A 121,313-nucleotide genomic window follows, 5' to 3' on the forward strand; every position below is an offset into this window, starting at 1 on the left:
TTCACTGTGCCTGGTCTGGTAGCCTCTTGCACTATAACAGATCTGTTCTGGTTTTGGAATTGATATTTTCAGTCTTTCTTTGGGGGTGCACCTCATCATACCACATCTGACCCTTACCTGGTGAAATCCCACCTCTTCTTTTATCCCAAACTCTGCAAGCCAGCTGCTGATATTGCTGGTTGAAAAGTTCAAAAGGTACCATGAGAAAGCTTGAATTATTGATGCCACTTTCCTTCCATACACGTGTAATTATCTGCTCTTGGGGCACAGCCCAGCCAGAATCCCTGTTAGACTGCACAGCTGGGCAGGCTTGCAAGAACTCTGGAACAGACCCTGGGCTGCATGGAAACAAGGATTGGGAGAGGGAATATGTTACCTTTGCATGGATGTGACCTGTGATCCAGGTACCAGGCAGCTCGCTGGAATCACTGCAGGTACGTTACAAAAGTGACTGTGCAGAGTGAGAAAAGAAGGAGTTTGAGCAATTTGTGCAGTGAATGAAAATAGAAACTTAAGGATTCAATTCCAGGCAGGTTTCTTTAATATTAATGATTGTGCTTTCCTCTGTATGAGTTGGGAGAATCCGCTGTGCTCAGGGAAGACAGACAATTCCCTACTGGTCTTAAAATAGCAGCGTGAGCTTTCTGCTCTTCTTTTTATCTGTAGGTTCATGCTGTGATTCTTGACAGCATTGAGGATCTCCTTTCTCTGATGTGAATTGTTCTCATTTCTTCTAAAAAAGGGAGAATGCCATCAAATTGTTCTTTTTCCTGTAGTGATTTAGGTGAAGTTGGTGTGGTGAGGGAAGCTGCAAAACTGATGAGCAGCATCTTTCACCTGCTGCAGTGTGTCCAGCCCACAGATGGTCCAGGGCAGTTAATCAGAGCAGGTCTGATGTCAAAGGAGTTGTTTATATAAGCAGTGATTCATCTTCCCATTCTCTGTAATAACAGTGGTGTTACAAACCAATCTGCTCTAAGACCCTGTCTCTGAAGAATTGTGAACTCCAGTTTTTTGCTTTCTAACTCAGATTCAGTCTGGGGTCCTGTCTTTGCACTGAGTCAAACCAAACTCCTGTGTCTAAGCTCCCTACAAATTTGGGCAGTGTTCCTGACCTTCCTCCTCATCCAAGAATTTCAGCATTTTTGTTTTGTGGAAGGCTTTAGCTCTGCAGACACATGACTATCTATCAACAGCACATAAAAGCAGACTTTTATTTATTATTTTCTCCTGCATTTGGCACTGTAGAGAAGCTGAATCAACTTTAAGCCCCCAGGAGGACAGAATATTAACAAATATTCTGTACTGAGGATTTAGGGTCTAATTCAGCTGCCATTAATCTCAGTAACAAAAGTCTTGTTGCAGGATTTAGAGATCTAGGCCAGGAGTATTGGGGTATTAAGTGCAGAAGGGGGGCTGAAATGAGGTGACCAGACACCTACACATGATAGAGTCCTGTTCAAAGAGTGGGAGGCAAGAGGATTCGGTGTCAAGAGATGAACTCTGCACTGTGCAGAGTGTCCAAGAGGGTCTGAATAGAGTCAACCCCAGACCAGAAAAAAAAAAGGCAAGTTTAGAGGGAACGCTGGGACACTGATTGTTGAGGAACCCTTAATTGTGTGTAACTGCTGTCAGGGCAGCAGCTTTTTGCTTAAGTATCAGAGTTGCAGCTGGGGGAATGGGAGATGCTGTTTTTCCCCTTTGCAGATTGTTCTGTGGTGCAGAACAGCACAAAATAGGTGGTACAGGAAAGGAGCCAACATTTGCAGTAAGACCCTGTGCCTTACACACACCAAATGTGCTTTCCTTAGGGCATCAGCCTTCCTGGGCTGTGGAAATCTCAAATGTGGTTTTGCTGCCCTCCTTGGAGTGACTGAGGTGAAAAAAACTTTTTGATTCACTGAGTTGTTTCTTACAGAGTTGCTCCCAGAGTACTGGAATGTACTTTTTAATGGCCTTTTTTCAAAATTTATTTTAATAACTTGTAAAGAGGCTTGGACAAGTTTCAGTCTGCAATCAGGTCATAAGATACTATGGAGAGTGGCTGGATTTCCATCTTTCCTGAGGTACTAAATTCTAAAAATTCTCATTCCTTGTCAGACTTTATAGCAGCTGTAAAGGTTTAAAGGTTTTAAAGCTTGCTGAATTGCAGTCTTGACTGCGTGCTTTTCCCCCACCCCCTTCCTTGGGGCAGGAAGATGCCTGTGGATAGAAGTTCCAAAAAGCTTGGCCAGAACCCTTTTGGGCTTGTAGCTTGTGTACAGACACTGCACCCCTGGCCACTGGGGCACAGGGTCAGAGTGTCAGACAGGTAAATATCTTGCCAGCATCCCATAATAGTCTAAGATCTGACTGGAGCCTTCTAGATGCTGGATTTCAGCCTTTAAATAAGTCAATGCTTGGTGGAGTTAGTACGAATCAGTAACAAAATCTGGACTGCTCCATCCTCTGTTACCCACTGACAGAATTTGTAAATCTGTGATGGGTGGAAATTTCTCTTCTGCCTGTGGAGAATCCACAGAATTGGCTGAAAAAACAAAGAGAAAGAAAAATGATAAAATGGAGGGAAGGCTTTAATGGAGAAAGAGATGAGAGGACAAAATATGTTATGGAATTTCCCTGTCCTGGGTGCTGGTTTGTTCCCTGCCCATCACTGGGTAATGTTATCTCCAAGACAGTTCCAAATACTCCCAACTAAAGCCTTCTAATATTTTTTTTCTTTGGGAAGATGTTGCAGATTGATGGGTTTTCTTGCTGTAGGATTTTTCACTTAGTCCCATTCTCCTCATCGACTCACTTCCAAGTTTTCCTTTCTCTGATCCATCATTTCCTTCCAGTTGTGCTCTGACTGTTCTGTGGTTTGGAGCCTTTCCTTGCAGTGCTTGGTGTTGGGAACCTGAACCCAGGCTCTGCCATCAGCACTTCATTCACTCACAGGGGCAGAAGTGCAGCCTGGAGCCCCAGTGGGATATCTGAAGCAGCAAGAGGTTGACTCATAAAAGGTCTGTATAATTGGAAAGGATAGAAGTGATGTTTTGTATCAGTCTGAAAGATCAGGACCAGTCCTTTGGGCACTTTTACATCCTTTATTCCATGCATATGATTAGAGGAAAGATACAGAGAGAAACAGGTTGACACTTGGGATACTGAACACTGCCCACACTGCCAGGCAAGGCCAGTGCACTCAGGGCAGTTGTGTGGAGGTTATGACACACTGCAGTAGTGTTTGTTTCTGACATTTATTTCACAGAGATCATTAGATGTGTTCCTCTCTTCTTCAGCACAGAGAAGGTTATTGGAGAAGCAAAAACTGAAATAAAACAATCATTCTATCTTGAACTACAGTGTGTCCAAACCTTTGTCAGCTGTAGAAGATCTTGGACACATGGCTTAATGATGGGATTCTTGGGGTGTCCTGTGCAGGGCAAGGAGTTGGACTTGGATGATCCTGATGGGTCCCTTCCAGCTTATCATATTCTATGATGGTATGGTTCTAATAAAAGAAGAAAAACAGGGTGGTTTGTGACAAAATAAGCCAGAGATTAACGTGGAGCAGGGCAGTCAGTTTGGCACTGCACAGGCAAGGCTCTGCAGACGTTTATTTGGCTCCACAGAAATGAGGCAAATTAGTACCCAGGAGCATCTGGCCTCCCTTTGTAGCTTATTTCACAGCAAAATGCACAACGTTTCCTTTCACAGGTGAGTCGAGATAAGCCCTCACCTACTCCTAAACACTGAGGAAATGCCTCCTTCTCGAGCCAAGACTCAGCAGAAAAAGGCTGGAAAAGAGAAGGTGTTCAATTGTGAGAGAAACTCCTCAGGAGACTCAAAGATCCGCTGTGGGAAGCGGAGGGAAGGTAAGAGCAGAGGCCAAGTGAAGGGCAAAGAGTCACTGCCTGGACAAGGTGACAGCCTTGGAGAAGAGCCCTTAAAAATCCAGAGGCTGGGGAGGCCTCAGGAAAGCAGAGAAAATGACCACAAGAAGTTATTCCGGAGAAAAAGAGCCTGCAGGAGAAATTACAAAAGTGAATCTGCTTTGGGGAGAAAACATGGAGTGTCCAGATTGGAGGGGAAAAAAGGGAAGGCCTGCCAGCAACAGGAAATGGCATCAGGGCAGGAGAGTGAGGACAGCAGTGACAAGGAGGGAAAAGCCATCACAAACAGAAAGAAGCAGAGTTTTAAAAAGAGGTGTGGAAAGAGACCTGGTGTTGGTGAAACAGGCACTGAGCTGGGGGCTGCAAAGGCCATCACAGAGCAAGGTGCTGAAGGTTCTTTTCAGAAAGAGAACTTGGCAGAGAAGGCACAGAACCCCAGGGGAAGGCACAGAGGGAATCAGGACTCCAAGGAGACTTCTGAGCAGAAATCAGGTTCTCAATCCCAAGGCAGTACAGCACAGGAAAAAGGTGAGAGGAGTGGGAAAAAGCAAGTTGAAAAACTTGCCAGGATTGTCATTGCTGAAAGTGAGGATGAAAATATTCTGGAAACCTCAGGTAACTCCTTCTCTGACTCCAGCAGTGAAGGCCATGGGACCCACAAAACAGATACAGAGGAGGCTGTGGTGGGCAGCACTTCCAGCAGTGAAGAGAAGAGCAGCTCTGCAGAAGAGAAGAGCAGCTCTTCAGAGGAAGATGGCCACAGTGAGAAAGAAGTTGTGCTCAAAGATCCTCCTGTGAGTGAAGGAAAAGGCTACAAGGAACTGGCTCATGAAAGCAAGGAAGCATCCATTAAACCTGAAAGGGAGCAGGTGACTACAGATGGAAAAATCGAATCTGAGGCTGAAGGCATTGAATTTGCAGGATTGGAAGCAGAGGAGAAGATGAGGAGGCCAGACAATGTGCTGAGACAACCAAAATGTGCTCCAGCTGAGAGCAGTGAGGCAGATGATCAGTTAATCATTTCAGGACTCCAAGTTAAGAGTGTTAAGAACAGAGGAAATACTGAAGTAGATAAGGAAAATATACTAGAAAATGACAGCGTTGAAGATATGTCGAAAGATGGACACGTGAATTCTGGCAGCAGTGAGGAGAGCAGCACTGCAGAGAACATTGATGAAGTAAAAGAAAATGAACCAGAACCACTCCCAAATGCTGTGAAAGCAAAACTCCACGTTCACCTTAGCAAATATGAACAGGAAGAGAAGGTGAATGATGAAGGCAGAGAGCTGCAAAATGGCTCTTTCCTCTCTAAGCAGCAGAGGACATTGAAGGAGAAATCTGGAAAGTGTGAGATCCCAGAACAAGGTGAAGAGGCTGGACATAGACAGAGGGACAGCTCAGACTGCAGCAGGCAGGACCTACCAGCACTGGTGCTTACAAAGAAATGCTCTTCTCAATCCCAAATCCCCCTCAGTCTGAAAAACCAGCATAAAAACGCTGAGACCAAACTATCACCAAGCCAGAAACCAAGTCCTGCCCAGATGGCTTTGGGAACCAGCTCAGACCTGAACAGTGTTGAAAGCATCTGTTCAAAACCCATGACTCTAGAAACTCTCAGTAAACAAAAGGAACCCAACATAGCTCAGAGTTTTGAAGAGAAGAGATTAAATACTTCAAGCTGCTCCACCATTACAAAAAAACCATCTGATAAGCACCTCCTTGGAAAGAAGAAGAAAGTTGGAAAAGTTGTTGGAAAATTTAAACAGAGTTCAGGCCAGTCTACAAAGGCAAAAAAAGAGAAAGCAGAAGAAGTGGTTGCAGAGGCACCTTCTGAAACAGAACCCGTGCACGGTGGGGAAGGATCCAAGCACTTGCACACCCGTTCTGCTTTTAGAGAAGTCACCAGCTGGCTTGGCCAAAAACCTGCCAAGAAAGCAAGGCTGAAAGCTCGACTGCTGAGTGTGGCACGTGCAATTGGTATCTCCAGATGGCTCTTGAAGAAATTTGGGAAAAAGAAGAGCAGCAAGCCTTTTGGATTCAGAAGCAGAATGGCAATCCAGATTCTGAGCACTGTGGGGTGGGTTGGTCAGTCTGGAAAAACCTTCCCTGGTGCAGCTGGACAGCTGGGGAGGGCTCACCTGAAGGACAAAGGATCTTCTGCTTCCTTAGGGGAGGGGAAAGGTGGTCCTAAAATGGTAGAGGAAGTGGGACATGTTGATTTGCCTCCTGGTGATTCCCCTCTTCATGGAAAAAGTTCCTTTCCATGCTTGGATGAGAAGAACGGTGCTACTGATGCCAAGTGTGCTGTAGTGTTCCCCAGAGTCCACAGCTTGGTTAAGGCTAAGAACTCCTTGTCCAGGGGCTCTGGCAATGGTTATTCCCTACAGAAACTGACATCTCCATCAGAGAGAAAATCTGTCTCTCCTGTGCAACAGGGTTGCAGATCCAAATGTGACCTTTCCAGCCAGAGAAACGGTGAGCAGGGCTTCCTCCCACGTCGAGAAGAGGAGCCAATTCATACCTCAGATTATTGCAGTGAGGTAGATGTCAAGGAGGGCTCAGTCCTGCAGACTGCAGGATCTGTGGTCACTCCTTGTGTGCACTGGTCCCAGCAGCAGGGGCAAGGATGTGACCCTGCAGTGTGGCTGAACTCCGAGCTGCTGCTGCCACGGCCAACCATCGAGAACCTGAGCAAATGGGCCATGTCCAAGGACCCCCAGCTGGCCAGCAGCCGTATGAGGGTCTGCAAGGACCAGTGGGAGGCAGAAGATCTCACTGACAACATGCTGGAGATGGAGTTCACGCAGAAACAGGTACAGGTATTGTCCCCAGTACTGGAATGGAACTGAGCTTCCCCTGATTTTCTGTCATGTATCTGTGCATTTCAGGTGTACGTGTGTGAAGAGCCCTGTGCAGAAGCTGAGGAGATTGAGGATCTAACCAGACTGGAGTAGGTGTCCTCAGTGTCTGCAGCTCATTTGGGTCACTGGGGCTTGCTTGTTATCCTGCAAAGGTGGCTCAACAACAGCAAACACATAATAGATCCTTACCTAGATATATTTTTTCTCCGTGGGAGAAAATAGAATTAATCGTATGCATTCATAGCTGTGTAACTGATGCTCTGCTGAAAAACTAAGTAAAAGACTGAATTTTAGTATTTAAGTTATGGAACTACACTGAACTGCTGGGGAGGAGCAGAGGTGCAGAGGGAACTCCTGGCTGTTATGTGGAGCATGTCCCCAAGCTCTGCTGCACAGAGAGTGCACATTGAACCTCTGCAGTCACACCCCAGGGACAGCAGCTCAGCCTGGTGAACAGACTTCTGGTACAGTGCATCCCTAGAACTCTGTCTCTCCTGTTAAGTGGTTCCCAGTCCTGAAATGGGATCTAAAAAAACCCCCCAAAATACTTAATGGGTAGGGGAAATGAGGTTTAGAGGCTGATGTGACTTCTGTGGTGTAGCAGAAGGACAGAATTGGGAATTTAACATGCCATTCTTATTGTATGAAGTGAGTGGTAAGAAAGGACAGCCTGCAGGATGAGAGGCACTTTTCTATGTTCTTTGCCTACTGATATTGGCATCTGTGACTTTAGTGGCTTCTGTTGCCTTCAGCTGTGAAAAATTCAGGTCCTACATCTTTAAGAGCTGTTAAACCATTGGTTCACTGCTTTTGTTGAAAGAGGAGCCCCTGACACTGTTTCTCACACATCTTCCCCTCCTGTCATCCTGTTGAGATAAACACCTGTAAAGGCTGTGCAAGGAGCTGTGATCACACAGAGGAAGTTCTGAGCTTTAAATGCTCCATTCTTCGATGTGTTTAATCCTGGAGATGTTGGAACCACATGAAGGCAGTGAAGAGTTTCAGTCCTAGCTCCCCACAAAACCCTCCATCCCCATACAGGCCATTCACTTAAGAGTTGGACTCTGATTCTTGTAGGTCCCTTCCAGCTCAGAATATTCTGTGATCCTTGAGAGGGAAGAAAGGTTACTATTGAATATTAACACATGCAAGTGAAGCTTGTGGCTGATGAGTTCCTTTCCTCTACTTGTAGGGAAGTCTGTGAGAGCTCAGTCCTGCTGTGCCTGAAGAAGAGGTTCCATCGCAATCTCATTTACGTATGGATAGTGATGTTTGGTTTGGTTTTCTTCAGTGCTTATTCATTCTGAACAATGAGCTTTAGGAGAAAATAATTTATATTATGCTATCAAGCTTTAAGAATTCACCAAGTATCTCACTCATTGCTGGGAACAATGATAAAAAGGATACTTGCACAGCTTTTGCTCAGAAATCAGGTAGCATGAAATATTTGGGGTAAAATCTGAGTGTTCCAGAGTTTCTCTGTAATTTTGGTATTTGTTGCCAATCTGCAAGCTACTTGGGTTCCTTTTTAGCTTCAGCTGCTCCTAGTGGGACTCACTTATTTTAGCAAAGAAGTTCTGAGTAAAAAATTGTGGATCTCGAGAAGAAACCCTAGAGTTTCTGCAACCATTTCACAGTGTTGCAGTCCAGATCTGGTTCTGGATGCTTAATTGTTCTTTTTTCCATTTACTGGCTCAGATGTTCAAACCTGTGCCTGTAATTTCCTGTAGAGCTTGGAGAATAGACAGTGGCCAGAGAAGATGACCACAGACCAGTGAGTGCTCACTTATTCCAAATTATTAATAACAGAGATTTGAAAATGACCACTGAAAAGCTGTGCCCTGGATAAGTTGGCAGTATAGTCAGAATAAACAATATTCCTTTAAAGGGAATTTCTATATTTGTATTAATATATGCATTCAGCTGCATTCCTCATTCAGAAAATTCTAAGAAGCCACCAGGTTTTTTCCCCTTTCTTATTTTTGTCCTAGACTTACATTGGGCAAATTTTGGTTTCTGTGAATCCTTTCAAAGACCTCAGTATCTACTCCGAAGATGTGGCTACCGAGTACCAGCAAGGGACTCTCTCAAAAAACGCCCCGTATGTTTCTCTTTCTCAAATAACTCTCTAAACCCTGTTCTGTTTGTGCTCCAGAAAGTATTTTGCTTTCTTCCAGTTCTCTGGTAGAATGGATTCATTCTCTGGATGAATGTCACACGAAGTGAACAGCCCATTTGGCAAAGCTGTAGTTGCTCGGGCCTGTAATTCTACAGAGCTAAAGTTCATCCCTGGAAGTGTCCAAGGCCAGGCTGGACAGGGCTTGGAAAAATCAGGTCTCATGGAAGTCATCCCTGTCCATGGCAGAGGAATGAGGTGGTCTTTAAGATCCCTCCAGCCCAAACCATTCTGTGACTTTTAGGTCAAGTTTCTTTGATCAAGACACTGGCCCATCTCTAATGTAGATCCCCGACGAGGAACCTCTCGGTGCTGCACTTGTGAGGTGGAAATGTGGGGTCACTTAACGGGGGTTTCTTTCTGTCCATCCAGACACATCTTTGCCATAGCAGAGAGGGCCTACACGCTGTCCCAATCATCAGGGCAGGAGCAGTGTGTCCTCATCAGGTAGGAAGTGAAGGGCTTTGTTGAAGGTCCTTTAATTTCTTTGTGTAAAGCTTCCACTTTTGTATTTCACTGTTTGTAAGTTGATCCTTCTGGCTCTTCTGTGAGGGCTGCCAGTGGAGAACCTGAACAAGGTGGATTTTTGTTTCACTCTGCACAGATGCAGTTTGAATTTAGTTTCACTTCAGAGCAGTGGGAGAGAAGGAGTCTGGCATTCCCCAGGGGAATCCTATTTGGGCCCATTTTGTCAGGTTGTCTCGGTGTTTCAAGCAATGGGTGGTAGATCTCCAGCTGTAAATCAGCCCAAGCCCTCTGATTTGCTGTAGCAGGGCCTCTGATGTGCCTAGATGGGGTACTTCTGTTTTGATACCAACTTCTTCACCTCTTGCTCCTGCAGTGGGCACAGTGGATCTGGTAAAACAGAAGCTGCCAAAGCCATTGTGCAATACCTGACCATGCTGTACCAGGGATCTGACAGCCACAGGATCAGACAGGTAAGAGGCAACTGAGCTTGGCTGGAGGCTGTGAGGGTTGGGCAGGGAAAGGAAGCCAAAGACAGGGGAGAGAGGCCATGCTGCTGATGTTATTTCTTTGGCTGGGCTTGGGATGGTTTGTGGTCCAAGGTGAAGCTCCCATAAAGAGACAAGGACAGCTGGTATATCTGTAGTTCTGTATTTTAATACCTGGGGGATCTGATGCTGTGAAAAGCTCAGTATCTGTTTGAACTGAGAGCCTTTAGCAGAGTCTGGGAGGTGAATCTGAACAAACACAGAGCAAAAGTAAAGTGAAAGATTACAGCAGTGAGGGTAAAGAGCTCCCAGAGCATCTCACCACTGGCTAGAGTTAATGACACCAGGATATATTTAAAAAGACATGTTTTACCCATGCAAGAATTATATCAATGAAGTCCCATTTCTTAATATATTTTCAAACCAACAGGTACATAAGCCCCTTTTGAGTTTAAAGCCCTGTGATTGCTACTGAAGTGTTCCCTCCCTCTTTTCTTTACAGCCTTCCAATGTCCTACCCATCCTGGAGAGTTTTGGAAATGCAAGAACCATCCTCAATGACAACTCCAGCCGTTTTGGAAAGCTGCTGAATGTCCACCTGCGACAGTGAGTTGAAGAATCCCCTTGGGGTCCCTCCAGCTGCCAAGGGGTGCTTGGGTGAGACCAGGTGGGGCAGTGCTGAGAGCTCACATAATAACCCTCCCTCCCCTTCACTCTTGTTATCCTCAGCTTAGGAAGAGGGTGAGTTCACACCCCTATTTTGCTTTTTTTGTGTTTCCTCCACAAAAGAGCAGATCTTACTTCTCAAGATGAGTGTTAGATTAAGAACATAAAAATGGCTGGACTGGTTTCTACCAAGGACCCATCTGATACCCTGCTGTGTCCCCAGCACTGGCCTCGAGCACTGCCTGAGGCAAGAGCAGCCCAAATACACACAATGCTTTTCCCTAACATCTCATGAGCTCTTCAACATTTGCCACAGCTCAGCAGTTTTCCTGAATCTCCAGAATTTTTCCAGTTTCCTCTTGGACTCATACAAACATCACTTCATGCCTCTGCAGCAGCCCTCAGCAAATGTTCCACAGGTCTAACCAGTTCTGTGAAAAGCACCTTTCTGTTTTGAGCCTGCCTCCTTTCGAACTTCTGGGTTTGGTTGGTTTGTTTGGGTTTCTTTTCTGACTGCTGTCAAGCACTGAGCTGATTCTTTCATGGAACTGTCTATCAAAACCCTCAGGTCTCAGTCCTAAGGAGCAATGGTTAAATTGGAGCCTGTCTGTTTGTATGTGAAGCTGGGTCTGTACCCATCACTTCACATTTATCTACAGTGGGTTTCATGTGCCATTTCCTTGCTCACTCACTCTGCACTGTAAGGTCTGTCTGCATTTATTCACAGTTGGCCTTCATCCTCATTGCCTTGAATAATTTCATACAAGCAGGAAGCTTTGTCCCACTGCTGTTCAGCTCCTATATCACTCATCAAACCCTCAGTTGCACTCACAGGTCAGGCACAGACACTCTGTGGAACTCTAATGGTTGTTTCAGACTGTTAAGAGGATTCACCTTTATTCCTACCCATGCTAGGACTTTCCTTCTTATTCCATGGTTGCTTGGTTTCCCTGAAAGTCCCACCATTTTGGCAAAATATTTTGGAAATTCATGTAGATTATGTCCCTTAGATCATTCTTGCCTGCAGAAAACCTGTCCCAAGCTTCTGACAGGATCTGTTGTTGTCTTGTGCTCAGTGGCATCGTGGTGGGAACATCCATCTCCCAGTACCTGCTGGAGAAGTCTCGTGTGGTGTTTCAGGTGAGGACCAGTGGCCCCCTCTCTCCCTTAACATTTAATCTTAAATTTACTGTTGAACAACAGGGCTGGGAATTAGCATGAGAATTGCTTTCCATTTCTTCTACTAGCAAGAACTGTGTCCCCTCTGTGTAGCACAGCGTGATCACTTCTTTTATTTGAATAAAACAGGAGGTTTCTCTGCCTTAGGTTGAATTAAGCCACTTATTAGGGATTACTGAAATTTAAATCTTCCCTCAATTAGTTTTTCTTAATGTCTGGAGTGTGGAAATGGTCAAATATTAGAGCTGTGTGACAAGGACTGCTCTCAGATGGAATGTTCTTAAGGTGTCAGTGGGAAACCCTGGAAACTTCAAATTTTGTGGTTCTGGCCTCATCCTGCTGACCCCAGCATCTGTGTCCTGCTCTGTGAGTGTGTTCTGCAGGGGTTTGGAGCTGGATATGGATCAACTCCATGAATGTGTCTCATCAGGCCCATGGTGAGAGGAACTACCACGTGTTTTACGAGCTGCTGGCAGGGCTGCCCGTGGAGCAGAAAGAGGAGATGTACTTGCAGGAGGCAGAATCCTACTTTTACCTGAACCAGGTGAGTGAGCTGAGGGTGCTCTGGAGCAGATGGCAGAGAGAAATGGTCAAGGCATCCTTCTTTTTGGGTTACAGAGGCACCAAATCACTTTGCTCCCCTGCAAAGGACTCTCAGGACTATGCTAAAGTCAGCTCTGTTCCTTCTCATACCTGGTCTAAGAATCAACGTCTTTGTCCCTTTTGTGATCATTTTCTCACCTTTCAGGCCCCTTCTACTCTGAAAGGACGGACTTTAACAAGTTGTGTAGGCTCACGGCTCCATCGTGTGGTGGAAGACCCCTTTTCTCACTGCCTTTCCTTTCGTCTGCAATTTGCTGTGGGATTGCCGGGAGGATTTCTTTCTACCTTCTGCAAAACACCTGCTTTATTGACTGAGTCAATGGGTGCAGATTTTAAACTGCTGAAATATACTGGTGATAGCAATTATTTAAATTGGAAATTTGTTTGTCAGAGTTACATCAAGTCACAATCTTGGAACTTTTTTTTTTTTTGGCGTGTGGGTTTTGTTTGGGTTTTCTTAAGATTGTTTTCCATAATCAAGGAGATCACAACAACAGCAAGAGATTTTTCCTATTTCAGCGCGAGCCAGCTTTCCCAGGTGGCAAATTCAAATTCTTCACAGCAGCTGCGGTCAGGAGGAATCCTCGGCAGTGATTGCTATCACCTCGCCTTCAGGCGAGGCATGGACAAGTACCATTAATGACTCAAGGATGGAGGGCAATTAAGAGCCCAGCCCTTAATGTGTGATTAGTGGTTCCTGGCTGGCAAAGCACTGTAAAGCAAAGTCTTCAGGGTGGTAATTAACAGTAATATCCCAGCCTGCTGCAGAGAAGGACAGGAAAAAAGATCAGATTGTGTACAAGAGGTAGCAAAGACTGACAAAATCTCTCTTGGATCTTGGCAAGAAGAAGCCCAAGGGCTGCCTGGACCTCATCCTTGTCTCACCAGAATCTGCTGGGAGAGCTGGGAACTGTGGTCAAAGAAAGCCCTTGAACACAAACAGGTTGTGCAGAACCCCTGACCCAGGATTTCTGTGACTTTTAGGGTCACAGGCAGTTGCTGGGAGTGTCCTCCTGTAGAGAAAAAAAGAAGCAGAGGAGTGATAAGCCCATGTTGTAGTGAAGCTCTGTGGCCGAGATGAGACACGCTGTAACCCCGGGTGGCTCTCTGGGTGCATGGAACCCCATCTGCCTTGACACATTGGGTGCTGGTCCCATTTGGGGGAGCAACTCTGCCATGATTTACTTCAGAGTGGACTCTGGCACCACTTCTCCTCTCAAGCTGCACCCCAGCAGTGGGCAGGGGGATCCTGGGGAGCTTGTACTGGAATTACAGCAGAAGCTTGGCATGTGTGGGTAAGAGAGACCCTAATCTCAAAACTCCGGAGAGAAAAGAGACTGGCCGCTCACAAGTGTTGAGTTTCCACTAGTGGTGTCTTTGGTCTCTTTACTTCAGATTCCTCCAGTCCTTAAAACATTGAACTACTTCTCAGAAGATTCCTGCTGGTGGCTTAACCCCTGCCTGGGGCTGATCACGATTATCTGTCCCTTTTCTCTCAGGGCAGAGCATGTGAAGTGATGGGGAAGGAGGACAGTCAGGATTTTCTGGTCTTGGTGCAAGCTCTGGAGGGAATCAGCCTCTCGGATGATCAGCTGAGCTCCACCTGGGCTGTCTTGGCTGCCATTCTGCAGCTGGGGAACATCTGCTTTACCTCCTATGAGGTACAGTAACCCAGAGAGCTTGGGAACGGGATATTTGTGCTGAATATTGCTGTTCTCCCATGTGGTGGGACCGAGGACATGATTCCTGACTGAACATGGCATCCTTTGAAGACCTTTCTGTCCTTTTAGTGTTGGGCTCTGGACTGGTCTAGGCAGGGACAGAAGATGGAGGCAACCAAAGGCCATTGGAGCTTGGTTGGCTTTTTAAGGAGCCAAAATGAACCTGGGGTTCTGCCCAGGCTGTGACCAGCTCTGTGCAGCTGAGGTGGTGTTGACAATATTAATACAAGAGGGACCTTGTATCCCTTCCACTGTTCCTATATAGTAATATAGTATATAATAGAGTATATAGTATATAATATAGTATATAGTAATATATATAGTAATATGCATAGATAGATAGTAATATATAACAAAGAACACTTTATTATTTAGAAAGAATCCTTTGAGCATGCAGCCATCGCCAGTGACACCGAGATTCAGATTGTGGCCAACTTGTTGTGTGTCTCAGCAGAATTCCTGCAGAGAGCTGTCACCCACCGTGTCACTGTGAGTGCCCTTCTGGTGATTTCTCATTCCTCCTGAAGCATGGGATGTCCTGCCCCGACGTCCTAACCTTAGAAGGCTCAAAATCTGGGAGGTAACAGCAGGAATAAAATGGTTGGGATGGGCTGAACCCCTCAAGGCAGCTCTGTAAAGATGGCAGGACTCATATCTAGGAGGGTTCTTTTCTGACATGAGTGGCTTCAGGTTTATCACTTTGGCCAGTTGACTCCCACTTCTGGCAGCAAAATTCTGGGTTTAGTTTTTCTTGTGATACCTGGGTAAATTCTCAGCCAAATAGGAACAAATATCCATTTATTAGCTGGGTTGACTTCCTTGTTGATAAAAAAAAAGAAAAAAGGTGTTTTTGTGAGATGATAACAGTAAATTTTGTCTCTTTATGTATCCAGGTTACATCTTATGATCGGATCTTCACCCCTCTGTCTGTAGAAGGAGCCATTGATGCCAGGTGACTTCTGCTGATGTCTGGGTGGGTGAGATACACCCAAGGGTGCTGTCTTTGCAGTAACTGGTTCTTCTCCCCTCTCCCACTCAGGGACTCCATTGCCAAAGCTCTGTACTACCTGCTCTTTGAGTGGCTGCTGCTGAGGATCAATGAGTGGTTGGCTCCCTGGGAATCAGACTGTGCTGTGGGCATTGTGGACATCCATGGGTTTGAGGTCATTTTTCATGTTCTTTTGCTGTGGCCTGGGCAGTGAGGGCATGTGCTCATCATGGCCTTGGAGTTTTTTACTTGGGACTCCTGTTAAAACCCGTGTGTCCCAATGAATGCTGACACCAATGCAATACCACATGGGGCTGTGCATCCAAGAGTAGATCTTTTCTTCTTTATGCTCCTTCATAGCTTGTCTCATCTCTTGCTGTTCAGCCTAGTCAGTAAGCCAGGCTGAGAGCTTGCAAATTAGCCAGAAGATGATTTGAACTGTTGGGATTCATCCACATTGACCAGAACCAGCAGCTCAGCTCAGCCTGTGCAGCATTTACAGGGAGCCACAGCTCCCTGGGCCTCAGAAGGGATGATTCCTTTTTGTCTTCTCAGGATCTGGGGGTGAACAGCTTGGAGCAGCTCTGCATCAACTTTGCCAATGAGCACCTGCAGTGGTTCTTCAGCCAGACTGTCATTGCCCAGGAAGAGGTGAGTGGAACTCAGTGGAATTCACACCACCTGAAGGCAGCACACGTGGAATGAGCTGAGGCATCCTCAGAGTATCCTTCAGCAGGGAACAGGAAGCTGGATGGTCCTCTTAAGCAATATCCATGGAATCCTAGTCCAAAGAGCTGCCTGTTTAGTATCTTTTACTAATTCTGCAGTAAATGAAGGGAAGGAGATTTTGTCAGTACCTTGCTCCCTTTTCCAGATAAGTGAGTTGGTCATAGTCAAAGAGCCCAGACCTCAGTGGGTACTTTTAAAGCCTGTTTGGCTTCTTTGTAGCATTTTCTGTACCACTCATGTCCTGGAGATGAAAGTGTATTTATCAGACTTGCAGCCTTTTACAGTTCACTTTATCACTCAGCTTAGCAGCCTTCCTCTCTCAAATCAGGAAAATCATTAGTGGCTTTAGAAGAAGTTTCATGAGACAAAACCAGACAATTCTAGGCAAGTTCCTAACAGCAGTGAAACACTAACTTCCTAATAAACAACTCAAACCCTCTATTAACTCCCTCCATTTTTCCTTGTTTGCATTGCTGGATTTGGCCTTTAACATGCAGGAGGAATACAGCCAGGAGCAGCTAGTTTGGATTCCTATTTCCAAGATGTACAGCGAGTCGTGCCTGGATTTCCTTACTGCAAAGCCCCACGGCATCCTGTGCATCCTGGATGACCAGACATCCCTGACTCAGGTGAGGAGCTCTCAGCCTCTCCTGGGATCCCTTTCATAGGATGGTTAAGGTGAGGCTGTTCTCCAGAATGATTGCACAAGTATTCCATGTTTTTACCTTTGGTTTAACAGCGGCCTTTCAGCCTACTGAGTGTGTTGCAGCATCAGGAAATGTGTTTGTCATCTCCTTTACAGGCCACAGACCACACTTTCCTCCAGAAGTGTCATTACCACCATGGAAACAGCCCTTGGTACACCAAGCCCAAGCTGCCTTTGCCAGAGTTCACTGTGCAGCACTATGCTGGCCCTGTCACCTACCAGGTGAGCTGGCAGGGGCTTGGAGCAGCTGGGGACAAGCTTTGGGTGTCCTGATGGACCAGCTCTGTGATCAAAGCTCTCCCCTTGTGACTGCACATCCCTCTAGAGCATCAGTTTATCAGAAGAGAGGAGTTTGTTATTAAGAGAGGCAACTAAGCTGCCTCTGGGCAGAAGCAAAATAGGAATTGCCCTCAGTGACACAACAACCTCAGAGCCCTGGAAATCCAGGAGAGCTCTTGCTGCCAGAAAAGAAAGTGAGAGGTCAAAGCCTGCTGGGCAATGTGGAGGGGAAAAGGAGCAATCCCTTCTAAAAGCAGAAGTCATTGTCCCCTCCACCCTGGTGGCAGCAGGAAGAACCAGCTTCATTCTCCAGGGCTTTTCTCTTGTTCCACCTCTCCAGCTGCCTGCCCCCAGTCCGAGTGTGTGTAACAGGGGTGTTTGCCTGTCTGAGTGGTCTGAATGGTGCCTCAAATCAGACTTTGCCTCTGCAGGTCCACAAGTTTCTCAATAAAAACCGTGACCAGCTGCGGCCAGAGGTGCTGGATATCTTCTCCCAGAGCCGCCTCAAGGTACTGCAGGGGGTCAGGAGGAACATCTCTATTGCAGACACCCAATGATCCACTCGTTATCTTTATGTGAGAAGCAGAAAGATCCTGATCAGGTGTCAGGAGAACCTGGAGAAGTCATGAGATTTATTTTACTGAGTTTACTTGGGAATTGAGCAAATTATCTCTGCCCACAATTGATGCATTTTATATATAAACCACACAGACTGCCCAAGGATGCAGCTGCATTCCTGACACTGCCAGGGGCAAGGGAAAATGGCCCTCTTAAGTTTCAAGTAGAAGAGATTCTTCTTTCCATGTAGTTCAGAGAGTTTTGGTAATTTCTTTGTTTTTGCAGGTGGTGTCTCATATTTTCCAGAGGGCTAAAGCTGCCTCTGGTCAGCAAAGGGAGCTGGGGGCCAGGGGCAAAGGGCTCAGGCCTCAGGCCTCCACACTGGTGTCCAAATTCCAGCAGTCTTTGCAGGACCTCACAGCCAAGCTGAGAGGGTGAGAGATGCTGTTGGCACCCAGAAGTGTGAAGTCTTCCAGGGTCAGCACAGAGAGGAGGGTGATCCAGGGTTCTTGCCTCTGTTTTCCAGGAGCCATGCCTTCTTCATCCGGTGCATCACCCCTAATCCCAGGAAGGTAGGGCAGCACCCTGAGGTCCTCATGGAGTCTCTCAGTTCCTTCATTCTTCTCCAACAGCTCTCCTTTCACAGCTGAGATTTTAACTTTCCTGTTTCATTGGACAGCTTGAGACTTTTCTTCCCCGTTCTGTGTCCACCCTTCCCTGTGGCTGTGTGAGTCAATCCTGTGCTGCAGGAGCAGAAGCCAGGGTCAGTTTGGCACCAAAGTATCCTTAGGCTTTGTGTTCCATGGCCCACAGCCCATGGCAAGATCCAATCCAAGGACAGGACAAGAGAAGGAGACCCTTTCTAAACTCCCTGCCTTCTGTCTCCTTTCTTTAATTTTTCTTTGTATCTCGTTTTTCATTTTTTCCTCTGCTGTATCTGTGCAGCTGTCGAATATCTTTGATGTGGAATATGTCAACTGCCAGCTGCGACATGCCGGGATACTGGAGGCCATCCACATTCAGAAGGAGGGATACCCGGTCCGCCTGCCATTCCAGAGCTTCCTGGCCAGGTACAGGGGTGTCCTGGCTTGGGATCCCCCAGCCTGGATGATTTGTTCTCTGAGGGCTCCACGTACAGCCCTGGTTTTTGTCACACCCCATCCTCCTGTCCCAGGTACGGGCTCCTGGCTGGGAGCAGGCCCAGCAGCTTGGAGCAGAGGGAAGGCTGTGCAGCAGTGCTGGCTCACGTGGTGGGGAACCCCTCGGATCTCTATCAGATTGGAGTGACAAAGGTGATGCCTACAGAGAATCCCATCTGGACTGCACAGCCCCACCCACACCCCCCAGGCTGGCAAAGCACGGAGAGGAGCTCAGTCTCTGCCCAAAGAGGGAGGGCCTTGCACACCTTCCCCTCTCATCTTTGCCTCTTGTCTCCAGTACAAAAGAGGCATTTTTAGCACTTCAGATTAACAGGAGACTCCAGCTCCAGGCTTTTGTAGCATGGCCAAGTCCTCCATATACCCAGCATTCCTGGGCTTCTGCTTTTGCTGCCTGCTAACCTTCATCACTCCCTAATTCCCTGTCCTCCCCAAATACCTCTGTCTCTGTCACCTGCACCTGTGCCTCCCGCCCTCCCCAGTTTCCTTAGCAAGAACCCTTAAGGGCTACGAAGGGATGAAGCAGCAGTTTTTATTATTGATCAGCTCTGGGAGAAGCTGCTGCTTCCCTCGTGGGTCAGCAGCTGCTGCCTTTGCCCAGGTGTTTCTGAAGGAGAAGGCCAGCCAGCTGCTGGAGAGGCGATGGACCCAGAGGCAGAGCTGGGCTGTTGTCACTCTGCAGAGGAAATTCCGACGTCTCCTTCACCGCCGGCGCCTCCGTGTCCTCCAGGAGAAGGTCACGGTCATCCAGGCTCACTTCCGAGGTTACCAGGCAAGGTCAGGAGCCAAAGGCCAGCCAAGGGATAGCCCTTTGGCCTTGCCAAGGGACAGCCAGGTGGGGATGTCCAGGCCCCTCCTCATGTTGGCTCCTGGCCTGCTCCATGTGTGTTTGTGGCTAATGCTTCCCTCGCTAGCCAATTCTTTTCTCATCCTCTAGGAAGCGTTACAGGAGGCTGAAGAAGACTTTGGTGCAATTTAAAACCATGATTTTAATCTCCAGACCTTTGATTCAAAGGAGGAAGCGCTGCCAGGTAATAAAAGCCCTCTCAGAACAAGGTGTACAGGAGGGACTATTTCTGCCCTAAGCACAGTGAGCTGGGGACTGGCTGAGGTCAGGGCAGGGATGGCTCTGGAAGGTTTGTTGGGAATGATCCAGAGAGGTGTCCTTCACCCTCTGACATAAATGTAGTCAAATGAAGGCAGCACAGAGGCTGGAGCCTTCTCTCTCTAAATTACATTCAGAATTGGCACAGGTATTGCAAACACAGCTGATTCATGGGTCTGGCTCTGTGAGCTTCTCCAGGCTGCCCTACATGAGACAAGAGCTGGTTCCATCTGTGATCTTCAGAGCTGCTGTTCTGCTCAAGCTGTAAGGAGTTGTTCCTTTTGCTCTTTTTGTTGCCCAGTTCAGTTTCTGATGGTGACTGGAATGCAAGATTTTTCAGTCCACAATGATCCTCCCCTGATCCCTTACAGCTGCCTCAGGCTGCTCAAGCCTTTGGCCTCTTGGAAATCAGCTGAGGTGAGAAGAGGATGGCAGGTTTTTGAGAAGATGGAAAATGGTGTACAGGATGGTTCTGCCAAGTGGGTATAATGTATTCTGCACAAAATATTAAAATAGAATTGGAAAGAGGAAATCAGACCACTCATCCCTAGAGTAGCAACAAACACCTCATAGCTGTCAGCTTCATGAGGGAAGGACCCAGCCCAGCTCATAGCAAGGCTGAGGGCATGGGGGGGCAGAGGGTTAAGGACAGTGGTGTTGATACAAACCTGCAGAGGTGCCTCCTCTCCTGCCACGCCCAGCACAGTGTGAGTTTCTGTTGTTTCTTGCCCCTCCCATTTGGACAGGATCCAGCTTTTCTTTCTCCCAGGTAACCACAACAGTGCAGCTCTTTTGAATCTATTTCTGTTCCTTCAGTGTATGTTTGCTGAGGTCTCTGTACATGCAGTAGCAGCAGCAAAGGTCTCAAAGTTCACCTGCTGCAAAGTTCCTCCTTTCCCCCCACCCCACGGCCCTGCCCTTTGGACTTTAGCTTGTCATTGTCTTTCCCAGCCCAGCCCTCATAACCTCCCATGTAACCACACTGCTCTGCATCACTGACAGGCAGGAGAGAGAGGCAGAGACAGAGACCCTCCTTCCCCATCCTGGAGCAGGAGTAAGGTGAGTGATGAGGCTGGGGAACCATAGAATGGATGGGAAAGGGCAGAGCTGTGAGGGAGTTTAGCTTTTGGTATCCCTCCCACCCTTCTAAAGGGTTTCCTCTCCATGGACAAGCTCATCTGTCTGTGTTCAGGCTGTTATCTTGTGTTTTGATGCTGGAGAGGTGAGGGAACGTTTCTGGCAGCTGCTGGGTGCTTCTTTTGTCCTGAGCCACATCAAATGCTCAGCAGGGGAAGGTGTGGCACGATGCTGGGCAGGTGCTGGAGGCTCTTGCTGTTGAATTGTGTTGTGCAGGGCAGGAGGTGTTTCAGCAAAGCTCATGTCTTTGCCTGGGCAGCCCCTTCTCAATACACTGTGTTGGGGTCCCAAGAAGGCTCTGTAGCTGTTCTGTCATTTTATCTTCTGGAGCAGGACACCAGCTCCTGGCCACCCACAGCATCTGTCCTCCTAATAGCTGGACATGACTTCATACACATCTTTTCCCACCCTCCATCCTCTTTTCATCTCCTAACAGCAGGAGTTAAGGGAAAGGAAACAAAGAAGGAGCTCTCTGGCCTGTGGTGACACAGAGAACAGTCCCAGACAAGGAATGGTGAGTTGTCAAACAGTCTGGGAGGGTCTGAGATCAAAAAAATCAGGTTCTCCAGGTGTTCTCCCTCCCTTGTGCCTCCTCAGCACAGGTTTGCTGGGGAACAGCAGAACACCTGGAGGGGGTGCACACATGTGTGGAACCTAGTACAGAATGCAGGTTAGCTTGGTATAAAGGATCTTCTAATACAGAAATATCTCATTAGTTCAGTGTTTGCCAAGCTCTGGGCACAGCCAGGTATCATAAATCAGTCCTGAGGCAGAGCACTGTGTTTGTTCACAGCACCAGACCTGGTCTTCAAAGGTGGAGGGGAGAATATTTTTGATGATCATGTTCCATTGTGAAGGGTGGGAATGAGACAGTTCTGCATAAATATATTAACAGAAGCTGATGTAGAGGAAGGGATGTATTAAAGGCTTCATAGCACATTTAACCTGTATCAACATTTCTAACTAATGCCATTATTTATGGACACACATTTGCTGCAGTGTCTGTACCAAGGGAATCTGAATCGATATTATCCACAATTCTGTATAGATGTGTCAGTAACAACAAGAATAATTAGCCCTGGATGCTCCTGTATCACCTGCTTCCTCAGGTGTGGTCCAGAACTGTGGGATTTCACAGTCCACTTCCTGAATACACCGTTGAAAAGCCAGGCTCAAAGTCAAGTATATTCTCGTAAGCAAAATCAAAAATGCTGTGAATCTGTCTTTAAGTTTTTTGTGGAGAGAGATGTCAGAAGAATGTGCTGTGACAAGAGGATTTACTATGCAGATCTTAAAAAAAGAAAACAAAGAAACAAAAAAAAAGCTCAGGCTTTGTGACTTTGGCTTGGTTTTATAGTGCCTTAATCTGAGTAGTTCTGTCTGAAACGCCCTGAGCTGACACTACATGCAGTGGTGCTGACACACTGTTGCATTGGCCCATTTGCTCCCTACCCTGCAGCAGTGCAAGGTGCAAACCAGTGAAAATCAAGTCTCATTAGCCAGATTCTCATCTGGATTACCCAGGTAGAGATCTGAGCTTTCTTAGGAACCTCCAACACACATCAAAGATCAGAATCAGGTCTCTTTGTATCCTGTAGCACTTTTGGATACTGAAAATCAAAAGAAAAATGTCAGGAAAGTGCAGGAGGAAACAGCCCTTACCCTTCAGGTGCAATCTCTACAGTGCAATATGCCAGACTTGTTAGGAATGAGAGATGAGTCAAAGCCAACTTTCCTGTCATTCCCCTTGTGGCAGTTGATTCTTTATTTAGGAATTGCTCCCCTTTCCCTCCTTTGCTGACCCATGTCACACAGCTGTGTTCATGTGATACCTCCCTGTTCGCAGCAGTTCTGAATGTTGTGGAGGCAGAAGTTACCAGTTTGGCTCAGATGCTCCATCCCTGTCCTGGCAGCTTTTCCAAGGCAGTTTCACTCAGTGTCAGCTCAGGGTTTTTATGTGGTTCCTCTGCTGGCAGCCAGTGACTTGCTTACTTGTTTCTCTCTCCAGGATGTGGGGCTGCTGGAGATCCCTGCAGAGCTCGCAGCCCTCCTGCACTCTGTTGAAGGTGAGAAATCCTCCTCCTTCCCTCCCTTTCCTGCACTGTTTCATTGTGTATCTCCTTGTTTATATCAATGTATGTGTTTGTTCTCCCTGCTGCCTGACACTGGGTTGGATTTATTTCATTATCATTGCAGTGTAAATATGATAAAGGCAAACGGTACCGTGAGTGTTGTTTCCTCCCCTGACAGGGCAGGGAGCAAACCACCAGCTTGAAAATCAGTATCTTTGTTAATTCTTCAGCTCTTCTTTTGAACTGGGCTGGTAGAACTGATGGCAGGGATGGTGCAAAACTCTTTGGTCAAAGTTATGTTGTAGCAAACTGCTTAATGAACCCAGGTCTCTGGCAGAGAGGAGTATCTGGGGTGGAAGAACTTAAACCCATCTTTTACCTACTCTAAAATCTTTAAGGAAATTGAAGGGGAAGAAAATGACAGTTTGGCCAATTTCAAAGAAATATTTTTAGGTTTTGTTAAAAATTACTTCCTCAAAAAGAATTTTAAAATAGAAGGAAGGAGAAACAGGGTAACAACTTGACTGTGGAACAATGTAATAACTTGAGATATAACAGTTTATCAGTCCAAGGATATAACAACATAATAACTTAAGGATGTAACAATATAACAAGTTGAATACGTGTTAATTTATCAATTTAGGGATGCACCAATTAGTTTTCAAATCACCAAAATACCACTAACTGCAATAATTTCATGAGCTGTTGATCTGACCTTGAGCATTAAGTTATTTGCAGTTGTGTTTCCTCTGTAGCTCCCTGTACAATGTGAATATTTAAGCTGCAAATAGGTTGAAGCAGGATTTGCCTCTCTCTGTCTGCATGGTGTCAAACACAAAGCCAGCTGTGCCTGTGGCCTTCTGTGGGGGACAGTAAGGGACACAATCAGGCAGAAGAGTCTTGTGAATTGGAGCAGACTGTGCTGGATTCCCAAATACCTCACATTTCATGGCAGAGCCCTCCAGGGACTATCAGCCGGTCTAGTGAGCAATGTAAGCCAGAGGAGCTCAGGGAACAGTGAAACTGCTGGCAGTGAAAGCTGATGGGATGTAAACAGGGAGGATGGGAGAGCATCAGGGGACACGTTTCGAGATAGAGGAATGCACAGGAGCTGTGCTGCATTGAGAAATCCCTTCTCAGTGATGTTTGCTCCTCTCTCACCCATAATAAATCCCTCATTACAAAGCCCTCTCGTTTCCTTGTTGACTGAGCAGTTGTCAGCAGTATCTCTGCATGGGCTCAGCATTTCCTGCCATGTAAATGCTGCAGAGCAGACTTGAATCTCCAGGTGTTCCCTGGGGAGAAGAGTCTGAAAGATCAGAGCTGTAAAATCTCTCTGGAGAAAGTCCTTGTGGTCTCAGGGAGGTGAAGCTGTGCCTGCTGGAGGGCCTGAGGCAGCAGGGCTGGGCTGGGTGCAGGGTGAGGTGCAGGTCAGCCAGGAGTTGCTGTGTGAATTGTTTGTGTCCTGCCACCACCAGACCTCCTTCCCTTGCAGGTCGATACCGAGCACAGGCCAACCAGATAACTGAGACACAACCCCCAGAAGTCAAGGTCAAGGATGACCTTTCTCTCCCACCCACCATCAACAACTATCCCTTCTCCTCCTTCGTCAAATCACACTTCCAGGTGGGAACACTTCTTATTCCTCTTCATGGCTTCCCCTGTGGGCAGACACACAAGTCCTAGTAATACCAGGAGCCAATCTCTCTGTCCTTTCATTTCTTTGCAGAACCCAGATTTCCCTGCCCCTGGTCAGCCTCTGCAGCACCCCTTAACCCACCTGGATGCTGAACACCAGGAGAGTGCACTTGAGATCAACAAACTGGTAAGAGATGTCATTCTTGACCTTGCTGAAGGACAGGTGGGCACAGACAATGTTTTGATGCCTTTATACAACAAGTTGCTGCTGGTGGATACCGTTCTTACATTACATGGAGGGCTGGAAAAGCAGAATAAATTGCTCTTTTTAGGCCCTGGAGCAGCCTGGCAGAGATCACACACAGCCCCTTAGAGTTGCTGTGTTCTTGGGGAGGCACAGAACAGCCACAGACTCCTGGGATCAAAGTGAATTACCTGGTGGTGGAGCCTCAGAATTTGGCAGGATGTATAGGAATAGGACTGCTAAACTTTAATATCCCAATATTCCAGACTCAGAAGCAATGATAAGGGAAGTCTGTCTTCTCAAACACTCATCAGTCACTCAAAAGTTTCATTTAACCCAGATCTTTTCCGTGATGTGGTTTATAGCAAACATCTCGATTGCACCTCGGGCTCACAGATGTGTCATTACCCAACAGGGGACAGTGAGCTGTTGTGTAAAGGCTGGGAAAGGGCAGGGACTTTGTCATCAGGAAAACTGCACCTGGAACCACACCCTCACTCTGTAGTGTTTGCCTGAAGGGGATGGTGCTGCTTCGTCTCTGTGGATGTGAAGCAGACATTTCTTTATATTTCTTCTTTTAAATGGTAACACAGAAATGTTTGAAAATAGAATGAAATTCCAGATACTTTCTAAGTAAACGTGGTAATCTTTTTTGGGAATTACATAGAATTAAAATAAGCCCATTAAGAAAGTTAATACCTAAAAACAGTCTCTTGTTTTGTCCTTGTGATCCCAATTATAGAATAGCATAAGCTTCAATAAAATCTTGTGAATAGGATAGTGTTTAAGCAGAATACTATTATTTTTCTAAAGATCAAAGGCAGTTTTTCTCTGTTGCTAACGAAGTAGGGATTTACTACAAAAAATTCCATGAGAACTAAACAATCACCGTCCCCTGTTTTTCTCAGTGAATCTCTGACATGCTTGGTACCATTAACTGTTTTTAGAAGTGTTGTTATTCTTAAATGTTCTTTCCAAAGCTGTCCATTTTAGAAAAATTTTAATTCGTGACGTACTGAAGTGTAGAGGATGAAAGGAATCATTCTGTACCTAAGGGTGAGAAATACAAACTAAAAAAGCATTGAAGATGTCCATATGCAAAGCAAAGAAACGGAACCATTTCTTCAGTGAGTGTGTTGAGACACCACATCCCATAGTCCTTGGTATAATATTAACTCTTAAACACTCAGTGGACTCAGCAGCAAGTATCCCGTGGTAATTTACTCGTGTGTCTGAGCCCTGCCCAAGGGGAAATATTTTACTCTAGACCAAATTCTGAGTCATACCTCAGAAGACACTGAAATCACCCTGACTTTCAGTCAGGATCCAATCGCTACAAACGTTACCTCCCAAATTCCCCAGCACTTTGGTGGTGCACAAAAACTTGAGGACAGACCCCAGTCTGAGTGTTGGCTACTCAGGCTCACAAACATCCTGGTGTCTACAACTTCTTACACCACAGTTTGGGACAGAGGGGTTACAGCTCCAGTTCTCTCTTTTTTTCCCCCTGGATGCTCCCAGATTTTGCGGTTCATTGGTGACAAGAGTCTCCGTGGCTGGCAGGAGGTGCTGCTGGGCAACTACATTGCTGGGAGAGGTCTGAGTGACGCTGCCCTGCGCAATGAAATCTTCAGCCAGGTGGTTGCCCAGACCTGGAGGAACCCAGACATGGAGCAGAGCCAGCGAGGCTGGGTCCTGATGGCGACTTTGCTGAGCTGCTTTGGCCCCTCACCAGCACTGGAGAAGCCACTGCTGAAGTAAGAGGAGAAAAGAGCAAGGCAGGTTTACACAGGGATAAGAAGGATGAGTGGTGCTAAATGCAGCTGCCTTTTCCTAGGTTTGTGTCAGACTATGGCACGGAGGGCTACAACGCCGTTTGCCAGCGCAAGATCCTGACAGCAGCTCAGTGCACAGAGCCAGAGCCTGCACCCTCTCGGGCTTACCCTCCCACCCAGCTGGAGTGGACAGCAAACCAGAGGAGAGGGAAGATGGTGCTGGATGTTCATACCTTTAATGGTAACTCAATCTTCTGCCTTCCTGCTGTCTTTTAGTCTCTAAGGACTTTTTCAGGACAGAAATCAGCATTTGGGTAATAATTCCCTCAACTAAGTGAAGAGGATCAGAATGCTGTTTGCTGGTACAACCATGGGGGAAACAAGCATCTGAATCTAGACCCAAAACTTGCAAAGTCTGGGCCTGGTGGGACCTGCTTCTCAGGCTGAGGGATGAGATTGTCCTGGGTTTGGGCCCTTCTCAACAGAGGGTTGATCTGCTTGTGCATCTCTGCAGGGCTGGTTTTCCTGCTCTCCATTACAGCTCAACCCATGCAGCAGTAATTTGTTACAGGGACTTTCTGCCCTTCTCCTTTCTCAAATACTACCCAAATCTACCTCTTGAGCATCCACAGCTCTGTGAATTGAGCACAGAACATCCCTGCTCTGGCTCCTCGTGAGTGGCATGGTCTCCAAGCAAACCAGGACACTGCAAAGGTTTTCACCTGTCAGGCTGGAAATGCCAACCTGTGCCAACAAACAGATATTTGGGATGTGAATGTGTCCATGTGGAGCCTTCCATGAGCTTTCAGCCCTCCTGTGGCCCTGCTCAGGAGTGTGTGAGACTTTCCAGCTGGGCTCTGTCTCTGTCCCATGGAATGTGGGTCCTTTGGGTCCTGCTGGGGAGGCTGTGGGTACTGACTTTGCTCTCTGTGCTAGAGGAGAAGTTCTCAGCTGAGGTGGAGTCCTGGATGACTGGGGAGCAGTATGCAGCCTCGATCCTGAGTGCAAGGTACTGCCAGAGGATGGGAGAAGGTCTTGGGGTGTGAGAGAGGCTGTCACAGCTCTGAGGTTCAGACTGGTTGGGCCTGCAGGCTGCAATTTATAGGGTCACATGTAGAATACTCACTTCTTGCCCACTGCAGCCTGTGCTCCCTTCTTCACCCTTAACATAACCCTCAACCATAAACAGTGCCCTCTTTAGGGACAGAGGAACCACTGGTGTGATCTGTGAGAGCAGCTTCAGAGGAAAAAAAATTTAAAATGACAAATCTTGAGTGATTCTGGTTTTTTTTCCTAACCCTGGGCACATAATAGTTGATTCACACCCTAAATCTAAAGAACTTAAGCCAGGATAGACAATGTGAGAAGAAGCTGAGTGTGATGTTTTCCTTCCTCTCCTTTTCCCTGCTTACCTGGACACCTTTCTTCTCTCAGGGGCTGTGACAAGAAGACTCGAGGGTGGTCTATCTCCATGTTCACTGGCAACACATGGCAGGACCTGCTGGGCTGTGACTTTGTGCTGGACCTCATTGGAGAGATGGAGGAGACCAGCAACTTCAGCAGCTCCTCCCAGGCCCCCATTGAGTACCCCATCACTTCAGAAAGGGACAGGAGCATCCTCCACTCCTCTAACCTGGACACGTGAGCCACCTGTTCCTCCTGCCCCACCACTTTGTGGCCCTTCATCTTTCAGCACTCTGGCCCTCATCTCATTTTCCTCTTCATCAGGATCCCTCCTGCTCCAGGTATCCAGGCCCCTGCCTTCCCCCCACCCAGCCTGCCTCCAGAACTCATTGGTCTCCATCCAGGTGAGCTTTAGCCCAGGACTGTGGGAGACACTGGGAAGGGCCAGATGGGCCCCAGCCAGGGAATCAGGGCAGAGAGGGAGTCAGGTGGTGATTCTTGTTGTAGAGTTCCACTCTGAAACAGGACTAACAGGGACTGGAGGCAGGGGAATGTTTCTTACCTGCCTTGTCACCAGACTTGTCTCTGCTCCCAGATCCAAGGTTTAGAGATGACCTGAGGACCCCTGTAGGCTTGGATCACTACGTGGATGATCTCTTCAGCCCTGTGCTGCATCAGGGCTCCAGAGTACCTGTAAGTCCCCTCATGTTCCCTCCTGCCTTCTCTCTGCAGCTCTCCTGTCTCTGTGAGTCCTTCAGCTTTTTTCCTACCTGTTCTCTGCCCCTGCTCAGCTCAGATGTGCCTTTGAATGTCGTCCCCTCTGGGAATTCTGTCCCTCTGAGCTCAGATAACTGTTTTGGATTTATTTTGATGCAGGATATGGAGAACAGGGAGAGTCTCACCAGCCGCATGAAAGGAGGTGGGAAGATTGGACCCACACAGAGAGGAATCCTTCCTTCTACAGGTCTGTGAGGGCATGGGGACAGCTGGGAACATCTGGGACCACATGAGCTTCAATGAGCACAAGTCAGGGAGCCCTTTAAATGCTAATTATTGTGTGGGCTCAGCTGGTTCATGAACAGCACTGGGCTTTAGCAGCAGGGGCAGGCTGCACTCTTCACTCCCTGGTGAGACAGATGCTTTGGGGAAGGTGTTAGATAAGGGAATGACTTTGTTGGGCTTTTAATTTCTCTTGAGCTGGTCTTGGGGTCAAGGCAGAAGGTAGCTTGTTTCTGACCCAGGCCACCTCTTTCCTAGACAAACACTTGCAAGTCATGTATTCACCTTCTCTTCACCCCAGGCTTTCACAGAGCAGTTGGTGCCTTTATCAGGAGTGGTTTTAATCTCTCTTATTACTTCCTTACAGAACTTCCCATCATCTGTAGCTATTCCTTGGGTTAGTAAGTCTGAACCCTGAAGAGGTTCTGATTTGTGTGTTTGGTTTCTTTACTTTTCCTCACTTCTGTGGAGCTAAGACTCTGGCATTTGCAGCAGGGTGGAGTCAAACACCAACTTATTAATGGCACTGACAAATCTGCATGGATAGGAACACACCCAGCGGTCTCAGACAGGTGGGGAATGTCCAGTTCAGTCATTCCTGAGACTGGAACTACTTCTGGCTGTTGGAGAGGCTCTGGAACATGACAAGCCCTATCACAGATCACTGTCTGATGTCAGTTTGTCACTTATGTGGCTTCTTAGATGAGTGAGGGATATGATGATCTTCCTATGGCATCCCAGGGCCATTCTCACTGGTGGTGACATCATGGTTCAGTAGATTTGTGCTGTGTGCTGACTCCTTCCAGCTGAGTCTGACCCCCACACCCCTTGCTCTGCTGACTTTGCACTCAGTGGGGTTTGTTTGTGACCCCATGTGAGACTTGACTGCTGAGAACAGAGGAATTCCTTTCTCCCCACAGCTCCTCCACATGACACACAATGCTATCCAGGCCAGGGCTCGTTGTTCATCCAGCCTTGCCACCCACTGCAAAGAGACCAATACAGATGTGACAGTCCCAGCCCCAGAGATCTTTGCCCAGCCCTGAAGAGAAGCCCTCCTGTGTAATCAGACACAGGCAGGAATTATTTATAATCTTAGTCATGAAGAATGGTGGTGTCCTAAGCCATGTTGCAGAAACAGAGTCTGGATACTGCTATTTAAATTCTGGCAGGCCACACGTTTTTCTTTGGCTTCCTTTTTCCACTTGAGTTTTGCTGTGTCCTGCTGTGGTTGATGCATGTGGAGAGCACCAGAAGTGAGAATATCTCAGGTTATTCTCATTTGGAATTCTCCAAAAGCACTGTGCACTTGGTCTTTTGCCTCTAGGCTTCCCTGGAATGACTCAAGCACCAGTTTACCAGCCCATGCCCTCCATGGTGGGGATGCCAGCAGCCATGCCCGTGATGCCAGGGGCTGGTGGGGTTGCACCCATGCCAGGTAAGAGCAGTGTTTCTGTAACTCTAGAGGGAAGGAGATGGGAGGGGGGTGTCAGTGGAGCCTGTGCATTTCAGTGTCAGGTGAGGAGCTCAGTGAACACTCCAGGCTGATGCTGAGGCTCTGTGGGGAATGTTCACCTGCAGGATTTTGAAGATGATTGTGTTGTCTTCCACAGCCATGGTGATACCCCAGCCCGTGGTTCCAGCTGTAGATCCCAGCCAGTTGGCAGCACAGCAGCAAGCCTTTATCAACCAGCAAGCCATGCTCATGGTGAGTGGAAGGGCCCCAGGAACTGGGGAAGAACCATGCACTGGTGTTTGTGCCTTGGAGGGGAGCCCAGCTCTCCTCCTCTTTGGGCCTGCTCCGTGTCACTCTCTGCTCACATGCTGGGGTGAACTCTATAAAGTGGGGATTATTCCCTGCAAAACTGGGACCCCTTTTTTTGCCCCTTTGTGTCCCTGGGGACATTGAGGCACCATTGGTGAGTGAGGAGCCGGGACAGGAGCAGGCTCTGAGAAGATTCAGCTGCAGTTCTCCTGGGGTTTTAAGCTGGGATTTGCTACAGATGCATTCTGCTTTTTGTGCAAAGCCCTGTGAGTGCATGGCAGTCCCAGGCTGGCAGCTGAGCCTTTTGGGGGTGTTAGGAGCTCTGCATCCTTGGCCAGCTGGGAGAAGAGTCCCTGGGCATGCCTTGTCCACATACTGGGAAATTTGCAGTGCACCATGTGGGTGTTTTGTGATTAACAGTGAAAAAGCAGGACAGCCCGTGACTGGTGGCTGGGTTTGTGTAGCCTAGAGCTCATGGACCTTGCAATTCCTTCCCCAGGCCCAGCAGATGACCCTTCAAGCCATGAGCATTTCCCAGCAGCAGCAGCAGGAGCTGCAGAAACGGCAAAAGTCTCTTGAAAACTCAAGGCCAAGACTCTCAAGCCCAGCACAAGCCTCATCCCCAGCCACTCTCCCAAAACCCAAGCAGCCTTCCAGCAGCCAGGCTGCTGCAACACCACCGAGGTCTCCAGAGCCACCAGCTAAGGCAAAAGAGCCGGTATGAGCAACAAACAGCTGTGCTGGATTTGGCCTGAATTTCATGTTTGGTGTTAGCCCTGCATCCATCCCCGTGTGGTGGTGGTTTGGCAGAGAGGAGACCAGAGATTTGTGCTTACTGATGATACTGAGACCTTTTAAACTCTGCTTGCTGAGTCTTTAAGGATCAAAACTTGGTGGCATTTGCTCTGTGGGGGTTTGGCTGCAGGGGTGGCCAATTCATTTCCAGTTAAACTGAATTTTTCCACAGGGAAATGAATTACTCTGAGTTCTTTATCTTCCAGCAAGCTGTGTTGGGCCTCTAATATAATCCTTCTTTGTGCTTGGCTGAGGATTCCTTGTGTTAGAAACTGATCTGTTGGGACACTCCTGGATGGGGAGAGGTTCTCGATCAAAACTTTTAGAGACAAAATCACCCCTGAGCTGAAGGGCACTGCAGGGGTACTGCTGGCTGGTGCCAATTGAACAAGTTGTGCACTGTCTGCAGGATTATGACTACATGGAAGAGGAGTTCTCCAGCAGTGAGGATGATGACTATCCTCGGGAAACCTTCCAGCAGAAGAGAGAGTACTTCCAGAAGATGGGTGAGCGTCTGCCACTTAGGGAATTTCACTCATCATAACACCTTGCTCTGCAGTCTTCCTGGCATCCCAGGTGTTCTTGTCTCCCTGTCTGGAACCCAGCTAATCCCTGCAGGAGCTGCTGGTGTGCAGGAGTTTTGGGTTCTTGTTCAGCTAGCTACAATTCAGACTGTGAGCTGCTGAGGGGCCAATTTTCTAGAAATCTCTGGGCTTATGACTGCCACATTCTCCCTCACTCTAGGAAACAGGTTTTTGCTGACTGAGGCAAGAGTGGGAACTGTGCCATCAGTGCCAGATTTTCTGTGTGGGTTTGACTAGTTCAAATCCCTCTTTCTGTGCAGGAGAACAGCACATCCGAGTGAAGAAAGTCAGACCTAGCAAAACCTGGACTCCTCCAGCAAAACCCCAGCCAAAGGAGGAGGAGGAGGAGCAGGAGGAGAGGAAAAGAGAGGAGCAGGAGAAGAGGAAAAAAGAGGAGCAGGAGAAGAGGAAAGAAGTGAAGCCTGTCCCTAAACCAGAGCCAGGTAAGATGTGCAGTGCAGACCCAGGCTGGTTGACAAGGAAGAACTTTCCAGGAACATCAGGCCAGGGTTCAGGCAGAGGAGGAAAGGATCTGGCTCCTCTGGGAGTCTGCATCTTGACAGGAGAGGAAAAAGAAGAATGTCTGAGCTTTGGGAAATGGGATCCCAAATTGCTTTTTTGTGGAAGGCTTTGGCCAGCCAGCATCAGAGGGAAAGAAAGGGAATGTCAAATGAGATAAAGGGATTTCTCCTGTGCCTTTGCTGGTCTGTTGATTACAGTTGTCACCCCGACAGCTCCTGCTTCCCCTTTGCCACCTCCTGAGCCAAAGCCAAAAAAGGAGACGCCAAAAGTGAAGAGAGAACCGCCTGTAGTGAAGCCTTCAGACCCCAAGGCACGTCCTGCACCCAGCCATGAGATTGGGAACATCATCAAAATGTACCAGAGCAGACCAGCCCCCGAGCCCCAGCCCATCGAGCCCATCAGGTGAGAGTGTGGAGTCCACCCTGTGGGCAGGAGGGAGATGGGGGTTCTCCATCTCAGCTCTGCCACGTGGCTCCATCCTGCCCAAACCCCAGAATGCTGTTCCCTGTTCCCTTGCAGGAGAGTACCCAAGCCATTTATAAAGAAGAACGACCCCAAAAATGAGGCTCTGGCCAAGCTGGGAATGATGAACGTCTCCCCTCTCCCTTCGGTGAGTTCCTTGCTCTCTGGTCACTTTAAGAGCTCAGCAGAGAGAGCCTGTCCATCCCATTTCCAGCAGGCTGGGATCTCCCTGGTGCTGCAGTAGCAGCCAGGTGATTTCTGGTTGGGTTATGAGGTAGCTGGGAGCTCACACCATGCTGCTGCCCACCCTAGACTGGGTTCCAATCTGTAAAGTCATCTGAGGTCCTGAAGAAAAGGCTCTGGAGCAGCAAGTCCTATTGTGAGATGCTTAAGGCTGATCTGGAAGCAAGCAACTCATGTTCTCCACATTTGGCACCAAGGCTTTGGCTTGTTAACATCCTTTTTTCCCTTCTGAACTGGAATCTTTGATCTCAAATACTTGGTCCTCTGGGTTTGGTTGATCATGTCTTTGTAGATTTTGTGGTGATCTAAAGGCAGTGGCAGGCTGTTGCCACAGATCTTGCTCCGTGGGTGGGCTGCTGCCCTAGGATGACTTAGGGCAGAGCCCAGGAATGCAGAGAAAAGCTGGCTCAAATGGTTTTGCTGTCTTCCAGCCATCTCCTCTGCCACAAGAGAAGAAAACGCCTCCACCTGTCAAGCCCAAGCCAGGCTCAGCTTCCAGCTCTATCAAGGAAAAGCAGTTGCCTCTCCTGTCTATCTTTAGACCAGAGGGTACCCCACCAGCTTCCCCAGCCCCTCATGCTCCCCCTCTTCCCCCCCCAATGTCTGAGGACCAAGGGAGGCAGGAATCCACAGGGAAGGGTGAGTATTGATCTCACCCATGTGGGATTTGGTAGCAGGGTGGGGAGGGGATGGGGCTCAAATCAGCCCAGGAAAGTCATGGCACAGATCCTGTCATCAGTGGGCCAGAGGCTGAGTGAGCTGTGTGAGACCAGGGGAATTGTGCAATCAGATCTGTGGGTAGGCAGAGAGATGTCACAGTTCCAGTCTGGCCCAGCAACCAGCCTGGCACTTCCCAGCTCTAACTTCTCCCTTCTGATAAATGCTAAAAATAGAAAGGTCCTTTGGGCTACAGCTTTGTCAAGGTCCAGCTCACAGTACTGTTATTGTTTACCTGGGGCATAATTATCAAAGTGGCAATCAGTGGGTGGACTTTAGACCAGGGAGGAATGGGAAGCCAGGTCTTTCACCTTACAAACCTCTGGAGGGATCTTAGAGACAGGCAGAGGAATGAGGGAATGTTTCTCAGAGGGAGGGTGGGCCTGGGAGAGCTTGGACACACAAGGAGTGTTTGGATGCTTCCCACTTTAAAAAAGTAGAGCTAATGCTTATGAGCAGTAGCTTGGAAGTGTTATTCAGTCTTAGTTTTGCCTGAATTTCAGTGGGAGCCTGAATTCAGTTTATACATTGGATACCTGTACCAATGTATTTCAAGCTCTTCAAAATTCTCACCAGCATCACATTTCACAACCTGCAAGGAACAGTCAGCCAAACACATTACTGAAGGATTCCTTCCTGCAGCAGCTTCCCTGGTATAAAAGAAATTCCCTGTTAGTTCCTCCTTTCTTAAGAAATGGTTCTTTAGGAAGTCCTGTGAAAGTCAAAGTAACTGGATTAGCCTGAAAAACTCCTTCATGCTTTGGAACAGGGATATAGAAAGAGCTGAAGTATGGGAATTACTACTTTACTTGTCTATGAACTCTGAAGTTTTGAAAGTTTGAAGTGCTTAAATGAAGACATTCCTACCTCATAAAGTAACAACTTTGAACAGTTGTTCAAAGATTGAGCCTGTCTTTAACACACCTGCACAGTGACAATCCAGTGCTAGTTTTGGGTGCCCTGTACCACAACCTCACAGCCTCCAAACTCAGGGGAGAACTTTTATGTCCCTTTGAAACCTTTAGCAGCTGGTTTATAATGACACAAAGTGAAACCTGTGTCTTCAGCCTCAAGCACCAGAGGAGTATTTTCACGGGAGGCTGAGTGCTCCCCGTGCCTGGAGTGTTTCTGTTCTTAGTACTGAACTTTGTGGCTAATACAGGAAGTGTAAATGCTACCAGAAATGTTGGGAATGAGTGGTTTATGCTCCCATGAGCTGGTCACTGGCCTTCAGGAGAGTCCCCAACAGGAATATTCAATCAGGAACTGTCCCCTTTCTCCTGGTAGGTCTTCGATGGGTGGAAAGGACCTTGTAGCCCTCACAGCCCATCTTCACTGCTCTTTCTCCCCACACAGGCTCTGCTGTGACAGTGGCAGGTGATGATGGCATCAAGACCCAGCTGTACAAGCTCACCAGCAGTGTCAGCTTTTCCTATATCGACCCTGCCTGGAAAATTTTTCTGCACAAAGAGGTTCGGTTCCTTGGCTGAGGATTGGCTATGGTGGGGGGAGACTCATCCCATCTTTGGTTAAAATGGGGTTTTTTGGTCATAGGCACTTGTAGGAGCTTGGGTGGGTTGGACAGTCGGGACGGACGGAGACGAGAGATCTCTGAAGTCAGATCTTGGAACATGTGGTTTATTGCAAAGGGCCTGGGTACAGGGGCACTGCTTGGAGCTGCCAGCCACGGCTCAGAGCAGGCCCAAGGTGAGAGCAGAGTAAGGGAGAGAGAGAGAGAAAGAGAGAGAGAGAGAGAGAGAGTGTAAAAAGAGGGCAAGAGAGAGAATAAGAAAAAGAGACCAAAGTCCTCATTACAATACAATAATTCATCTTCTGTACTGAATATTCTAATTCTCACTAGCCAATCTAATACAAGGTACAAATCCTATAGCATTTACATACAGCCCATAGGAGTTATTACATTACCATAGAGTGTTAAATTTTAACTCCTAAAAACTACTCTTTGGACCCCTTCTGCTGAGCTAGTAGGGTCTGCTCTGACCCTTGGACCTGTCTGCAAGCAGAGGGTATTGTTCAATCAAGAGGGGATTACCTTCAGTCGGCCACACCATTGTTTTCCAGTTGTTCAGTAACTAAGGCTTGGTATCTCAAAGGTGGCCTTCATTTCGATGTCGCTTATAGTTTTCATATTCCCAAAATCTTTTGTCAGGCAATCATATTTATAAGGCTTTCCTGTTTCATCTTCCCCAACAGACACTCAGTGTAAGACAAGGGCACAAAGATAGTTCTGGGATCACAGACATAGGAGCTGGAGGCAGGGGATCATGTCATGGGGAATCTGGGTCCTGCTCTCCCTTACTGACACTTGTGTCTCAGTTTCTCTACCTGTCCTTTCCTTCCTCTCTAGACTACTGAGAAATCTGAAACCTGAATTAGTTGTTGCCTGGTGCTTTCCTGATAAAATAGTACAAATGTGTTTAAAATCAAGAATTGGAGAATGTGCTAAACTCACCAGGGTTCATCCTTTGCTCTCACCACTCAGGTTTTGGTCTTTCACTCCTGGCCCTTCTGTTTACACACACAGTGCCTCCTCCCTGCCTGTCCCTGGAGATGAACTCGCTCCTCCCTGGCAGCAGGGCATATGGATTGCAGAACATCCCTGGGGAGCTACTTCTGCAGTATCTGTAACACCACTATTACCCTCCTCTTGCAGGTGTTTTACCCCAAAGAAAATTTCAGCCACCCTTATTGTCTGAACTTGCTGTGTGAACAGGTAAGCACAGGAGTGTGGCTCAAGGCCAGTTGTCTCTCTGGGGACAAAGCACTCCATAATTACATTGCATAAGTTACCTTCCCTTCTCCATCCCAAGCAGTGCAAGTCTCCTCTCCAGATCCACCCAGTCCAGCCCCTGTTCACTCCTCTCTGAGACTCAGTTTTACAGCCTCAGGAGCTCCAACACAGCCAGGTGTGGCCTTTGCACTGGAAGCCTCTCTGTTCCCTTCCTCTGCAGATCATCCGTGACACCTTCTCTGATTCCAGCTTTCGGATCTCCAGGGAGGAGAAGCGCAAGATGAAAGATCTGCTGGGTAATTAACAGCCCCATCACCCCTTCTCCTCTATGGCCATCCCAGCTTCTGGTCTGAAATGAGGAACTGGCCTCCAAGCCTTTCAGACAGGACTTAGGGCAGAGGAGAAATGTTTGTCACTGCAGAAGGAAAGCACATTTGTAGAGTGCAGTGTAGGAATGTTTGTTTATTCCAAATGGCCCTGAAATTCCTGTGAGCCAGAAAAACTTATTTCTGAAATGTTTATTGTGGGGAGAGGAAACTGAAGCCCAAGGATAGGATTTTGGTTCGTTTCAAATTCCAACTGTCACCTTTGACATGATCTGCATGGAGAAAGGGATGGAAACCAGTAGCAGACTGGTGTGTGCAAGTGTCCTTTCCCCTTTGATGTGGTTTGCTGTGCTGTGAACACTGAGGGACCGCTGGGAATGAAGCCCTGGGAAGAGGGAGACTTGGCCACCTTTGTCTTTCTGAGCAAGTAACTGTTTTGTAACCCTGCTAGCGGAGTTCCGAGTTGGCAACAATGCCCAGTCCATTCAGGAGGACGGCATAAAGAAGAGGATTGTAGTGGCTGCTCGGGACAACTGGGCCAACTATTTCTCCCGCCTTTTCCCAGTTCAGGTGTGTCTTAATTCTCTCACCAGACCCTGGGCTTGCTTTAGCTGTGGCTCAGTTCACTCTTTCTGTCCCCCTGCCTGGCCACACTGCAGTGATTCTGTACCTTCCATACTTTGCAGGGTTTCACACCTCTTGTGTGGCATCTCCTTTCCCACCCGTGCAGGTGGGATGGAGCCTTTGATTCTCTGTGCTGCACTTCCCTTACAGGGTGAAAAGGGAAGTGATGTGCAGATCCTGGGTGTTTCTCACCGGGGCATGAGGCTACTGAAGGTGGAGAAAGCAGCTGGATACCGTCCTGAGCACCTCAAGATCCTACGCAGCTACTGGTGAGCAAAAGGCCCAGGTTGCTGCAGGGGGACAGTTTGTCACACAGGGTGTCACACAGGGTGTCACACAGGGTGTCACACAGGGTGTCACACAGGGTGCTGGAGGCAAACTGAATGGAGTTGTGCTGTGCTCTCTTGACTCAGTGCAAGTGCTGTGCTCACCTTTCAGTGACTCACAGGCCAGCTGTGAGTCACTGACCCTCCTGCTAACGATTCTGGCTTTTCCTTTTCCTTCCTCCTTTGAGCTTTGCTTACAAGTGAGCGCTGGGGGTGAGTCAGCTCCGTGTGTGTCATCACAGGGGGCTCCTCAGGGTGAAAGCCGTGAGCAGCTGGTGAAAGGCCAACATGGAGTGTGTTGAGGCACGTCTCCATTCCCAGTCCTTGGAATGGGCTCCCATCCCCATGTTCTGCATCCCAAGCTCTGGCAGCAGGAGCCTGAGCATGCTGCCTTGTGTTCCCAGCTTTGCAGATGTGCTGTCAGTGGAGCTGAAGGGTAGTAATTCCCTGGAGTTCTCCCTGAAGACAGAGCAGCTCATCCTGCACTCTCCGAAGGCTCTGTGCATCAAGGCCATGGTGGAACTCTTCATCCAGGAGCTGAGGCAGGTGAGGCAGCAGCTGGAATGCAGTAGGGAATGAAGGCGGTTTCCCAGATGAACCTGAGACTGTCAGTGGGATGACATCACCCGAGCCCTTTGCATCCCTGGGATGAGAACTGACCTGGCCATGGCCCTTTCCCCAGGACACCAACTACGTTGTGGCTCTGCGCAGCTACGTTGTGGATGACAAGAGCCTGCTCAGCTTCAGGAAGGGCGACCTCATCGAGCTGCTGCCCATGCAGGGCGTGGAGCCAGGTGAGGGGGTTTGTTGGCATTGGCAGGACCAGGAACAAGGCTGGATCCATGGTGCCCAGAACCAGAGGAATAGAGGGTGGGCTGGCATCATCAGCCTCCAGCTCTGCTGGACAAGCCACCTTTGTCCCAGTTGCCTTAGCTATATATATATAGTTATATATATGTTACCTCAGGATGCAGGAAAACCTGGTGAGTCTGATGCTCTCCTTTGCCAGCAGAGAGCTTCAGTGCTTGTTTCTCTTGGCAGCTGCCCTGGTTCCTGACTGTTTCTCCGTTGCTTTTCCAGGGTGGCAGTTCGGCTCCACCGGTGGCCGCTGTGGTCTCTTCCCCACCAGCCTGGTGCAGCTGGCTCCAGCCCCTGACTACCTCAGCACCAGCATGGACAGACGGGCGGAGCAGCGGAAGAGCACGAAAGCTTCCCCAGAGAGCAGGAACACCAGCAGGGAGGTGAGCAGTGCTGGGGAGGAACATCCAGGGCCATGGCCGGGCTCTGTGGGAGCTGCCAGGGTGGGTGCATGGCTCTGGTAGTGTCTGACCTCTGAGGGCAGAGGGAAGATGGTGAGTGCTTAGTCTTTGCAGATGAGCCACTCAAATCCATCCTAGTGTTGGAGGGGAGGCACCACATGCAGATGAGGTCTGGCAGCTGAGAATACACACTGCAGCTCCTCAGCTGATGTTTTCGGGCGGCTTTGGTGGTGTTCCTGCAGAGTTCTGTCCTCAGCCTGACACCAGAAGCCAACAGCACCATGTTAGTCCCTGCTGGTGACCATTACACCATGACTGACTTCGCCACCACCTACTTCCGAGAGGCTCAGTCCATGTGAGTAGGCTGTGCTCCTTCCCAAACAGCACCAGGGTAGCCTGACCCATGCCAGGCCGTTTCTGGGGGTATTTCTTGGACTGCATGTTCCCTCTCCTCTGTCTAGGCAGGGCCTGAAGGGGATGTCTGCTGAGAAGAAGAGTGTAGCTGACCTGGTGAGGCACACCAAGGTGAGCCCCGTCTCTCCCCCTGGCCACAGCCAGAACCCCAGCTCCAGCCCTGCCTCTGGCTTTGTCCCCACATGGCCAAAGAACAGACCCTTGGCTGCAGTCTCTGGACAAGTGTAGGTGTCCCCTACTCTTCGGTGCTGCCTGTGAGATTCTGGAGCTCGGTCTGTGGTGAAGCCTGCAGAGCACAGCTCTGTGTGCTCCACATCCCTGCTTTATCCCTGTGTCACCCCTCTAGGTCCCAATCCAGGCGTCTTTGCTCCAGTACTCTGACAGTGAGCTGAACGAGCTGGCTACCAAGAACTTCCAGAGTAAGGACCTCCCTGGGACACAGCACTGCAGAGGGGGGAGTGGGGTGCTCGGGGTGGGCTCACACAGACACTGTGGGGCCCAGTGGGAATGGAAACGGGGCGAGGAGGCCTCCTCCTAAGGCATTTCTGCAGTTCATAACCACCTGTGTCCATGCTGAAAGCTTCCAGCAAAAGGGACGTTGCCTTGAGTGCAAACTGGCCCAGAACACTCTGCCTGGGCTTTGGGCTGACTCCAGGTGTCCAGTGCAAGCCTTGTAATAGCAGAGGAGTTTTCAGGATGCTTCCTTGCCCACTGCCAGCCCCAAGGCAGAACCACCCCTGCTCAGACTAAAGGCCAGGCTTTGCCTTGCAGCGCTGATGCGGTTCATGGGAGATCAGCCAAAACACAAGCACCAGGCTGAGGTCCAGTGCATCTATGAAATCCTTCAGGTTTGTGAGCTTCCCTGGGCAAAGTGGGGCAGCACCAATGGGAATGGAGGGCCAAAGAACCTTGCTGGGAAGGAAAAGAGCAGGGAGAGCCATAATGCCACCTCCTACATGAGGAAGGGAGCTGAAACAGACTGTGGGGAGGGGTTGCATGTAAATGGTTTCCCTGGTTATCACTGTCTGGATGAGAGCACATCTGCCTCTCCTCTCTCCTTCTTTGAGCCAAAATAGCACTGGAGACCAGAGGCTGCAAAGCCCAAGCTTTAAGCCAAACTGGCAGAGCTCTGAAGCTGGGAGAGGAAGGGCACAGAGATGACCTGGGGATGTCTCTGATGCTCTTATCCTCTCTCTGATGCTGTTTTCTCCTCTCTGGATGCAGCTGTGCAAGGAGAAGGAGAATTTGCACGATGAGATCTACTGCCAGGTCATCAAACAGGTCACCCACAACCCTCACCAGTGAGTACCAGCACTGCCAGCTCCTGTGTGTGCACAGCTGGAGAGGAACCATCTGCTGCAGGGACACCAGGGCCAGGGGAGAGGGTGTCTCCTCATGATGTCTTGTCCCCAGCTGCTCCAGTGCTGAAGCATCTGCTGAGCAGTCAGGAAATTTTGCCCATCACTGGGTCTGGCATTTTCACTTCAGTGGATATTTCTCCTTGTATTTCTGGCTGCTGATTTATCTGGGCACCAGTAAATGTTCCTGGTGGCTCCTGGTCGTGGTGCTGCTCAGAGCTCTGATTTCTCCTCTCAGCCTTGGGGAATTGATAAACATCAGTCAAGGACTGGCTTGGCCCCACACTGCCCTGTGAGGTGGCAGCAGTGGCATCCGAGTGGCCTTGATTGTTCCTTTTCTTTGCTTGCTCTTGGAATAACTGTATCAACCCCTTGCTCAGCATAAGAAACCTCTGCCCAAAGGCTGACACCTCCTTTTCTGCCAACTGCCAGAGGTATTCTGGGCTCACTTTGAGCTGCTCAGAGCAGGAATTGTCTTGTCCCAAGGTGCCCACAGTCCTTTCTGTTCCACAGAGAGAGCAAGCTGCGGGGCTGGTTGCTCTTAAACCTGCTCACTGGGTACTTCCTGCCTTCCAAAATCCTGATGCCTTATGCCACCAAGTTCCTGCAGCTGGCCAGCAGTGATCCATCCAGCATCCACCACGGTGAGGCTGTTTGTGTCCTGTAAAGCAAATATTCTAGATCTAATCCCCCCATCCTGTCATTCCCCTGTCCTGGAGGAAACTGTCTGTGGCTGGCTCCTCATGGTTTGGATGTGTCCTGGGAGGGTGGGAGGTGAGGTCAAGTCTCTCTGCTCCCCTAGAAGTGACCAGGGGTTAAATTTGACCCACCCAGATGACCCAACACCATAGGACATGAGGTTTAGTTCTCTGTTTGGCTCAGCACATGGAGCTTATTCCTCTTCCTGCAGATATAGCCAAGATCTGCCAGAGCAACCTGCGGAAAAACTTCCTGTATGGGGGCCGTCGGCACCTCCCTTTCCCTGTGGAGATGGAGGCACTGCTGGTATGGAGGGGCAGGGAAGTGGGGATGGTGGGAAGAGGGAGAGGCCAGAGGGTTGCTTGGAGGTGCCACGTGCAGCATGACAGAGGCAGGTGGTGTTCCAGGAGAGGAAATGGAGCATGTGGATGGAAGGAGCTTGGGAAGTGCAATGCCATGGAGTGGGCAGGGAAGAGGCAGTGGAAGGCAGGGATGAGGAAGAAGAGGGAGAAACACGTGGGGCTGATGGGACCCTGTGTGTCTTGCTGCCTGAACGCTGTCCTTTGCAGAAGGGACACGGTGCCCGCCGGCTGGTGGTGCTGATGCCTGGAGGCATGGAATACCTCACCAAGATCAGGACATTCACTGTGAGTTTCCAGCTGTGAATTCCTTCACTGGTCTGGACTCTGAGCCACACCAGGGAAATCCCTTATCTGACAAGGAATAATGTGTCTACCTGCCCTTGGGCTTGCCTGGTCACTGTATTCATTTCCTTCTTTCCTTGCTTCAGGTGGCCAAGGAGCTCTTGCAGGAGATCTGTGAGCAGATGGGAATAGGTGAACAGCAAGAGATACAGGACTTTGTTCTCTTTGCTATCAGGAGTGAAGACAAAAATCTTGGCAAGTAAAGACCAGCATGGAGCTTCTCTCTTCCTACAGCAGCCTCTGTAACAAGGAGCATCACAGCTCCTGCTTGGAATAGTTCCTCCACCCTTGCTGGCTCCTGGGAGGGTCCTCCTAAGCAGTTTCCCTGTGTATTAGGGTTAAGGATTGATGCTGCTCGGGCTGTGTTGCTTGTTGCTGAAAGAGGTGTGTGGCTCCGTGTCCCTTTGGAACAGCTGATGGTTGGAGTCTAAGGGCAGGGTGGAGCTGAGGTGGGCAGGAAGGCTCCTGTCCCAGCCCTTCCACCAAGAGGGATGGATGACCCTGTCTCTGTGTCATGTAGGTAAAATGGTGAGGCCAATTAAACTGGAGGAATATCTCCATGATTACCTGCTGGAGGACAAGCTGGTCGCTGTGACCTTACGCAGGCTCATCTGGAGGACACGTCTGCACTTTGACAACCAAATTTACACAGATGTCCATTATGGACAGGTAAGCAAGAGCAGGACCCTCCCTAGCAGGGACAGATGTAGTGTCCAGGCCAACAGGAAAGTGCCAAGGGGGCTGAAAAAGCAGGAGGGCTTTGGCTGATAGGCTTTGTGTGCTGCTTCTGGGAGTGACTGAACACTGAAGCTATGGATGCCAGGAAGGCTCTGTGCCTGTGGCCCTAGCCTGGAGCAGTGCTGTTCCACACATTGTGCAGCTCCTCAGGCTCTTCCTGAGCCCAGAGAGCCTTTGTTTTGCATTATCAGCAAGGCAGGGTGTGGGTCTGTGCAGCCTGGCACTGCCCAGACCTGCCTGTAGCATCTGGCAGGTTTAACAAAGGCCTCTTTGCTGTGCTGCCCCTCAGGTGCTGTGGGATTACCTGAATGGGAGGATCCTGCTGGGCCAGAGTAAAGAAACAGAGATGCAGGTGGGCCTTTTGGCAGTGTTCCAGCACTGGGCCAAAGTGGAGCAGCAGAACTCTACTCCCTCCAGGTACGTCTGTGGCAGAGGGCATCTCTCTCTGTGCTGGCCATAGGCACCACAGGGGCTAGGAGCAGGTACCTGGAAATCCTCTCTGGTTAATGAAGAAATGTCCAGTGCTGGAGAACAGAGAGTGTCATGAGGGTGCCATGGTCATTTAATTTGATTGCCATGGGTTTGTAACACCAAGAAGGAAAGGGATGAGCTCATGGCTTGGGTGAATCCTCCTTTGTTCTCTCTCACAAGTGTCAGAGGTTTCCACCCTGGACACCTGAAACCTGTAGTGAGATGCCCAGTGGGAATGAAATTGTCCCTGGATACTGGAAACCTTCAGTGCTGCAGCTGCAAGCTGTACTTTCCCACCCCTTCCTTCCCTCATGCACTTTGACTCAGAGCTGAGGTAATGCCTCCATCAGATCCCCTTAAAGCACCAGCAGCAGGGAGATGGCATAACCCTGCTGGTCACTGAAAAGCTCTTGCTGTGTCCAGAAAAGAGGGATTTCTCTCCATGCACTGGTCAGTGGTGACAGCTGAAGGGTGGTCTCACTGTCTCAGATGTTTCCTTCCACCTGACCCAGTACAGGCACTGTTGTGCTCTTCCTCTCCACCCTTGTCCCCCGATACACAATGGAAAATTGTTGTCCCATCCCCTCCTTCCTCTTAATCCCCTGGCTGATGTTTGATGTGAATTAGAATCTGGTTTTTGGCACAGGGAAGAGCTGAAGGAATACACTCCAAAGACCCTCCAGCCCACCATCAGCTCCAAGGCTCTGCAGAACCACGTGGCCACACTGCTGAGAACAAGGAAGCCCCTCCAGCCACTGGATGCAAAAATCCAGTTCATAGGTGAGGAGACATCCAAATCTGCTTCAGTTTCTGGAAGCTGCTCCAAATGCACTTTTGGGACAATTCATGAGGTTGTTGATGATTCTTGGAGCCTGGAACGGGCCGTGGCAATAGAATTCCCTGACAGCCCCTCACTGTGGATTAGAACTTGTCCCCAAGCATGATGGTCACAGTAGAAGTTCCATCTCTTGTAGGAGTCTGCAGTGGATTTTCAGAGCTCTGTACAAGCTATGTTTTAATTTATATTCCAGCTGCACATCTGTTTTCTGGTCAGAAAAGGACAGGACATCCACTGAGCCTGCTGAAAACTGAATCTCAGAAGCCAGAGAGGGAGGGAGGGAGAAGTTACCAATCTTACTTTTTAATGTAGAAAATCTTGGGAACACTGGCAGCTTTGACCCCCTCAATCTGGTGCAGTAAATTGCTGGCTGGAAGCTGCTGCCCTCAGGCCACTTTTTGCTCTGTTCTAGAGCACGTGATGAAATTGCCTTTCTTCGGCTACACCACCTTCGTCGTGGAGAGAATCAGCGATGACACGGTCCCTGTGCCCTGTTTCTTTGGTGTGAACAAGGAGGAGATCATTGTGGTGGATGGCTCCACCCAGGTATGCCAGACATTTTCCCCTGATGTCTGTCAGATACCAACTTTGACTTTGAGAAGAACTTGTGTGGGAAGAGGCTGGAATTCCCTGCATCACAGCCACTCTGACAACAGCACTGGCCCAAAGCAAGAGAGTGTAGAACAGTCATTACAGCCATGGGCTCTTTTGAAAGTCCAGTGTTCATGCTCACAAGCACAATCCACAGTAGAACTAAATGTAGAACACATTCCTGCTTGTCCCGATCCTGTGGGAGTTCCAGGGCTGTGCTGGGCAGCTGGAGCCTGCCCTGCATCCTGCACACACTACCCTGTGCCCCAGATCTTCCCTCAGCTTTCAACAGGCTCTTGAGGTGACTTGTGGTGAGAATCAGATGGTTTCACTGGTAGGGATTGCTCCTGAGAGTGGTTGGTGGCTTTTCCCCTTCGCAGGTGGTGTCCCAGGTCATTCCCCTGAAGGAGCTGCAGAAGCTGCGCACCCTGAGGCCCCTCTCCGGCGGGGGCCTTCCTGGCCTGGAGCTCAGCTATGGCTCCCCTGGCAGCCCCAGGGCCATGTGGGTGGAACTGTCACAGGTGAGATCAGCCTGCACCTGCAGCTTTCCCCTGGCACCTCACGAATCACCCTCCCCTGCCCAGCTGAGCCTCTGCTGCTGCTCCTCTCTCCTGCCCCAAAGGAGGAGGGGGGACACTGCATTTCCCAGGCTCCAATGTGCAGCTTAGTCCCAGCACATGGCTGATATTTAATGATGGGAAGTGATTTATGGGAATATTTAATTAGGGGAAGCAGCTCTTTCTGGCCAAAGAGTGATTGATGCTGGTTTGTGTTTTGACAGGCCAAAGAACTGTACCACACGGTTGTTGTCATCCTGGATAAAACAGAGCTGCACTCCTAGAGCCTGAAAGGAGGAGAATGGCCAAGGAAAACAGCACTGTTTCCCTTTCTCTGAACTTCATCAGTGCTCCTTGACCTGTCTTTGGGAAAGAACTCTTCCAGAAGACACCCATGACCTCAGCCAGCTGCTTTCTAAGAATGCCACCGCAGTGTTTGTTGATGGAGTGACCATAACCCTCGTGACCTGCCATTCAGTCCCCAAGCACTTCCTTGAAACAATCCAGGCCGTGGCTAAACAAACCCCAAGGGCCTCTCCACACCACAGCCCGTTCCAACAAAGAGCAGCTGACCCAAAGCAAGCACTTGCCTTCAAGCTTTGCACTGTGCAACTCCTCCTTTCTGTTTTGAATTAATTATCATGAGCGAAGCCTGGTGCTTGCCAGAGATTTGTGTATCCCAGTGCCCAGCTGAGGCCGTGTAATGCCTGCACTGGCTGCTGGTGTTTTCCAGGAGCCAGATTAGTCTCTGAATTGATATGCAGAGGTCCTGTAGCAGGACTTGTGAAGCAGGAGTTTATAGAAAGCATCTTAATTGAAAAGCAGATGAGTGTTAATAATACAATTAACACATATGCTGGGGCACAGATTGAGCTGCAATGGTAAGGAAGTTTATTGTTAATTAATTTCTCACTGACTTAATAATATGCACATGCTTCCCTCTACTATAAAGAAGTCAGTCAGGGCCATGCAGCTGTCAGACTTCAATGATGGCTCCATGCCCATGGAGGAAGCATCTTCAAACAGAACTTGTATTATACTGAAGTGTTTCAGGTTGTACAAAAATGTTTAATTTATTTTTATTGCCACAGCTCTCCTACTGACCTGAGAAGTAACTGTCCTTTAGGAAATCACAATAAAATAAGCACAGAGATGTTTTGAAGGCATGATATGATAGATCTCACATCTAACCTGGGAAAACTCAACTGCAGGTAATGGGCAAAGCTTGAGGAAAATGTTGTCACTGCTGGCAGGGAAGGGGTGCTCAGTGCATTGCTCTGAGGGTGCTCAATGCAAGCCCTGATGCAGTTAGACTCTTCCTGGTGAGCTGATACCAGTGGGAACTACAGCATCTTCCCTGCCAGGTGCTTCTCTTTGAGTGCTGCTTAATGTACCTCAGACCAGTCTGTCTGACTGAGTGGTAAGAAAAAGCTTCCAGGAACGAGCCACAGCAGTTATAACATTGCTTTATTGTCAGTTCTGCATATACCCTTCAGAACATCTAAAAAAATACATCTGTGGAGTGATCCAAACCCCTGGGCAGCCTCTGAGATTGAAGATTCCCTCTGGCAGCACTAGAGCCTGAGCCCACCAGCCCCTGTAGGTAGGGAATAGAGGCAGAACCCAACAAAACTCCAACAGGAAGGAATAGTGCCAGGGACTCAGGTTCAGGTTCCATATAAACATAGCAGCAGAGGTACCACAGTGTCAGTTTGAGGGCCACAGCAGAACCTTCCCCAGCTAGAACAGCAGCATTGTCCCCTGTATTGCAGACTTTTGGTGAGGCACAGGAAGCAAATATGGCTTTAGGGATTACGAGCAAATGCTGAAATTGTTGCAGAGGTTAATACTGAAAGAGTATCACCACTTAAATTATAGGGCAGACAGAACTAGACAAAGTTGAAGAAGTTCACATTAAAAGAAAAAAAATCCAAGTTTCTCCTCCTTTAGAAAGCAAGCACTGCCTTCATGGTAATAACAAAATACTCTCCTGCCCTTCAAAGGAAAATATTCCATCCAGGAACTCAAACACTGAGGTTGTCAGGCAGCCCTGAGCAAAGCATGAGAACTTGCAGCATCAGGCTTCTATTGGTGACACTGAAATAAGAGACAGGGACCGAGGGGAGAAGCCATTTAGGAAGGAAGGTGCCATCCCAAAGCAGTGTCCCAACTGGAAAGTCTGAGCCCTGCCCAGACTGCTACAGGGAATAGAGGTTGGAGACAGTGCAGAACATCCAAGGCAGCAGCCCCTAACAAACACAGCAGGTACAACTTCACACCTTTTGGTCCTTGAGGGTTTCAGCACCCCAGTTATTGGGAAAACTCGCCATGAGTTCACAGAAACTGGTTCCCTGGGAGTGTGTGTCACTAAGGACAGAAGTGAGCAAAAATGCAGTGGGGAAAAGAAAAATAAATCTCATTTCTGCAGTCTCATAAAACCCTCCATGGCTGAGTTCTTCCAGATCCCCTGGTGGTGCTGCTGGAGGAAGGAAGAGCCAACAAGGAGCAGGGATCAGCTCTCCAAGCTCTGCAGCTCCTCCCAGTCTGCCTCACTCTCACACCTGAGCCTTGTTTTGAAAAACTCCTTGATGAGTCTCTGTGCTTCCTCCTTCACTGCAAGAGAGGAAACACCATCTTTTGAGTTGATACTTAACACATCTGCCCCCTCTAAAGCCAGGAATCCATCTGGCACTGAAATAACCCCAGACGCACCTGTCTTGCGGGCAGGGCTCTGCTCCTGGGTCAGTAAGTGAGACAGGTGCCTGGCAAAGCCCTTGAACAGGTCCTGCACAAATGGGGAAGACAAAGAGCAGAAAGCAGACACTGGTTACCTCACCAGTCTTTTTCCATGTTTGTCTTGCCCTCAGCACAGACTGGCTGGAGCACAAACCACTCCTAGACTGAACACACAGCTGCAGCCACAGCTGGCCCTGCAGCACACATCCTGCCTTGCAGGGCACAGCAGGGAAACTACACCAGCACTGAACCCGAGCTGCTGCTACCCCACAGGTGGGAGTTAAAAACGTGCCAGGGTTTAATGTGAAAGTATGAACAATCACAAGTAAGTGTGGAACCAACCCTTCTGTGGGAGAGGGGAGTCGCTGCACCTGGAGTCACTAAAACAGCACATACCAAAACATAACTTGGAAATGAAAGGTGGGATCCAGATTATCTCCCCTTTCTTAGAGCCCCAGATCCCTAGACAGATTAACTCTCCTTCTGTTAAAGAGGGCCATGAGCTATGCCCTACCTTGGAAGCAAATTTGCCCCCCTTGTAGAACGGGGTCAAATACTTGACCACGATGTCTGCAGTCTCTTTGAGGGACATGCCTTTGGTCACTGGCTGTATGGTCTTGCTGCTTCCTTCTTTATCACACTGTGCTAAATTTGAGTCAAAAGTCACCTTCTTCTTTGTTGGACCAACACTTTTGCCCTCTGGCTGGGTCAGAATTGAAGATTTTGCTGCTGTCCGTAGCCGCTTTTTTGCGGGACTTTCCATATCCTGGAGAGGGGACAGAAGAAAGCCAAACCCACCAATTCCTGTGGCAGCATCACGCTTCCAAGCAGCCACCACCACCTTCCAGGAACACAAATTTTGCAGCATCCTGCAGCCTCTCCCTCCAGTGAATACCAAATAAGAATCTCTGTAACCCTTTTTGCTGTGCAGACACTATTTCCCACACAAAGGGACTTTGAGAAAAGCCCTTTAAAGAATACCACATTTAGAACTACCCTGTGCTCCTATTGGGGCAGCTAATTGCTAGCCCCTGTCCTACAGAGGAAAAACTGACTGGGAAAGACTTCTCAGGATGTCTGCTGAGAATACACCCCTCAGGAAGAATCCGCCACCTCAGGAGAGCCACATTCCTGCTCAGTTTGGAAGAGAAAGGAGACTGCAGTGTTGCAGAGACAGCTGCCAGGCTGCCTCAGCTGCCAAATGCAGAAGCAGAGGCTGAATGGCAAGGCAGGCTGCAAGCAGGGGTCATTTCCCAATTGTCCTGCGTGTCTCTGGCCTGTGGTTGTGCTCTTGCCTTGAGAAAGCAACTCCCTAATTATAGTCAGTGACAGATCTCAGGGGGTGGAGACACTCATTCCAGGCAAGTCACCAGCAAGGGCACAGTCACATGAGTTGCACAGAGGAGGAAACAAAGCAGTGGACAAGGAGCTCTCCACCGCAGCCCAAGGTGCTGGCAGGGCCCAGAGGGCAGCAGGGAAACACCAGGAATGCAGCACAACTGGGATTCTTCTCTCTGCTACAACTGCAGCTGGGCTCTCCCCAGATAAATAAGACTCTCAGAGCAAGAGTGTCACTCCCAGAGAGAAATTTAGAACAAGATGAACACAAGAAATAGAAGAAATCAGCATTCATTGAAGTCTTACCTCATCTGATCCTGGCCGCTTCCCACTGTCACCTTCCCCAACAACAGGTAGCTCAGTTTCTGCAACATGTTCAGCAACACTAGTGGGAAGAGTGGAGAGAAGGCCAACTGTAATCATTCCACAGTGAAAATATTTCTGCATTCACTGTCAGTGGCCATGAGACTGCATGGTAAAGCAAGAGTCTCCCTCACCCACCCAGAGACCTCATACAGTTTCCAGGACAAGGCTGGTGGGGCTCTGGGCAACATAGGGAGCAGAGAAGTAGAGATTTTACCTGGACTTCACATCCATTTCTTCCTCAAGCAATTCAGATTCAGCAGCCTGCTGAAAATTCTCCCTTCTCTCAGTCAGAGTTACTTCTGCTTCTCTCAGTTCTTTATTCTCTGCCTGGAACTGCCCAGTCAGATCTCCAGAGTCAGCTTTGTTTTCCTGAGGGGTTGGTTTCTCTTGACACACGCTTTGAGAAGAAACCTGAGGTAGTGTGCTTGCAGAGCAGCCACCTCCCTTTGATGAGCTGCAACTTTGGGCTTTAGAGCCACTTTTGGGGAGGGAGAAGAATTTGGAAATATCTTGTGATTCCTTTTTAGCTGCTTCTGCGAGCATTTGCTGCTTCTTGCTACGTTTGGACTTCTTAGCAGGGCTCTCCCCAAGGGCAGTTTTTGTGTCTGGACTGGGTTGCTGCCCCTTCTTTTCTGGATGTAGTTCTACCCCTGCACTCTCACCCACTGCTTTGGTTGCTGTTTCTTTCCTCTGGAGAACAGGCTTTCTGGTGTCCAGGTCCAGCCTGCAGCTGCTGCTGTCTTGCCCATTTGGACAGTCTGTTTCGACAGGCTTTGCATCACTCTCCTCTTGGATCTTCAGCAGTTCTGAAGCTGTCTGGAACAAGCTGGATTTCTTTGGAAATCCTGCTCCCACACGTTTGGGTTTGAACTGGGAAGACAGGAAGAAGAAGAAATTTTGGATGTGAGATGCCTGTGTGCAGCACCCTGAAAGGAGCTGAGTTTCTGCATACTATACACCAGTGTGGGCAGCTGTAAGCTGGGAGAGGCTCTAAAACTGACTTATCATCACACCCATCAACTGAGACATGAGGGAAATGGATTAGGTAGAAATCCTAGGCCAGCAATAAGAAAACAAGGCAGCATCCTTGGATAGAGCAAGGTGAGAAAGAACTTATTTAAGCTGTGGCCTGCACATGGATTAGATTCACTAACAACAACGTGACAGACAGGAAAAAGCAATTACAGCAGAAATATGCAGTTGTGGCCACAGAAAGGACACAAAACAAGTTTATAAAAAGGCAGACAGACAAAAGACACCATTCCCTCCTGTCTATCCCACCAGTACTCACCGAGGGAACCTGGGATGCAGGGAAGAAGTCCCCTTCTGCTGGAGACACAGATTTTGTTTCCAAATTGCTGTTACCATCAGTTCCAGACCCAAAGACTGAGAACAACTCCCCTTGTTTGGAGGCTTTATTGATTTCTGCCACCTGAAAAGAGAACAGAAATATCCTCTAAAGGCCAGAAATCTTTATGTATCCCTGCCTTTGTACATACTAAAAGCCATAGTAACAAGTATCTGCCCTGGAGAGGCACCTGCCTCAAGAACAGAAACATCTTCAGAGAGACTGATGGCAACCAGAAAACCTAAGCCAAGGCTTCTCTAGTGTCAGCAGCAGCCTGAGGAATTCCCAAATCCTTGTATTGCTAGAACATATCTGGATAAGCTTGCACTGCTAGGTAGGTTTTCAGAGCCTGTAAAGCCAACAAAGATGTGAACCCAAGGTGATTCTGGGCCCTCCTGGAAACAAAATCAAGAAGAAAGATTTGTAAGACACCCGAGGCAAAATAGAGCTTGTCCTTCACCTTTCCCACACAAACTCTGCCCCATTTGCCCTGGAGCTCCCACGTTCCAGAGAGCAGCAGGTGGAGATGTTTGGCCCTACCTTCTTTAGCACAGCTGCCTTGTAGGAGTTTGCCATTTTGCTGGTCCGGAAAGCTTCATATTCCATTTCCACTGCACAGGCAGCAGGGTCTGACCTGAAACACAGGCTGGGGTGATTCCTGGCAAGACACACTTCTGCATCTGCAAAGGGAACACTAATGCTTAAGTATCTCCCAGAAAGTACAAAATCCACTCCCTCCGGTTCAAGAATAAGTGATAACTTCAAGTTCAGTCCTAAGGGATGTAGTGGTGAGTTGATGGAGAACGGAAAGGGTGATGAAAACGGTTTCAAATCAAGATTTTTGCCCACTGCTCCATTTGAGAAGTACGCTATCCCCATCTTGTGGGACAGGGAAGAACTGCCGCTCCTGGGACCAAGCTGATAACAGCGATCAGCCACAGCAACCCTCAGATCTGATCCCCAACATCACTGCCAGAAAGATGCTATTAAGTGAAACTACATCCTTGGACAAAATAACTTTAAAAAGCATTCCCTGAGAATGGTAATTCTGGTCAGGGAAGAGCAGGCCCTGTGTTAAGGGACTCAGTATGCACCCCTTTTTTCCTCATCTCATACCCTTTTCCTTCTGCTGCTGGAGTCTTTTGGTTGTTGCTCAAAGCTTCTTCCAGCATCTTCAAGCAGTGTTCCCGGCCCTAGGAAACATGGGATACTCAGGCATGCTCTACAGAAGTCTCAGCACCCCTTGGACTTCCAGCCCTGAAGGAGTAAGGACAGGGCAGGCAGAAGCTTTGCTGTTCTTTACAACATCCCTTACCTTCACTGTGAGCTTGGAGATCCTCCTGCTGGCAGCATCCTTCAGGGGACAGTCTGCACCTGCCACAGGAGAGGAATTTGAGAAAGGAGCCATGGCAGGGCTGAGCTGATGGAGAATGTCTCAGCTGTCATGGGGAGGTGCCAGTCCAGTACTGCCTGGCTTTCTCCTCCCTGCATTGTCACCCCAAGGAACACTGTGGTCACCCTTTTTACCTGGAGTAGCTACACACTCCGAAAGAGTAGGCAGAAACCAAAGTGAGAATGTTTTCTGTGATTGGAAACATCTACTTCAGAGTTTAGGACTGGCAGCTTTCTAAAATCTCCCCACATCAGAAAACCTTTCTTCAAGGCTCTTAGGAAACTCAATTTTTTTCTGCTCCCCCACAATATCAACCAAAAAAACCAGGCTGGATAGAGTAACGTGACCTATCAAGTGTTCTTTCACAACAGTGCCAGACAGGGCCCCAAGCAGCACAGTTACAAACAGCAAAGGTTTTCAGCAGTTTCCTTATAGCCCAAGTATTAGTATTAGTATTATTAGTATTATTAGTATTATTAGTATTAGTACTGCTGCATAACCACTGCAGAAATAGCCTACACTACAAAGTCAGGTTAGACAGAGTTTTCCTTCTCTCTTATTTGGAAATGTTGTTCAGAAAGATGCATTCCATATCTTCACCCCAACCAAAGCTAAGCTGTGATCCATCTCCTCCAGCCAAGTTTTCACAGCCAAAAGCTTGACCTCTGTGCCTAGGGACTGATACCTCCAGTGGTGATGCTGTACAAATTGCATGCAGCTGCAAAATACAAGACTTTCTTCTCCCAAAGAAAACCCATTATAAATCAAAGAAGGTATTTACTTGGAGGAACAAAATCTTCCTTTTCTGGTTCTTTGCCCTGGAAGAAAACAAAGATCAGTCAAACACTTCCATTCCTACTACACACATGCAGATCTAGAAGCACAAAAGACATCTTTTATATCCCTGCTCCAGGGAAAATTAAAGCTGAAGTTATAAAGGCATTGAACAAGCACCAAAACAGGGCCAAGAAGACAAAGAATGAGAACCAAAGCCAAAAGTTCACCTCTGTTATAGGAATATTTAAGAGAAGCTGAATGGGGAAATCTGGTTTTACTACTAGCAGGGGTATTAAAACCAACAGGCTCCTCTTGCTCAGCACTGCAGAGAAACCAGCACATGAATAAGCTGCATTTCTTCCTATTATGGGACTGGCCCAGAATACGAGAACACAGCAAAAGCAGAGGTACAAGAAATAAAAGACAACAAGCAACAGCAAGATGAAATAATTTACTGTCATCAGTGCCAGGAAGCCTTTATGGCTGTCAGGCAAGCTCACAGCAAACCCTCTGTGCACCCCTTAAAAACTGACCCCAACTCACTTTGCGCAGACTCATCTGTTTCTTGTAGAAGTTGTCCCACTCCCGTTTCCGACGCTCCTCATTATCTTCATCCCAGTTCCCACTGCCTTCCTCATCATACCTGGATAAGGCAGGAAAGCAAGAGGAACGAGCATTTCTGTAGCTGCAGCATTAACTGGGGGACAAGTTTGGAAAGCCACCCCAGTGATGCATCCCACATCCTTTTTGAACAAGTCTTCCCTTTGAGTTTCTCTGCCATTCCCCAACCTGGACAGCAGTGAGTGTCCTCCAAACCCCATAAACTAGTAGGCAGTGGCATGAATTAATAGCATATAACTAGTGCCCTGAAAATGGAGGGCCCCATTTCAGAAGCTCTACCAGATCCTCCCAGGGGGTTCAGGAGTCACCGCCTCATGTCATGTATCCCTTCTGTCAGTCCCTCCTGCCCTGGGAGCAGAGATGGCAGAAAAGGCACAGCATCCATTCCTCAGTCTCACTTGTTCACAGGCTGCTGAAATAAATGAAATCCCCATCTCCAAACCACTGAAATACAGCAGCTGATCCTCACCAGACGTAGCCCAGGAATTCACTGCCTCCCACAGATGCCACAGCCAAAACTTACAGGTATCACAAATCTGAGCTTTAGGGCTGCTGACTATCACAACTTCCAAGGCAAAACTACAATCAGACCATGGAAAAGTTCAATGAACCAAGTGGCAAACACTGTTCTGTACAACAGCATTGGCTGCGGCTTCTCAGGTCCTGAGACCAAACACAGGCTTAGGTCACAAGTCCTGGTTTCCTCTGACTCAGCTGGACTTGGCCAAAGAACAAAGGGACCAATCTCAAGCTTTTTAAGGTAAAGCAGAGGGCCAGGCCAGCCTACAGCACTGTGTATCCTGGCACAGCTTCATGGGTAGTGCCAGCAGAGGAACTTCATCCTGACACAGCTGCACAATCACTGCAGCTCTGCCAGGGAACAAGGGGAAAGAGGAGTTATCACCTCCACACTGCCAAGCATTTTACAGAATTCATCATGGTTCCCACTGCACATCTTCCTTTTGCTGTCAGCCTGACAGGAAAATGTAGCAGTCTGCAGAAGAATCTGACACTGGCACTTCATTACATCCTCTGTGGTGACTAAGTCCTGTCAGTGGCCCCTGGTCTGCTGGCCCACAGACAGTTGTGCTAAATCAGGAATGAACTCTGGACCACGTCATCTTGGTCTCAATTTTAAACATTTTTGATCCTTGTGACTATGAACAGGCTGAGCCCACTTGCTGCTTTCAAAAATTTTAGGCTAGTTTCTTGAGCCAATTACATTGTGCAGGGCAATTCTTAGCTCTGTCAAAACAGCTTCTGGCTCTCTGGGACACGAACGTGAATGAGGCTGCCAAAGTGTGTGGAAAACGAAATTCCAGCTGCTGCTGCCAGAAAGTTACAGGAAAATACCATCCACACAGAAACATGTGCTGAAAATAGGAGTGGCTGGGCCTGCAGCTGGGAGATGCTCTTTTCTCTGGTGGCTCCTATGAGCTGAGTGTAATCTCTTTGGTACAGACCTGCTGAAGCCTTTGCAGCCTCTCCTCCCGCCCTCGTACAGCTCTGGGTCGTAGCTATCCCGGGAGGATCCCGTGGGCCCGATGCAGGTTTTGCTCCAGCTGCTGCTGCAGAGTTCCAGTGCCTCCAGTTGCCTTTTCACTGCCCCTGGGTTCTTGCAGAAGTCACAGCACTTGTTACAAGGTGGGGTGACATCGCCAAAGTACTTCGCTATGGCAGCGTGGCGACAGCTTGGAAACATAAGGCAAAATCATCTGGTCATCACTTCTAGCCACAAAAACTCCACCCTCCAAATGCAGCGTGACTTTATCTAAAGATTTGAGTCTTGTTTGTTTCATAGGCAATGTCTATTCCAGCAGGAATCACAGGGTTTAATCCCTGGAGCAGAATTCAGGCTCTGTTCCTGGCACCTTGCATAAAGCCTCTCTGCCTCCACTTCCCCATACGTAACAAAAATCTGTGTTAATCTCTTCTGCTAAACCCTTTCAGATCTTTGAGATCTGCAAAAGGAGCAGTTGATGAAATATACAGTTATTAATTCTGTATCATTGGCTAAATATAGTCCATGTCCTATCAGGATGGCTGGAGGTAAAGAGGCCCTGTTGATCACTATACCACAGAGTGTATCTATATATCTCTCAATGAAGAGTTTCTAGGTTTATTATTTGTGATTTGAAGGTGAAGAAATATATATTTGAAGACACAGGATTGTAAATTAAGTCCCAGAAATAGAGTCCAGACTGAGGTCACAAGGGAGCACCATTCAGCTAACACAGCCTGGATCTTGATGGGCTCACACATGCTCCAGATCAGCAGCCAAAGTTTGGGTAGAGTCCCACATGCATGAAAACCAGTCCATTTGCTCACACAGGATTGCACAACCAGTTTACCAGGCTTAGCAAACCAGCCATGTGAAGATGATTAGATTCTTCCAGAAATTTTCAAAAGGTTTTTGGCAGACATCAGTGTTTTGGGGTACATGAAAAAGAATTTGGTGAAAATATGCTCATCAGCAATACAGGCAGGAAGTAATTTCTCTTCTAGAACACTCCCTAGCTTAAACCAGGGAATACACTGATTTTGCCAAAGAATAATCAGGCAGTTACTTTCCCCCTTTTTTTTTAAAGAAAGCAGAATTTAGAGGAGCTTTTTAAAACTAAAGTTTCACAGCAGAGATGGCTGGTTGTGTGTTAGTCGAAATGCTGATAATAAATATACAGAAACATTTACTTCATTGGGCATTTAGAGATCAAATCCTGCAGCCAAGTGGGAACAAAAGTTATTTCAGAAGAAAATTATTTTACTACAAGGAAGAACAAGGTGGAAATTTTTCTTCCCTACCAAGGTGTGCCCTAGTGGGGTTACCAACTTCATCTGCAAAATGTGGATCACAGAGGGGAAAAGTAAGAGAGTGAGCACCTGATTTACTCTTATTCTAAACTCTTTAGGGCCCACTAACCTCTAATTAACCAGAGATCTAACAAACACAGTTTTCTTCTTCACTTTTGTCTGTGTGTGTCAGGGGGAAACACAACCGCACGTTACCAAAGCATCACAAACAAACCCTGCAAGGGGCTGCAGTGGCTGCTGGCTCACTCCTTCCCACGGCCTGGGAGGTTGATCTGGAAGGCAGCACAGCAGCAGGTCACAGGTTCCTGTCCCCCAGCAGTGACCTGAGTGTGCTGAAGTGCCAGGGAGCAGGCAGTGCTCAGGTAAGGGCCTGCAGCAGGGTGTCTGCACTGTGCAGGGCACCAAAGCTTGGAGAGGGCTCCGACAAAGCTGCCTTTATATCCCCCTTAAAGCCACACTGACTCACTCTGCTCCTGCACTCAAAGAGCTCCTTTCACATGCAGGGGAAGGGTGGGGGGGACCGGGATGGGGGCAACACATTCGATCCCCTTGTCCTGCCTTTCCAAAAGAACTACTGGTGCTGCCTGGCCTGCCAATGCAACGTGACTATAGAAATGTCAGCGAGCTGCAAGTCAGCTTTTTGTTTCCCCAAAAGAAAAGAGGCAGGCATTCTCATTAGTCCATGTCTCTTCCCCTCGCACGCACTGATCTGTATTAGAGTTAACTGAGGCATTCAGTGAGGGACAAGCATCTCCCCACTCCCACAGCTCACCAGGCTTATGCTGGGGAGGGACATCCACACACATCTCTGTCCTTTAGATGCCACAGGGGAGGGCTTCGGTGGAAGCAGAGATCAGCTGTGAGCTCACTGGAATTTAGAGCTCCAGTTTCTAACCCATCAGGCTTGTAAAGCCAAGCCCTTTCCACCCAGCCCCCTGTAACTGCCTTTTTCATCCTGAAGAATTACCCAGATGGGGCCACAGCCCCGCTTTAGCCAACGGTGTTCAGGAGTTGAGCCATAACGGAAATCAGTTGCAAAACTAAAATTGCAATCCTATAATTAAGGTCAAACGGCAAAAAACCAAAAAAGTTACCAACAGGGATGCTGGGGTTAATCATTGGATTAATGCTTAACACAAGAGTTCCTGAAACGTAGTTGGCTATGCATTACCATGTGAGGGGAGAGCTTCCACAGTCACACCAACACTTGACTAACGACCACGAGATGGAGATGATTTACACAAATTAATGGTAGTTTCTATTATTATACATGTCCTAAAATTATTTCATCTTTTAAATATGCAACTGTGTTATTTGTCTCCCCTCACCCTGCAAAAAGAGTATGTATGAGGTGACCATTGGTCTTTAAAATGTCTAAACAAAATCATTATGTCATTTCAGGTATCCTCCCCTGATTTGACATTATGGAATGGGATGAAGAGCAAATAACAACCAGGGTTATTAACACATTTTTGTCCATGGCAATACATTCCAGGAAAGTGCTAAACTGACCACACAGATGCCTGCACCTGTGTCGTTCTGGTAGTCCTTGTTTTTATTCACCATGTAAACCAGGAGCCCTATTCCTACAATTAGGAGAAGCAGATGGACAGCCAGAGAAGAAGCAGTCACATATCCCAAAAGAAGCTCTGCCTCTCCCAAAAAAACACCAGAAAAAAGCATTCCCTTGTAGAAGTCAAAGGATATATAGTCTCATCAGAAATGCTCCCTGAAATAAACAACTCAGCAAGTCTTGGAATAATGTGAAGTGAAAGGGTTAAAAAAGATAAAAATCATATGAGGGCAAATTAGTTATGCAGTCATCAAGCAAAAGGCACTTAATGAACTTTGTCAAATAGAAGAGCAAGTCATGAGGTTGATGAGAACTTCTAATTTTGCACCTCTCTGAAGGACTGTTCCTTTCAGCATCACCTGAAAGCTTCACCCTCTGAGACAAGACAGTGACAGTCAGCTGTCCCCAGACCACAAGAATCGAAAAGCTCAGCATCAAGAGAGTAAATGACTTGGCCAAGGGCATGGAGCAAATTCACCACCCCAGCATCAAATTCACCGTCCCAGCATTGTCCCTGCTGCCCTGTCAGTGGCAGGTCTCTCTTACAGTGCTGCACTGTCCTTGGGAGTTCTTGCTCTGCCCCTTCAATGAACACAAGAGAAAAGCTCCTTCCCCCGGGAGTCGGAAGGAAACTGTGCAGCATAAAGGAAAGTTCCTTGCCCCAAACTATCGCAGGGAGGGAATCGATTCAAGTCTCACTCCAGAAAAAGCCGTCATTAAAAGGTAAAGAAGAAACTCGTCTCTCGGAGGAGATGCACAGAGGAAGCCAGCAACAAGTGCCGGCCCTTGGGCGCCCCGGGGAGCTGGCACCGGCTCTGGCTCAGCTTGCTGCGGCTCCTCTCCCTCCCTCTTTGGCACACATGTAACACGAAACTTCGCATCTCCAGGACAACCAGCAACAAAAAAAAAAAAAAAAAAAAAAAAAGGCAGAGACAACAGCTGGCTGTCAGCAGCGGAGCAGAGAGGAGCCGAGCGAGCAGCGAGCCGCAAGCCAGGATGAGGGGAGAGATGACGTGAAAGTTTAAGAAGACGGAAAGAAAAACAAGAGGAGAAGAAGGACTCGCGGTCGGGGTAAGGCTGAGCGGTCGCTGCTGTTCGGTCAAGCGCGGCACCCTCCGCTGCTTAGCGAGGGGCTGGAGCCTGGGGAGCTCCACTGCTCGGTCAGCCATGGAGCAGAGCTTGGGAGGCGGAATTTGCTTGCCAGGGACACCGAGGAGCGAAGGTGGCAGGAGAAAAGCTTTTAATGGGATTGCGGAGAGCTGCGCTGCAGCCGCCCTGTAACAAAAGGAGCAGCCTGCGGTGCGCCGAGCCCGAGCGGGACTCAGCAACTCCTCTGCCGGCGACAAAGGCCGGCTGCTCGGGTTTCTGTGCTCTTACAGAATGTATGTCCTGATAAGCTGGTGACCTGATACAGAAATAGTCGGTGCGGACAAGGCAGCTGGGTCCGAGGTTGTGCGTGCCTCTAGAGAGGAACTGGCAGCGCAGGCAGGCGCGTGTGAAACCCGACGGGTGCCAGCCACAGCTTTTCCCCGGAGCTCCTCCCAGCTGCAGCCAAGTTTTATCCCCCAAATCCTGAAGCAGAGAACTTAGAAAACAATCCCTGGTTGGGGAACTAGCACACTGTGCAAGTTAAGCATCTGTGTCCAATAGAAATAAACGCAAAGATTTTACACAGTTTCTAATGAGAACATTTTAAAAAGAATTCAGCCAGTGTATCAGGCACAGATGCTGGTTTAGTGTTCAAAGCAGCATGAGAACCCACTGCTCTGAGAGGCACGTTCATGCACATACACAGCTTATGGTTTACAGTAACCAGACCTTCAAGTTTGAATGCAGTGAGAAGAGAAGGAAAGGATCCCCTAAATACATGAAGTTATACAACATAGAATCATTTAGGTTGAAAAAGACATTTCAGGTCATTGAGTCCAAGCTTTGGTTTTACAGAGGTGTCCCACAGCCCATGCTCCCATCTCTGTTCTGCTGTTGGGTATGGGAAGAGGTGCTGGTAATGGAGACTGGCCATATAAATCCCCATTTTCTGCCAACTGAAGCTGATTTCTCTGTTTGGAAGCTGTTGCAGCTCCCAGCACTGAGCTGGGACCCCTCAGCCTCTTCCAGGAGGCACATAGGCAAAGCCATTTACAAACAGGACCAGAGAGCCAATTCCCACAGAAAGAGGTCTTCCCAATCCTACACATGCCTGTAGGGAGGAATGTTAAGGATCAGGTATTTCCACTTCTCTCCATTTCCATTAACGAGGAATGGAGGGCAGGTCTTTCTGACCTAAGTGTTGTACAAACATGGAATTGGAGCTGCCTGAGTGAGGAGATGTAGTAGTTTAGACCCACATGCCTCCAGCCTGACCGACCCTAAGGCTCAAGGGGATGGACGGATGCTTCCACCCTGCTAATGGAGAGTCTCTGTAGGTTGGCTGTTGCAGTTAAGATAGTTTCTTAAATAAAGCATGTGAGAAAACAAAGTTTAGGGAAACAACAAAAAAAAAAAGTAAGGAGGGAGGAGTGAGGGGAGAAGGGCAGGGGAGGGAAGGAGGTAGAGAAACATGCCAAGTTTTCCTGGCCAAAAGAAAATCTTAATGGGTTTGGCTGGGGGCTTGTCCAGCCACAGCCGTGCTGTTTGTGTGTGGGGGGAGAGGCACAGCAATGTGAAACACGTGTCTGGATAAAAGCAGCAGGACATGGCTTGTGTTACAGCTGTCACAGTGCAGCCTGACTGCAACCAACAGTGGTTGTGGGAGTGGAGGTACGAAATAATCCAAGTTTGATAGAGTGGCTCCTCTCTGTAAGACAACCCCTGATCACAGAGCCTGCAGTGGGCCAGAGTCACCCACTGGACAACAGGGACTGGGAGAGAGCTGGGTGGGGGGAGCAGGACCCACCCCACACCTCCATGCAGGCTCTCCCCACTACCCCACGCAGCCACTGATGAGGTTCCAAACAATTCCTCCTGAGGCAGCAGCTGCTGCTGCAGCTTTTGGTTTTGAGTTCCTACACTCCAGTGGCACCTTTACTAGGATTAGTCCAAGATATTTCAAGAAACTCAAAAATGCATGTAATTTATGAGACCTGTAGATGTGAGATCAAGGACAAGGCACAGAGGTGTTAAAAGGTGGAGGAGTTTCCAGCACTCTCAGAGCCTCCAGATGCTGGACCTCAAACACCAACTACTGACAGATCCCACTACGTTTGTGAAGTCACTACAAGGCTTTCACAGGCACACAGCTGCCTCTCAGTCAGCTTCCTGGGAAATGGACATTTTGCTAATATTAGAATAGACTTTCAGGCTAGATTCAAGCATCACCAATCCTAAAAAAAGTTATCTTGTAGAAAAGCTATAGGTTTATTTTTAAAATTGACCTTTTCATTTCATTGGATGGCTCAGTGTTTTGGTTTCCCCACTTGAAAAATTCCTAGTAGCGAGGAATTATCTCGTGGGGTTTTGTGAACGTGTTTGTGGGATGGACTGGAGACAACCAGGGTGATCAGTAGAGGTGTAAAGACTCCCACCTCAGTGCCCCAGTGGGTACCTCTGCTACTGAAACTGGGAATTCAGTGCCTTTTTATATTAATCTAATATTTGGTTGTAGGGAAGAGAAGGCACATTGACAGTGCTGCCTCAAAACCCATCTCCAAATAGAGTGTGGTGGAGATGACAGGGTATTCCAGCCAAAGGGTGACCCAGGCAGGGCAGCTTTATAATCTTAGGAATGTGTGGCCTTCTGTTCCAAACCAACTGACAAAGTCCAAGCTTTTCTCCCATGGCATTGAGCTACAATTTACCCCAGTGTGGGTGTGTGCTGTTAAAGGGCTGAATTCTCTTGATACTGGAAACTATTTTCATCTGCTTGGGAATGAATTATAGGTCTGTCTGGCTCTGTGCACTCCTGTTTTAGGAAAAATGAGCTTGTCTGAACTATAGTTAAGATTCACATGGCTGGTCAACTACAGTCATGGCAGCAAACACTGCATTAACAATGATGAGGGAAAAAACCATGCACTGATAATACAACTGCATTTCTATGGCCCTTTTCATCTCAGCAGTACACTAAAAGCTTGGAACAATAAACAATCATGCAGGAATTATGACACGTTATGCCAAAATGCATCCAAACTGTAGGCACACCTAGCAACCCAGCATTGTTTGAGAACAGGAAGCACTGCAAACCTTATCCATATAAAATCAGAAGGACATTTCAGGGATCAAGAACAAAGCTGGTATGTTTTGAAAGTGGCCAAGCCTTCATGTTCTTTAGAAAGTGGCCAAGTACAGTCAGAGCTTATTTTAGAGTTTTAGACCAGAATAAAAAGCATCCCCTCCCCTTTGGCTGCTCAGCACCCTCCTTTCATGAGGCTGGGCTTGCCTTCTAAGATTTCCTACCAGATAAGCCCCCACAATCCATACAGGTACCCATCCCTGTACAGGTCTGATTTCAACCAACTTACTGGACTTGCCTGAGTAAGAACAGCACAACATTTGCTTTGCAGAGCCACAGTCTTAGGAAAAAGCCAAGGTTGCAATGAGAAAGTTGCCCTGGCATTCTACTTGATGGGAACATCAGGAAGGTTCTACTTGATAAGGTCTCTGGACCACTCTTGCTGTGGGCAGTGGGCAGTGGAGGAGAGCCAACTCATCATCACTGGGACTTGCTGCATTAGGACTAGAGGCATTGGCAGCTTCTCGTTATCCCCAAAACTCCCCCCTCCAAAGCTTTATCTCCACTTTTAGGTTACTAGAGCAACAAACCCATGCAAGCACAGTAAAACCAATGGATCAGGATCATGACAAGAACAACATGAGGAGCATGGTTGGGTCAGGAGCAAACAAGAGCGGAAACCACACTTCCATCTACATCCATCCTAAAGGGGCTCAGTGAACAAAGTGTAAGAAGTACTGAGCAAAGCAATGGCCAGTTCAGTTTGTAACTGCAGCAAAACCAGGGACTTGTAGCCTTTCTATCTAAAGATTGCCAGGCATGCTGGAAACTTGGACACACAACAATTAACAAACAAAGCTCTGATGTGGGTCCGTGTTCCGCTGTCTTGCAGAGATGAAGTCACCCAGCAGTGGGATGTGATGACTTATCCAAAGTCACACAACCAGGGAGCATCACCAGCAGGCCAGAGAGACTGCCTGTATTTACTAACTTCCAGTCCTGGGGCTAAACCACAAACTTAAATTCATCCTTTTGCACTAAAAAAGGCTGCTCAAATACCCCTACGGTTATGAGTAAACAAGTGTCTCATTCTCAGCAGTAAATTTCAGCTCACCCACTCCCTACAGTTCACCTTTGGATGCAGCTGTGTCCACACACAGATCAGGACAGACCAAAAAACCCTGAGCAACGTAGAGCAATTCCAAAAGACTCACAGCAGCCTCACCAGCTTAAGGCAGACAGAGGGATATCAGACCCCACTGTACACAGCTCTTTTTCTTGGAAAAAGAAGCCTCCACATGCAGCCAGTTCACAGCAAAAAGGAACCTTGATGGAGGCTTTTCTCTTGAATGTCTAGATTGAAGCTTTTTAATGGCTTTATTCTCCAAAGGGCTGAGCAGCCAACTTCTTTGAGTGCTTCAGTATGGCAAGAGTCCATCAAAACAACTCAGGAAGATAATTTCAGTGCTATTATGGCAATTTTCACAGCTTTCTTCAGTGGGCACAGCAAGATGAATCTGCATTAGTGCTTTCTGGGAATCTAAATCTATGTAAGTCCTAAACACAGGACATGCACTTTGGTTTTACAGGGTCATGTAATCCTTGCAGCTGAGCAGCACACCAGCAGCAGTTTGCCATTCCCCTGCATCATTTCTGTGCTCTGTCCTTTCAACCAAGGCTAACAACTCATGGCACATGGCAGAATTCATCAAAACCAGATAAACCCAAATTAAATTACTTGTTTTATTACTTTCCCTGCCGGGCCTTGCAACATAAAGGAGGGCAGAAAGGTTTGATGATCTAGTTCCACTGGCATCACTGATTAGATGAGTTATTTCTTAAATCAAAACCATGAATTTCAGGCTGCCACCCTATCCCAGCAGGATGTCACAAATTGCCTGTCACAAGATATTGTGTTACTTTCTTTTCTATGTGAGATTCTTATCTTGCCTCTCCTCATCTGATTTTCACTCCATGTGAGCTCTAACTACAGCTGTGGAGCAGAATTTCCTGACATCAGTGTGACAATGTGTTACGAAGACCACATTGCACTGTGGTCATTCCGGATTTTCCATAACACGGATGAGTTCCATCAGCTTTGCTGCCCTACAGCCAAGTCTCCTCTGCTCTGGAGGGCTCCCATCCTCAGTGGGTGAAGTTTTGAGGAAGGACAATGATGAGCAAGGAGAAATTCCCAATTGAGGAAAATGCTGACAGACAATTACGTTTGCTCCAAACCATTGAGAATCTCTGAGGTACTAACTTGAGTGGCTCTAAAACAGCACTCCAGCCCTAGAAAGTAAATTGTCAGTTAAGTCCCACAACCTTAAGTTTCAAAACTCTTAAGACTTGCCTGTGTTAATAATAATCATCACAGCTACTGCTTCAGCTGAATATCCTGCACCACCTGGCCTTTCCTACTGTTGGTGACTGGAAGCTTATTTGAACACAACATAATAAACCAAAAGGAATTAATTCTCACAGCTCCACTCTGTTATGTAATTAATGTCATCACCTTTGTGTTGTACATGAGGCAGATGCACAAGACAACTGGTTTAAATCACACAGCACTATCCTTACCCTTGTGCTAATCTCAAGTGTAAAATCTTGGTTCCTGAAATCAATTGGGAAAAGGTCACATCAAAACTAGTCCTGAACAAAGATTTTACATCACAAGTAGAATGGAACATACAGAAGTCCATGAAAGTAACTGGCTTTCTTGGGGGAAATCTTTTTTTCTTTAAGAATTATTTTATTCTTCACCCTTTTGCCTCGCTGCAGAAGCAGAAATCCCAAAGCAGAGAGCTCTTGGAAGCACCAGAAACTGCAGTCAAGCAGAAAAACATTTGCTTCCTCACGGGTAGGTTGGAGACTGCACCACCACCATCAAACTTTGTCCCTGATGTAGTTCAGACCAAGGTAAACAAGCAACATTCCTTGCAAGTTTTAGAATAAAAACTCCTTCACTTAGCTCCAGATCAGGTACCATGGGCAGAGAGGAATGTCCAATACAGAGACAGGCTTTACCATTTTAGACTAAGCACTTTGCTAATCCACATGGAGTTCTACAATCTTGATCAGTAATTTTACACTGTATAAACAAAACTTCACAAGCCTGGCTCTTATACCTGTTGCTTCTGGTGCAGCCCAGAGCGTGGCATGGAAGTTTACAGCAAATTCCTTATGAGGAGAACTTCTGGACAGGCAGAAACACCTCCAAAGGGAACAAACATTTTTACAATGTTAGAGCCAGAAATTTTATTTTTTTAATTTTTTTCTTCTAGAGCCAAGAACAGAAAACACAAATCACTTCACCTCTGCCTCCTCCACTGTCTCTTGGAATGGAAACAAAATTGAAAACCTGCTGACACAGAATCCCACAGCACTAAGGATAAAGCAGCCGTTTCTCGAGCAGCTCACTCAGGGTATGCAATCATCTGGAAAGAAGTATTTAACCCTAGTCTCAAAAGTGACCTTTTCAGGTCAAAAGACCACAGCTCTGCCTCCTTCCTGAGTTGCACAGCGATCTTTCTGTAGATGCAGATTTTCCATCCACCCCCATTTCTAAGAAACCAGCTGGTTCCGATTTTTATTCCTTAGCTTGGATTTAAAAGAACAAAGAAAACCCTTTTTGAATTGCATAAACATACAAAACTAATTTAACTTGGCACTGCAGTATTTAAGCCCAGCATGCAAAGAAACAGCCAAGGTTTCTCTGTCCTCAGTGTGTTTAGAAAAACTGAACTCCAAGCATCCATTTGTTTGAGTAACCAAGCCAGATGTGCAATAAGGAACAAGCTGGTTTGTTCTGGAAGTGCTGTCCTGGTCACTTGGCTTTGTGTTATCACCAAGATCAGGATATTAAATTGCAGTGTTCGAGTCCCAAAACCCAGTGCTGACTGTTACAACACACACAAACCAGTTCATTTTGATACAATAATGAACTAAGAGTTATAACCCATTCAAGTGTTGACCTGTCCAAACACTTGTTTTAGGTGGAACTATGGCTATTTCTCAAAAATATCGAATTCCAGTTCCTGATTGAAGCCAAATTTGAACATCCATAGGTCTCATGCCAGCTAGTTTGTTGCAATACCTCCCAAAATCTTGCTCATGGGGTAGAAGAACAGCAAATATTGGTGACAAAACTGAGGCACTTAACTTTAGCAAGACTAATAATATTTTCAGTAACAACAGATGATCATTCTGAGAATAAAGGCGGCCTAAGATTATTGAGCAGGGCAGGAGGGATTAACTCCACAAGGGAGATATCTCCCTGGCAGATCCAGGGGCTTTTGCTTTGCTCATCATCAGCAGTGATGGCTGGAATCCACTGTTCAATTCATATATTGCTCTGTGGCTTAAAAGAAAAATATTCTACATTTAGCTTTCTTTATAAATTTGCATTCATCTGTAAGGACTTGAAAAGCATCCAGCTGTCCCTAATGAATGCAGACTTTAACTTTTAGTATCACATACTGATGCCATGATGATTTTTGTCTTTTCTTTTATACCCGTTATACCTTTTTACAACTTCTGTGTTCTTAGTGCTTTTTGCCTACATTCTTGGACTTGTTTGTTCAGCTTGGAGACTCAACATTTTAGAAGCTTCATAGGTAGGGGTTAGTGTGCCCCAGACACCAAGGTCCTCTCCAGAACACATTCTGTAAACTAAGATAGAACCATCCAGGGGAAGGCTCCCTGGGGAGGGGGGCTCATTCCAGCCTCTCATTGGGGAATCTTTGATAGATCTGCTAATTAGTAAAACCTATAATGTTATACCAGAACTTTTGGGAGAGTGGGCATTGCAGTGTGCATTGAGGTGCATTTGACCTGGATGTGGTGCACCTAAGGACCCTTAAAATAAATACCAAGGTAAAATCCCTTTTTCCCTTCTAACCGTGTTTGACTCTTGATTTTAAGACCAGGAAAAGGCATCAATACAGTAAAACTGGTTAATAAAACATTATTAATGGTATTGTACTGATGTGTTGAAGTAAATGCCTTTGCTTTTGAAGGGGAGTTCTGTAGCTCAAAGTGCAAGAAGCCTTCAAGGGAGTCTACCTTGTGTTACTCAGTAAGAACTGAAAACTATGTACAGTGGAGTTCAGCATTCGGAATTCAGGTTGAGTTAGAACTGCATTTGTTTCTGGAAGGACAAGTTAGCACAACTGGAAAAAAAAGTACTTTGATTGGGTGAAAGCCAAGGGCAGGCACTGTCCAGCCCAACTCTGTGCCTGCTGAAGAAAGTGTCCTTGTAGGAGAAACACCGTTTGGACTTTGCTTAACAGTGCAGTTGACAAAAACACCCTCGAAGCTGGATTTTGAAATTAAAACAGTGCCAGAACACGTAGACAATTAATAGTCCTCCACCTTAGCTACTGGGAACAAGGACTGAGACCAGATAAACTTGTTTTCCTTGTGATCACCAGCTGTATAAGAAGGCTGGCAGCTCCCTAGTATTAGTCAGTGAAAAGGTTTATTCTCTATTTGGTTCTCCTGCAGCATAAAGCCTGGAGAGGTTGTGACAGAATGTCTTCTGAAAGCTTTCTGAAGGAAATACAAGCCATTGGTGAGAAGTTTCTCCTTAAGCTCCAGAAACTGCCCAAGGCTGATCCAGTGGAGATTGCCAGCTTTTCTGTGGTTCTTCTGTTTATTGGTGAGTTTGTGGGGGGAGGCCAAAGGGTGTCAGAATTTCTCTCCTCTCCTACGGGGGCATCTTGCTCCACAGTCTTTGTAGGTGGGTTGGTGGTGTTGGCTGTTGTTTTCTAGGCTGTGCTCTGAGGGCCAGGTTAATTCCTAGGTAATTTTTTAACACTCAACATTTACCTCTACATGGATGTAGGGCATGACAGGCAACAGTACAGCTTTCCCCAAAGCTCCCATTTTAAACCTTAGTTAAATCAGCAATATTTTAACCAACCCAGAGCTGCTGTAATGTTTTGATGCATAGGACATAGTTTATGACAAATGGTATTAGAGCATCTCCCTACCACAGAAGAAACTTAAGAGAGACTCTGAGTGTCATTCCTGTATTGGTTCAGTGGAAGCCAATATGCTTCAGATGAGCCTGTTTATTCTCCTCTGGTAATGGCAAGATCCCTCCTGCTGCTCTGTGTGGGGATGGCATGGAAGGAATAACAGAGAACTGCTGGATCAAGGGGGATGAAGTTTGTTTATACAATGGCAAAACAAGCAGGAAGGAAGACAGGCACTGCTCCTCAAAGACAGTGTTTGCTCCTGGCCAAAAGGAAGGGTGTGTATCCAGCTGGACACTCCTCCCCGGGCTGGAATTCACAAAGTCACACCTGCTGCTTTAATTGGTTCATCCCTACAGCTGATTCCCCACAGGTCTGGTTACCTGGCAGCCCAGGTCCAGGCTTTAAAGGAACACATGCACATAGAGAGCCATGCTCACACTCTGACATGTTTTGCAGGATTAAACATGTCATCCTTTTCAACTCCAGATAAACTAACACATCCCTGTCAACACCAACCATCCTGGCTAGGGTAGAGAACAGTAAGTTAGCCCACTACTCTGTGAAACAAACCCCTGCATTTGAAGTACCTTATTTTTTCAAGCTAAATACAGAAGAGTAAAGCCAACCCAGTAATGAGTCTCTATGCTTAAAGAGTCTGCTGCACTCACTCTTCAGAAATACAACTGCCAGTTTGAGTAATCAAAATCCCTCAAGTTGCTTTGGGGAGAGCTGGATTTTCATCCATTTCAGGCACATAGCTGTGCTTAGGTACTGCATGTCAGCTCCCAAACAAGAGCCCATTAAGTGGGTAAAGAAACCCTCACACAGTTTGGTATGTAGCTTTTAAGGTCTTGAAATGCCTGGCAATGATTGTCCAGATTAAATGGAAAACCAATACAAAGGAGCAGGAACTTAGGAGGAGGAAGGTGGGGATATAGGCCAAAAAAAATTCTCAAGAAACCAGGTTTTGCTCATTTTCCTGCTCACCAAACAACTTGGAGACATAGGGTTACTCTGCAGGGATTGCTCCTATGCTGTGAAGCAATGTCCTTTGTTTTTCTTCCCAGTTACTGTGCTGGTGCTCACAGTCATTGCCTGCAGTTGCTGCTGCTACAGCTGCTGTGGCTGTGATGGACGCCCTGACCCCAGACACAAGAAGAGCCAAGTCCGCCCAGCTGCCCGTTCATGAAGTGACACAGCCTGCTGTCAAGGACATGCATGGACATCATGATTCAAGGACATGCATGGACATCATGATTCAGTGCTATGGGAATGACTTTCCACGCTAGCCCACTGAAAATGGCAATAACTATATCAATTAACATGACTCAGAGGACCAGAAATCACAGCGTGGAATTCCTTCTCTCTGTGACAGCCACTATTGTGACCAGAAAGGTAAAGCTCCTTTGCCATCACTGTTTCCCTCTTCTGGGCAGGTGTGGGGTGGGAGGGCATGGACACAGATTGCTGAGAAAAGACACAGCTTTCCCAAAGACAGCTGAGGATCTCCTCTGGGACACAGAGCCATGGAGCAAAGCAGAGGACACACACACAGCCACACACGAGGCACTGCCTGCTCTCCTCACCAGTGGCTAATCCAGAAGGATGGTGCTGGGCATTAGCAAAACCCACTGACACCACTGGGACATCCAATTGCTCAGGTCATCGTGGATCAAGGCCAAACCTGCTGCAGGAGACACGTTTAGCTGAGTTATCTGCTGAAAACAACAAATGGTGGACCTTCTGATCCAGGTGTGCCAGCTGAGACTCTGAGTACAGCTGGTAACAATTGCCCCATGGTCATTTCATTGGTGATACAATGATGGGAAATTGCCAAAGAAAAAACCAGATCATGTGGAATACTCTTTGTTAACAGAAAGATGAAGGCAAAAGGGAAAAGCTCACCAATCCTATGGCTCATTTTGACCATTCTCTGCTCAACATGCTCCCTCTCCACCCCCTGTGGTTCTACTCTTCTTCTTATTGCAGATGCATGGTTCTTGCAGAGCATGGGAGCTCCAGGAGATTAACAAATCCCTATCCTTACTTGAGTGCCTGACTCCCTGCACTGTGTGCAGTTTATTTTAGTGGACATGAACATGATGCCAGGGGTGTGTTTATGAGCATGCACAGAGGCATTTCAGAGGAGTGACACGTGATGGCAACCATCACTTCAGGGTACGTGTGCAGCAGCTGACAGTGGGCACAGTGACAGAGCAGAGCCAAGAATGGGCTGTTAGGCTGGAGTTAACAAGTGCAAATAAATCCCTTTTCCATGCTGCAGCCACTGTGTATGTTTGGTTTACACTCTGGTGAACTTCCGAAAGGGATTTATGGGTGTACAAGGCTGTGGCACAGGCTGAGACTTCCACAACTGGCACAGCACAAGAAGGCCACGATTCTGCACTAATCTCTGAACCACTCTACACTTGGGGTGTTTCAGCCCCAAATGGGAGACCAACCCCCTTTGTGAGAAGGTGTAAAAAATTACATGCATATAGAGAAGTCATCTTCTGCCTCTGTACCCCAACTAAGTGTGTGTACCAAAGCCAACACCTAGCTAGGGAGAACAGAATCATCAAGTTTTTAACAGTGGGCTTTAAAATACTCTTTACACTTCAGAAGGTACAGAAAATAAAGAAAACTCTGCAAAGAAATGTATTTTCTCTGTTGCCTGCACCCATATTAGTAAAAGGCACATTACATCAACTTCTTATATATTTAATGCACTTTATTTTTTGCCAACAAACTGGATCTAGGTATTTGGCATTTTTGTACTGCTGCACATTGGAATATATCTGCAGCCAGAGACATAGTGAATAGTCTAAGAATTGTAAGAAAAATAAAATTCCTGAAACTACCAGTGTTGCTTTTAAATTAATAAAAAGAAAAACTTTCCAGTAGAAAATGAGGATGTTCCTTACAAAATAAATGTTTGAGACCCAACTTGACAACTGCCAAGAGCAGACTGCACTAGCACGAGCTACTGCATGCACAGTTACACTGAGACTAACAAAGTGCTGGTTTTTATTAGGCTGTCCCAAAGCTTTCACTGCCAACCAGCATGTTAGGGGGAAACAGTCTCAAGCACAGCATCAATTTAAACATTCAGAGGTGCATCACACCAACCTCCTGTCAGATAAGTCTTTGCTCATTTCATTCACAAACAAGTGGCAATCAAAGTGACTTCAGAAGCCTCAGAACCTCTTTTGCAGGAGACAGACTCAACACATGTTTTTGTATCTAGATTAAGTCACGAGACCTGGGGAAGAACAGAGCTCACTTTCCAGGCTTGTGCTAGACAGTGCCAGCTCCAGACATTAACAGCATCCCATTGAGAGCTGTTCCAGCAGCACGGAGCCAGCCTGTGCTAAGACAGGGGGAAGCTTTGCAGGCTGGACACACACCAAGGGCTGACAGGTTGCTATCACTGGGAGCAAGCTGCCAGGCCTTATCTCAACAGGAAAAGCCACAAATGCATGTTTCCCAGTGGTGGTACAAGTTAAACCACTGACAGATACCAGGCAGAGGGACGAGAGAAGTGGCTCCTGTCTTATCTCGGCCACTGCGAGTTCCTGAATTAGGAACAGAATAAACACAGCACTGTTAAAGAAAGGGAAGGAGAGAAAAATAGGCAATCCTAAAAGGATTCAGGTGGCTTTCTGGAGCAGAGGAGCAGCCACCATGTAGAGGGGGCCAATTTCTACACACTTGTCTGGACCTCACAGGCCTAATGTTCTGCTTTGGACTATTTTGTACCATTGCACTTAGCTGGACTATTCCTCCAGCTGGGATTCAGACATGCCAGTTGTTTGCCTGATCTGCTGCTTCCTTGCATGCATTCAGGGTAGCCTGACAGAGGCTAGCAAGTGTCCAGCTTCCTGCAGCTCTTCTCCTTCTGCTGACTATAAACCTGCTGGTCCCTGGGTCCCTGCTCAGCACTCACACAAGCTCTTGTGTTTTGGCTTCAATCAGCACTCAAATATAGGCACCTACAGGGAGCACTAGTGAGGATGGAACCTCTTGTTTCAACCTGCAGAGGGAGATTCAGAAAAGCACAGAGTAAAGCAAGGCTGCTTCTAACACAGCAACTGCCCTTCATATTGGGGAAAGCCTAGGAGGAACTGCACGGGAATACTGTTACTTCAGTTGTGATGATGAAAGTGTTGAAATAGTTTCTTTCCCTGAGGAACCTCAAAGAGCCAGCAAGGCCAGCCCCTCCAGCAGAAGTGGCTGAAGTTCTACTGATGACTTAATGGAATAGCTTCTGTTCTGTAACATTATCCCTCTGGTTTCAAAGTGATTTGCTTGGCTTGTGAAAAATAAGTTTCCTTTTACACACACACAAGGTCTCACATACCCCACTCCTCCTTCTCCCCTCCCTGCTCTCTCCAGCACCATCCCTCTGGTCTTCTCCAGTCAGGTGATAGAGAGTTTTACTGCAGCTCACAGCAGTGCAATGCTCTGGAATGGGTTTATTCACCTGAACTGTCATGATGAATTTTGGACTGCAGGGCAGTCCTGTTTACAGTCTCACTGTAAGTATGGCACTCTCCTACTGGAGCTTGCAACACAGATCAGTCAGGATCCAGGAAACATAGCCCTCTTCCCTCCACCACATCCTGCAGCCTGCCCCAGACAGAGAACACAGTACACCTTTACAAGCACTGCAACAGCTGTAGGAGTGGATAAAGCCATGGAGAGGAAGAAATGTCTGAGGAACAGCTGAATTAGGACTTTTTAGTTGGGTTCAAGGCCTTTAATTTGATTAGATTAGCCACACCTTTGCAGGAAAATCAGCTGTTAATCATTTACTGCAGCCCAAAGAGGCAACTTCCAGGCTACCTCTACAAGTCTCCAGGTACAGCAAGGGGTCCCTTACCACAGGCCAAAATCTCTTGGAGGGGGTGAAGAGAAGGCAACAGAGGAAACATCTACTACAAATCACAACAGCTACAGGTATTTATAAAATGTCATACAGCTGTCCTATTCTGGGAGGTGAACTGCAGTCAGCAAAAGAGACAGGAACTTCCTGGGGTGTGCAGTCCCACAGGATTTCTGCCTTTGGGTCTGTGGAACTCGTATCTAGGCTGCCTCCTTTTTGAAGGCAAAGGAATCCAGAACAGCTTTGATGTCCCGTGTGCCTGTTGGTTAAAGACTGAGCACAGTGATCTGCCATCTACCCAGAAAACAAACCATGACCTCAATATATCTGGCTGCTGAGAAAGAAACAAAAACTTCAGCAAGTGTGAGCTTGTGCTTTGAGTTAAATCCAACCTGCTGAGGATGAAACACTTTACAGGACTAATCCTTTTTCTTAGAGTACTCAGAATACATACATAAGAGGCAGCAAGTCAAACAAATTTTCAAAAATAACCAATATCTCTTCCTGTATTACCTATGCATAGTCATATTTGCAAGAAAGTGTGAGAAATATTCCATCCTTTCCCTTGAGAAGAAAGGAAGCTTTAGTAAACCACAAGATGCTCACGAAGAGATGCTGAATGTTCTTTAGAAAGCTGACAGCCAAGTCATTATTGAAAGTATCAGTGAAAGAGCACGTGAGATCCCAGTTTAAATTATTACTGGACCTCCTTGTGGGAGCAAAATATATGCTTCTATTGCAGAGTAACAGAAACCATTACTAAAGCAAACTCCATTAGCAGGATACCCTTTTTAACATAATTGGACTATTCTAAGCCCTATGGAAGAAACAAGTTGTATGTGATCTTTGCTTATTGCTGGTGGGTTTTTTTGCTTGTTTGTTTTTTAAATAAGTGTTCATTTAATCTCTGTTGTGTTCTCAGAGTTTAAGTCCCCAACTCTCCCTTTTAGAGATCTTTCCAATGGTACCAAGGAATTTCTCCCACTGAATACTTGTCTTTCATGTATAGGCTGTACAGCTGACAAAGAGTTCATATTGAACATGCTGGAGAGACACTGTATTATGAAAAATATTGATAAGCTATGATTAAAATAAATCTCAACTGCCAAAAATCCTGTAGAGACAGAAGCTTTTCCTCTTTACATCTCTATAGATCTGATTGTTAAACTGGCCTCAGCTGTATTTCCTCTGGGTTATGCTCCCATTTCTGTGAAGGGTGACTCTCCTTTTGGAGGGGGATACCCACAGGCACAGGCACCATGCGTACCTGCACTGGTTTTGGGGCATGGAGAGGATACACCAACACCTGACCCTGATGTTGTCTGCCCCCAGCAGGGTGGAAGCCAGCATGTCACAAGAGCAAGAGGCATCCTCAGTTCTGGAAGACCTAAAGAGGCTGATTACAAGAAGTGACTGGGCTCTCGGAGGGCTGGTGGTGATTGGCATCTTCTGTCTTGTTTTTATTGCTCTCATTTTATTTGCTGCTGTCTTTGGGTGCTGCACATCTCCAAGGCACAGACAGGGTGGCTCATAGACAGCAAAGTGGGGACACAAAACTTGGTACAGCTGAGGAAGAACCAGCCTGGGTACAACCCAATTGTGTTGTTCACAGAAAACTCTCATCTCATTCCCTGGGTGGTTATTTCTCCCCATGCAACTTCCATGAATCAAGAGCAACATCCCAATGCCAGCAAGCTGCTCTGCAGGTCACAGCAAACTCAATACATGAGGCTGTCTGGATTCAGGAACTGTGACATTCATCAAACACCAAAGCAAACTCATCTCTGATTTTTATCTTTCAAGCAAAACCACCAACCAGAGGTGGCAAATGGTCAGCCACCACCAAAAACTGATAAAGATGTCTTCTGCTGCTGCAGCTACATGGGTTGGTGGTTTTTTTTTCACCTTGCAAAAGAACAATAGGAAACTCTGACCACTGAAAGCTTGGTCTGAACCCACTCTCTAAAAGCAGCTTATACCATTGTTCTCCTGTCATACTCAGGCCTAAATACACTATGTAAAAACTTGCTTGCCAGTACACAGTCTGTCTTTATTTGTTCTTATTTATAACCTTGCAAGGTCAGAGTTTCAGGTTTGCTTTCACTGTTTGGATAGTGAGCAGACCTGTATGAATTCAATATGTAAAAAAGAAATGCAACGTGGCTTTTCTTTCCATAGCACCTCAGTCTCCTGTAGAGTTATGAGCAGGGAAGCCAGGCAGTGGTGCTGCAAGATGTGACTCTGGGATGCACATCCCATGATACACAGGAGGAAGAACGTATCAAGCTGAGGAAGGGAAGAAAAAGTCTGGGAGGGGTGATTGCTGATTAGGTCAGTGATAGTCCCTTACTCAGATTATTACTTTGAGGGTGGTGAGATACTGGCACAGATTGCCCAGAGAAGTTATGGATGTCCTATCCCTGGAAGGCCAGGTTGGATGGGGCTTGGAGCAACCTGGCCTGGGGGAAAGTGTCCCTGTCCATGGCAGGAGGTTGAACTAGGTTGTCTTTAAGGTCCCTTCCAACCCAAACCATTCTATGATTGTACAAACCCCAGCCACAACAGCCATCTATGAGCTGGGAACACACCTCAGAAGGAGCAGAGCTGCTTAGACAAGTGGATCAAATTCTTAGAGCAAGAAGCCTCCCAGCAGCTACTTCACAGCATCACCTTGACTTTGGGCAAAGAAGTGCCCCTTCAAGTGCCCCAAGGCTCAGTGTTGTGCTACAGTTCAGTACTAGCAAGATTATCCCATAAACCCAGGATCTGTTTGCCAAACATGACAACGAGGAGAGAACACGCTCACCACGGCACCAGAAAAGCAGCACGTGGTACATTCATGCTGAAAAAGCTGTCCTAGAGCCACGTGTGAAAAATGAAACAAAATGAAGAACTAGTAAGCAAGCCAAACAAAGACCATTTTCAGTTAGTGAACACACACTTGTCTCTTCCTGGCAAAATCATAGCTTTGATGTCTTATCCAGCACAGAACAGCAATTAGTACAATTACAGCATACAGGGCATGAACTAAACCTGAACAAGGCATGTTGTGGTTGCTAGTCTGCATTTAGATTGGGCACATCCATAATTTGAGCCTGCTTCTGAAACATTCTAAACACAATCAGGTCCTTCTAAGGTCAATGAGAATCACAGACACTTTGTAGAGTGGAGACACTGAGATTTAATGTTTCTGTAAATCTAAATCCTTTCATCCCATGGCTTTCTGTTTGTCCCCTTAAGAGAAGAGTGATGTACTGAAGGAGAGAGTCAAAACAAAAGCAAATACAACTAAGTCAGCCCATCATCAAAGACAGAATATCGTAAAATACGTTACCAGAGAAGTTAAACATCCCCCTGACTTGGTCAGACTCCAAGACCAACAGCTCAGTTAACTCAGAAGTGGGAGGCATGAGAGATTTCTCAGGGACACATGCAGGATCCCAGCCATAACAGTTTCTTGGAAGAACAGGGCATGTTTTCCCCAACAGTGTTTGAAAGAAGTGCACTCACCCCAGCTCCTCACAGAAGTTCACAATGGCATCAAAAGCTGTCATCATAGCTTTGTCAGACTCTTTTAAGGTGCCTTTTTTTTCCTGAAAGTAGATGAGACAAGGAACTATAGTCTTCAATTTAAATAGACACAGATAGAGTAACTCTAGCAATGACCAAATCCAACCCCTCTGAGCAATATGGCAAACAGGTACAGACATCTCCCTGTCTCTGCTCCAACTTCTGCTCACCCATTCCTCTCTAATAGAGCTGGCTCTGGCAGCCTTTTCCTTCCCTGCTTCCCTTCCTTCTGCTATCCCTTGCAACAGGGCTCCAGACAGTTCTAGACTCAGAGAATTTCATTTCATCTTTTCATATTCAGAGGTTACTGCAGGCAAATCAGACCAGAGCCAAGGCAGTGTATCCAGGCAGGTGGGCAGTGTTCTGCAGCTCTCACCTGGATGTTAGAGAGCTCCTTCTTGATCAGGAAGCTGACTTGATCCCGGTCATTCCTTGAGTAATAGAGGCGGCAGCAGGATGGTTTTCCATCTCTCCCAGCTCTGCCAGACTCCTGGTAATATCCAGCCATTGACTTGGCAATATTCCAGTGAGCAACAAATCTGCATGTGGTAAAACAGGGAACATGAGGCTGCAGGTTTCTCAGAGCACTGCACGCAGCCGTGTGGTGTCTGTGGGCATCAATAACAGCAAAAAACATGGCAGCAAAACATAAGAGAGGATGGAGCACAGCAAGAGATTTTGCACACTGAAGTTTAAGTCCTCTTAACACACAAGACATGGAAAGCAGCAGAGCTGTAAGAAAACAAATGCACCTGGACAGCACATGAGCAGGATGTCACTCCAACTGGATGGAAAGGAATGAGCACATGAATATCCCAAACATGCATAAAACTGTGCAGCTCTGAAGACTGGGAGTAAGGACACTAAATGAAGGAGTTTGGGAGATTTCACCATAAAACGCAGCATTGATAAAAAAGTTGTATTTATTTTGTGGGGTGCAACTGCACCGTTATAAAATACATTTTTAGATACATGATTTTAAAAAGACACTTAGCCAAAATCTCCATGGGAAACTCCACCTCACTGTGCTTCTCAGATGAAGGCAACCTTTCTAAACAGCAAATACGACTATAGAATCATTACTAAATTTTATGTAATCTCTGCAGGAAGGTTTTCAACACAGCACTGCAAGACTACTTTAAACCTGCTTGTACCTGACTATTCAGCAATTCAGCTTATACCTGTTTTGAGAGGATTTGACAGCACAGTAATGCTGCCAATGTTTTCAAGCCTGCCTCAAACCCAGCATGACCCAAGGGCACGTATGATGCATATGGGTGTAGCTAAAGATTAAATGACAAAAGCAAGCAGACGTGTTTCTTCAAACACAAACAGCCCAGGAACAGGCCAAGCAGGAAGCATCAGAGCCCTACACATTTAAACACCATCAGGAAGTTTGCTGAAGAAATTGATAAATAATTTTAAGCAGAACTGAATTTACAGTGAAGAGAAAGGAGCAGATTCCATCAGGAAAAAAAAGAGATACCACCTCTGTTTTCCCTTTTGTCCACAAGAGTCACCTCTAGAAGTTGTCAGACCTGATCTTATGTGATAACATGCATGAATACTCAGAAATCTGCCAACACAGAGCAAAGGCTAAGCAGCAGTGCCTTGTTAACTAGGCTTGGGTATAATGTCCTTTAAGTTATTTTTTAAAAACCCCGTAAAGAGTAATTTTAACTCCATTCCTTGCAAACTAACCAGGTTACAAGCATGTATCAGCTATATTTCACCTTCAGTCAGCCCTATGCATTTCAGTTACTCTTTGACTTTTTTAATGACCACTGGACAGGGCAGAGTGGCTTCAGCAGGTCATTAATTCGTGTCCTAGGAGACTCCTCATTTCTCTGTTTGGAAAGATGCATCAAGAAGTAAAATTGTCACTGCTGTGGGGTCCTGTTTCCTGGCAGCACAGTGGCACAGGCAGAGGGATGGCCCAGTTGTGAACTGATGGGATTGGCTCAGTGATATCCTGCCCTTCTCTCACAGTGTTCAGAGCAACTTCTGTATGTGGATTTTAGAGATCAGGTCTGTTGTGGGTGTTGTCTGAGCTGCACCTGAATTATCCCTCTAGTAAGTGATCACAATAATAACTCAGCACAGCCATATTGCAGGGCAGGAATTCTAACACAGAGCCCTTATGGGGACAGCAATCTCAGAGGAACAGCAGTGGAAACCATGTGCAAAGTTTCTGTCCTTGAACTGGAGCATTATTTTTATACAGCTACTGCCATTTGTGAAGGGCTATTTTTTCCCCATAGCATTGCAAGAGATCTCCAAAAAAAGCTGGCTCTGACTATTTCAGTAGAGGGTGGATGAATTATTTTAGCTGCAGATTTTCTTTCCACTGCTTTTTAACAGCAGCTATTGCACTAAGAGAAGTCAAAGAGACAGCTGTGACTGCACTGAGATGGCTCTTTCTGAAACCCTGGAGGGTGTGGCAGAAAAGCATTCCTCCAATTTTCTTGATTTTGAGGATGACTGGCAAAGAGAAGCTCTGCTGCCTTGTATTTAATATTTTTACAAAGCCCTCACAGGTTTGGTTTTGTTGCTCCTAAGATAAAAACTTCCAGCACTGGTTTTGTTGGTTTAAGCAAGTGCTCATCGGGCAGTTGAGTCAGATGTATTAGGTAACAGAGAGACTGAGACTTTTCCTTCCCCCTGCTCAGGTTTCAGTCTCTGATAGTGCACAACACTCAGCCTCACACACCTGACATTTGCTTTGTCTACTCCCATTCCAAAGCTGATGGTTGCAACAATGACAGGGATCTTCTCCTCCATCCATTCATTCTGGACTGAAGTCCTGTCAGCTGCCTTGAGTCCTGGGAAGGAAAAGAGAAGAAAGTAAACACCACCACAAAAAAAAAATAAAACAGAAACAACCAACCTCCCCCCTCCCCCAAAAATCCCACAAACAAAACAAAACAAAACAAAACCAAAAAAAAGCAAGAAGGAAAGAAATGAGGATTTTCTTTCTCCTCCATTCCCCCACTGCAGGCCAACTCCCTCACTAAACTGACTCATGTACACACTCCTCTCAGTGTTTAAACTGGCCTGGGATGAAGCAGAAGCCGGCAGCAGCTGTTTTTATTCAAAAGACAAAAATCTAGCTCCCCACCCAGGATAAAAGCAGTTGTTATATTCAGGCCATGCGAGATCCCACAAAACCAACAGTTCTGGAGACAAGGGAATGTCATTGTGGTGAAGGCCCTGCACTTACCTCACAGACCTGATGTGTGAGCTTCACACAGAGTGCAGAGCATGCCTAGAAAGCTCTTTTCTATGTAGCCCCAACCCAGGTGGCACAGTTCAGTTCTCCCAGCTAGTGAGAGATGCAGACTCCAGTACCTGCATGGTAGGCCTTGGCTTTCAGCCCTCGGTAGCTCAGCTCAATGGCCAGCTGGTCACACACATCCCTCATCCTGCAGTACACGATGCCACAGCCAGAGTACACCTGGGAGCCAAGAGACAAAGGCCAGGACACTGCCTGAAGTCAAACAACAAAGCTGCAAATACAGCCCCCTCATCCTCTCCCAGCAGACACAAGGCAAGAAGCATCTCAGAAACACACTCAGGTGCAGAGGTTATAGCTGAGCTGCTGAGAGTTGTTTTGGGAATTGGTGTTAGAGCAGGAAATTCAACCCTTCAAATGCTTCTGTTCACCCTTGCCACACTATAAGAGCAGAAGACAAACACACAGTGATCACCCAGGATGTGACAAACCAAGGTGGAAATGCTTGTCCCATATTCCTAATCAATTTTCTTTTAGACTAACCCCCTTCTGAGGACACCTCTGAAAGGAACCCAGCCTTCACATTCTGTTTTAGAGGAACTGAAAAACATACATGTGCACTTTTAGAGGATTTAGAAAACACACATGAGCACTTTCCTTGCTGAGACCTCCTCCCTTCCTCTCACAGATGTGGCAGGGCCCCACCAACCCCTAGAAGGTCAAGGACCATTAAGGTAGATTTTGTCCAGTTTAGTTTTCTTCCCTAAAGGTAAAACGTACCCCAGTGGTGCCCTCCACTTCAAGCGCCTTCAGACAGAAATCCTTCAAGTTGGCGTACGGATCAGTCAGGAGCTCTTTGAACTGCACATCATAGAACAAGTTAGATCTGAAACAAGGAGTCTTAAAGGTAGAAAGTGGCTGCTTGAGCTTGAGTGCTGCCACCACGTCCTCCTGGACCTGCCTGGTGGCAGTGGCAGTCAGGGCAACGCAGGGGGTGTGGGGGATGCGGGCGCGCAGAGCGCCCAGGCGCAAGTAGTCGGGGCGGAAGTCGTGTCCCCACTGGGACACACAGTGAGCTTCATCAATGACCAGGTAGGACAGGAGGTTCCTGGACACCAGGGAGGTCAGTGTTGGCTGGAAGGAAGAGGCAGCTGCCATCTCTGGGGTGAGGTACAGCAGCTTCACTTGGGGCTTCTCACTTGCCAAGTCAGCCAGGATGGTTTTCTTCTCCTGGGCAGACAGCTTGGAGTTCAGAGAGCAGGCTTTGATCTTCAGAGCCAGCAGGTGATCTACTTGATCCTAGAGCGAATACAAAATTGAAATGAAAATCAAATGGGAATAAAGAAAGTCACCAGCACCAAGAAAGATTAGTAGGGAGATCCAGGTGAGGCCCCAGTTCCACCTCCAGGATCAAATCCCGGGACAACACACACCTACAGTCCTGTTATTTACATCAATTCCAGATGCCTTTTTCTTCACCTGTGAGTTCCATCCAGCTCTTACACTCAACTGCATTTTTGTGCATCCATTCACTTTAAGACAGTCTTTTTGCTGCTAGGGAACATCAGCAGGGATCTGTGCAAAACAACTCATCACAGGCACCGTGAGCTGAACAAGGCACCAACACGTCTCAGTATTTACACCATGGAGTTGTCACAGATGGAAAATGAACACTCCCACCCTGCAAGAACAGGGAGCATTTCACTCCAAAATAACTGAAGGATGTTCTAACACAACTGAGACAGGATAAAGTATAAGGATCATGCAAATCACCACTGCAGCAGAACCAGAAGCATGGATGAGAATCATGTCACGAAAACCAAGAAGAAAACGCGGCACCGCGTCCAGATGAACACTGAGCAAACAAATTCACTTCCCTGTCCCCTGCTCACTTGCACTTGACTAGCACCCAACATTTCAGGATATGAATAGTCCTGAAAAACAGGTATCTCATTATTTTACTCAATATCTGGTTTCAGTCATTGATTTAATATCTGCTTCTGTTTTCTGTTCCCACAGTCACTCCTCAGGCCTTCCCTGTAACGAACTGCACAGGCTGAACTCTTCAAGTTTGGCCACACTGAAATACATCATGAGCATTTCAGGCACAGCCACCCCTTCTCAGGGCTTGATGAGAAGACTCTGGGGGTTCACTCCAGCTCTTTTCCCTAAGACTCATCGAGCCCATCTCAACCTATTTGTAACTTTCTTATCAATGGTATATCTTAACTTCCACTTCTAATCTTGGCCATGCTGGAGTTTAGTCAGTAATCCTCACACTTGGAAAAAATTCACTCTTTATAGTATCTTTCTGAGAAGTATCACCAAGCCTGCTATAGTTCTTAATGTGTATTATAGTGAGACTGTAAAGGAGTTAAAATCCACAAATAACAAACCCCAGACCAGCAGCCTGCAGCACCAGATGTCAGGCAGTGCTAATGGTCTACACAAGTCTAAGCAATGCTACAGCTGCTCTTACTGGGAATTGTTTCTCCCAACAGGTGATGAAACAGTAGAAAAGGCAAAATAGAGGAAAAAAAAGTCTCACAGATGAAAGTGCTCATGGAGCAGCTCTGCCAAACCACCTTCTTCCCATCACAGATTGACTGCAACGAAAAGACATTTTGATGCAGAATGAATTGTGCCTTCAAAGGCAACTTCATCACTCCTGGAGTTATTACTTTATAGGTAAAAGGGCAGGTTTTCTTCTGGGGAAAGAGCCATCTTTTGGTGCATTTGAGTTAACTCTGCTTTGCTGCTTATGTCTGGAGAAAATGGAGGAAGGCCCAGTTATAAAAACCACCGGGTTATTATTCAAGGAAAAAACATCCTTCTAGAGAAATGCAAAGTATCATACGAGAGATACTCTGCTGTCCTCGCCCATCCCAGGGTAAGGAAAGTACATTGAGGTATCAAGAGAATCCAGAGACATCAGCAGCAGAGACTTGTGGGCAGAAAGGCAAGAGGCAGCTGTGCCTCCAGAGTCTCCCAACCCCTTCCCTGACTGCTGTTCCCCAGCTAACAGGAGACAGTTACCTGAATCAGTGCAATCAGAGGTGAAATGACAATGGTGATGCCCACTGCCAGAACTGCAGGAAGCTGGTAGCACAAGGATTTCCCTGCCCCTGTGGGCATGCACACAAAGACATCCTTCTCTCCTGCAAAAACAACAGAAGAAAGCTCAAGGCTTCGGAGTGGTGGTGAGTTCCTGGAGCTCAGGCTGGAGGGGTGGGCAGAAGCAGCACATGTGTGCATGTACCAGGTGGTATAGCAACAAAACAACTTCATTTTAGGTTCTAAAAGCATAGCAATACTTTGCATGCCAGCAGTGGTTTCCTTCAAAGAACCTCAGATTGCTTTGTAAACATTTAGAGGCAGCAGTACAAAAGTACCAGAAGATACACAGAAACCAAGACGAAGTTATTCATGCTAAATCTCCTCCAGAAAAGCTGCTCTCCCTCATTTTACAGACCTCCACTTACCACATTACCAGCCCCATGACAGAACTTCACCACGGCCTCTCAAAGCTTATCCCAGAAAGGTCCCTCATAGGAAACCGGAGCTGGAAATCTCAACCCCCTGGGTAATATCCTGCAGTGAGTGACTGTTCCCACACTAACCAGGATCCAATTCAAGCCAGGAAGGTGCCAGTGACACCAGGTTAATAGGCAGAGACACCTTGCACACAGAACCCCACTTCTGGCAGGTCTGTTGAGTGGTGATAGATGGAAACTGAACCAGGCACTGTTCTGATTCACACTGAGAGAGCTGCTGGGGGAGCTGGCAGCTTGTTTGTGTGAGCTGCCTGTCCACCCCCAGCTGGGTGTTGGGGTGTGTGTCAACACCAGCACAAAAATGTTTCTGATAATGGCCCCATGATTCTGAGGATCTCAGCTATGCCAAGAAATCAAGTCCTCCACTGGTATTGTCTCTAACACAAGGACAGTTTTACTCTGAAAATGTCTGAATGTTAACAGGTTTGATGCCATCTGATCACAAACACACTGGGCAGGTGTGAAGAGACAACCAGAGAAGACACCAACAATGATGCACTTCACCATTTCCCATTTCCATGGCTGATGCAACGATGATGTTACAAAACAAATGAAAGAAGATGCAGAGCTCGTGTACAGCACGTGCTCCTGGGCCACCTAAACCATCTCAGAGCAGAGGAGGCCAGGTGATCCTGCTTAGTCCAGGTGATGTCTGCTCACAGCAGGCTCGATACCAACTCCTGCAGTGTCATCCCCACACGGAGAGATGGACACCCAGCCGTGCTCCTCCACACGTCTCCCATGCCGAGCCTCACCTCTCGCCACAGCCATGGTCGCACTTTCCTGCAGGGAAGTCTTGAAAGACTCGAACCCGAAGACTTTCTGCAGCGTTTTCCGGACCCTGCCCTCCAGGCCCGGGGGAGCCTTCCCGCTCATCCTAAGGATGCTGCGAACGGTGACAGGAACCTGAGCTGGACCCGGGCGCTGCCAGCCTCCTCTGCCCGAGGCCTGCCCCGACCCACCGCCACCTGCACGAGCTCCCCCACAACTGCCCTGCCACCCTCCCCCTTTTGTCGTGTCTCTCAGGGATGCTTATCCAGACCCCCTCACTGCAGAGGGCCACAGGATGTTTACTCTGGGTCAGCCCCCTCCCCATGGGGCACAGCAGAGGGGGCTCATAGCGGGGAGGGGACCTCGCTGCCCACCAGACCCGCTCGCACCCGACATGGAGGGGGGGCATGGGGGCAGGCGGCTCCTTCTCACCCACCCCCCATTCCTGCCCAGGGGGCCTGTGTCCTCCCACCCCCCATCACATCCCCTGTCCCACCTGCGCCCCGTCCCGGCCCCCACCCTCCACACTCGCTCCACACCCGGCAGGTGCTGTCGTGGCGCCACAAAGTGACGTCACCAGCTTCAATTAAAGGGCCAGCCTGCTCACTTTTTATCCCCTCTCCCCTTCACCCCTCCATCCCCAGACGCTCTGCTCCGCCTCGCTGGGGGTTTTCTCCTCCGACCGTAAGCCCTCTGAGGGGTTTCTCCTCTAGCTGTGAGGGCGGGATTCCACCGATGTACCGTGGGCCCGCTGAGGGCGGAAGAAGGGCAGCGTTGCCATGGTGACCGCGCCGTTAGCGTCATCCCCGCGCGCCGGAAGTGCGCCGCGGCTGAGGCGGAAGATGGCGGCGGCGAAGCGCAGCGTTCTCTCCTCGCTGGCGGTTTACGCCGAGGACTCGGACCCGGAGTCGGACAGCGAGGCCGGCACAGCGGGGAGCGATGGGGGAGCGCCCACGGGTGAGGGCGGGCAGGGGGCCGGGGCAGGTGGCGGGTGGGGAGCCAGGGTTCCCCCCGCGCGGCCCGCGCCGAACTGGCGCTTTCCCGTCTGTGAGGGGAAGGCCCCGCACGCTGCCACCTCCCCTTTCCTCACCGTTTTCCTTCTCTCTTCCTCCTCAGGAGAGAAAGGAGGCCTGGTGTCAGTTGGGTACGGAGAAGACGACTTTACCCGCCTGGATGGGGAGGAGGAAGGGTACGAAGAGGAGGATGATGAGAACAGCAGGCAGTCAGTAAGTACCTCTCTGCTCCGGGAGCTTGTCTTGACCCCTTACACAGGTTGTAGAGGCTTTTCTCTTTCAAAAAAGAAACCCGAATAGCGACCCGTGATGGAACCCAGAATATCTGACTCCTGGTGTGGGTTTCAGCACTTCCCAACTATTCATTTTCACTTTGTTTTCACATAGAAAGCATTTGCCCTGAAACCCATCAGCAGCTTGGCACAGCTCGTGTTGCTCGTTACTGTGTTGGTGTCGTTGGACTCTTTTAGGGGAAAAAGGCTGTTACAGCCACTCTAAATGAAAGCTTTTCTTTAAATGTAGTTGATATACAAGAACCTTGTAGGAGGACCACACTATCAGCTGGTGGATTAAAAAGAATAAACTTCTGTGCTGTCTTAAATTATTCTTTTGTGTGCAGCTCAGTCCACTCCCTACATCAGGTCACCTTGATGTAACAGTGTCCTGTTTACATGTGGGTGGCTTTTGTCTGTCACAGGTGCATGGCACGTGTCTGATGTCACCTGAGGACTGAGATGATGGCAGTGTGGTGGGACAGGGCACGGAGCTCACAGTCTGTGGATGCAGCTGCATCAAACAGAAGGATGTGTAGTTCTGCCCTGTGTCTGGGGGAGTGAAACAATCAGTTTGGAGGGGGAAAAGGGAAGTTCTCATCTCCTTTCTTTATCGTCAACCTTTTGCTACCACTGTGTTATTTTCTCTCTATTCTAGTTCTTTCCTCTACCACATAGCCAGAAACACAGGGCTACTCCTGTAGCTTTTCTTCACTGAAATCTACTTTATGTGTGTTAGATTAGTCTCTTAGGAGACACTCTTTTCTGCCATCTGTCTGCCCAAGTAGCAGCCCAGAAATTTCAGTCTCTTCTTCTTGCTTTAAGTTCTGTTCTGTTGCCCCTGTGTCTCCCTTAGCAAAGCAGTGAAGCTCCTTTACTGCTTCAGTGACTCTTCTTTTTATATCCAGCACTTCTGGACTCTGTTTCAGTGAGGTCTCTTTAGTTCAGAGAAAGCCCTCTGTGTGATCCAGGTGCTTGCCAAGCTCAGCTGTGTCCAGTTAGCACTGTGAAGGGGTTGTAAATGCAGTGGCTTTATTGCATACACAGTTTTGGTGCAGGTTGCAGCTGTCTGTCATCAGCTGCTGTTCAGGTAATGGCAATCAATCAGTCAAGCACTCTGGTGGATCTTGCATAGGTTTGTGGTTACAGTGCAGGTTGCACAAGGTGCTTTCCTTTTTTTTTTCCATTAAATATTCTCTGACCAGACTTGAAAACTCCTTGGCATTGCTTGTGCTCGTAGCTCATGTTGGTTATGAGTTGTTTTTAGAAAACAGGATGAGGTAGATTCAGGCTGTCCTGGGCTTTGCTCTGTACAACTCAGTGGGTCTTTTAACTACTTTAACAGTGACTGAAAAGCCTCTGTTTATTTTCAAAGGCAGCTCTTAGTAATGCTGCTTTGTTTGTTAATGTTTTTATTCCCTGCTAGGTTAGGAGTTTTTGAGAGCTTTTTCAGCTACTGTCTGTAGCATGGATAACTCAACCCATTATTGCTTTGGTGAAAATCACTTTTATCTATGTAATAGAGACTGTAGAGGGGAGAGAAATCTCGTTTGTGATAAACCCCAAGCTACTTGGTTCTTTTCTAGTTACAAACTCACTGTAATTAACCCTTGACAGTCAGGGCTGAATTATTGTCATATGTGCATCTTTCAGAAAGGGAAGCTGGAGAGTAGCCAAAGTGAAGGAGTTTGATGTCTCACATCTGTGGGAGAGGCATCTTAATTCAGTTCAATTAAAACTTACTGACATTATTGTGTGGTCAGTCTCTAGCTTGTCCTGTCAGAAATGGCTCATGTGCCAATACTCTGAGGTGGGCAATTCCTTGTAAACTCTTCCTTTCAGTTGCACCTCTCATTTCACTTTTTGTTTCCCTTTTTGAAGCTGAAACACCACATTCTTGTTTTGTGGCCAACGCTGAAGTTTGTGGGAAAGTTTGGAAGAAAAACCATTTTGCTGAGTTGTGTGAGCATGAAAAACGCTTTCTGCTCCTCAACTTGTTTTGAACCCAGAGTATGTGTTATGTCTAGAAACAGGGGTACCTGGGGGGTGCCCAGTGAGGGGACAGCAGCTTTACTGCCAGTGGGGACCAAACTGGAGCTTCCTGCTCACATGGTGTGGGTTTTCACACAATACTGTGTTCAGTATTTTAAGCTCTCACAAGGCAGAAGTTCCCCCAGTTCTTTGGTTTATTTCTGGTTCATAAAAGAAATTTTTAAAAATGGAGGCTGTTACCTGGCATTTGTCAGTGTTCCCTTTCTGTGGAGGTTCACAGCATCTGCAAGCAAGGCACGAGAGCTCTGCACCAGCAAGAAAGTTGTGTCTGCTGGGTCACTGGATCCCTGGAACTTGGTGCTAGGCCAGGCCCTCTCCAAGCCTGCATGTTTGGTTTGGTGGCAGGCCAGCTGTGTGTCCTCTGTGTGTTGCTCATGCTTGGGACTATCACAGGTCTTGCAAATGCTGCTTTTTCTGTGGGTACTGCTGAACAGAGGCTCTTCAGTCACCACCTGCCAGCTGGAGGGGACCAGAATTATCAAAGGACAAATGCTTTTTTCCCCAGCTCTGCTGCTTTTTGTTGTTTAGTTCCAAGCATTCCAGAACTGCATGAGTTTTGCAGGGACAGCTGCTACTGAGTGATGCTTTTGCCTACAAAAACCCCCAAAACCAAATAAACACTTCTTCCCCTGACTGTAGGACTTGTTTTCTGGTTATGAGTGGGTGGGGCAAAACTACCCTCCGTGGAAAGGGTCTTGGACTGCTGCTGGGCTGCTGAATGCCCTTTGCTGTAAGTGCAGTTACTTGCCAGGCCTGCTCTTTAAGCTTAATCCTGTAAATTCTTGTCTTGTAGGAAGATGACGATTCAGAGACTGAAAAACCTGAGGCTGGTGATCTAAAGGTATTTGAAAGTGTGGTCTGGTGGTGGGGGGGAAGCTCAGTACAAGAGGAATAAGTTAACAGCATGGCTTGGTGTTCATTTGTGATCTCTAGTTAGTTCCACCCCTTTTGTAGCTTTAACCTGTGTTTTTGACTTTAGTTCTGGCTTCTGCCAGAGGCAGTTAAGAGATCACAGGCTGAATCACAATGAAGGTGAATTTAGTCATGAATTCAGTCATGTTGTGTATTAGATCTGAAGTTTCCTGACAGCATCTCACCTATTTTGCAGTGATGTGGGAGGTGCAGCATCCAGTACAGAATTCTGTATGACCAGCGTTAGTGGGAGTAATTTCTTCATTTAGAACAACTTAATGAATAAATGATCCTGTGCTCTTAGAGGTCATGGAAGGTGTCAAAATCAATTCAGTTGTCTCCAGCTCCCTCCTTCTGAATGAAGCAGTTTTTTAAAGGTCACAGAATAAATTTAAAAAGTTAATTAAGATCCCCACATAATAGCTATTATCATAAAGAGTTAAAATCATCTTTATCTTGGGATTACACCTTGTTTCTGCTGAACAGCAGGTGTTTAACAGCACACAGGAACATGGATCAGGGTAAAAGCTGGAGGACAAAAGACCAAATCCATTTGAAACTAAAGACAGCTGTGTTTAAATTTTTATGTTAGTTCTGTATAAGCAGTCCTGTTCATCAGGGATGCTGAGTGATGAACAAGTGCAAGAGCATTTATTTTATCCAGCAGCTTCCTCAAGGATCCAGACAGTCCCTAAACTCTGCTACAAAAGCCAGAGGACTGTGCTGCAAAGCTAAATTCTGTAGAGAATTTGATTTACCACAGGGCTTTGATAGGCTAAGGTGAAGGCAAATGGATGTGTTTAGCTATTCTATTTGAATTAGTTTTATAGCAGCAGCACCTTCTTCCAGGTCCCACAATATTCTTATGGATTTACAGTGATGCACAGCTGAAAATCTTGGCAGCTGCACTGCAGCTGGTAAAGTCTCAGTGTGTGGAATGGCTCCCAGGCACTTGGAAATGGAATGTATTGTCTCCTTTCCTTGTAATAAATAATATTTTTTTTTGAAAGAGAGGGAAAGGGAATCTCTCACTTTTATCCTTTTCTACTTCTGTATTTTTGCCCTGGTAAACGTGCTAGCAAGATGTTTCTGTAAAAACTGCTGGATTCAAATGTGTACTGTGAAAGAAAAATATGGGTTTTCCTTAAAAGGTAAATTTGGTGTAAATCAAGTTTTTAAAGTTGTGCAGTAGGGCCCTGTTGCAAGTGAGTACATTTCTGTCTTCTCTAAAAGGGCTGTAGGACTTCAGGGCAGTGGAGAATAGGTCTGGCAGAGAGAAAGAACAGAATTAGAGTGTAGTTGCTCTTGTCTGAGTAATGATACACCACAGAAATTGTACCACTGAGTTGTGTGGCTGCTGCTTTAATATGTCACTGACATTTCTTGTTGGCTTGTTTAGAAAGCCTCGTGCTTTCAGTGGCTTTCCTGTGCTGCTGTCCAGGTGCATTTTGTGCTTCTGGAGAAGAGCCACACATGGCCACAGAGCAGCATTTCAGCTTCAGTGAGGAAGCAAAGAAACAATGAATGGATTAAAAATAAAAAGCTTTTGGTATCTTGGTAGACTGTGCACTAGTAGCTCTGCAAGAACTGAAAATGTAAATTAAAGGAAATAAATAAAGGTAAAATGTAATTCCTGCCATCCCAGTGTAGCTTGAAAGGTAAGGATTTGAGAAGAGTAGCAGGGAGGCAAAGCTGAACTTAGTCTGAAACTGCTGGTTTCAGACTTCCATGTCATCTTTAATAGATGCCTTCAAACACAGGTGAAAAGGGAAATTGTCTCCTTTGGCCTTTTGGGCTTTTTTGAATACTAAATTGTAGTTGTAGAGCCAGCTGGCACTGGGAAAGGTGGGGCTGTGGAGGCAGCCCAGTGCCGTGCTGGGATGTGGCTGTGGGGGCACTGGTGGAGCTGCACCAGCCATGCTGTTAAGAAATTCATTTGGGATGGGGTGAGATGGAACATCCCTGTGGAAGTATTTGTAATTGGAGCAGTTGCAAATGTTTCCTATCCCCTTTTTCCACCAAGTGGCAGTGTTCTCCTCCATCCTCCTCACTGCTTGGAGCTTGCAGTGTCTGTGACAGCTAACAAGTGTTGCAGTTACTGTAGATCCAAAGTGCAGCAACAATGCAGGCCCTTGATTATAACTTGCTAATGCTTCTGTGTACCTTAATTTTGTTTGGAACCTGCAGAGTGCTGTAGTTGTGTCTGCTCAGTTTCTTGGAGACATCAGAGACCTGGGAACGTGTTTAAATAGATACCCCATGCTCTTCATATATGGCTAGGGCTTTTCCAAGGTCTGAATCTGACCACAGGCAGAAAGTAAATCCTTTAAAATGCATGAATGAGAAAAAAAGCCCTGCAATTCATCAGTCAGTTATAGTCATTTCAAGCCCTGAAGACATATATATTCTTTTTTTTTTTATTTTTGCTGGTGTCTTTGTTCATATTATGAATGAACTGCCTGGAGTTTATACCTTGAATAATTGACCAGGCCCCTGGAGCCAGGTTGTGTGGAGCAGTTCCCTTGTTGCTGGTGCATCCTGTGATTTGGCCTTGTTGTGCACTTGGATGGTGCCAGCACAGTGATGCCTTTTCCTGGTCTTAAAATCAAGAGTCAAACACAATTAGAAGGGGAAAAGGGATTTTACCTTGGTATTTATTTTAAGGATCCTTAGGTGCACACATCCAGGTCATATGCACACCCCCAAATGATCGGGTATAACATTATAGGTGTTACTAATTAGCATATCTGTCAAAAGTTCCCCAGTGAGAGGCTCAAGTGAGCCCCCCTCCCCAAGGAGCCTTCCCCTGGATGGTTCTATCTTAGTTTACAGAATGTGTTCTGGAGAGGACCTTGGGCTCTGGGGCACACTGATCCCTGGCTACGAAGCTTCTAAAATGTTTAATCTCTCAGCTTGACAAACAAGTCCAAGAATGTAGGCAAAAAGTACTAAGAATGCAGAAGTTGTAAAAAGGTATAACAGGGGTATAAAAGAAAAGGCAAAAAATCTTCATGGCATCAACAGAACCTCCAGAAGGGTCAGTTGTGGGTATAAACAGAGGAGGTAGAAAGTGGGGAATGATGTAAACACTCTTTGGTAAAGTGATGATGGAGAGAGTGGAATTTGGAGCCTGCCTCAAATAGCCCCACTGGGAAGATATTTTATATTTGTCTCAGGTTTTTCTCTTGATTCCAGGGAATCTGCCCTTGTTGGTTTTGATGAAGGTGCACCTGTCTGGTTGTTCAGCCCTAGTTCTTCACTGGAGGGGAAGCCAATACAAAGTGCTGGTTGGGACTGCAGCTCTCCTGTGGGTTATTTTTTTGCCAAGGTGCAAGTCACAATAAGCTTTCCAAGTTCTAACACTGTGATGTCAAACTGCTGTTTTCTCTCTACTCTTGGTGAGATAGAGAAGTTTTTATACACCTGGAGGTGTATAAAAAGGTGTGCCAGGAGGAGGAAAATATTTAAACCTCATCACTCACCTGGAAGCATTCTTTCAGAGCAGACTTCTGGCCCATGGAATTCATGTTCCTGAGCATCTGTGAGTTATTCCCAAACACACTGTGCTTGCAGCAAAAAGCAGAATCCTTCTCTTTAAGCAGCAGATTCAGAGATACTCAGATATATTCAGTTGCATCCTGTAACTGCATTTTGAAGTGCTTCAGGCACTCATGGGAAACTGGAGATTCAAATCTGGGTAGAACTAATTGCATTTCCAAAAATCAAATCTGGAGGGATGCGCTCAGGCTCTGGAACAGGACAGATTTGTGAATAGCCAAGATCCCTTTTACCTGAGCAGTCACCAACTGTAAACAAGCATCTGCCTTAAAAGCACTTTAGGAACAAAACCTTCTGCTTTGAAGTGAAAGAAAGTAGGCAACAAAACCTGGTGTTTAACAGTGATGTTAAAACAGTGAAATCCACAGCCTGGATGAGTTCTTTCTTCAGCTGATTGAGCCGTGGGTACAAACTGAAGGAGGTTTGGGATTGGGTGTGATCTGTGGCAGGACAGGGTTAAGGGCTGCAGGGTGCTGGGGCTCTGGCCAGCGGCCGGCTCTGGTTACAGCCTTGATGCAGTAACAAGATATAAGCTTTCAGAGCTCCCTAAATGGACCAGCCCTGCAGGAAAATGAAAAATGAACCTTAAAATACTGACCTTGTGCTCCAAGCCTCACCTGAGGAGTTTTGTGCTTCGTATTGGAGGGCTGGATGAATAACAGGTTGCAAGTGTTGATCAGGAATAAAGCCCAGCCTTGCAGCTTGGCTCCTGGAGCTTTCCCAGAGGGAAATCATTAACTCTTGAGCCTTGATTGTTGTATCAGGACCAGCCAGTGCAGGAAAGCTAAGAAATTTGCCACTCCCTTGGCAGGTGAATGCCTGACACATGGTAGCAGTTTTTCAGAGCAGGTGGCTACTTTGATGTTTTCCTTTCCTGGTTTTGTTTAAGGGTCCTTTCTGCATCCTTGAGGTGTTGTATGGAGAGGCAGCCAAACTGGGATCTTGGAGAAGGCTGTCAAATTTTCAGAGGAGTACTGTGCTTCTAAGCATGTCTAAGTACCACCTCTTGATAATTGTCAGCTCTTTATTATGTTTAGCTTTTATTGATCCAGCATACCTGTAAAATAATTTTACTGTGTTATGAGGTGTAGGTGTGTACTAATACTTAGAAGCTTTTGACTGCAGTGGTTTTATCTTGCCTGCCCATTAACCTGTTTGTTTAAATACCAAAATTATCTTGATTTAAAGTAAAAGTGGTAAGTGCTGAGATCCAGTAAATGGGTGTGTGCACAGTAACGTAACCCCTGAAATTAACTCTTGTTTTGATAAGGCATATTAATTTTTCTGAATTCAGCATACATTCATCCAGCCAGGTTCTCAAAAAATGCTTGAACCTACTCATTAACTTTCATCTTAAGTATAATTATTTTGCTCCAAAGAAGGGGAAAAGTATGTTTGGGAAAATTTTTGTCCTTAATATGGCCTTGCATTATGCATGGCTGTGAGCATACCTCTGTAAACACTTCCAAAGCATGAACTGTGCAGTTCCCTGGGTCGGGGTCAAGGTTAGAACTCCAGTGGTTTGTTTCCTCACTCATTCCATTGCCTGGGAGCACAGCCTGAAGGTGCCAGTGATATGAAGGTGCCAATGTTAACCACTGCAGTCTCAGATTTGTCTTTTTCTTTTAACTTCCTTTTAATATAATTGTGTAGAATGCTGTCTGTGTTTCCAACTCTGTGTGTTTTTCCCTTGTTTTAGGTTTGACACACAGTTTTTCAGAGCTGTGTAGAGAGTACCAGAGAGTTTGGCAGAGAGTTTAGAGGGGAGCAGAGGTAACTCAGCTGCAAATGCTGTCCTCTGCACTGCTACAGTGAGTGCCCAGACATGAAACCAGCTGATACCTGGTTCCCATTTTATCGTGGTGAACTTTAGTTATTGCCAGAGAGTATCACAGGCAGTTAAAAGTTGTTCTGCGTGCAGGAAGCAAAACAACACTTGGCATCTGGGATTATTTTGCCCCTTGCCACACGTACTCCTGTCTCCAGCTCTGTCTGAGAGCGAGACAGATCACAGCCTTGTTGGGCTCTGAAGCTGGAATACCTCCTGGAGAGCTCCTGGCTTCCATCCAGCTCTGGAGCTGTTTGGAAGATGAGACATGTCCGTGGACATGCTTGTTCCTTCCTCCCCGCCGGGCATACATGTTGCAGCAGACTCTTCACTCCCTGCAGTATTAAATACCAGGGATTATTGACACAGGTGTGGCTTGCCTTCCTCCAAAGAAGAGCCAGGCTTGTTCTGTTTGTCTTTAAACTTGAAGAAAAGTCCTTTCTGGAGCTGCTTCCCCTTGCATAGTTCACCTGATAAAGGTCTGAGTTCTTCAAGTCCAGCTCTGTAGCTGCAATTATTTCTGGCTGCTGTTCTCAAACAGTCTGTTCTGAGTGTGCAGGTCTGTTCATGTTAGAGTGAGAGGCTGAGCAGTCAGCACAGATGGAGCATTGCCTCAAATACCAGCAAATAGCTGAAAATAGCTCCTTCCAGCCACCCTGTTCTGGGTACAGAAGGAGCAAAATCTGTATAAACTCCGTGGGATCCATTCATGGAGGAGTGAATTTCTCACTGAGGATGCTTCTCTTACGCCTTGCCTCTACTCCAAACCATGAAGAATTTTTAGTTCTGTGTACTAGGGAAGAAAGCTTGTGCAAGAAGTTAATTTTGTCAGCTCTCCTGAGCCTTTCCTTTGCTGCTGTGAGGCTTCAGAATTTTCACAGCCCAGCTTCAGATTTTTCACAGCCCACCTTCACCTTCTTGATTCTGCACTGCAACAAGCTGTAAGAAATAAAATCATCAAAGTAGCTTGACACCTCCAGCCTTGTCATGTCTTGCTGGTACTTCACCAGTGAATTTCTCTTTCCCTGTAGCAAGTGAAAGTGACTTGAAAGCAGAATTTTTGGGCTGTGCAGATCAGGGGTAGGCTGCTGGGAGCTGCTGTGCTCCTGGGGCTGTGAAGGGAAGCAGGTAGCTTTGAGATCAAGCTCCACTGGAAGGCAGGTGTTACTAACTGTACCTCCACATGGAAAGCAAAAGTTCTGGCACACAGTTCCTTGACTGGAAATTACTCCTAACAAATAATCTTTGTCAAATATTGAGATAGCATATGTCAGGTGAATGGAGTCAAGTTTCAAAGAGGCTATTTAAAGGTTTTATGCTATGAATGCTTCCTTTCTAAAGCACTTTCTCACTAAAATGTTTTGCCAGGTTTTGGTTGGGATTTTTTCAATGTTTTTTTTTTTTTTTTCTTGTCATTAATGAATGTGGATTTTCAGATGTAATTTAGCTTGGAAAGTAAAAGGCAGTGTCAGCTAGACACATTCTTTATTTTGATAGGGACTGTCTCAGGAGCTGACTCCTTGATTTGTTCTTCCTTCCCTTTTTGTGACTGTATCTCAAAACAGATAGATTTGTAAAGCCTGTACATCAGTGTCACTGAAGGGTGGATGTATCAGGGTTTTTTCCTATGGTGGCTTATTTCTGAGCTGCTGCACTTCTCTTGGTATCTAGATCATGGTCCCTACAGGCTTTTCTTAGTTAAATTTCTTATGCTGTACTGGGCACTTTGCCTGGAGCTATGTATCAGAGCTGGCAAACAGGATATGGCTGTAGGAAATGTGCTTGTTTTAAGCTTTCTCTTGGGATTCTCCCCTCTCACAATACAAGAAAAAAAAGAAGGGGTGGGAGGGGAGGAGGAATAAAAGCATTGTACTCCTGTTCCCTGGCTTTCTCTTCCCCAGACTCTAAATGCACTTGACACGCACTCTGTTGGCTGCCTTCAGCCTGGGTGCACACCAACATCAGGCAGATCTGGGGAGCAAGAAATGAAATCATTGTTGTCATGCACTTTTAATATTAAATGAGATGTTTCTGGTGTTCTGTTCCCATGAGCACTTCTGATCTTTGTAGAGGCAAAGCAAAAACATAATTGCTACCATGTTCCTTTAAAAAAAGAAAAGAAAGGGGGGGAACAAAAGCATGATGCAGGGTTTGGAGTTGTCTTTCTCCTGCTGCCTGCATGATGTAGACATTTCACTTGCTTGCTCTGGCAAGGCCATCATTATTGGCTTAGACTTTCTGCTAAGTTATAGTTTCTTTCCATCATACCCAGCCAAGTGAGGCTGTTGATATGTTGGGACTACAGGAGATATTCTCAATTGTAGAGAGGAGGTAAAATTACAAAAACTTACTGCTGGCACTTGCTCAGATTGAAGAAATCCATTGTAGCAGCTGTTGCAGTAGCAGATCACTGGCTACTGGTGGAAGGACTGTACTGAAAAATTCTCTGGAATATCTTCAGACTAATACCCTGCTTGACAATGATGTGACTGGTCTGTACATTTTGTGGCTGGTAGGTTAAATTTGCATTAAATTTACGTGCAAAAAATCAGGCAAAGTAGTTGGGTGAGAGAAGAAATTCTGCAACACAAGAGCATTCTCTTAAAAAGAATAAAGAATGTTGAGGGGGAGGTACTGTCTGAACTAGTTGTTTTTAATATTACCTGGAAGTCAGTGAAAAAATGAAGCTGCAGGATTCAGCTGGCTGCAAGTCTGGGAATGCAACTGAGCACTGGCAAATCTGGCATGAACTTCACCACTTTTTAAAATTTGCATCTTAGTTAAAGCAATCAGGATCTGGTTTTGTATCTTTTCTGCCTCTCTCTTGAACCATTTCTCCTGGTAGTTTGAAGTGCACCTGCACTGACATGTGCACCTGCTTCTGCAAGAATTGCTTGAATTTGTACCTTGTGGTGACAGTTAATGCCAGCAGTTATGTTGGATGTGAGCATTGTGCTGGGTTTGTGGATCTTGTTTCAGGAAGGATTTAATGAGCATTGTTTTAAGTCAGTCTATTCTTTCCATTAAATAAAGCTGTTCTGGGCAAGCCTGTCCAAACTGGAATTCATCAGTCTCAGATTCATATTGTTTTGCTTCCTTCCTTTAATCTCTGTTCCATGCTGTGAGGATTGTGTTTGGTTGTTTTTATTTTCTGTGGAGCCTGAGAAGACACTGGTTTTTATGTAACTGCATGGAGACGCTGTAGGACTGAAAAGATTGTCTATATTTCACCTCAGTGAGGTGAAAGCTTCAGGCAAAATGCAGCACTTTCCTTATGTGTGTGTACATGCACTGCCTTCATCTTGGTCCTCTTTAACTGCTGGTGATGCATGGAAACTGAACCAGCACTCTGGGTGCTCACCAGCCAGGCTGTTGCAGGCAGAGTCGTCTTGTCCAGGGTTTGAAAAAAACATGTCTTGAGAAAGTGGAAAAGATGAAAAACCTTTTCCTGTACTCACACAGGATTAGTAACAGCATAAGTGTTGTCTGCTATCAGTGAGCTGATGTGCACAATTTTTCTTGGAAGCACAGAAATCGTGACTTATGTTAAAAAGATGCGATTTGGGGTTTTTTTAATACTTTGTCCACAGCAGCTTGTGCTCTTCAGAGCCTGCTCTTTATTAGTCTCCAGATCGGGGGAAAGGAGTCTCCCTCCTGCTTGTCTTTGTGTTTCCAGACTTCTTCCAACTTGGCTCTGGAGCACCGTGGCATCCCTTGACTCCTTTCAGTGGCTCTGTTGGAGTGAGGCCGTCTGGCTTTGGGCCCTTAAGCCGTTGATCTTGTGAGATCAAGGCTGCAGAGTAGATGGCAGCCAGAAAATCAACTTGCTGAGTGCATGATAAAGTACAGTACTGCTTTTTTTTTTTTTTCCTAACTCAGTCAAGCTTTAAGTGAATTCAGAGCTGCTTCTGTACAGATTTCCAGGGGTTTGGTTTGTGAAAACTCTGTGGGTACAGGTGCCACTAGCAAAGTCTTAACTTTGTCATTTTTTTGAATGACTTCAGAATTCAGATGGAAACGAACCCTTTAAGTGATGCCTTTAGCTCTGGGATACTTGAAGTCTCTAATAATTTCATATATTTACCCTGATAGGGAGATTTGACATAAAATCTCTCCTGCTGGAACCACTCAGCTGCTTGATTTTGTGCTCTTCATATGAGATACTGATACATAACAGTGGAACTGATACTGATACATAACAGTGGATATTGGTGATGTAATCTACAGAGAGATCACCTTTGCCTAAGTGGATTTAGGTAACTTCCCTATTTTAAATTGTTACCTTTCAAATTTTCCATTGTTTAAATGCTTTGGAATTCCTTTAGAAATCTCTCATCCACACATAAATATTTCTTCTCTTTCATAACCAAAAGGTAGCAACTTTTCAGCATTTATTGTACCTTATTTTTCCACTTGGTGATTCTCCATTTCATTCCACTTAATGTATTAGATTAGATCTGCAGATTTGTGGTTTTTATGCTGTCTTTCCTAATCAGTTCATTGTACTCATGGTGTGTCTCAAACTTAAATTAGCCTAAGGGGGTTTAGAACAGTTCTTGTTGTGTGATTGCTCCACTGGAGGTTTTTAGACTTCTGGATCTTCAACAGACACTCAGAGGTTTGAACAAGACTCCTTAAAGCTTGCATCTGCCAAACTTTGGTCAAGTTGTTGATGCTTGCCTCGTAGTTTTCAACAGCAAACGGAACAAATATGAACAAGCACTGTAGGAGAAGTCGGTCATCCCTTTGTTTTCTGAAGGCATTTAAGAGGTTTGAAAGCAGCAAGTTAATGAAAAGCTGTGTTGATGTCTCCAGCTCATTAAGGATGGAGCAGTGGGTGGAGGTACGAAGGAACTCATCACTAAGCAAAATTCCTATCCCCTGGGCAGTGAGGTGGGGCTGCAATCCGGTGCTGAACGTGTTTGCTTTTGCTTGGTGTAGCTCTGGGCTCTCTGATGTCTTGGCTGAGGCCTGGGGATGTGGGGACTGGACTTGCTGGAGCAGCTGTGGTGGGAAAGTGTGGGCCAGAGAAAAACAGTGGAGCCTGATAGGACTGGCTTGATTTAGCCTGTTATAAATGGGACAGACTCAAAGGATGCAAATTAAAGAAGAAAATGCTGGTAAAACAAACTCTCTGATGATTCTGGAAGTTCATACTATTTAACACAGCTGACATTTCGGAGATCTTTGTCTAATATAAGGTGCATGACAAGAGAGGGTTTGGCCATCAGATTCTCTTTCAGCATATTAGTTCATGTTTCCTGAGAGTTGTGTGCTTATGCTTGGTACTAACTCCAGGCATACAGGAGACTTGAAAATGGGCTTCTGGAAAGGTCAGAAATGCAGCACAACCCCTTGCAAGCTAGTGGCCCAAATAAGAGGGCAGCCTTCTTGGGGCCATGTAGCCCATGTCTAATGCACCTGAATTTGGCTGTGCCACTGCATTCCTTAAGTGCCTGCTTGGTAATATTGCTATTTTGGGGGATTATTTTTCTTGCCTTTGAGGACAAGTGGGCAGAAGGAGATGGGAAGCATAATGGAATCATAAATGAAGTGCTGGGTATGAGGAAGGATTGAGAGGTGCTCAGGGACATAGCCTCTTCCACTTCACTCTCAGTTCCACTTAGATCTTTCAAGAGATGAGTGCAGGATGCAATTTAGTCAAGGTTGGAGCTAAAGCAGTTCCCTCCTTTCACCTCAACAAATATTTGCTTGTTGTCTCAAACCAAGGCAAAAAACACTTTTAATTACCCATCCTAGCAAGTTCTCCCCAGAAAGGGAACGAGCAGTGTCCTGACCACATGTATTTACTGCTGGTGAGTCACTGTATGTGCCTGGACAGATGTTACCTTGCACCTGCAGCTCTGTGAGCTTCTCCAGCCTCCATGTTCATCTGGATTTGTCCTCACAGCCCATCAGTTACCACAGAATTGCCCCCAGTTCTCCAGTGCTGACTTGAAGCTCACTGTGTGAACTCCCCCATCCATGTAGGTTTATGGCAAACACAGTCTGGATTCCCTGGATTCCTGTCCGGTGCTCTCTCCAAAGAGAGATACTGCTTTGGCATAAATTTTTTGCTTTGAAATGTCATGTTCCTGTTTAAATTTTCCTCTGCCTGTGCTGCTGGAGGCCCTGGGAGAAGAGCTGTTGATGCACACACCAAGGGCGTTGTCTCAGAGGGGTTGGAGCTGTTACACTTCAGCCCATCTCAGAGAGGACTGGGGCCAGCTGGCCAGGGAGAAGATGCGTGTTCCTCTGTGTACTTCTTTCATTCTCTAAAATAGCTTTAGCCTTGTGTTTCTGTGAACCCAAGTGTACTAATGCAGAAATAGTGCTTTTCTTTTCTTTTTTTTTTTTTTTCTTCCATGAATGGCTATAAAACGTGCCCTGTAGCAGTTAGTGCCACACAAAGAATTTGTTTTTGTGCTTCCAGAGGGCTGTGGCTTCTCTGAAAATGGGTGGATTTTCCGAGTGAGTTTGGCACAGGCTGTTGCCACATCTGGCTTGGCGACCTCATTGCTCTCTCCTCACCTGATGCACATCTCACCTGACTGGAAATGGAGAAAGGAGGGGGTCAGGGAGCGGTTACCAAGCAGCATTCTGTCAGTGTCAGGTTCAATGAATGGCTTCAGTGTTTGGAGGCACTGAGGAATTTCGGACAAACAGTCCAGTGAGTCACAAAAGGTCTTTGGGAGGGAGGCAGGGGGAGAGGGCAATGTTGGGATACAGCTGGGACTGTTTCAGAAACTTTATTTATGCCGAACTTGATAGTGCTTGTGACTCTGCTGGGATCCCCTAGAAGCACCAAAATATTTGGGTGTTGGTCTCAGTATGGTGGAACCATATTTAAGAGTGCCTTGTCCTACATAATGCCTCATGCTCAGCACACTCTGCTGCAAACATCTGTAAGTGAAGTGTCCTTAACTTTTGTAACCAGGGATGGATTAGCTGTGTGGAGATCTCCAAATAGAGCACTGCAAGCCAGTGGAGGTTGCCCTTGAGTCTCTGGTAGAGCAGGTTGGCTGTGTCACTCCTGGAAAGCAGCAGCAAGAGAACTGACAGTGAGATCATCCTTCTGAAGTAGGAACACAGGGTCTGCATCACCACCACGCTCCCCTGCAGTTTGGTTTGGAGAGGCTTTGTCAGCCAAAGCCCTGCATGGCACAGTGGCAGAGATGAATTTAGCACCACACACACACATCTGGCAAACCTCTGCAGCCTGGGACCCTGCAGAGCCCTGGGAGGCTGGAGAGGCTGATCAGGTGCTGCCCTGAAGTCACTGAGCTCTGGCTCTGGGAGCATCTGGGCTGTTGCCACATTCCTCTGGGGAATGCACCAGGCTGACCCTGCTCAGAGCACTGGGAGTTGCACAGGCCTGCAGTTGGCATTCCCAGGACTAAAGGAGTTTCCTGTGGGCTGGATCCAGCCTGTGTTTACCTAACTGTGCTCTGAAACACTGACTCCTGGTTGGTGCCCAGGGCCAGTCACCAAAAATGAGGAATCCATGGTTTGATCTGTTTTGAGGAAGGGCTTCAAGTACAGCAGTTTCTGTGGAATTCCAAAGGAGTTCAGTGTCCAAGACCTGGTGAAACAAAGCTTAAATTCTTTCATTAAATTTAGCTTTGCAAAGAACTGGAGCATCCTGTTAGACTTTGACTTTTCATGGTCCAAACATTGTCCTTTTATCTAATAAACTGAGTTTCATTCTTAAATTTTATTCTCTTGTCTCAGAATAAAGTTGTAAATTTCTAAACAAATAAACAGCGTAGCTTTTTAGGTTGGAAACATAACTTGACTAAAGTCTGTTTCTTCCTTCTTTCTTGCAGGAATTCTCAGAAGTGGAGAAAAGAGATCCTCAGGAGCTAGTTGGTAAGTTCACTCAGAAGTACTTATTCACAGGTTTTTTTCAAGCTAGACCTTGTAAGTCCCACTTTGTAAAAAGCATCTTCCCTCTGTCCTGGCAATGCTGTAGTTTCAATTATTCCCTGAATATTTTCAGTGAACTTTTATTCTGGGAGAAAGGTTTCATGCTTAAAAATATGAAAATAATTTCATGTATTATGTGTTTAAAACATGTATGTAAAGGGCAGTGTTGGCGTTTTTCTAGACAAGGTTAAAACCAATAGTGTAGCTTTGTATAGATAGAGCCAGTGGAACCAGGAGTGATGACTTTGTCCTGTGGCTTCCAAAACTCACCAAAACTATCCCCATTTAAATGTGAGCCACTTAGAGATTTCCAGCTGCTGTGCTGACATAGTACTGTGTGTTTTCTAATGGTTACTAAAACTTACTTGATTTTTGTGACACCTCATTTATTGGTCACACCATTATTAGATTTGGAAAGTCCATGGTTGTCAGCTTGAAATACAATCCTCTGCTTGGTCTCTTTGGAGCTGCACAGAAACTGTATTTTATATTGCATTTCTGACTGTCTTGAACTGACCCTCTGCTCCTGAGGTTACTCCTGCAGCTGTGTGGTATCATGCAATAATATCATTAAAAACAAATGAGTTTGGAAGTTGCATCATCTCTCAAATCAGTTTGATATTTCAGCCATAAAATGTGATAAGGGTAAATTAAGATGGTAAGTACTCAGGTGCTCAGCTGTGACTCCTACAGCAGCCATCACTGAAGTTTGGGATTTATAAGTCCTTTTTTAGTTGGCCTGCCTAGACTTTGCAACTGCTCTATTGGATTTTCTGCCTTTAGAGGGCAAAACTGCTTCAACCAATCTCATCATCAAATGCAACAGAAATCTTTCTCCAATCTACTCATCCGCCTCAAAATGCACCCTAGAAAAATGGATAAGACAGCAGCATTTGGGGTAAAAAGGGCAGCAAAATCTCTGGAAGCCAACTGCCCTTTTCATCTGTACTTCACATATGGCAGAACCTGTGCAGTTGTAAAGCAGTGTAGTGGGAAGTCCCTTCTTAGTTTAAGGAAGGTTTAAGGCTCAGGTTACAATTTTGTTAGTTTCCTTTTCCCCCAGTGACTGCCCAGACTTGATTTCTTTGTCTCAGACTTGCACATGGGTTTAAAAGCAGCACAGGGAGCACTTAGTAGTGTCACAACTCATGGGTGAACAGTGTCGGAGAGTCTGAGACCTGGATTGAGGTCTCTGCAATCTTATCTTTAATATCCTTTCCCAACAGCAGCCTGCAGGCTGGCTTTGTGCTGAACCAGGTTATTAGAGGTCAGCATACTTGCCATGCTGGATTCTGTAGGTCTGTTCCATTAGGCCATATCTTATCTAGTTGAAAAGGAACTGTTGCAAGAGACTTACGGTTGGAGTAATGTAAGAACCACTCCCTTTCTGGAAATTTGGACTTTCACAGTTAAAATTCTTCAGTGGAAAAAGGTGCAAGATTTTCTGACACAATCTGGACACCTCAAGTTTTGTCTTAGCAGTATGTGGAAGTCAAGGTCCTCCTTAAACAGTTTTCCACAACTGCTTTTTGCATTAAAAGCTTGCAGGCCTGCCCTTCTCAGAAGATAACCCTGCATTTTTCAGCATCACCTTTATTAAAGTCTGTGATTTCTGTGTGAAGTTGCTTAAGTATTAAATAAATGTAGGCTCCTGCCAAAAGCACTGTTTGTGTTTAACTTCCCCTGGATACACAATAACGTTGGAGCAGCTCTGGGAGTGGGAGCCAGCTGGGATCCATCTTCACTGCTCTTTTTTTGTTTCTTTTTTTTTTTCCCCTGTGAGGCTTCCAGCTGGATCCATTCCCTTAGTGCATGCTAGGTGAGCACTGGGGTTGGCACAAAGGAAACAGTAGGGATGAGCAGCTGGAAAGGGCATGGTTGTCCTGACTTATGCCAAAGTAGTGATCACATAATCAATGGCTGACAGAATGAGAGGGAAGTTTTCATCCCCATGGTTGAGAAGGAAATACGTGTGAAACTTATTTTCACAGATTTCTACATCAGCATTGTCCTTTTGGGCTTTTTGTACCACTCTGAAGAGTTCATGGTGCTGCCAGGACATTGCATTTGCTGTGTCCTGCAGCCTTGCAAAATATTACTTCCAGGATGTGGGGTTTTTTTGCCCTGAAGTTCTTTGCAGCATGGTTGTTTACCTTGTGGATTCTAAGAAATGTTCTCTCCAGCCCTTGGGATATCTGAGCACAAAGTCAGTGTTCATAAGGGCAGAAAGTATGGCAGGTCTCCCTCTGCATTTCTCAGCCCACGGAGCAGAAAGGGAGCTGGTGTCCTTCCATGGATGGGTGACTCACTGGCATGTTGTTGCTTCCAGTTCTTCCCTCTGATTTGGCTGTTCTGGTGCCAGGAAATCAGACCCCCCCACGCCCTGGTTTATGCCAAGCAGACTTGACTGGAGTGCCAGGGAATGCAGTTTTAGAGACCTGGCACCACCGGTTTGCACATCTCCAGGGGAAACCCTTGTCCCTCTGTCACCCTTTCCGTGGTTTTTTTGCATAGTGTGACCTTTAGAAACAAACTGCCACCTGAACTGCCTCTAATCCCTTGTGGCTGCCTAAAGCACAGCATGTAAGTGGCCCTTGAAAGGGACAGGAATTCTTCATCCTACCTGGGAGCAGTGTTAATCCAAGAGCCATGATCCATACCATATCTGTCCTGTACAGCCAGCTCCTGTGCTTTCTGTTCTTTTGGTCTTCTCTGCACTAGGAAAACATTCCTACCCCTCTGTAGGAAACAAAATTCCTGTGTGCTCTCTGACAATGTCTCCAGCACGGCCTTTGGACTGAGAGCAGTCATTTCCTTCTGGAAATGGAGCTCAGGGTTTGCACTGTGCCACTTTCTCTCCTGCTTTGCAGATTGTCTGCTGCTGTTGGGTATAGGTCACATAACCCATCTATCTCAAACTGAAGCACACTAAATGTAGCATTTCCATTTAATTTTCTGCCTCACCAAGATCTGGTGAGCAAATATCCTTCACTGACTGCTGAGGTGCTGAGTTTTTGCAAGGTAACCCCTAATATTTGCCTGTGCTTTGGCCTGCTGTGCATGGCCTGGGAGCAGAGTGTCTTCTGCTTTACCACAATGCATGTGCTGACTGCACACAAAGCTACAAACACCTATGGCTTGTGCTGATGAAAGTTTTCACTTTTAGGTCAGCTTGTGGAAGGAGAATGCACGGACTAACACCAGCAGCAGTGTCCTTTAGCAGCAGGATGCTTTCAGGGGCAGTGGCCCCTGCTTTCTTGAACCCCCATCTGACTCATGGGATCTGCTTCAATGCCTTAGTTCTTTGTCAGGACTTAGAATCTGATTGGGGAAGATATTTACTTACTGTGAGCCAGAATCTGGGTGTGCCTGGAGTGATTAATTGTGCCAACAGCCACTTCCTGAGGTCCCCACTTGGAGATCCTCTAGGCTGAGCCTGCAAATCACAGGGCAAATTAGGGGCTGAAGCCAGTGTCACTACCTGTGACTCATGTCAAAGTAAAACTTTGATCTTGGCAGGAATAACAGGATGCACAGAGCACTTGGATGTATCCTGCGAGGACACACCTTGTTGTGAGCTGTTCATCTGCAGTTATTGCTGTAGAGATGGTGGAAAGCTGCCCTTGGGACTTGGAAAACACAAAATGTTTTATACAGGAGCCTGTGGCCATACATGCAAGTCCCAGGATTATTCTGAATGATATTCCCAGCTGTCCTTTCCTCTAGGGAAAGAGCTGGTGGGAACATGCTGTGGAATCAGCCATTCTGTCTGTTTGGGGAGCAAGTTTGAGAACTGCTGGAGGGCATGGATAATTTGTACTTCCTTACAGTAAATAAGCCCAAAGGGGTTAAACTCACCCTTAAACTCACCCTTTTCTTCCTAATGATGTGTCACCTCAGTCTGGTTGCAAAGTGATCAAATAACTGAGTAATGCTGCAAGTTTGTGCTCAGTTTGTGACGTGCATGTCCTGCCTTGCTGCTGGCAGCATTCAGCTGCCTCCAGCTCTGGTGGGATTGCAGGAGGCAAAGATTCCTTAGTTCCAGTTCTTTGTAAACCATGAGAAGATGCTTTCCCCCATAATGTTGATAAAGGATTGTTTTCACAAGGCTTAAACTAAAAAGGAAATGAGCACCGAACCTGAAAAGTCACGCATCAAAATACATCAAAATACATTGTCTCATTGGGAGCTGTTGTTCTGCCTCCAAAATGATTTCTTTTCCAAAGGGGCTTTGAATGGATTGCTGAACATATTCTTATGGCTTTGACTTTTTTTGCTGGTAAAACAGACGTCCCACCCAGAGTTCCTGAGTTTATATGAGCACACAGTTCCCCTTCCCATAAATGTTTTGTTTCTCTGTGGCTCATCTGCAAGGACAGGGAGCCTATGGGATGCCTAACGTGGAGCTAGGCATTTTTTTAAAAATTTTTTCAGGTGTTTTCTTTGCCTTATGAAGTCTGGATTTAATAGTCTTTTTGGCTTTTTTATTTTTAATGTTTCTGCTGATGCTGTGAACCTCTTAAACCATTAATCAGCTTTTACCTTTCCCAGCAAGCCTTGTGTGTCGTGTATTATCCACACTTCTGTGTCTTTGCCACTGTCTTTCTGGGTTTTCTGAAGCTCTAATTAACCCAGAGGCTTCCCCATCCCACCAGCAGCTGTAACCTGTAACAAATGTGTGCCTTGTTGTCAGGGAGCTCCCTTTGCCTGCCTTTCTGTCGGGGCTCTGGCAAGCTTTCCTCCTTCCATCAAGGCTCCCACTTGGTAAATGCCAAAGGACACTTTTTGTTTGTTGCTGGCAAGCTCTGAAGAATTTAACCCTCAGCAACATCTTGATGAAATAGAGTGAGTGGTTGCCTGCCAGCTTTGCCTCTCCAAAGGTTGTTGTCCTTAGTGCTTCGCATTTTTACAAAAGACATGGAAACTGTAGCAGCACTGATCATGTGTGGTGTTGTTTATCTGCAGCCTCAGCTCCCCAGAGTCCCAACACCCTTGTCTGGCCTTTGGGCCCTCCTGGCCTTTATTCAGAGGAGCTGAACTCTGGGTGCTGGAGCTGCAGCCCAGGCAGCTTTACTGAGGAATGTGTAACTGAGGAGCTGCACATGTGAGAAACCTGGTCGATGTGATTTCTGTGCTGCTCTCAGGCCTCTTATCCACTACAGACCAGCTCTGGGATGTGTTCCCTGGACAAATTATGCTTGAAAACAATCCCAGCTGCTTAAATGGGACACAAATCTCTGCTCCAAGGCTTGGCCAGAAAACTGCCTGGGTTTCCCATAATAGTGGGAAAGTAGCAAGCAATGGGGGGAAACGTGGCCGTTTCTTTTGCTGATAACTCTGTAAACTAATCTTTACAAGGCAATCAGGTACTACAGTAGTACATCCCAGTACAAACAGCTGTGGAAATCTGGCAATCTGGACTGGGCTGTTCCCAGTCCTGCAGAACGAGTTGTTCTTTCTAGCAATAGTCTGTCTCTGTAAGCAAAGATCAAAGTGCCTGTAAAAGAAGTGGTAACTTAAGGATGAAATGTAATTTCTTGTGGTTAACTCCTGACAGCCTTGGGGAGCATTGTTCCCTTCTGGAACCATTTTGGTTCATCCAGGTATGTCCTGAGCTAAATAGTCACAAAGTGATTATCTCCCCCAAAATGGAAAAGAGCCAGACTGCATAAAATTGATCCTGTCATCCTCCACATGCATGGTTCAGTTCTCTCTCCAAGGGTGTAGGTATCAATAAAACAAGCATCATATCCCTCTTTTAATGACTCGACCTTTAGGTTCTTTAGTTGCTTCTTGCTCAGCTCCTTAAAAACACGACAAGTAGACAAGTACCAGTTGTCAACATTCCCATCACCTTTGTCCTTTGGTTCCCAATGAGGGAGTAGTGCTGACAAAGACATAAAACAAAATTAATTACTTTTATGGCTGAAATTCCCGTCAGTAGTGCCGGAACTCATCCCAGTTTGCTCTCTCCAGCTTCTTTTTCAGAGAGAGTGCGGAACATGTCTCCAGATGAGATCAAAATCCCTCCTGAGCCTCCTGGCAGATGTTCTAACCAGTTGCAGGTTGGTATAAGTCCACTTCATTCTTTTTTTTTTTTTTTTTTTTTAAAGACTTGCAGTTCAGGGGATGTTTGGGAACCCTGCTCAGTAATTTTGCAGAAGGCAAAGCTCCAGCATTAAAGCTGGGTTTCACCACACTGAGTTTATGAATGCACCGTGTTAATGCTTTAGGCTTTACAGCAGTTCTAGTTTAGGAATCTCAAAGTAGCTTTAAGCTGTTTTCCAGCCTCTGTGGGTTAGTTATGCTTTAAAACAGCTCTTGATCCCAGCAGTGACACAGAAGCAATGTTTACTGTCAGGGCTGCTTTCCTCTTACCTCAGCAAATTCAGCTGCCTAGCAAAGAACAAATTGTTTTTCTATACAGGCCTGAAATCCCCTAAACTGGAATAGTTGAGGCAGCAATGCCTGGATTCCTTTTCCACCTACATGTCTCTGGATGGTAAATATTTAGAGGGAAGGCTGGTAGCTTAGAGGCAACAAAAGAACACAAATGCATGTTTTCTCTGGTGCACACCCAAATAATGGCAGTGACCAAGTTTGCAGTAACCTTCTGTGTTATCCTCGTTGAGTGCAAATGAAAGAGCAGGAACTGCTGTCTCCTAGCACACGTTTGAGTTTTAACTCTGTTTTTCTGCCCAACAGAAATACAAGTAAAGAATTACTCCTGGACTTCTCTATAAAGTAGCCCCTAATGTGCAGTGGTGATTCAGATTGACTCACCAACTAGATGATGCTTTCTTCTTCTCCACACACTGTACCTGGGCACACCCAAACCTCCTCTAGTGCTGTAGGAGCATTTTACTGACATCAATGAACAGGTCTAACACACTCCAGAGGAATGCACAGAGCTTGACAGGGCAGACAGAATAAAGGAGAATTTTTCCCCTTTGACAGCAGTTTAGTGTGTTAAATCAAAGGGGAGCTTGTCCTCTGTTGGCAGGTCAAACCACATCTTAGAGCACTTTGAGCAAGGAGATGGGATTGTTCTTTAGAGATGCAAAATGTTCTGGGCTTTTCACTGGTGGTTTGCTCTTTTGTCAAATTTTTCCTCTGATAAACTGTATTTTGAACTCTGCCAAACAGAGGATTTCTTATTATAAACTTGACTGAGTAGTTGCTCATCTGTGGACTTCAGGAACTTTATTGCTACTCCATGGGGAGGGGATAAAAGGGAGCAGCTATTCAATCATTTCTACTCCCCAAATTCACCTTTTTTGCAGTTATTCCTTCAAACCTCACAATGTGTATGCTGGATGTGGAGATTGTGTAATTTCCTCTTGCTGATTTTGTGACATCCTGATGAAAATTTATCTTATAAAGGTTGTTGAGTTTCATATCAGCTCTTAACAATCCTCCTTTATTCAGGCTGCAGCAAGCCCTTAGACAATAGTCAGCTCTGTGTTTGACTGTCCAGGGAGGGAGACATGAAGTGACTTATCCAGAAGCAACAAAGGAAAATTGACTCAGCTTCTCCTATCCTGAAAGATTGAAGGCCCAGCCTCTGTTCTTATGTGCCTCTTGTACATGAGAAATTCCTGTCAAAAAGAAAAGATGACAGAAGTTACTGAGGGTATTTTAGCAATACCACTTAACTCTCTGTTCTGTCTGAAAGCTTCTGCTTCTGCTTCACCATCACCAGAGTAGGAATACTTTTAAGTACTTTCATCACCTTGCTGAGGAAAAAAAAAAAAATCATGTTTGATTTGAAATCTTTTAAGCTTTTTGGAGAGTAGATTGCTTGACATCTGCAACCTGAGTCAGTTAAGTTGCCTTTTGCAGGGGCTTGTGCCTTGTGGGTGATGTGCAAAGAGAAGCTGATTCCATCTGACTGGTAGCAAAGCAGGGATTTATGAGCACATTGTTCCTGAGAGCATTTGGCTGCCAGTGGGCATCCCCAGCAATACCTGATGATCACACTGGGTTTAGTTCTCCAGCAGAACTTGGCTCTGGCTCTGCCTGGGTAACAGATGAGCAGGAGCTTTGCCCTGTGGGCAGTGTAGCCCAGCAGCTCTTTCTCAGGTGCACACCTGAGGCTGCAGGTGGGTGTTGGTGGTCCCTGTGAGTTGTGGGAGAACCTCTGGATTTCCGAATTGGCTTCTCTGTGTCGTGGCTGTAAAGGGAAACAACAGACTGGGAAGGAGGAGTCTGTGCCTTACATGCAGATGTTTAATCACCAAGGCCTTCAGTAAGTGCAAAGATAATTCCTTTACCAATCAGACAGTTCATGAAGGTACTTCAGACCTTCAAGCAGAAAGTGTCTCCTAACCAGCCTGGCCCTGGTGTAAAGGTGAAATCCTAGCTCCATTCAAGGAGGTCACTGGTTCAGCTGGCTTCTTTCCACATATACAGTCGTCAGCTGGTGTGCTGCTCCTTTTCATCCTGGCTCACCCTGTCATCTTTCTCCTTTAGGATAAAATTCAAAAGCTGTATGAGAGGAAAGTGAAAGAGGGCATGGATATGAACTACATCATCCAGAGGAAAAAGGAATTTCGCAACCCCAGGTGAGCCACCATCTTTTCATATGTGACTAAAGTACCACAGAGCAAATTAGAAGAATTTTCCTCTTTGTTGGAGTTGTAGCAGAAGAAGGATCCTGAACAGGAAGGACTACTGCTTGCAAATTGTCTTTCTCATTTTTGTGACTGAAACAGTAAAACTCTTCTTTGTGTTTGGTAAAGCAGCAGCTGGAGTTGGTGTGTTGGTTAGATTTTAAATGTGAAGGCTCGGGATGAAGTACTTTAGAAGATGTGACTGTTCTGGGAATTGGGAGATGTTTTGGGGAATAGGAAATATTCTGGATAATGGGGTGCCACATCCTTCGTAGCAGGTGTAGCTTCCCAGGTTCTCATTTCACTTTGTGTGAAGAGGTGAGAACCTCTCTCTGTTGACACATCTGAAACACTTCTGTTCCCTTCTACCTCCCTGGTTCTGTTCTGACCTCTTGCTTTCCCTTTGCAGCATCTATGAAAAGCTGATCCAGTTTTGTTCCATTGATGAACTTGGTACAAATTATCCAAAGGTGAGTGGCAGTGCTTTTGACTGGAAAAGGAGTGAATAAAGATAACATAAAGTCTCACCTCAGGCTTTCTTGAGCCTGCTTGCTTAGAGGTCCTGTAAGGCAACTTCAGCCTGAGCCTCTGCATTGAAGTGAACATTTTTGTGTGGCACTGAGCCTCAGTGCCTCAACCTTTGCTACAATGATTCTGCACAAAAACTGCTGAAGGGTGGAGGTATGAATGGAACTCCTTGAGGGGGAGAGAAGCTGAGTAGCAGAAAAATGCATGACTTAGCCCAGCATCCTTTTTGGCTTCAAAGCTGTTTCTTCATTCACAACAGAACATGGTCCCATAAAAGAAGGTCTGATGGGATCTTTGTGTCACTGGGATAGAGGAAGAAACCAGTGATGATTATCATTGTCACCTCTGATTATCATCAGACAACAGAAATACTTAAAACATTTTTGCAGTGGGTTTTGTGTTTCTGTGGGAATAGCCCTAATCTGATTTATTTCTTTTTTTTTAGGACATGTTTGATCCTCATGGCTGGTCAGAGGATTCATATTACGAGGCACTAGGTAATTCCAGGAAGTCTCTCTTTTTTTTTTTTTTTGTCCTAGCTTAGGTCTTTGTGTTTTGTACTTAATTAACTGCACTGGAGTCTTCACTTTCTGTATAAATGAGAAGTCATCACATGCTGCTCTTTAATGACTCCATTCTGGTTGGATGTGCCTGAATGTTATTGATGCTTCATCAGTTTGGAAAGACTTTTCATTTAAATTGGTTCTGCAATGTTTTCATCTCTCAAATCATTAAATTAGTGCTGCAATGCTTTGATTAAAAAGCAGCAGTTGCTTTCATGGCAGTTTAATTTTTCTATATAGAAATTGCATCTATTTTTTTATTTTTTATGATGGGAAGTGTGTGAATGAGTGAGAACTATGGAATTCTACTGTTCTTAGTGCTTCACATCTTCTACTCTTTCTCAGCTAAAGCCCAGAAGATCGAGATGGACAAACTGGAGAAGGCCAAGAAGGAACGCACAAAGGTACTCAAAACTTAAAGAGATGCAGGTGCAGGGCTTTTGTTTCTTTCCCTGCTGAATTTCATTCTATTGCTTTGCTGTTTCTGTGCTAAAACTGCTTGTTTTATCCCAGTTCTCACCTTTCTTCTTGCATGTCTTTCTCCAAACTGCACAGATCAAGTTATTTGCCTTTCTTTATAGGTCCATTTATAGGTTGTTTATTCCAGTGGATTTCCTGCTGTTTTGTCAGTATTTTTAAACCAGAGCTCTAAAAATGGCATTCAGTAAGTCAGATACAGGCAAGATAATGAATAAAGAACAGCTTTTTCCTTAATTTATGAGTTTTTGCCTGGTGCCTAGCCTAGTTAAAGCTTAATTTCCTCACTGTATCTCAGTGTGAGACAGTACCCGCTTTCTGTTCTCTGTGATATTGCCTTGTTGCATCAAATTTCCAGAAAAGCTGGGCCTATCTTAACTTGCATTTTGTGACAAGCCCAGTTATTCTTCTATATGCCCCAAAAAGAACACAGGCTTTGGAAGAGATTTTATTCCTCTCCTGTGTTTCCTTTAAGCCAGTGGCTGGCATTAGAACATGTCTAATGTTAGAGATTTGTCATCTAAGCTGCAGAAGGCTCCTTCTATCTCCAGTGTGTGGAGGGGTTTTTGTGCAGTGCATGCTGTGTCTTGCTGCTTGTTTTGGTTTTTTGCACAGTAGCCCAAGTATCTGATCATGCCCTTGCCCAGATCTGCAGTTCTGAGGCTGCAGTGCTGTTGGAGCTCTCGTTGCCAGGTTTCCTGCTGTGATGCAGTCGCAGTAAATTGTGCAAGCAAGGACTTGCCTTGCGTGTTCCTTAAAGGAAAAAGAATTTCTAACTGTATAAATATAGTGTTTAATAACCAGGATCTATCCTGTCTGAGCTGTGTCAAATCCTGTGCCTCTGCCAGTTGACAAACACATTTTTATGTATCAGACTTAGGAGCTGGGTTGCAGGAATCCTTAATTCTCGTGGCCTGAGGTCTGTGTCTTCCTTCCTGCATCATGAGCAGCTCAGAGGTCAATCCAATGCCTTACATCACATTAAAGCTGTTTTTAAAAAACAGAGAGGTGGTGTGGGTTAAAAAAAGGCTATTTATCTTAACACTTCATTTTTTTCATCTTCTCCCCTTTCTCCCATGTGTCTCTCCTTTCCCAGATTGAATTTGTGACTGGCACTAAAAAGGGGACAACAACAAGTGCTGCTTCCACAACCACCACAACATCCAGCACCACTGTGGGAGGTAAGGAATGGTTGTGAATGTACCCCTTAAGCTGCAGCAATGCTGGGATTAGTGCTTCCTGAAGCCTGAAGGATCCTTAGTGATCATGTAATGCAAGAGAGTGTTTCTTCTAAGGGGTGTTGAACTGGCTTTCCTCTAGTCCCTGTATTCCATGGCTCTCCTTCTGGAATGAAAGACTGGGGCCAGATGGGATAGTGAAGAGACTTATTAGTGGGTCAAGAAAGCTGCTGCTCTCTGAGGTTGTAGAGTGTTCCTGGGACTGATACATCTCAAGATTTGGAGACACTGGAAATCATTCTCCTGCCTTGCAAACTGAGGGGAAGGGAGAAAAACCACTGGAAGCTGATGAGTGTGTCCTGTGCCTGTAGCTGAGCAAGTGAGGATGTGTGTGCTCTGTTGAAATTAAATCTGCTTTGGGGCAGGGAGTGATCCTGTCTCCCCTTTGGCTGGAGTTTCAGGTCTAGAGTTCTACTTTGACTCCTGGTACCCCAAGAGAAAAGTTGCCTTTCCTCCTCCCCATTTACTGCCAGTGTATCCTGAAATAAATGTGAGGGGAAGCTGTCTAGTCAAGCAGTGGGATATTAAGGGTTAACAAGCCAGGGTGTTAAGAAGGGATTGGTGACCTCTAACATAATGCTAATCCTTGTTTGCTTGGTTTAATGAAATTCACAGATGCCCAGAAGAGGAAGAGCAAGTGGGACTCTGCCATCCCCGTAACGACGATAGCTCAGCCCACCATCCTCACCACCACTGCAACACTGCCAGGTGTTGTCACAGTGACAACCAGTGCCAGTGGCTCCAAAACCACGGTGATCTCAGCTGTGGGCACCATTGTGAAAAAGGCCAAGCAGTGACTGCTGTGCTGGGCCTGGTGTTTTGGACTTGTTTGTCACTGAAGCCATTGTCCTTGGAAGGGAGCGGTGGCTTTCTCCTTTGGTAAACCATGACAAGATTCTTTGAAGCAGCCCACGGTTCCTCTTTGGAAGGCTGGGGGCAGGAGCAGGATGCCAGCTGTGTGCCCACAGGAATGGACCTCTGCCCACCATGCCTCTGCCTTTGCTTGCTGGGGGAAGAAGCAGGCTGCCTGTGTTGTGCTTGGAGGAAGGTGGTATCTGGAGTCAGCTTGTAAAAGTTTGCTTATCAATTACTGCATTGGGGTCTTACCTACTTGCAAGTTTGGTTTAGGGGGAAAAAAGAAAATAAATTAAAAGGGCAAGCAGTGAAGGACTGTCAGTGTTACCCCTGTGTGTTCCAGGTGGTGCTTCAGGGCTGCCTGCAGCCTGTGTAGGTGCCTCCCTCCAGAGCCAGCTCAGTTCTGAGGGAGTTAAAGCAGAGACAACCACTCAGTGTCCACGTCCAGATGTGTAGCAGAGACTTGAAGCAAACTACATCAGTGAGTGTAGGCTCACTCTTTGTTCTAGCACTGACACCTGTACCCTGTGCTCTCTGTGTAGATCTTAGTGACCACGTGTGAAACTCTTGAACTCTTGAGGAAACTGTGCTGGAACATCCTGTTGCCATCTCACAGGGATGGAGATTTCTATGCAGAACCCTCAAGCTGTAGAGGTTTGATTTGTGAACTCACTTGCAAAGACCTGTGCAGAAAACACTTCTATTGCCACGGAATGAGGTTGGACAGCAGATAAGCAGAGGAGAGTGTCTGATCCTATTTGTGATGTTGTCCGTCTTTGTTTTAGCTCGTGATATTCTGTGAATGCACACATGGCAGTTACTGCTTGCTCCACTGTTGTGAAAAAGTATTTTCAGTTGAAAATTTTGTTGTATAAAAATCAAAAAGTCTTTAAAAAAAAAAACCCTGGTGTCACTGATGTGTCTGCATTTCTTTAAAGTTAAATTTCTACCCAGAGCTTCTTTGTCCTCGTGTATAAGCAATGATGGGACAGATGGTTACCAGATCACCAAAAGTGTAAGTTTCTGAGAATTCAATGGTTTGGAGTTGTTTTTTTTTTTCCTCCCCCCAGTTTTTTATGTAGCTTGGGTCACTCGTGATCAGGACTTTGCATTTATGGAGACTTAAGGTAGAAATAACAGGTCGATATCCTGCTTGTTGATATCCTGGTTTTAGACAGTTTTAGAACATGTTAAACACACTGTCCTGGCAGTCATTTAAGTTTTTAAAAAAAAAGTCTGTGCATCCAGGAATGCTCATGGGAGATAAACCAGAGGACTGATGTGACTGTAGCATTGGAACTTGGGGAGATGGTGGAACTGCTCTTTTTAAAGGCATAAAATATGGAAAGGCGTGAAAATAGTTAGATGGAAACATCTCTGTTAATTGACTTTGCATTGGGCTGCTGACATGGCTCCTGCAAGCTGGTAAAGGTGCCTTAACTCTGTCCCCATCCTGTGGAGTAACAGCTCTGCCCCATCTGACACTGTCACTGGTGGTAGGCACAAACTGGGAGAGCCTGATGAGACCACATTAATTAACCAATTGTGGCAGTTTGACGCTGGTTAGGTGCCAAGCACCACGGAAAAATACCAGTTAATCCCCTTACCAGTTAATCCCCTGACAGGGCAACTGCTGGAGTTCCTGGGGTTGAATCCCACTACAGAAGGTACTGAATATTGTTTAAATGTATCTTATTCATATCACACATCCTGGCACCTCATCCCTTCCCCCTTCTGTGGGCCTCTTCCTCCTTGCTCTGCAGCATCCACAGTCATCCCAAACCTCTGAATTTCTTTGTGGGCTTTAGGATCAGATCTGAGAAGTGGTGGTTCAGCTCCTGCTTTGCTCTGGCAGGCAGGGAGTGACACTGAGTGACACTGTCCAGCATCTGGAGTGATGGGAAAATGCTGATCACAGGGGCTTGATGATGCTGCATGAGGGATGAGGAGAAATCTCCCTAAGCTTTGCTGAGTGGAGTTGCCATGAGGCTCCTGGAGCAGCAGTTTCCAGACTCCTGCAGTAACAGCTTCTGCAAGAGACCTGGAGGAGTGGGCTGTGCTCTGGCAGTTCCCTCCTGAGCTCCCAGGAGCTGGTGTTTGCTGTCTGCAGTGGAGAAAGCAGCTTGCAACAGGCATGATTTGGGTTTGGGGTTTTTTTTCTCACTCCAAAAAGCTGGAGTGAGGATGCCAACCCCTGTATAACAAACTTGCAGCCAATAACTCATGGCTCTTGTTTGTCTTGCATGTTGGATCGGAGGTAATAGATGGATACACAGGTTGGAAACTGCAGTTCTGAGGGAAAAGCCTTTTTCCCAGCCTTTTTCCCAGCTCTGAGAATAGGATTGGACTGGTTGGTGACTTGCACTGGGCTGTGGTGCATCAGTGCCCCAGAGAAGGTGAAGGGAACATCAGGCACACAAGGGTGATGTCCTGAGGGAAAAGGATCCCTCCTGGCCTGGGAACCATGGCCTGAAGCCCTCAGACAGGAGGTTGGACTCGTTTTCTTTGGAGCTCTGGCTGTGTGAGCCCTGCTGAGGGCTGAGGGACCTGCTGAGTGTGCCAGTGCCTGTGTGCTAAACAGCCCTCAGGAACTGCAGCTGTGCCCCAGCTGCACTGAGGCAAATTCAGAGCTGGAACAGAGAAAAAGCTCCTTGTGCTGCTGCAACAGCGATGCTCAGGCTGCATTTGTGACTCTAAAAGCTGTAGATACTCATTCTCACCTCTCCTTCCAAAGCTGTAGATACTCATTCTCACCTCTCCTTCCTTCCTTACCCAGGAGAGTAAAACCAGTCCCACTTTCATCCTTCCTTAGTCCAAGAATTACAATCTCTGCTCCTTGAACACCACGGGGCTTCTCTCTGCTTATCTCCTTCCTAAGCAGGGGTGTCTCATAGCTCGAGGAGCTTTGTCTCAGCTGAAACTCCACGTTCAAGTCTGTGTCTCTGCCTCAGCAGAGGCAGGAGAGCTGCAGGAATGAAGTCATCCTTGGCAGAGTTGGTTCTGCTCTCCCTCTCCCTTCTGAAGTCGTCTCCCACCTCCATGCCCTGAGGTGTTATTTTCTCTCCTATTTGCTTGTTGTGCTTTAGAGATCTGCTCTCCTTTGATGCTGGTGTGGGAAGGGATTTTGGGTGTTCAGGGCTCGCTTTTATTTTCTGTCTCACTGGGCGCTGCCGGGCTGAGGGAGCAGGTGGGGAGGGCAGCCCTTGCCAGCCCCACCTCAAACCGTGGAATGGGAGCACCTGAAGCTATGTTTTAGTTGGATTGCTGCTGCACTGGCTGGTTTAGGGCAGTTATGCACTGAGATGAACAAAAAATGAAAGAGTCTACCTTGCCAAGGCTTTGGGCCATGCCAAGGCTTTACTGATGACAGCTCCAGCAGTGAGGGAGGCGATGGCTGCAGCCAACACCTGCACAAGCTCCTTTCCAGCTCTTCTCCCTTGCAGGGGAGAAGTTGTAGCCCTCAAACAGGTGGGCTTTGTAATGTGCCCAGAGAGTCATCAAAGGGTATGAGCAGCTTGTTCCTGGGAAATGGTGTGAGCCTGGGACAGCCCAGAGTTGGTACCTGCAGGGAATCACAGGATGGGTGAGGCTGGAAGGGACCACAGTGGCCCAACCTCCCTGCTCAGGCAGGATCTTCCTGGAGCACTTGGCACACGGTTGTGTCCAGACAGCTCTGGAATATCTCCAGAGAGGGAGAGAGAAATGGAGATCTTCTCAGCAGGGCTCCCCAGTACTGTCTAATGTTAAATGTTTAAATAAATAAATTGCTGTGGAGGCTCAAGACTCCCCCCCCCGAAGGGGCAGCGAGGTTCCACCAAAGTCTCCTCTTCCCTTTTGGGGGGGAGCTTTACCCCAGCACATTCCTGCAGGGCTTTTAGAGAGCAGTTTTCCACCCCTGAGCCTTCCCTGGGCTGCTGTTCCTCTGACTGTTTATATTCCACTTCCTTCCTTTTGTTCTAAGCGAGAACCATGGACACCAATGACTTCCAATAGTTGGTCTTTGTTTATTTGAAGCTTGTCTTTGGCTGGGGCCAGGCTCGTGCTCTCTGCTGCCGGTAAACAGCAGAGCTCTGGGATTTCACAAGGAAAGGTTTTGCCTTTTCACATAAAAGACATCGGTGTGTGCTCCACCTCTGGCAGCTGGGTGAGGTGCTGATGTATCCCTGGAAGGCCTTGCTGTCCCTGGATGGGTGTTAGGATTGTTCCAGGCTGAATTTTTATCCTGGATCCTTCACTAATGTTCTCCTCTGGCGTTGTTTCTGTGTCCCACTTCCCTTTAGCTGCCGCTCTGTCCCAGAGGCAAACGTTCATCAGGGATGTTCAAAGAGATTTTCCTTTAGGAACATGTTCATGACAAGGAACATCCACTGGAGAACAGGGGGCACGTGTAGTTAATGCTGCCTTGGGGGAAAGGCTGAGGGGGAGAATATGGCAGGATTTCATCTGGCACTTTTAATTGCACTGGGAATTAAGCACCATTTAGTGCAATAAATTATGTGCACATTAATGTACATTAATAATACATTATTACACATTCCTTTTATTTAAGCCACATAGCAGGATATTGTCACTACAGTGTGCAGTGCAGTGATGGGATTAAGTGTATATTTTTCTTTTAGCAATGTGTGTTGTTACAGAATTTTAAAAGGGGGTGAATGTGCTCCAGCAGCAGGATTTTGGCTGTAACTGCTCAATAAAGACCTAGAAAAAGCCCCAGAGCTGTTTCCAGGCACGCTGTGGTGGCAGGACAGAAAGAAGAAAGGCTGTGTTGCAAGCTGGTGTGGCATTAAAAAAAGAAGAAAATAATTAACCCTGAAATCACCTGTAATTATCAGTAATTGGCACTTGGACTGATAGTCTCAGCAGAGAGCAATAATTTCATGGGAGCTATAAAATTACTTGTCTTCCCTCCTAGGGCAAAAATTTCTAGGCCACGTTGCCACAGCAGAAAGTCACTGATTTATAAATGAGAGGTTCACTACAAATGTGGCTGTGAGCTGTGGTGGAGCCATCTGCACTGAATCTGCTGACCCTGCTTCTGAAGTCCCTGTTCTCTGTTCTTAAAAACAGCAAATTTGTGTGGCAAAAGCCTGATTCAGCAGGAAGGGACAGCAAGGTATGGAACCAAGGCAAGAACTTGAGTTCACCAGGTGTTCTTCCCTGGTGGAAGTAATTTGGAGAAGTTGCCTGAAAGACAACTCTTAAAACACCCTTTTTTTTTAAAAAAAAAAAAAAAACAAAACTAAACAAGATGAAGTTAAAACCTTTTTACATTCTTCTGAGTATTTACATAGATTTTCTAATTCCTCTCTGCTTTTCTGCCTTAAAAAATTGGTAGTGGAGTTGCCTTTATATTGGAAAAGTGCCTTTATCAGCCCTGCAAATGTAAAAGCAGCTCAGTTACAGCTCTGGGGAAACTCATGTTCTGTGGGCTTGGAGATCTCTTAGGTGCTGGGGGCACATGTTCAAAGAAAAGGTGCAAAATTGATATCTTGAGCTCTTCTGGCAGCACCCACAGGCTGCAACTGGGCTTCTCCTCACAGCTGGAAATGCTGAAAGGAGCTGGTCCCTCCTTGCTGCTCCAGGCTGCAGGGGTGAAGGGGAGGCAGGTGGTGCCAGGAAGCCCTGGGGCTGTCAGGGTCTGCAGGTGAGACCAGAGATCCTTTACAGGAGCCAACATAAACATTCTCCATCTCAGGTGGAGAAAGGAGGACATCCAGAAAGTCAGGACACCGAGTACTGTGGTGGAAGATGGGTGCTCACGAGCTTTTCTGGTTGGCTTTGGGATTCCTGTTAGGGATCCATCACTAAAATAACTGTGGTTTTTTACCATTACGCTTCTTGCTTGCAGCCTAAATTGGCTTTTTCAGTTGCAGTGGCAGCATTGCTTACCTCAAAGAGGAAAATTGCAGCAGTGGGAGGTGGGGTGGGGCTAGTGGGAGCTGGACCCTGCTGGTGGACAGGGCCAGGTGAGGTGACCAGATACATCTGTGAGCACCAGCACAAGCTCCCCTCCCCTCTTGGGAGCTGAAGCCCAGTTTTAATTCATCTGCAGTGTTGAACATCTGCTGCAGCTGTGACCCCTGAGGCAGAGCAGGACCCTCTGCCTTCAGCCCCTCCATGGGAACAATCTGCTCTTCACCAGCAGCTCCAGCACCTGGCACCCACAGCCTGGTCCTGCTCTGCCTTTATTTTGTCTCATGTCCCAGCTCTCATGTTGCAGTCGCTGTCTTGATGTGTTTTTAAAAAAAACAACAGCAAACCTCCTTCATTTTCAGAACTTTTGTTTAAATCTAGGAAATCACATCTCCAAAAGGGCTGGGGCTGCCAAGTCATGTGCTGGGAAACTCGGAAATGCCAGATTTAAACTGCCCAGGCCATCTTCCCCTGCACCCCTGCCTGTTTCCCACTTGCTGTAGTTTTTAATGGCACACGCACATCCTCCTTTATCCCGGGGCTAAGGCAATTTGCATATATTCATCCGAGCTTCCTAATTTCTTGTAGTGAAAGGAATCCTGCTCCTCACATTTCGATCAATTCTGGTGAGCAGCAGCCTCTGTAACCCCACAATGATAACGAGGAGGGCAAAATTGCCCTGCTCATAATTTTAATCTCCAAGTCAGGCAGGAAATGTGCCATTTTTTCATCTGGCTGTTGCTATTGTTTGTGTTGAAGCTCAGGGGATTCAGTTTTCCTTGTGAGAATCTATCAGGGAGCTGAAATGCAGCCTTTGCATCTGCTCCAGGACGTGCATGCTCTGCTCTGTAGAAAGTGTGAGTGGT

The 121,313-nt window shown here is 46.7% G+C and overlaps 4 protein-coding genes across 11 annotated transcripts; 3 read left to right on the forward strand and 1 right to left on the reverse strand.

The window, feature by feature from the left end:
* The first annotated feature begins 4,102 nt into the window (after positions 1-4,102).
* On the forward strand, positions 4,103-46,726 carry MYO15B (myosin XVB). The gene is made up of 68 exons (XM_069032911.1): positions 4,103-5,240; positions 6,516-6,688; positions 6,764-6,825; positions 7,929-7,992; positions 8,728-8,837; positions 9,285-9,359; positions 9,754-9,850; positions 10,368-10,471; positions 11,608-11,671; positions 12,141-12,254; positions 13,813-13,974; positions 14,410-14,523; positions 14,928-14,986; positions 15,074-15,197; positions 15,578-15,673; positions 16,249-16,380; positions 16,554-16,679; positions 17,168-17,245; positions 17,580-17,728; positions 17,821-17,866; positions 18,240-18,364; positions 18,469-18,586; positions 19,053-19,228; positions 19,389-19,507; positions 20,022-20,035; positions 20,559-20,615; positions 21,130-21,207; positions 22,702-22,759; positions 24,261-24,391; positions 24,495-24,590; positions 26,169-26,404; positions 26,485-26,663; positions 27,359-27,431; positions 27,857-28,063; positions 28,151-28,230; positions 28,422-28,519; positions 28,703-28,773; positions 30,142-30,263; positions 30,439-30,533; positions 31,090-31,308; positions 31,795-31,891; positions 32,230-32,412; positions 32,704-32,893; positions 33,014-33,101; positions 33,628-33,835; positions 35,270-35,385; positions 36,588-36,647; positions 36,886-36,961; positions 37,443-37,561; positions 37,766-37,884; positions 38,346-38,487; positions 38,624-38,735; positions 39,022-39,182; positions 39,443-39,555; positions 39,662-39,725; positions 39,961-40,033; positions 40,386-40,462; positions 40,839-40,915; positions 41,486-41,616; positions 41,883-41,977; positions 42,241-42,318; positions 42,462-42,552; positions 42,896-43,044; positions 43,403-43,530; positions 44,231-44,364; positions 44,835-44,968; positions 45,394-45,534; positions 45,795-46,726. Exons 1-68 carry the CDS (start codon positions 4,103-4,105, stop codon positions 45,852-45,854), a joined length of 8,655 nt encoding a protein of 2,884 aa, XP_068889012.1. The 3' UTR covers positions 45,855-46,726.
* Positions 46,727-47,020: 294 nt separating this feature from the next.
* RECQL5 (RecQ like helicase 5) lies at positions 47,021-85,501 on the reverse strand. Of its 5 annotated transcripts, XM_069032968.1 has the most exons (21): positions 85,305-85,501; positions 84,682-84,812; positions 83,409-83,530; positions 81,576-81,671; positions 81,153-81,233; positions 80,489-80,594; positions 79,851-79,962; positions 77,517-77,679; positions 77,081-77,163; positions 55,613-55,840; positions 54,072-54,171; positions 53,533-53,569; positions 52,674-52,732; positions 52,475-52,551; positions 51,899-51,992; positions 51,302-51,442; positions 50,225-50,880; positions 49,951-50,029; positions 48,821-49,072; positions 48,283-48,355; positions 47,021-48,204 (listed from the first exon to the last, which is right to left on the reverse strand). In XM_069032968.1, the coding sequence occupies exons 1-21, from the start codon at positions 85,499-85,501 to the stop codon at positions 48,083-48,085; spliced, it is 3,009 nt and encodes a 1,002-aa protein (XP_068889069.1). In that variant the 3' UTR covers positions 47,021-48,082. The 5 variants fall into 5 exon arrangements, with proteins under 5 accessions (XP_068889069.1, XP_068889065.1, XP_068889068.1 ...); XM_069032964.1 differs by having other exon boundaries at positions 47,021-48,183; positions 81,153-81,671; XM_069032967.1 differs by lacking the exon at positions 85,305-85,501 and adding an exon at positions 85,237-85,258 and having other exon boundaries at positions 81,153-81,671.
* SMIM5 (small integral membrane protein 5) lies at positions 58,880-75,598 on the forward strand. Of its 2 annotated transcripts, XM_069032656.1 has the most exons (5): positions 58,881-59,604; positions 65,989-66,129; positions 68,210-68,363; positions 69,753-73,644; positions 74,903-75,598. In XM_069032656.1, the coding sequence occupies exons 3-4, from the start codon at positions 68,237-68,239 to the stop codon at positions 69,872-69,874; spliced, it is 249 nt and encodes an 82-aa protein (XP_068888757.1). In that variant the 5' UTR covers positions 58,881-59,604; positions 65,989-66,129; positions 68,210-68,236; the 3' UTR covers positions 69,875-73,644; positions 74,903-75,598. The 2 variants fall into 2 exon arrangements, with proteins under 2 accessions (XP_068888758.1, XP_068888757.1); XM_069032657.1 differs by lacking the exon at positions 65,989-66,129 and having other exon boundaries at positions 58,880-59,604.
* Positions 85,502-85,539: 38 nt separating the features above from the next.
* On the forward strand, positions 85,540-115,512 carry SAP30BP (SAP30 binding protein). Of its 3 annotated transcripts, XM_069032971.1 has the most exons (11): positions 85,540-85,654; positions 85,814-85,923; positions 88,828-88,875; positions 102,159-102,201; positions 108,235-108,323; positions 110,731-110,822; positions 111,280-111,340; positions 111,844-111,895; positions 112,307-112,365; positions 113,535-113,619; positions 114,292-115,512. In XM_069032971.1, the coding sequence occupies exons 1-11, from the start codon at positions 85,540-85,542 to the stop codon at positions 114,471-114,473; spliced, it is 936 nt and encodes a 311-aa protein (XP_068889072.1). In that variant the 3' UTR covers positions 114,474-115,512. The 3 variants fall into 3 exon arrangements, with proteins under 3 accessions (XP_068889072.1, XP_068889070.1, XP_068889071.1); XM_069032969.1 differs by lacking the exon at positions 88,828-88,875; XM_069032970.1 differs by lacking the exons at positions 85,540-85,654; positions 85,814-85,923 and adding an exon at positions 86,989-87,072.
* Positions 115,513-121,313: the final 5,801 nt, after the last annotated feature.

This window comes from Aphelocoma coerulescens, chromosome 18 (assembly GCF_041296385.1).
Source record: "Aphelocoma coerulescens isolate FSJ_1873_10779 chromosome 18, UR_Acoe_1.0, whole genome shotgun sequence".
Lineage (NCBI taxonomy): Eukaryota > Metazoa > Chordata > Aves > Passeriformes > Corvidae > Aphelocoma > Aphelocoma coerulescens.

Excerpts from the sequence above, each read along its gene's own strand:
- SAP30BP (XM_069032971.1), top strand. The coding sequence starts at position 85,540 with ATGGCGGCGGCGAAGCGCAGCGTTCTCTCCTCGCTGGCGGTTTACGCC. Across the intron at positions 85,924-88,827 it reads ATGAGAACAGCAGGCAGTCA|GAAGATGACGATTCAGAGAC; the intron begins GTAAGTACCTCT and ends CTTGTCTTGTAG. Across the intron at positions 108,324-110,730 it reads GATGTTCTAACCAGTTGCAG|GATAAAATTCAAAAGCTGTA; the intron begins GTTGGTATAAGT and ends TTTCTCCTTTAG.
- SMIM5 (XM_069032657.1), top strand. The coding sequence starts at position 68,237 with ATGTCTTCTGAAAGCTTTCTGAAGGAAATACAAGCCATTGGTGAGAAG. Across the intron at positions 68,364-69,752 it reads TGTGGTTCTTCTGTTTATTG|TTACTGTGCTGGTGCTCACA; the intron begins GTGAGTTTGTGG and ends TTTTCTTCCCAG.
- RECQL5 (XM_069032964.1), bottom strand. The coding sequence starts at position 85,501 with ATGACGCTAACGGCGCGGTCACCATGGCAACGCTGCCCTTCTTCCGCC. Across the intron at positions 79,963-80,488 it reads AGCCAAGGCCTACCATGCAG|GACTCAAGGCAGCTGACAGG; the intron begins GTACTGGAGTCT and ends TTTCCTTCCCAG. Across the intron at positions 77,680-79,850 it reads GTAGACAAAGCAAATGTCAG|ATTTGTTGCTCACTGGAATA; the intron begins GTGTGTGAGGCT and ends TACCACATGCAG.
- MYO15B (XM_069032911.1), top strand. The coding sequence starts at position 4,103 with ATGGCATCAGGGCAGGAGAGTGAGGACAGCAGTGACAAGGAGGGAAAA. Across the intron at positions 17,867-18,239 it reads TCACCCCTAATCCCAGGAAG|CTGTCGAATATCTTTGATGT; the intron begins GTAGGGCAGCAC and ends GTATCTGTGCAG. Across the intron at positions 35,386-36,587 it reads AAATTTTTCTGCACAAAGAG|GTGTTTTACCCCAAAGAAAA; the intron begins GTTCGGTTCCTT and ends CTCCTCTTGCAG.